Source organism: Oncorhynchus kisutch, linkage group LG7 (genome assembly GCF_002021735.2).
Source record: "Oncorhynchus kisutch isolate 150728-3 linkage group LG7, Okis_V2, whole genome shotgun sequence".
Lineage (NCBI taxonomy): Eukaryota > Metazoa > Chordata > Actinopteri > Salmoniformes > Salmonidae > Oncorhynchus > Oncorhynchus kisutch.
Genome location: NC_034180.2, coordinates 36,092,396 through 36,214,779, shown reverse-complemented (window position 1 = coordinate 36,214,779; position 122,384 = coordinate 36,092,396). Strand labels below are relative to the sequence as shown.

Here is a 122,384-nt window from a genome sequence, read left to right as displayed (position 1 = left end):
GGATAAATGTTGAGTCGGATTCTGGCTTTTCACAGGGTTTGGGTCAAAGGTCACCAACGTCTGCCAAGGAGACAAGACAAGGTCACCATCACAAAACACTGTCCTCTTCCCTCCTCCACCCATCATATTGATCAGAGCAGACCTTGGCGTACCTCATCTTCTCTTTAATGATATATCTCTGCATTAGAGGGGAGATCCCCATGGGCCTTGTCCGTCCAGGACAAGTTAATGACATTGTTTAGTGATGGACATCTGTTGTGAGAGACGAGCCTGAGGTCAAACACACATCTACCCTGTGGTGTTACCACGCCAAGCCAGAGGGAACGACGTTCCCAGTGGGATCCTCAGGTCGCTGTCCCAGTGTGGCTCCTGTCCACTCCTGCTGTCCAAATTAAGATCCACGGGGACCCGAGCTTCTCCTGTCAGGTCATGTGGTTCACTATGAGTCCGCTTGTGTCCCTGAATGTATCACATGTAACACCCTTGCCTTTATGCACTAATAGGCACACTTGTCTTTTCTTACTAGCACTGAGTTTGTTGATAGCTGCTTTAATAGAGGAAAAGTTGTACTTACTTATACCTGTGATATGTGGTTGTCTCACCTAGCTATCTTAATATGAATGCACTAACTGTCAGTTGCTTTGGATAAGAGCGTCTGCTAAATCACTCAAATGTAAGATCTAAATGTAGTTATGAAGTCTGCATGTTGAACTGATTGTGTGGACTAGCTAATCTCTTCTGCACTGGAGCCAGGACCAGTCTAACACAAACCCTACTCAGGCTCATCATGCTATTCAAAGAGGACCACCCTCCAATCTGTTACTTCTGGAGAAATGCATCCCCACTACTAAGAACAAAAGCCTTACGGACCCATACAATTCCAATAAGGGCCTTTACTCCTCCTCTTCCTTCATAAGGAATGTAAATGTAGAATTTTTCCTCAGCAGGGGTATTGTTGGCGTAACAATGCTTAACACTAACAATAGCCTCATGGGGATAGCTCCCCAAGTCAATTCCAGCTTCACTCCAAGTGTCTCCCATTGTCCCGTATGGTCAGAGTAGCATATGTGTGTGAAGAGGAGGAAGACATGGGGAGGGGGTGCTGAACGGGGTGGGGGAGGAAACTCACCTTTGGAGAGAAGTCAAGCAGTGCACATTTAACACCCACACTCAATCACCCATAAAGAGATGGAGGGCACAGTGGCAGAGACATCAGAATGCACTGCTGGAATTCAGTGTCCCTCCGTTCTGTACCCTCCCATTCCCCATGACCCATTTGACACCCTGACCCCTGACCTTCTCCTCCCACCCCAATAGATACCATCAAACACAGATTGAAAGGTACCCTTTCACCAACTACATAGAGAAAACCCGATAAAAAAATGAGTATTGCTCCCAAGGGAGGTATTGCACCATTTTCTGCCACACCCTTTAAGTAGGGTGTGATCTTGATCAGTATGAGAAAGGAAAAGGGGGATACCTGGTCAGTTGTACAACTGAATGCCTTCAACTGAAATGTGTCTTCTGCATTTAACCCTCTGAATCAGAGAGGTGCGGAGGGCTGCCTTAAATCGGCATCCACGTCTTATGGTGCAACAATTTCTAGCGCGGTATAATAATGGTATGAATACTGAATATAAAAATCTTGAAGATTTGATAGGAATCATATATTTGGATAGAGAAAAAAATGTAAAACGTATTTATCTTTCTATCCAAACTGAAAACTACTGCCTGATTCTTCTGTTGTGTTAATAGAACACTAGGTTGATCATTCATAGAGTACTGCACAAGAACACAAACATCAGTTTACATTTCCACCAGAAGAAAATAAGAGCTGAATATAGTGGTCATTCCAAAGTGTCTATAAAACATATTTTTTACAAAGTTAGAAAGGCACCTTTGGAAAATGTTGCACATTAGAGAGATTGAAGTCTCAGTCAGTCAGAAGTCATTGTTTGCAGCTTACACCATGTTATAGACAATTATCGTAACACAAATAACAGAAAAGGTTCATGTAAAGGTAGAGAGATGTCTTCAACTTGATGTCTGCATTGGCTGAGTTTGACTGCCATCTGGTGTTGATTATTGGTTAACACAATTTTTTTTAATCGCTTTGGTACTCACTAGTCAGCACAACACTCAAAATACAACATCTAAAAGGCTGTTTTTCAAAAATTAAAGCACATTTTCCATTGACTAAGTAGAACACACTAAGTCACACAGTAACTTTTCACCAAACCGAATCAGTTTATCATCTAGATATACCTTTCGTATAAAGCCTTTCACAATGCAATGCTCACAGTACTTTTCATATGAGTCTCTTCTCATTTGTTTAAAAACATTTGACCATCACTTAATCCAACTGCGCTTAATCACTTAACCGTTTGGTTAACCTATAGATTTTAACTGGTTTATCTACTAAATCAAATCAAATATTATTTGTCACATACACATGGTTAGAAGATGTTAATGCGAGTGTAGCGAAATTCTTGTGCTTCTAGTTCCGACAGTGCAGGAATATCTAACAAGTAAATTAACAAATTCACAACAACTGCCTTATACACACAAATGTAAAGGGATGAATAAGAATATGTACATATAAATACAGTTGAAGTCAGAAGTTTACATACACATCAGCCAAATAGATTCAAACTCAGTTTTTCACAATTCCTGACATTTAATCCTAGTAAAAATTTCCTGTCTTAGGTCAGTTAGGATCACCACTTTATTTTATGAATGTGAAATGTCAGAATAATAGTAGAGAGAATTATTTCTTTCAGCTTTTATTTCTTTCAATCATATTCCCAGTCGGTCAGAAGTTTACATGCACTCAATTAGTATTTGGTAGCATTGCTTTGAAATTGTTTAACTTGGGTCAAATGTTTCAGGTAGCCTTCCACAAGCTTCCCACAATAAGTTGAGTGAATTTTGGCCCATTCCTCCTGACAGAGCTGGTGTAACTGAGTCAGGTTTGTAGGCCTCCTTGTTCGCAAACACTTTCAGTTCTGCCCACACATTTTCTATAGGATTGAGGTCAGGGCTTTGTGATGGCCACTCCAATACCTTGACTTTGTTGTCCTTATGCCATTTTGCCACAACTTTGGAAGTATGCTTGGGGTCATTGTCCATTTGGAAGACCCATTTGCAACCAAGCTTTAACTTCCTGACTGATGTCTTGAGATGTTACTTCAATATATCCACATAATTTTCCGCCTCATGATTCCATCTATTTTGTGAAGTGCACCAGTCCCTTCTGCAGCAAAGCAACCCCACAACATGATGTTACTTCATTGTTGGGATGGTGTTCTTCGGCTTGCAAGCCTCCCGCTTTTTCCTCCAACCATAATGATGGTCATTAGGGCCAAACAGTTCTATTTTTGTTTCATCAGACCAGAGGATATTTCTCCAAAAAGTATAATCTTTGTCCCCATGTGCAGTTGCAAACTGTAGGCTGGCTTTTTTTAAACTTTTGTACCTGTTTCCTCCAGCATCTTCACAAGGTCCTTTGCTGTTGTTCTGGGATGATTTGCACTTTTTGCACCAAAGTACGTTCATCTCTAAGAGACAGCACGCATCACCTTCCTGAGCAGAATGACTCTGCGAGGTCCCATGGTGTTTATACTTGCGTACTATTGTTTGTACAGATGAACGTGGTACCTTCAGGCATTTGGAAATTGCTCCCAAGGATGAACCAGACTTGTGAAGGTCTAAAAATAAATTCTGAGGTCTTTGCTGATTTCTTTAGATTTTCCCATGATGTTAAGCAAAGAGGCATGGAGTTTGAAGGTAGGCCTTGAAATACATCCACATGTACACCTCCAATTGACTCAAATTATGTCAGTTAGCCTATCAGAAGCTTCTAAAGGCATGACATAATTTTCTGGAATTTTCCAAACAGTTTAAAAGGCACAGTCAGCTTAGTGTATGTAAACTTCTGACCCACTGGAATTGTGATACAGTGAATTATAAGTGAAATAATCTTGTCTGTAAACAATTGTTGGAAAAATGACTTGTGTCATGCACAAAGTAGATGTCCTAACCGACTTGCCAAACTATAGTTTGATAACAAGAAATTTGTGGAGTGGTTGAAAAACAAGTTTTAATGACTCCAACCTAAGTATGTAAACTTCCGACTTCAACTGTATATGGATGAGCGATGGCCGTGCGGCATAGGCGACATGCAGTAGATTGTATAGAATACAGTTTAAACATATGAGATGAGTAATGTAGGATATGTAGACATTATTAAAGTGGCGTTATTTAAAGTGATTGGTGATATTAAATCAATTTATTACATTAATTAAAGTGGCAAGAGATTTGAGTGTGTATGTTGGCAGCAGCCACTCTATGTTAGTGATGGCTGTTTAACAGTCTGATGGCCTTGAGATGGAAGCTGGTTTTCAGTCTCTCGGTCCCAGCTTTGATGCACCTGTACTGACCTCGCCTTCTGGATGATAGCAGGGTTAACAGGCAGTGGCTCGGGTGGTGGTTGTCCTTGATCTTTTTGGCCTTCCTGTGACATCAGGTGCTGTTGGTGTCCTGGAGGGCAGGTAGTTTGCCCCCTATATATGGATTCTGAGAACTACAGAAATAAAATGTGTGTTTGTAAAGTAAATATCAAAATTACATGTATGATACATGATAGCCATACATAATGACAACCGGTTATTGCTAATAGATTTCAACAGGATAGGCAGCAAGGGAAAGGAAGAAATCAAAGAGCTCGTGGACAAGGGGCCCGTCCGATAGGTGGGCATGGGCCCCATCAAACAGGTCAAAGAGGTGGACATGGGCCCTGTCAAAGACATCAGAGAGAGGGAGGCAGACAGCAGGGAATTGTTGTGTATAATGAAGTCCAGGCCATTGTCGTTGGCCATGTGGTAAACAGAGGTCTTACCATGGCAGAGGCTGCCAGATTAGTTCACCCCAATCTGAAACGATCAACTGTCAATTCGATCACGAGAACATTTAGCCAAGAAAACCAGTCAGTGCATATCCTGCAGACTATGCTTTACCATTACATTTACAGTAAATTACATATTGTAATACCTGTAAATTCACAAAACATGTTACAGTATTCTTACAGTATGATCTATTGACAGTATACTCTGTTCTACCCTCAGAATTGACAGAAGACTCCAAGGTGGTTGCCGTGCTGGTGTGCTGACCGACCAGCAGGAGTGGGCAGTGGTGGTGAGGGACAGGAATGACATACAGCTGTCCGAAATAAAGCAGGCCATTGAGGAGAACGATTACACCTTTGCTAATCCATCAGCCTAACATCAGCCTAACAACAATTAACTGCCTTTTGAAGAGGCACCAGGTATATATGAAACACATTTACCTGGTGCCTTTTGAGAGAAACAACGACTGGGTGAAACAACTGCGGGCCGAGTATGTTCAGGTACAGCACTATATACCGTATTACTGTTACTATTTGATGCACATGCTACTTCACAATATCATATTGGAACTATACTGTAAAAATAACTAACCAAAATATATTTTTTAGAGGGTGATGGTTCTTGATGCTGCTGTGAACCATCACAAGTATATCTTTGTTGAAAACGCGGGCTTCAACCTGGCCAATACTCGATGCCGTGGGAGGAACCTCATCGGCCAAGCGACAATCGTCCAAGTTCCTGGACAACGTGGGGAAACATATCCATGTGTGCAGCGATCTCTGAAAAAGGTGTTGTAGGACATAGGCCATTACTTGGATCCTACAACGGTGCACACCTCATTGTGTTTCTCAATGAAATTTTGCAGGCCTGTCAAGGTGAAGGGGTCACCTATGTGATTGTGTGGGCAATGTCAGGTTCCACCATTCAGAGGTGGTTCAGGCATGGTTTCGGGCCCATCCCCAATTCGTGACCCTATACTCTTCTTTCCTCAACCCTAGTGAGTAATTTTTTTTCATCCCCATGAGTGTGCCACCCTCCTCCTAGCCATGGATTTGTAGTTTTTATTGAACCTTTATTTTACTAGACAAGTAAGAACAAATTGTTATTTACAATGACTGCCTACCCTGGACAAACCCGGACGACGCTGGGCCAATTGTGCGCTGCCCTATGGGACTCCCAATCATGGCCAGACATGATACAGCCTGGATTCGAACCAGGGACTGTAGTGACGCCTCTTGCATTGAGATGCAGTGTCTTGAACTGCTGCGTCACTCAGGATGAGGCATGCGACAACATCATTGCAGACCAATGTAAAACTTTGATTCACCACGCCAAAAGGTTTTTCCTGTTGTGCATATTAACAATGGGGACATTCACTGTGATGTGGGAAAGAATTTATGTACAAATGCTCAAGACAGGCTTTAATGCGTGCTGAATCTTATGTTTTATTTTTCATTCATTTAATTTGTTTCATATAATATTTTACATTTGATTACAGACCGTACACCTATGTTGCAATTATATCTGAAAAATATTTTTTGCATGAATGATTGTAGAGGATGTCTTCATTGATCACACCTTTGATTATACATTAGATAGATATTATGGAAATTATAGATTTTCTGTCCATTTTGTTGGGTAGTGTAAGTGTATTGCCTAATGTGTAAACTGTAATCTACTGTTATTTACAGTACTGTAGCATATACAGTAACTTTCAGCACTTCTAAGGGCGATTTGAAACACATATCTCGCATTGTTTGCAATTGGATTAACTGGTAGTTAAAACGACTAAATTGAAAAGATATTATGTTGTGTTTGTGATTAAACCAATGTTCTCATTACATTTCACAATAAACATATGTTGAATCAATGGTTATGTGGTGAGAGATTTTTACAATCCAAATGAATGCACAATGACAGGTTTTGAATGAAAAACTGGCTGCGTGTGACAAGTTTGAGTTTTGTACGAAGAGTTGTGAAAATGTACCACATACTTGTGAAAATAGTCCAAAAACGATTTTAAAAATATGAATGTAGGAAGAGAAAATGACATGCATGGCATTTCATTCCCATTGCGTAGACAAGTACACCTATTAAGATGAATGAGATGTTTTCCCCAATATTTTCTGAGGCATATTGGATTGTGTAAAGTAAAACTGCAATCACTGTAAAACTGCCCACTCTCTCAGCCAGAATGTATTTTAGAAATGCCATCAATGTCCAACAGACATTAAGATATTTTCTTCACTGAGACTGGGTGTTCTTAACAGTTATTCTCAGGGTTGATTTCTGTCTGACACACTAAAACACACACATGGAGGCACACATGCAAGCTCACGCACAAACACACACACACACACAGACTGCATTAAAGTCTGTTGTGTGATAACAGACCCTCTATAACCAAATTTCAGTCCCACTGTCCACTCCCCCCCCATCCATGTGTGGTTACCTCCGATGCTTCTCTCTCTCCCTTCTGTCCTCTAGATCAGCTGATGTCTGAAATAGAAGTGTTGCGTCGGTGGTGTGACGGGAGACGGGGCCGGACCTCAAGCCACATTAACAGCATGCCTCCCATCTCCATACGGAAAGACTTATCACGTGGCACATAGATCATACAGTATGCCTATCACTCACTCACATAGTTTCCATACAGCTTGAGTTTCCTAATAAAACATGATCACAGGAGGAGGAAGTAGCATATGTGCATGTGTATAGTTGACATTGTTGCTCGGAAGTCATAGGCTTTGTGTTGACAAGCACCTTACAGACTAGGCCAATGTGCAACTAGGCCAATGTAAAAACTATAATCCGTTTTGAATAGGAGTCTGAGTCTGAGCCAGTCCAAGAAATGAAAACAAGGAGCCTTCTGCAAATAATGTTACCACAAAAACCACAGGAGCTATAGGAACATAAGATGTTCCCTTACAAGGAACCATCCTTTTCATGAAATCATGATGCACTGGACCGTATGAGGCTTTTCAACCTCCATGGTTACACTGGGGGTTATACCATTATATAAATATTACGGTAACATGAGTCCCGGTTTTGCGGCGTAGGGTTCTTAGGGAAAGAGGGTGTATGATTTCAGGTCCCCACACCCACCATGTGCTCCTCAGTCTCCTTGCAGAGAAGGGTTGAACAGGACGGGCACTAAATGTCAGATTCAGGAATAGAACGCAAACAGATCTACTGACCAGATCCCCTCACTGAGGTCATCTATCTAGATTGTGTGTTTGGTATTGACCAATGAGGACTGCACTACTTATTACACCTTTGAGGATCCATTTTCTGTGTCACAGGCAATGGCCAACGGACCAATAACAATAGTGACACTCAACTTGATAAGCAGTGACCACATGTGCTGTTCTTCTTGACCTCATATAATGGTGTTTAGGATTGATTTCAGTGTAAATTCACTATGTACCAGGCCTACTTTTATCACAGGTGTGAACAGCTATTCTCTAGATCCTTCATCAGTGGGTCCTGGGAACACTAAAGTGGAACTAGCTGAATGGTGCTGCCAGTCACTCAGTTCTATTTACAGACACAGTCATGTGGGACAATGGTATTACATCTTTCTGCTGACACATTGACTACTGTGGAGACTTGTAATATATGTAAGATATACTAACACGGAAGAGGAACATGTATTGGTGTGAAATCCTCTCAGCGTGTCAGTATGTATCAACATAGGCTATAAAACTCAATCCATTAGCCAAGCTCAAACCCTTACTCAGCCTGTGTGTAGAGAGGCTTTAGCCTAACAGTGATTTTTGACCAGAACTCGTGCCTCCGCTTGACAATGCTTTGCTCCAAAAGATTGTCTGTTTCGTGGTCATCGGCGTAGGCGTGAACCTATTCAAGTAAGTGACATACATTTTGAAAATGTCAAAAATTATTATGACTTTCAACCTGTGGCTCTCACTCCCCTTCTGGCCAAATACATGGAAAGGGTTGTCAGTAAGCACCTTACCTTGTCCAGTTGATCTGCTATGGACCCGTTACAGTTAGCCTATTAGGCACAGAAGGGGACTGAGGATGTTACCCTGACCAGGGGCGCCCCAGGGGTGTGTCCTTTCACCGTTGTTGTTCTCTATCGACACTAATCAGATGATGATCCAAGGAAACAATGTGAGCCTTTTCAAGTGCGGATGACATGGCTCTGGTGGAACTCTTTCTTAAAGAAGCAACGTCAGATGGGGACAGCTATATTAAACAGGCCAACAACCTTCAAGCATGGTGCTGATCAAATGCCTTCCACATCAATGTGGAAAAGACAAAGGAGCTGATTACCAATGGCAACAACTTGCCAATGTCCCAACCACTCTCTCTGAACGACCAACCAGTGGAGGTGGTTGAGTGTTTCAAATACCTGCAAATTGATGACAAGCTGAGTTTTACAGAGAATGTTGAACGTATTTTCAAAAAAGCAAGCCAGCCTGTTTTTAAATCAGGAAAATGAAGATTACAATTTCTCAATAAAAAGGGGTGAAGGGGATCTGTTTCTAATTTGTCTTTGCTTCTGAGTTGCTTTCTCAAATGAACATGACCTTTTTGTCCAGTTGTGAGCTCTCCAATCTGTTTTATTTGATTGTCACTGTCTCATTATAATCAGGCATGTGAACCTATTTTTCAGTTTATCATAATGGCATGCATCACCAATGCAGTCATAGGCCTACAGTATGGCATTACTGGCCTTATGGGCATGTGCAATGCGCCCTTGTCACACATTGTTCTCATATTGTTGAGCCAGCTATATGTTCTCAATTTAAAAGGATACCAGTAGATAATGTATATGAAGCTAACCATAAGCCTGATTTTCTACATGACCTTTTCTGACAATTGTTTAGTATCCAAAACTTGTATTCATGAAAATAAGGAGCTGACAATTTGTATGGTAATTGAAATGTCAACAAGTTCAATAGTGGGCATAAACACAACATGAAACAATTTCTAAGATTTTACTGAGTTACAGTTCATACAAGGAAATCAGTCAATTTAAATAAATTAGGTCCTATCCTATGGATTTCACATGACTGGGAATACAGATATGCGTCTATTGGTCACAGATATAGTATCTTTTAAAAAAAGTAGGGGCGTGGATCAGAAAACCAGTCAGTATCTGGTGTGACCACCATTTTCCTCATGCAGCGCGACACATCTTGTTCGCATAGAGTTGATAAGGCTATTGATTGTGACCTGTGGAATGTTGTCCCACTCCGCTTCAATGGCTGTGCAAAGTTGATTGATATTGGCAGGAACATGGTGTCAAACATGTCAATCCACAGCATCCCAAACATGCTCAATGGATAACATGTCTGGTGAGTATGCAGCCCATGGAAGATTTGGGCATTTTCAGCTTTCAGGAATAGTGTCCAGATTAATGGTCGACCGATTATGATTTTTCAACCGATACCGATTATTGGAGGACCAAAAAAGCCGATACCGATTATTTTAACTTAATATAAGACATCAATAAAATCAATTTAGCCTCAAGTAAATAATGAAACATGTTCAATTTGGTTTAAATAATGCAAAAACGAAGTGTTGGAGAAGAAAGTAAAAGTGCAATATGTGCTATGTAAGAAAGCTAACGTTTCAGTTCCTTGCTCAGAACATGAGAACATATGAAAGCTGGTGGTTCCTTTTAACATGAGTCTTCAATATTCCCAGGTAAGAAGTTTTAGGTTGTAGTTATTATAGGAACTATAGGACTATTTCCCTCTATACCATTTGTATTTCATTAACCTTTGACTATTGGATGTTCTTATAGGCACTTTAGTATTGCCAGTGTAACAGTACAGCTTCCGTCCCTCTCCTCACTCCTCCCTGGGCTCGAACCAGCAATACAACGACAACAGCCACCATCGAAGCAGCGTTACCCATGCAGAGCAAGGGGATCAACTACTAGAAGGCTCAGAGCGAGTGACGTTTGAAATGCTATTAGCGCACGCTAACTAGCTAGCCATTTCACTTCGGTTACACCAGCCTCATCTCGGGAGTTGATGGAATTGAAGTCATAAATAGCACAATGCTTGACGCACAACAAAAGCTGCTGGCAAAACGCACGAAAGTGCTGTTTGAATGAATGTTTACGCGCCTGCTCAGTCAGATACTTGTATGCTTGTATGCGCAGTCAGATTATATGCAACGCAGGACACGCTAGATAATAACTAGTAATATCAACCATGTGTAGTTAACTAGTGATTATGATTGATTGTCTTTTATAAAGGTAAGTTTAATGCTAGCTAGGAACTTACCTTGGTTTACTGCATTCGCATAACAGGCAGTCTCCTTGTGGAGTGCAACGAGAGAGAGGCAGGTCGTTATTGCGTTGGACTAGTTAACTGTAAGGTTGCAAGATTGGATCCCCCGAGCTGACAAGGTAAAAATCTGTCGTTCTGCCCACCATTCCTAGGCCATCATTGAAAATAAGAACGTGTTCTTAACTGACTTGCCTAGTTAAAAGGTATAAAAAATATATTTTTTTAAAATAAATGTTTCTATATCGGCGCCCAAAAACACCGATTTCCGATTGTTATGAAAACTTCAAATCGGCCCTAATTAATCGGCCATTCCGATTAATCGGTCGACCTCCAGTACAGATCCTTGCATTATCATGAGGTGATGGTAGCAGATGAATGGCACGACAATGGGCCTCAGGATCTCATCACAGGAATTGTGTCCTTAATTTATGCCTGCCCATACCATAATCCCACGGGACACTGTTCACAACGTTGACGTCAGCAAACCACTGATTTTAGTAGACGCTCTTATCCAGCACGACTTACAGTAGTGAGTGCATACATTTTCATACTTTTTTGTAACTTATCCCACATGGGAATCAAACCCACAACCCTGGAGTTGCAAGCAACTGAGATACAGTGTCTGCCATCTGCCCCATACAGATGAAACCGGGATTTATCCGTGAAGAGCACAATTCTCCAGCGTGCCAGTGGCCATCGAAGGTGAGCATTTGTCCACTGAAGTCGGTTACGATGCCAAACTGCAGTCAGGTCAAGGCCCTGTTGAGGATGATGAGCACGGAGATGAACTTCCCTAAGACGGGTTCGGACAGTTTGTGCAGAAATTATTTGGTCTTGCTAACCCACAGCTTCATCAGCTGTCAGGATGGCTGATCTCAGACTATCCCACAGGTGAAGAAGCCAGATGTGGAGGTCATGGGCTGGCGTGGTTACACGTGGTCTGTGGTTGTGAGGCCGGTTGGACCTACTGCCAAATTCTCTAAAATGACGTTGGAGGCGTCCTATGGTAGAGAAATAAACAGTAAATTATCTGGCAACAACTCTGGTGGACATTCCTGCAGTCAGCATCCCAATTGTATGCTCCCTCAAAACTTGAGACATCTGCGGCATTGTGTTGTGTGATAAAACTGCACATTTTTAGAGTAGCCTTGTATTGTCCCCAGCACAAGGTGTATTTGTGTAATGATCATGCTGTTTAATCATATTCTTGATATGACACACCTGTCAGATGGATTATAATGGCAAAGGAGAAATGCTCACTAAAATGGATGTACATTGTGTGTGTATGGAACATTTCAGGGATCTTTTATTTCATGAATCACGGGACCAACACTTTACCTGTTTCGTTTATATTTGTCTTCAGTATGGATATAATTCAAGGGTTTCTCTTTATTTTTACTATTTTCTACATTGTAGAATAATTCTACATTGTAGAATAATAGTGAAGACATCAAAACTATGAAATAACAGATATGGAATCATGTAGTAACCAAAAAAAGTGTTAAACAAATATGTTTTATATTTGAGATTCTTCAAAAGCCACCTTTTGCCTTGATGACAGCTTTGCACACTCCTGGCATTTGTTGATGTCTACACTATTATTCTTCAATGTAGAAAATAGTAAAAAAAAAAAAAAAAATTGAATGAGTAGATGTTCTAGAACTTTTGACCGGTAGTGTACATGTAGGCCTATGTATTTTACAGGACGTGAGCTATAATCAATGTAATGACAGGTATAATGAAAGAGCCATGAGCTATAATATATGACAATCATAATGGATAATATAGCAGCACACTACATGGGAATTTCATCCTTAGGTGTTTCATTTACAATGTTATGTGTGTTACTGGTGAATTCTATCCTTTGGTGTTCAAATTTCACAATTTAATTTAGTGTACACATTCACAAATGGTGGCTTTGATAATAGTTTTGAAGTTTAGGTTGATTGAGGTTCATAGCTAGCTAGCAGCACAAGAAAACATTGGGAAATATCTCTTCACCCACCATCTCTGCAATTTTTCTCCATGCCATTGACCTTCTGATTTTGTCCCTGTATTCTAGCAAAGAAACATAAAATAGAATTGGAAAACGACAGTGATTGGTTTTGCGACATGTTTTTTGGTTTTGCTTGCCTGGAACAAATTACAGGCAGAACTATTATCCCTTTCATACAGACCAAAAACACTAATTTATATGAATGCTGTAGGTACTGAAATGGTTTGCTCAGTTGGGAATTATTATCCAACTAGTCATTGCCAACTGTGTAGAGTTTTGAGTGTGACAGTGTGAGCTTAGAGCATTATAGACACAGTACCTTCTAATAGCTCTTGTGTAGTTTGTTACATGTGCTTGTTCATGGGAGTCTCAGCTTTTCATAGATAACTACAAATACTATTAAAAGCTCTAACCATTCAGACTCTACAGGCGTTTTTGTAAAAAGATCCAGCTTAGGACCACGTCGGGATTCGCCCTTGTCTCACAAACACCTCTGGCTCAGCCCCCATTATTCACACAGACTACTGGATGGTATCTACAGATGCAGAGTACATAGATAAATCAAATGTTGCAACCCAGAAATAGCTCAAAATGGGTTAGAAGTCCCAAATGTGCCAGTGTTACCGGTGACCCTCCCTGAGTTAATAACTCTTCAATGTAAGGGACCTGTGGGGTTCTAGTTCTGACCAACATTTTCATTTATAAATCAATCTGTAGATACCATAGATCAAAATGGCCTCAGATCCTCAAAAAGTTCTACAGCTGCATCATCAAGAGAACTGGTTGCATCACCGCCTGGTATGGCAACTACTCGGCCTCCGACCGCAAGGCACTACAGAGGGTAGTGTGTATGTCCCAGTACTTCACTGGGGCCAAGCCTCCTGCCATCCAGGACCTCTATACCAGGCGGTGTCAGAGGAAGGCCCAAAAAATTGCCAAAGACTCCAGCCACCCTAGTCATAGACTGTTCTCTCTGCTAACACACGACAAGTGGTACCGGAGCACCAAGTCTAGGTAAAAAAAAAAGGCTTCTTAACAGCTTCTACCCCCAAGTAGATGATGATCATGGGCAGCACTCACCTCAATTTAGCTAACATTTCCACAGCCTCATTGTAGCCTAACCAATATCCAAATGAAGGTTCAGTGAAAAGAAAAATCTGACATTGATTGATTTATCAAAAGTCTACATGTGGGTAGGCTTTTACTTCAAACGTATTAGGCTATAACGATTGGATGACTTAGGGGGTTTCTGTAAACAACAATTTCATTATTTAACTAGGCAAGTCAGTTAAGAACCAATTCTAACGTACAATGACAGCCTACCGAATTGTGTACCGCCCTATGGGATTCCCAATCACAGCTAGATGTAATGAGGCCTGGATTCGAACCAGATATCGCAGTAACTGCAATTACACTGACATGCACCATCTTAGACCACTGCGGCACACATTAGTCTACTTTATTACAATGATTTCATCAAAGGAGTGATATTTATTCCTACAGTAATTCTTTATGGATCCATCCAGTTGTGCTTAAGAAAACACTGCATGTGGTGAGCTATGCGAAGAGATGGGTGAAGTGACATGCCTCCAAAGTTTAGAACTGCCAGGAGAACAGTAGTAACAGGTGCTGCCGAGCAATCATCAAGCGCTTATGAGCGTAGTGATTGCCAATGCCGCCTCAGCATTACAGCTACATTTCATATTTGGCAGAACTTTACCGCAATCATGACTAGGTCGGTTGGCGGAAATAAAAGTAGATGCTTTGTCGCTGGCAATACCTTTCATAGCTAAAGAAAAGTCAGCAAAAAGTTGGCGGGATGCCAAAGTATTGAAAAGTATTGGGTTAGAAGGTGTAGCCTACTAAAGACCTAGTCATGATTTCTGCATTTTCGCAGGCCCTGTAACCAAAATCTAGGTATTGGGTCTGTGTGAATAGCTTTTTTTGCAGGTAAATTCATTAACACTTCCATTGTTTAACACCTCCCTAATTTGAACTGCAAACAGCCCCCATGTTTTAACAACATCTCCCCTATAGAATCCGCAGTGGTGTCATAATACCCATACAACATTGCAGTCAAACAGGGAAACGGTTCCAACCGTTTTTCCAACATTAATTTTTCCCATAGAGGATTTTAGGAACACTTCAAATAAGGGCTGTGGGTCGTGCAGGCTTGTGAAGTTTGACAACCATGTAAATCTCTCTTGGACAACGTGACTTTTATCAATATATTCGGCTCTATTTACTCTCAGATTTGAAAATGCTAATTAGCATCAAAGTAGACATGATGCACAACTGCAAATGTCCGCAAGCTCAATTTAAAACTTGCACAAGACAGTTTACAGAATTGTCCATTTAAAGAAATTTAGCAGATTAATTTATTACTACATTTAGGTAACATTAGATAGTTAATCCAGAGATTTTTACCTTTGCCTTGATTCCGCAGTCTCGTCCAGAGCATCATGGCATTTGTTATTTATGAATGCCACATTAGCAGCTAATTAGCATTTCATTTTTGCGGGTAAAACAGGCAAATATATTAATAAAAGTCAGCTTGTCCTAGAATGATTTACAGGGTTATCAAATAGTCACACCAGGGTAATCCTACACAAAACACAGCCTTTATTTTAAGTGTTCCTAAAATACCCTACGCTATAGAGGAAAGTAAATAGTGGAAAATTAGTGGAACAATTTCCCTGTTTGACCGCTAGGTTTTATTTAAAAGGTAGCCTATACCTGCAAATAAGTGGTCAATTAAGTCTATTTGAAAGGGGGGTCAGCTAAATATTTCCTTACATTTTTTTTTACAGGTAACATATCACATCTTCTGTTTTGAATGGGGTATGTTTCATGAAGATTATCAAGCAAACATCTACTCCTCGTCTGATTGGTTATAGTCAGCAGTGGCCGCATTACATTTTCATAAAATTGGCAAGAGCTGAACTTTTAGAACCCGCTCTGCTAGCAGCGGTCTTGTCGCCCATGTTCCCAAAATCCTCCGCACATTTCAGGCGTGCAATCATTGAAAATGAATGTATCCAGCGTCAAGCCAAGGACACCAGCGTACCAAATTGAGTGTGGAACTCAGAGCTCAAACGGCTACTTAAGGTACTCGCGCGGTTTCAAGATTCAGTGAGGAGAATAGAAACATCAAAGGCTTTTAACATTTTATCGATTTAAAACGATATGGCAAAAGGAGAAGGCGCGGAGCAATATGCCGCGGCAAGTCTATTACCAACAAAACCAATAAGTCAAGATGGAATCAAAATTGCCAAGGTAAGTACGATAATTGTAGGACTATTCATTTGTGGCATAATACATTATCTTCATTTAGACTATAGATATCAGCAGATTATTATTTGACGAGCAATCTATTAATTTGCATCACATGGAGGGATATGGGTAGTCTATTGTAGCCGTAGGCATTATTATAATGGAGTTTTCAACGCACACAAATTCACTAAAATATTTTAACAATGAAACAGTATACAATTGAGGCGGGTTTGATATAGTTAAACTATTAACAGCGAAACTAACGGTTTTCCCAATCGGACAGTTTTCCTAATTGGCAGAAAGGCATGCGATGCCATTATAGGCTATTGAAATGACTTATTTTTCAATCCCGTTTCAAGCCCCAAATAGCCTTCATGGGATTGACATTAACAATGAGTGGCTTATAATGGTCTAACTGTGGCTAAACCATATATTACATGATTGGACATCATCACACCAAATATTCTCTAGCTTCATCGATGGGGCTTGATTTTCACCACGCTAGACCATCTGTCTTGGTGCAGCTGTTCAGAGGAAAAAAACTTTACCGGTTTTAAAGGGACATGCCTTCATTTAACCCGTATTTTAGCTATGAATGGGATTTTGTCTGAAGAATAATGTTTCCAATGTCGGCTGATGTAGATAAGCTGTTATATCCCTCCATGTGGCTCAGTTGGTAGAGCATAGCGCTTGCAACGCCAGGGTTGTGGATTCGATTCCCACGGAGACCTGTACGACAATGTAAGCACTCACTACTGTAAGTCTCTATGGGTAAAGCGTCTGCTAAATGACCTAAAAGAATAAACAGATGCATATAATAAGTCTGTTTTACTGATGTTCACTGACATGACGTCAGTACTGGATGTCTCTATGGGGCTCACCGATGTGACAAAATGTCTGGAATTCTTTTACCAGGTGTATTCCCAGTGTGTAGTGTTTCGTTTTGGCCATAGTGCAGGACTTGCTTCTTCAGGTTTAACCTTCTGGTCAGTCGGGTCTTCACCCTTCATTCTGCATGTCAGGGAGGTGTCATGTGTGTCACCTCAAAACCATTTTAGAATTGTCACTGTAATATGGGATTTTCCATACAATTTGTCCTACACATGATATCTTTAGGCCACATTCCTGAAGGCAATATGGGACATAATTCCTGTTCTATGGGGGTATATTTCACCAGGGAAATTACCATGAAGAGGTCAGAGGAGCATGTAAAACCAGGTGTCTGCTCTCAATACTGACAGAACACAGGTGTCAGACTGGCTAGATGCTCATTACAATGATTGGCTGTTGGACTGGGTGTATTTACTCATTGACCAGCAGGATGTGTTTGTGATGGGAAGGATGGGGGTGTGTGCACTCCTGACTGTCTGCTGACTGTTGGTGGCCTCCGCTCAGGCCACTGAAGGAATCTCAGAATGCCTGATCATCCCATAGCCAGAGCCAATCGCTGCCTCCGGCACCAGGCAGAGTTGTACAGTGACTGAACTACAGTGACCTCCCAGTCTCACACCACTTTCTAAACTCGTAGTGGCCCAGACTGCATAGTCAGAGGGATTTAGTACTAATCTGACATTCAATGGTGGGGTGAGGAGCGTTGGCCAATCTTGGGCTTACAATGAGACATGTTGTTTTACTAGCCGCTGTTGGGCCAGAAGTCTCTGAAATAAACCGGACACTCAAAGGGTCAAGTGGGTGAGTTTGGCCAGATGTGTATTTACCTCGACTGAGCAATCAAGACCCAGTTCAATGATCAAATCCACTTCCTGTACAGTTAGATCCTGCACAGAGAAATTCTACATGATCAAAGAAGTGATGCTCAAATACCCAAGTGATGCCTCCAACATTTTGTCAGTTTTTAATACAAAGGCAGAGTTGGATATAGACCTACAAAGATCCTGTATCACAACAGCTAAACTGTGCATCTTTAGCAACCCCTAAAAATCCAATGCTTTCACAATATTCTGATTTTCTTTTTAAGTCTGTGTTTAGTCTGTGTACTATTGTCATGCTATGTGCTGCTTCTCTCCCCATTTTCCAGCGGAGGGACAACACTGGCCGTCTGTCAATGTGCAGTAAGTTGTGCTATGCCATCGGAGGGGCTCCCTACCAGATAACAGGCAGTGCGCTGGGATTCTTTCTCCAGATCTACCTGCTGGATGTGGCCCAGGTGAGTGAGATAGGATTCAAACAGAACCAATGACATCACGAAGTCACCATCAGACCAACTCCTTGAAATTTGCAGTTGTCTAAACATGCTCAAAACATATTTTGTTTTACCCTTTAGTGTGTGTACTTTACTGTATTTATACTTGAAAAGCTTCTCAAGATGACTTTAAGGGCAAGGCCAAAGATCTGGTATCATTTTAACAGACTTTGGCATGACTCATCTAGTGAAGCAAATTCATTCTGACTCACACTGCTTTGCTTTGTCACTCAATTAGCAAGTGATAGACTGTACGCTGTGCTCACTGTAGTGCTCTCACTGAATACAACTCTTTCAACCAGTGAGCTAATGAGCTCATTGGAATGGACTTAAACACCACATTGTTCAGATGGTAATGTTGCCAATGTGGCCTGGCCATGTATCATTTCTTAACATGACCTTGGCAACTTTTCAAATATTGTCTTAGTCATCTTGTTGCTAAGATGCAATCCAACTGAGTTATGCCTCTGTTATATTTCTGTTTCAATAGCCACTCTTTGTTCTGTGAGGAGAGGTGATGGCTGATGTCTGTGATTTGTAGTGGTCCCCCCCCCCCCCCCCCCCACACACACACACACACCTTATTTGTCTCCCTTTATCTTTGTCTCTCCATAGCTGGACCCATTACATGCCTCTATCATCTTGTTTGTGGGCCGGGCCTGGGATGCAGTGACGGACCCAACGGTGGGCTTCCTGGTTAGTCGGAGCAGATGGACCAGGTGTGGCCGGATGATGCCCTGGTAGGTGCCTCTGCCTCGGTCACCCAGCAAACATATTACAGTAGACAGGAATGAAAGAGGAGAGGAAATTAGAACATTTTTATGCAAAACCTCTCGTCACGACTAGAGGGAAAACAGTAGTTGTAATCGTGACAACGACGCTGAGATGGAACAGTTTGAATAGAGAGATCAGGCTGTCACTGAATCGCAGTGATATGCCTAATTTGCTCTCTATTTTACATCAGTCACTACCAACTCTATTACTCTATCTTTATCTGCTGTTGGCCATTGTCTGTCTTAGGTTGTTGTAGCTTTTACCTTCTCATCTGGGTGCAAACCAGGACAGACTGGAACAAGGCTGTCTTATTTAGCTCCAGAGGACCTCATTTAGTTCTGGAATGCCCAGGTGCTTTTTGCTTTGTTGTTCTGTGCTGGCACTGGATGTTTCCACCAAAGGCTCTGAGTACTTTGAAGCCTGTGCCCATAGAAATAGATTTCAAATTCTTTGCTTGTGCCCCAGATGCCTTAAGTGAGACTAAGCCTAGTGGTGGGTGACATACAGTACCAGTCAAAAGTTTGGACACACCTACTCATTCAAGGGTTTTTCTTTATTTTTACTATTTTCTACATTGTAGAATAATAGTGAAGACATCAAAATTATGAAATAACACATATGGAATCATGTAGTAACCAAAAAGGTGTTCAACAAATCAAGATATATTTGATCTTTTAGATTCTTCAACGGTCTTGAAGGAGTTCCCACAGATGCTGAGCACTTGTTGGCTGCTTTTCTTTCACTCTGCGGTCCAACTCATCCCAAACCATCTCAATTGGGTTGAGGTTGGGTGATTGTGGAGGCCAGGTCATCTAATGCATTACTCTCCTTCTTGGTCAAATAGCCCTTACACAGGCTGGAGGTGTGTTGGGTCATTGTCCTTTTGTAAAACAAATTATAGTCCCACTAAGCTCAAACCAGATGGGATAGCGTATCACTACAGAATGTTGTGGTAGCCATGCTGGTTAAGTGTGCCTTGAATTCTAAATATATCACAGACAGTGTCACCAGCAAAGCACCATCACACCTCCTCCTCCATGCTTCACGGTGGGAACCACACATGCAGAGATCATCCATTCACCTACTCTGCTTCTCACAAAGACACGGCGGTTAGAACCAAAAATCTCAAATTTGGACTCAACAGACCAAGGGACAGATTTCCACCAGTCTAATGTCCATTGCTCGTGTTTCTTGGCCCAAGCAAGTCTCTTCTTATTATTGGTGTCCTTTAGTAGTGGTTTCTTTGCAGAAATTTGACCATGAAGGCCTGATTCACGCAGTCTCCTCTGAACAGTTGATTTTGAGATGTGTCCGTTACTTGAACTCTGAAGCATTTATTTGGGCTGCAATGTCTGAGGCTGGTAAATCTAATGAACTTATTGTCTGCAGCAGAGGTCATTCTGGGTCTTCCTTTCCTGTGGCGGTCCTCATGAGAGCCAGTTTTGTCATAGCACTTGATGGTTTTAGCAATTGCACTTGAAGAAACTTTCAAAGTTCTTGAAATATTCCACATTGACTGACCTTCATCTCTTAATGGACTGTCATTTCTCTTTGCTTATTTGAGCTGTTCTTGCCATAATATGGACTTGGTCTTTTACCAAATAGGGCTATCTTCTGTATACCCCCCTACCTTTTCACAACACAACTGATTGGCTCAAACGCATTTAGATGGAAAGCAATTCCACAAATTAACTTTTAAGAAGGCACACCTGTTAATTTCACATACTCTGATACAAGGAGATATTGACTTGGGTTTCTGTACAGCACTTTGAGATATCAGCTGATGTACGAAGTGCTATATAAATACATTTGATTTGAATTTGATTGACCTTTTGTGGTTGCAATTCATATTTGGCATAATACTGTGACTTGCTAGGAATGGCATCGATAAAGGAGGTTTATTCATAGTGGTAACAACTGGATTTACTTGATATCTTAAGACCCTGGGCATGTGACATACAATAGTCTGCCTGGTGTGCCTGAGCTGCAAGTGTAGAGGGAGAAAACCGACATCACCCTCTCTGATTGGTCCAGCCCTCAACACACCACTAGATTTAGGCCAATGGTTGTGTGTGTGTGTGTGTGTGAGAGTGAGAGAGAGTGAGAGAGATGGCAGTTGGGGAGTGGGCTGGCTGATTCAGAGAGAGGTTACCGCAGGTCAAGTAGAGGGGAGATTATTGGCTGAATGTCAATGATGTCATTGTTAGGTTTCTGGTCTGTATAAACCACTACAAATCCCCCAGCAAATTCTTATCAGAGCCTGAACACAGACAAGGAGATGCATCACTTAACTAAACCTTGACTAAAGCTATTTCCCTTTCTGAATGCCTCTGCCTTTTTAATTAGCGCTATTAGTGGAATATGTTTTTCCCAGAATTGTATTACAGAGCCATAAACAGCCTGTGGAATTCTAGACCTCTCTAGAATGTGAATATTGTTGTCATACACAGTGAAAATAGACAGCCTTCCTTTTACTTCCATGTAGCCGCCTGCCAGACAGATGGATAGCTGAGTAATTGATTTATCAGATTGGATGTCACAAAAATAACATACAATTGTTGTAATAGAGAACACAGTTCTCTTAATGGACTCTGATAAGTACTTTAATAGTCTCTCTCCCTGAAGTATTAGGAGCTTGATAAGTCAATGTTGACCTAACTTGAAGAAGAACAGTAATGTTTCTCATAGACAGGTGGTGATCAAGTCTGTTTGCAGAATAAAACCTTGAGCCTTTTCCTCTTGTCCTGCCTACGTAGTTGTGTAGCTAGGGCGTCACCTCAAGGTCATTGGTGTGGGGCTGCCGTCGTGCTCTTGCTGTGAGCTTTGTGTATTCAACCATAGTGACAGTGTACAAAACACAGACAATCTAGGAGAGATCTGACCTCTATTTCCAGTCAGATCAGTCTATTGACTCTTATTAACCCCATTCAGTCAGCCCATGTACGCTAAGGAAGCAGACAGAGGGTGCTTATATGGTGCTTCCCCAGTTCAGTGGATGTTGGCTACAGAGGATTGCCACTCCCATTGACTGGCCATGCGTGAGTGGGGTCGACATGTGTCTTGTAACATAAACAAACACGCATTCAGTTCAATGAGATGATAGTCCCCCTGGGGACTGTAGGCTCAAACACAGAGGACTGATGGAAAGAAACATGACCTATTACAAAGATATTGTTGTACAGTATTAATGTTGTTGTAGTAATTAATACACTTGGCAGATGTAATGTTACAGTGACTGCTGTTCTCAACTGTGTATTTTGCTGAGACCAGTGCGGGGCTAAGACAAACACCCACTGCCCTGCTGGCATAGAACTGTCTTAGTCAGTAGATACTTGTCTCCAAAATACCATTCCAGCAATGCCCCCAAAGTCTATTTTTTGAGCTGACTTGTCTTCTGGAAACCCAGTAGTGGATCCATAGTTCTCTATGGTTGTTCTGCTACTCTAGCTGGAATGGATTGGTGTGCTTTTCAGGTGTATTGTGTGATTGTGGCTGTAGAGTGGGGTGAGGCTGGGTCAGTATGGTGCCACCATAAGTACAGCCCACCACAGTCTCCCAGGTGGCACAGTGAACAGAGAAACTCCCCTCTGAGCCCATTCTCAACACACAGCCCCAAACAACAGATAATTAAGGGATTATTCACAAATACCTGCTTTCAATGCAAAGAGAAAGAAAGAAAGAAAGAAAGAAAGAGTGTGGATGTAAGAAAATGAGAAAGAGAGGGGGTTCACGTTAGTTACTTTACAGAGTTTAAAAATCTCAACCCTGTGCAGATGTAAGTTAGTGGCCCAAACTCTGCTACCACTACTGCCATCACTACCAAGTGTCACACAGGTGTCACTAATTTATGTCATCTGGCAGGGACTCATGGAAATCATAATTGTGATAAGAAATATTAACTTCTTCAATACTGTAGTAAATTGTGTTTGTATAATATTTCACTATAATTTTCCGGTAACAGAGATTAAATAGACCTACTCAAACACCCACACATTTTAAATGCTCATCCATCATTACATTGTATTCATACTCTCCTGTTTTTCCCTCAGGATCCTCATCTCCACTCCGTTTGCAGTGCTCACCTACTTCCTGATCTGGTATGTCCCTCCGGTGGAGCAGGGGAAGGTCCTGTGGTACCTGGTCTTCTACTGCCTCTTCCAGTCTCTGCAGACGGTCAGTCTCGCCTCTACACAGTCTCTTGTTTTATTGATGAGAAGGGGCACATGTTACAATACATTGTTACTCAATCCCTATTGATTTTTACTGTAATGTGGTTTCATGGTTATTGTGCCAGCCAGCAATGCTGATGTGTTTTTTCTGTGTGCAGTGCTTCCATGTGCCGTACTCAGCGCTCACCATGTTCATCAGCATGGACCAGAAAGAGAGGGACTCTGCCACTGCCTACCGTATGTCAACCTGGACATCTTTATGGTTATGTAGCATCTCATGTAATTGTAATGTAAGGTCTTCATTCTGCTCTTTCTCACTCTCCCCATCCCACTCTCTTGTTCAGGTATGACAGTGGAGGTGCTGGGAACAGTGGTTGGCACAGCAATCCAGGGGCAGATTGTGGGCGGGGCGATCGCCCCCTGTCTCCCAGGTGACCTGGATGTCCTTGACAACGGTAACTCCACACTGCTGGGGTCAGACTTCAACATCACCCACATCTCCCTAGATGAAACGGTGAGTGGGGGACCCTAGAGATGTCATGTTGTATAACATGGCATAACACTGTTATAGTAACGTTAGAAGTGGAATGTGCCCCTACCCCTGCTCCTCCTGTCCCCCTAACAGAAACAAGCCTACCTCATCGCCTCAGCAGTCATCTGTACCATGTACGTTCTCTGTGCTGCCGTCCTGTTCCTGGGAGTCAGAGAGCAGGAAGGTGGGAATTGATTGATTTATTTTATTTTAAATGTTTGTCTCTTATCAGAATATCTTTACAATGACGTACTTCAAACATAGTTTTCTCATATTTAGAGTAGGAAAGATTTCTGTTTGTTACTCACAAGCAAACTTTTCCACTTTCTCTCAACCCGCAAATGTTCCAAGAATTATTTTGTAAGTAACTAGGAGAGTGCCATATTTTGGCAGTCTGTAAATGCCATGGATGAGGGATAAGAAATAATATCAGATAAGTCTTCTTCAGCTGATGTTTGGCACAGTGCACCTAATCAGATTTAATCGCCAGTTTTGTTTTGGTCCTAGAGTGTGGGCGTCTGAAGACAGAACCCATGTCGTTCTTTGAGGGCATGAGGATGGTGATGGGATATGGGCCGTATGTCAAACTGGTCATGGGATTCCTCTTCACCTCGCTGGCTTTCATGGTGAGTCCCACTCAGAAATGGGCTACAGTTAAGCACACACATAAACAACCAAACAAACAATTCTTTATGACTAGCTATAGGGTGTGTAACCTTGGTGTTTCGTTTTCTTTATGTATATTAGACCTACTTCCTGTTCATTCAGTTTGAGGTTTATTCTATTGCTCTCTTCCTGGCAGCTCCTGGAGGGGAACTTTGCCCTGTTCATCACCTACACCCTGGGCTTTAGAAATGACTTCCAGAACATTCTGCTGGTCATTATGGTGAGTGTAGTCTATTATTCTCTGAGAATGTTTTGTTTTTTCTTCACGCAAGGAGACGTGTTGCCATGGGGATGAGAGGGCACATTTTTGGGGTTAGAGGTGTTGTTGTTGTGGCCCCTGGGAACCTGTCCCCCTCTCACATACTCCATCGGTGAGAGAAAGGAGCACAGAGGGGTCTTTGTTGCCCAGGCGATCTGTCAGCACCACCATGGGAACCCTCGCTTTTCTATTCTGCACCGTCGCCTCTATCTGCCTGAGTAGGATCTAGAGCTGCCCTGCCCTGGCTTGGCTACTGGAGCAGGAGATGTCACCAGATCTGTTTGTGTTTTAGCCAAATCCTCAAAGGTCCTTAGATGCTGCTGGTTTTGGTCAGCACTGATGAATTGTTTGATATTTCCCATAGTGCTAGTTGCTCAGCCACTCGCTAATCCTTGTGTGATCATTTGACACACCGGTTGACCACACCTCTATAAGAGTTCAGGGGTCATGTACCCCCAGCAGGGTTAAATAAAGGGCCCTTTCACATTGTCCTTCTCCCATGGCTTTTAGCCCATCGGTCAGTCTGACCTATTCTGTTCCCACATTGCGCAGAGAATTATTTCTATTCATTTTTATGGAAATTGTTTAAAAGTTAAATATCTTAATGCTCTTCTTTGGTGTTTTATTTCTAGCTCTCTGGGACTTTGTCCATTCCATTCTGGCAGTGGTTCCTGATCCGATTCGGGAAGAAGACTGCCGTCTACATTGGCATCACGGTGAGTAGTGTGTGTTGGTGTGGAGTTTCATGCTGTGTTATGGAACTCTCTCTCATGCCTCATTTCATGTCTATCCTATGCGTCTCTCTCTGCAGTGGGCAGTGCCCTTCATGATCCTGATCGTCTGCATAGAAAGCAGTCTCATTGTGGCCTATGTGGTCTCTGTGGCTGCAGGAGTCAGTGTGGCTGCAGCTTTCCTCCTACCTTGGTAAACAGACTACTGAATGTACCTCAGCACACCCACCTATAGATTATCTCCAGTGTCTCTTTACTTTTATCCAGTCTGTGGTGCGGCTTGCCTTTTGGTATCCATTCACATATTTCCTTGTTTCTCAGGTCAATGCTTCCAGATGTGGTGGATGATTTCAAAGTGAAGAATCCAGACTCTAGTGGCCACGAGGCCATTTTCTACTCCTTCTATGTCTTCTTCACCAAGTTTGCCTCAGGAATATCCCTCGGCATCTCTACTCTCAGTCTAGAGTGAGTTTGTTTTTCTCTCTTGCAGGTATTGTACATGATAAACTGACGTTGTAGAAACTTAGCATGTTGACAATTTAATGAGCTTAGTTTGAAATCAAACTGTATTTTGCATTTCCTAAAAGTTTGAAACACACTACATCACAGAAAGTATGTGGACAACTTCTCCTCGAACATCTCATTCCAAAATTATGGGCATTTAAAGAAAAAAAATCTTACATATATACACAGTTGAAGTCGGACGTTTACATACATCTTAGCCAAATTCATTTAAACTCTGTTTTTCACAATTCCTGAAGTTTAATCCTAGTACAAATTCCCTGTCTTAGGTCAATTAGGATTACCACTTTATTTTAAGAATGTGAAATGTCAGAATAATAGTAGAGTGATTTATTTCAGCTTTTATTTCTTTCATCACATTCCCAATGTGTCAGAGGTTGACATACTAATTGAGTGTATTTGGTAGCATTTTCTTTAAATTGTTTAACTTGTGTCAAACATTTTAAGTAGCCTTCCACAAGCTTCCAACAATAAGTTGGGTGAATGTTGGCCCATTCCTCCTGACAGCTGGTGTAACTGAGACAGGTTTGTAGGCCTCCTTGCTCGCACACACTTTCAGTTGTGCCCACATTTTCTACAGGATTGAGTTCAGGGCTTTGTGATGGCCACTTCAATACCTTGACTTTGTTGTCCTTGAGCCATTTTGCCACAACTTTGGAAGTATGCTTGGGGTCATTGTCCATTTGGAAGACCCATTTACGACTCAGCTTCAACTTCCTAACTGATGTCTTAAAATGTTGCTTCAATATATCCACCCCTTTTTTCTCCAAACATAGCAATGGTCATTATGTCCAAACAGTTCTATTTTTGTTTCACATGGGGATCTTGGTCCCCATGTGCAGTTGCAAACTGTAGTCTGGCTTTTTTATGGCGGTTTTGGAGCAGTGGCTTCTTCCTTGCTGAGCGGCCTTTCATGTTATGTCGATATAGGACTCATTTTACTGTGGATATAGATACATTTGTACCTGTTTCCTCCAGCATCTTCACAAGGTCCTTTGCTGTTGTTCTGGGATTGATTTGCACTTTTCGCACCAAAGTATGTTCATCTCTAGGAGACAGAACGCATCTCCTTCCTGAGCGGTATGACGCTGCGTAGTCCCATGGTGTTTATTCTTGCATACTATTGTTTGTAAGATGAACGTGGTACCTTCAGGCATTTGGAAATTGCTACCAAGGATGAAACAGCCTTTTTTCTGAGGTCTTGGATGACTTCTATTGATTTTCCCATGATGTTAACCAAAGAGGCACTGAGTTTGAAGGTAGGCCTTGAAATGCATCCACAGGAACATCTCCAATTGACTCAAATGATGCCAATTAGCCTATCAGAAGCTTCTAAAGCCATGACATCATTTTCTGGAATTTTCCAAGCTGTTTAAAGGCACAGTCAACTTAGTTTATGTAAACTTCTGACCCACTGGATTTGTGATACAGTGAATTATAAGTGAAATAATCTGGTTGTAAACAATTGTTGGAAAAATGACTTGTGTCATGCACAAAGTAGATGTTCTAACTGACTTGCCAAAACTATAGTTTGTTAACAAGAAATTTGTGGAGTGGTTGAAAAATGAGTTTTAATGACTGCAACCTAAGTGTATGTAAACTTCCGCTTTCAACTGTATCTTTCAACTATGCAGTGATGTTTAACATACAATTTGAATCTATCTAATCAAATAGAATCCACAGATTGCGAGTTGAAGATAAATACTTTTACTAAGAGTATTAGAATATTAATAATTGACTGACCTTTAGTCTCTCCAGATCTCCTAACAGTACTATTTCTAGGGTCAATTTTAGATCACTGTTATGCATTTTCAACCATTCCTGAACCTGAGACCAGAAACAAGCTACCTGAGTGCAATACCAAAATATATGGTCTATTGAATCTGTATCCTCACAACAAAATCTGCTGAGTTTCGATGATTTCATGCCCCAAATACTCAACATGTCGGTGAAGAGAATTCTATATAATAATTTTAGCTGAAAAGGTATTTTCCTATTTATGCTATTTTTATTCCTCTGCAAGTTTTGATCCGTTACATTGGGCAGACAGACCTGTCCCCTACCTCCTCCCGCTGCCACCTGCCTACTTCATTTTTGGGGTAATGCTGTAATCAATTGGTTGTACTCTTGGATTGAGCAGACCTTCCCATACAATTCTGATAACTCCATGAAATGCGTAACTCTACCATTACAATTTACAATTTAATTTAAGAACAAAATACCCTTTTCAAAAATCTTTCCCATAAATACAGCTATTTTATCAACCAGCACATTTTGAGTTCAGCCATAATATTTCAGCCATAATATTTGTTCTATCTTTTCAGGGGGATGAAATTGAAATTGTAGCCAGCTCTGCAATGTTTCTTTGGGGTGGCAGGGTAGCCTAGTGGTTAGAGTTTTGAACTAATAACCGGAAGGTTGCAAGTTCAAACCCCCGAGCTGACAAGGTAGAAATCTGTTGTTCTGCCCCTGAACAGGCAGTTAACCCACTGTTCCTACGCTGTCATTGAAAATAAGAATTTGTTCTTAACTGACTTGCCTAGTTAAATAAAGGTAAAATTGTTTGAAAAATAGAGACTCTTTGAAAAAGTATAATTTTCAATTAATCAAAAATGAGACATGGCAATCTGCACAAAGGCAAAAAGGCCATTTTTAAGCAATGGATGAGCTTTTCTTAGTAGTCTACTTGAGAACCATTTAGGGTTCAAGTAACTTTTGAATAAGTTAAACTTTTAGAGCAGTTTAGTGCTTTTATATTTAATCATCTCAATCCACCCAATTCATTATAAAGATAGGCACACTTTATTTTGTCTGGTTTAGCGTCCCAGATAAAGCAAAACATTTCTTGCTCATATAATTTGAAAAACGAATCATCAGGAGTAGGCAGCGCCATAAGTGAGAACTTAGTCATATCTCAGGAGTTAATCAGGGCAATTTTTCCATAAATAGACCGGTATTTACTTCCCTATGGTTGCAGGATCTTGTCTATTTTGACAAGTTTTCTATTGAAATTCCTTGTGGAGAGCATATATCTTTGTGATATGAATACCAAGTATGTCTACTTCACCGTCAGTTCATTTTATAGGTAAACTGCAGGGTAATAAAACGTAGTACTTTTTAAAAGATCCAATATGTAATATTGTACACTTATCATAATTAGGTTTTCGTCCAGAAAAGTTATCTAGGTCTCCAATGAGACATTACAGGGATCTAGCTTGCAGACTTAATATACATTTTTTGTCATCGGCATACATGGACACCTTTGTTTTTAAGCCTTGGATTTCTAATCCTCTAATGTTGTTATTGGATCTGATTTTAATAGCTAGCATTTCAATGGCCATTACGAATAGATCTGGTGACAGCGGACACCCTTGTTTAACTCCTCTTGACAATTCAAAACTCTCTGAGAAGTAGCCGTTATTTACTATTTTACACCTGGGGTTGCTATACATTACGTTTACCCATTTTATAAGAGATTCACCAAAATTGAAAATACCAGGCCTGGCTTCTTAGATGTTTCATGATGTTCTATTATTGTCCTGTCAGGATAAATAATACCTGGTAAAACCCTTTTAATTCTGAGTGCTATTCATTTCGCTAGTATTTTTGCATCACAACGTTGAAGTGTAAGAGCCCTCCAGTTTATTTTACACGGAATCTTCATATTTGCCATCTGGGTCTTGTTTTAATAATAGAGAAATCAGACCTACCGGACAGACTACCATTTCTATAGGAGTAGTTAAAACAATCTAACAATGGCGCTTTTAGTATATCAAATAATACTTGATTTTCCTCTACCGGTATGCCATCAAGCCCTGGGTTTTTTGTCCAGACTGAACGGATTTAATAGCCTCAAATTCTGCCTCGATAATTTGACCTTCACACTGATCTTTCTGTACATTTGTTAATTTTCCATGTTTTGTTTTATTTGGAAAGAATTCCTTACCATAATCTTCATTCAGTGGGAGAGGATCAGACGGAAAAGAGAACATCTGCCTAAAATAATTAGCTTCCTCTTTTAAAATATAATTCAGAGAATCAGTAACGAGTTTCTGCAAATAATTTCTGTTAGCGTTCGTGTTGATGAATTTTGTGCATTTTTCTCCATATTCCATCCAGTTTGCTTTATTTTTGTAATAGATTGCATTAGATTGGTCTTGAATAAGTTCCTCAAGTTCTTTCTGTTTTTCCTCTAACTTATTTTATCTCTGTAGTATCATTTTATTGCTCTCTACCTGTACTAGCTCTACCTCTCTACCTCTACCTTTAACATCATTGAAAAACACCTCCCAGCATTTCCATAGCAATTGACATTTCACACGACCATGAGCGAGACCTTGCATTACTACAGAGACGGCTTCACTACAGTACAAATGTATTCCGTACAATATGTTATTATTACCCAATGTCCCTGTTCTGCTATCTTCCCCTTGCTTGTATGTGTGTATATATATATATATCCCTCTCCATTGTCGAGAACTGTTGTATAATTTTATATATATATATATATAAAATTATACAACAGTTCTCGACAATGGAGAGGGAGAGTAGAGAGCGGGATCAAGTGTGTAAGTGAACATGTAATTGAGTATGTGTGTGCTCATATCCACTTCATAGTGTTTTTTATATTTTTTTACAGTTCCCATACTTTCTTTTTTTCGTAACCTGAAATCCCTGTAGAATTTAGTACAGCCATGGTGTTATGGAGCTGTCTCGGAATAGCTGTCCATCTATAAAGAGTTTGTCCACAATGAGAAAGGCACGTGTACCCCTCTCCTTCTGTTGCCTCTGTACAGGATACAGTGTCTTGCGACGTTTGTTTATCTCCCGGGGAAATTGGTCATTGAGACGGAATTTGGTCCCTTTGAGCTCCCTTCCCCTGCTTTTGATCAGTTCCTTTTGTTGGTAGTGTTCAAATTGTGCGATGATCGGTCGGGGACCCTTGGTCTTGTCGCTCCAAGTCTGTTTACACAGTGGAAAGCCACCTTGTTTAGTCTCTAGAGGAAGTTTCAAGGCGGATTGCATGAATTCTCTTATCAAGCCCTCTGGATTATTGGATACGTCCTCAGGAATCCCAGAAAATAATAGATTTTCACGCATGCTACGACTTTGTCTAGTGTTGCATGGATTCCAGCCAGAGCACTAGCCTCTACTTCAACGGTAAGTAAATTCTCTGTGTTTGGTTCGAGTCCTTTTGTGAGGTAGTCGGCTCTTTCCATGATGGTGTATGTTGTTCCTCCATAGCGTAAAGCTGTTGGTACTTCTTGATTTCCTTCAGGATCTCCTTAGTATCCAGGTTGGCTCTTTACTGCAACCAGTTGTTTAAAATGTTTTTTAACAATGCGTCTTTCACACGACGACAACAGGTGTCTGTAGTACAGCCATCTAGCACTGTTGTTTGGTTAGCGGTGTTTCCTAGCTGTTAAAAGCTAAACATGTTTGGTATTCTTAATTAATTAATAGCGGTTTTGTTTTAATAAAAAATAACAAACTGGGTGTTTTTCAGCATATGGTGTTCAGCTGCCCCTCTCTCTAGTATGAAGTTGGTCCCCCTTTGCTGCCATAACAGTCTCCACTCTTCTGGGAAGGCTTTCCACTAGATGTTTTTGCTGAGGGGACTTGCTGCCGTTCAGCCACAAGAGCATTAGTGAGGTGATGTTGGGTGATTAGGCCTTGCTTGCAGTCGGCTTTATAATTAATCTCAAAAGTATTTGATGGGTCAGGGCTCTGTGCAGGCAAGTCAAGTTCATCCACACCGATCTTGACAAACCATTTCTGTATGGACCTCGCTTTGCACATGGGGGCATTGTCATGCTGAAACATGAAAGAGCCTTCCCCAAACTGTTGCCACAAAGTTGGAAGCACAGAATTGTCTAGAATGTCATTGTATGCGGTAGCGTTAAGATTTCCCTTCACTGGAACTAAGGGGCCTAGCCCCGAACCAGCCCCAGACCATTATTCCTCCTCCACCAAACTTTACAGTTAGCACAGCATTCGGGCAGGTAGCGTTCTCCTGGCATCTGCCAAACCCAGATTCGGCTGCGGACTGCCAGATGGTGAACATGGCACCAACGGATTGGTCTGCTGTGCTTCTAGCTCTTAGGAAACGTTGCAGTATTTTGTTTTTTTCTGTGTTATTTCTTATATTATTAGCCCAGGAAATGTTTTTTGTTATTACAGCCGGGAAGAACTTTTGGATATCAGAGCGGCAGTAACTCACCAGCATTACAACCAGGAATAGAACTTTTCCAAAATCGGATCCTTTTCAGAAATCGGTTCCAAAACACCGTTGACGCGAAAAAGGTACTCGGAGTGGACTTATCGTACGACTCAGGAGGCACGCATACCACCCACCGCTTCAGAGTATATTACTCGCTAATGTTCAGTCTCTGGATAATAAAGCTAATGAGCTCAGGGCAAGGATTTTCTTCAAAGAGACATCAGGGATGTAACATACTCTGTTATACGGAAACATGGCACTCTCGGGATATACTGTCTGAGTCCGGTCAGCCAGCTGGGTTCTCAGTTCATCATGCAGACAAGAATAAATATCTCTCCGGGAAGAATTAGGGCAGGGGTGTATGTTTCATGATTAACTACTCACGGTGTAATTGTAACAACATACAGGAACTCAAGTCCATTTGTTCACCCGACGTAGAACACCTCGCAATCAAATGCCGACCGTATTATCTCCCAAGAGAATTATCTTTGGTTATAGTCACAGCCGTGTATATTCCCCCTCAAGCCAATACCACAACGGCCCTCAAAGAACTTCACTGGACTTTAGGCAAACTGGAAAATGCAAATCCTGAGGCCGCATTTATTGTACCTGGGGATTTTAACAAAGCAAATTTGAGAAAAACATTACTGAAGTTCTATCAACACATTGACTGTAGTACTCGTGCTGCTAAAACACTTGACCACTGCTACTCCAACTTCTGGGATGCCTACAAGGCCCTCCCCTGCACTCCCTTCGGGAAATCTGATCACAACCTCATTTGCACCTCCTGTGCTAAGGACTATTCAATGCTGGTCGGACCAATCGGAATCCACGCTTCAAGATTGTTTTGATCACGTGGACTGGGATATGTTCTGGGTAGCCTTCGAGCTCAACAGAGGAATACACTGATACGGTGACTGAGTTTATCAGGAAGTGTATAGGAGATGTTGTATCCACTGTGACTATTAAAACCTACCCTAACCAGAAACTGTGTATAGATGGCAGCATTTGCGCAAAACTGAAAGCGGCAAGGTGACTGGGAATATGGCTGAATACAAACAGTGTAGTTATTCCTCTGTTAGGCAATCAAACAGGCAAAAGGTCAGTATAGAGACGACATTGAGACGCAATTCAACGGCTCAGACACGAGACGTATATGGCAGGGTCTGCAGACGATCACGGACCACAAAGGGAAAACCAGCCACGTCGCTGACACTGACGTGCTTCCGAACAAGCTAAACACCTTCACCCGCTTTGAGGATAACACCGTGCCACTGACATGGCCCGCCACCAAGGACTGTGGGCTCTCCTTCGCCGTTGCCGGCGTGAATAAGACGTTTAAGCATGTTAACCTCGCAAGGCTGCTGGCCCAAAGGGTGGTGCAGTCTGCCCAACGCAGCACCCGATGTCACAAAGGCCAAAAATTATAATCAAGGACAACAACCACCTGAGCCACTGCCTGTTCACCCTGCAGAAGGCGAGGTCAGTACAGGTGCATCAAAGCTGAGACAGAGAGACTAGAAAAACAGCTTCTATCTCAAGCCATCAGATTGTTAAATCGCCATCACTAGCCCCACATAGACTGCTGCCCCATATACATAGACTTGAAATCACTGGCCACTTTAATAATGTTTACATATTTTGCATTACTCATCTCATATGTATATACTGTATTCTATTCTACTGTATCTTCGTCTATGCCGCTCTGACATTGCTCGTCCAAACATTTATGTATTCTTAATTCCATTCCTTTACTTTAGATTGTGTGTATTGTTAGGTATTACTGCACTGTTGGAGCTACACCCGCAATAACATCTGCTAAACATGTGTATGTGACATAACATTTGATTTGATTGATTTGAAGCTTGATTCATCACTCCAGAGAACCCGTTTCCACTGCTCAAGAGTAATGGCGGTGAGCTTTACACCACTCCAGACAATGCTTGACATTGTGTAAAGTGATCTTAGGCTTGTGTGCGGCTGTTCGGCCATGGAAACCCATTCATGAAGCTCCCGACGAACAGTTCTTGTGCTGACGTTGCTTCCAGAGGCTGTTTGGAACTCTGTAGTGAGTGTTGCAACTGAGGACAGACGATTTGTACGCCTACCACTTCGCACCAGAGCCGTTGTTGATCCTAGATGTTTCCACTTCACAATAACAGCACTTACAGTTGGTAAGGTCTAGCAGGGCAGAAATTTTACGAACTGACTTGTTGGAAAGGTGGCGTGACCTTGCCATGTTGAAAGTCACTGAGCTCTTCAGTAGGGCAATTCTACTGCCAATGTTTGTCTATAGAGATTGTATGGCTGTGTCCTCGATTTTACACACCAGTCAGCGACGGGTGTAACTGAAATAGCCGAATCCAATAATTTGAAGGGGTGTACACATACTTTTGTGTGTATTTTTTATGAAAGGGCCTATGATAACTGCGTTTTTAAAGATTACCTAGCTTAATTTTCTCAATTCACCGGCACAGTCCTGTGGTGAACAATAACACAATCCACATTCATAATCAAACCAAACTGCACCTTTTTTTAATGTTATTTTTATTTTCTTCTCTCCCTGGAAATGTTTTTGCAGCTTTGCCGGCTATGTGACCAGAGGCTGCTCGCAACCCGACGCAGTGAATTTAACGCTGAAGGTGCTGGTCTCTCCTGCTCCTGTTGTTCTGATATTCCTGGGGCTGTTTATATTCAAGACCTACCCCATCGACGAGGAGAGGAGGCAAGGCAACCGGAAACTACTGCAGGAGATGCGGTGAGTTAGACCAAACACGCACACACGATTAGGGCTGATTGAGGCTATCTAAGCCAGACACTCATTGTAATAGAACAGGGTTCATGCAGGACCCAAGCTATTTCCTCCTAAATTAAGTAACCGAGTGTACTGGGGAGTTAAGTGATCCAGTGACCAATCTCTTCACAGGGGGACACTAAACTTAGTTCCGTTCTGGCATCTTTCTCTATACTTCAGCTAAATGCAAAGGACACACTTTAATCCTTAGCCACTCTGTGATGAATAAGGACCCTCTAGAACAAGCTAAGTCCTTTGTTTCTAACGCTTGGCTGTGTTCCCATTCTGAAACAGGGAGAGCGATCAGGATTCCGAGACAGAGTCCACAGAGCTTGGGAGCGCTGTATAGGAGCCCCGGGAGAGAACGGCAACCAAACCAAAAGGCCACCGCTGTCCCGCGTGTTTACATTGGCAGGCTGGAGTGATGAGGCCACTGGGGAGCCTGGACAGAGTTTGTGAGTTTTGGGTTAAGCTGGACTAACGGAGGAGAAACCACAGACCACACTACTGCTACATGAACACAATGGCCCTCGTCTCCACAGGATTCCACAGGTTACAGAGACCCCTAGTGGACATTGAGTCATCGCTCTCTGTAGAGTACCTACTGTACTGTACTATGTATGTGATTCGTGGTACTGGTTTATCGGTTTTGTTTATTTACATGACAAACATTAGTTTGGGATTGTTAATCATGCATTTACCCATCAAATTCAAGATTTTTTTAATGAGATGTTTGTCTACCTGAACCAAGAATATTAGGTCAAAGGGTGGGAAAGCTTTCTCTGCACTAAAACAATACTTTCCAATCAGAAGGATGGTCCTCATAGAGGGAGGATTCCAGCATTCATTTTTTTGGGGCATATCAGTAACTGCACTGGATTTATATGGTTATTTACAACAACAAAAAATAAATAAACTAATTTCAAGAGGATAGTACTCCTCTTTAGGGATGTGGAGAGCACATAACTGTTACAATCTTATCCACTGGAATTATTTGTGTCTCATGGGGAAAAGAAACAAGGAACCTTGTAAAAGAAACTCTAACCTTAATGAACTCATTAACATTGCCAATAATGTGTCTAGATTTCAGACTTACTATAGCTAGGCTAGCTGATTTCCACCTTTAATTACTGGCTTAACAGCACGGCTTGTAGAGTTGTACTTTGTAAACCTTGTTGTCGCAATAACATTTTCTGTACAAGTTTGAACAATTCTATTTGGTCAAAGTTGTTTCTCCCATGATACTAAGACTTTCCTTAAAAAGCCGTCTTTCTTGGTGAGTCCAAAGGCTAGTGGGGAGACTAACAACTTATCTCACGCCTAACTCAATGTTTGATGCCTTCAACTGTATGTACATCTTAGAGGCCATCTTGGCCCAAAGAATCTTCACTAACTATTTTAAACTAGTTATGTTTCGATGAAAGCACACAGTACTAATTTGGTAATAATCATTGCAGATAATCAAATTCTATATACACTTGTCTGAATATGGATGTGTACATTTTGTGTGTGTGCACACCGTATATGACTAAACACCCACACACATGTTGTATGATCATCAGAATGATTAGTTGACTGTCAACACATGATAGGCTTAATTTGTTTCTCATATTATTTAAAGTATTTTCTAAAGATAATGTGTCAGTTGAGGCTGTGTCCTGATCTTATGCTGTGTGCAATGTGACCAACAATCCGTTTTTTAATATCTGTACTCTTGTTATGAATCTTTTTGATCAGACCAAAGCCAAGTTTTCTATTTATCAGACAAATCAAAATTCAGAACTCAAATGTTTTTTTTTACTCTTGAATGTCTCAAGTACTGTAATATTGAACAACCTTGACAAATCCTAAGCCGTATCTAGATGTCTAAAAACAGAGTATTTTCTTTGGGTAGTAGCCTACAATGGGTACATAACCTCTTAGATGTAAAATCCCCTATTTAGGTGACCTGCGTGGTTCTGGGGACATTTATGCTTGTAAATTGATCTGTGAACACCGTAGATCGACTTGCATTGAGCGATGGCCCTTGTTCCCAGGGACACAGTGGCCTGTGCGACATAGGATGTGAAATCTGAAACCACTAGAAGCTGGGATGTCCCTCCTACCATTTCATTCACTCTTCTGAGTGTCCAACTCCTGCCTGAACCCTACATCACAGCCACTGACAAAGCACATACCTGCCATCCTTACATCGTAGTGCAGCAGGAGACAGTGGTTTCATCATTATTGCACATTCAGAAATCGATTTATAGCCATTCATCTAAAATAATTCATAGATTTTAAACCAGTACACTGTCATAGATGTGAGATGAAAGGCGCTTTCCTAATGAGTTCAGGAAGCCAAGCTAGAGCTCTGTGTGATCACAGCTGTGGGGCAGAGAGACCTTTAGAAAATATGCACAGTTTCTCACACTAAACATACAAATATGTATTTTACAGTTAAAAGGAAGGTGAAATCTTAGTCCTTGGTTTTATAATTTGATTATACTGTATAAAGCATATGTCATTACAAGCTTTATTCATACGGTTTTGTTGAATAGTAAATGTCAGAAAATTACATATTTTAAGCAAAAATGTACTTGAGCTTGTGTGGGCGGCAGTGTAGCCTAGTGGTTAGAGCATTGGACTAGTAACCGAAAGGTTGCAAGTTCAAATCCCCGAGCTGACAAGGTACAAAATCTGTCGTTCTGCCCTTGAACAGACAGTTAACCCACTGTTCCTAGGCCGTCATTGAAAATAAGAATTTGTTCTTAACTGACTTGCCTAGTAAAAAAAAGGTGTCCTCAAAAGGGACCTCAGCATTTAATTTTTTTGAAAATTAATTTCCAGAAAGTTGAGATTTTAACATTTTCTTGGAGTATGCAGCATTATTAGTTATCGTTTATGGTCCTTGCATGATGAATAATTACTTTTGGTGATTATGCAGATTACATTTTAAGAGGTTTTTAAGAGCTTTCTCCAATGTGCTCCTCACTCCAGTATGGTGCTGTTTTGGTGTACATGTTTTGTGTATATATTGTTTGTAAATTGTAAATATGTTTGAAACTGGATAAAGTTTACAGCACTGACAGCTGCTAAAAAATATGTACATTAATAAAATGACATTGGTGTAACTCAGGAATCATTTCTGACAGAGTTTGAAATGTAAAGACTCAGTAATATTTTCAGACATACTGTCACTTGTCCTGACAGAACAATGTTTTTCTTTCTGCAAAAGTTGAAAAGACATGCCAATATTTCAGACATTCCTTTCTTCTCAGCTAATTGCACTCAATTAACTCTAAAAGGGCTGACCCCACATCCAATACCTAAAAGATGCATCCTTCCTTCCATCATTCGTTCCAATAATCACTGACCTCACATGACTCGATTGGTTTAATGGAACTCATACTTTCAGGTACAATCATGTTAGATCAGTGATTGGGCATTTATCAAGGAAGGAAGGAAGGACTCAAGCAAGGGTGTATTTCTTACATATTGGAACATCGTCCCAGTTCAGCCTACCTAATGACAAATCACCTCAAGCTGTGTTTGGTATAGAGGACATCCGTGTCTACAGAAAGGTGGAAAACGAAACATCACATTTCTTGCGATGAAAATAAAGTGGTGGCTCTGTATTTTATGGAGAGTATTTTCACTTACTATTGCAATATCTACATCGGGTATTTATGGGTCTCCATCTGTTTCACGTCCAGTTGGCAGGAGAAAAATCCTCAAACTGGGCACATCACAAGGCGTTGGTGACTTATTCACAGCAAACAGAAAATCAAGCCCGAGGATACTCTCTCACAGTATCTCATTCAGAACACCCCAACTCACACCAGCGCCTGTAAGGATATATTCCTCTCCACCACCACAGATCCAGCGCCCTACGTTTCTCGATAGGCCTGTACCAAAGTCTCAACGTGATTTTGCTACGCTCCCGGACGTTTCGGTTACGTGTTCCAGTGGTGACTTCGTGGTCCGGGTCAAACGGGATTTTTATGGTTTTGAGGCCGAAACAGAGGAGTTGACGCTGGGAAGCACCTGCAAGAGTAACGGTGTTCTCATGCCTTATGGTGACTTGCTCTTCTCTTATCCATTGATGGAGTGTGATGGCAAACGGCAGGTAAGATTGAAGGTGATTAAACTGATAGTTTTGTTGGAGTTAACGTTCTTGTTCGTATGAAATTATAACATTTGAATCCAATCACTGACAGATGCCACCGGGTTATCTCATCTATACATTTGTGCTCCATTACACGCCTCTGACCTGGTTCCCACGCAGAGCGCATCGCTTTAACGTGCAGGTCGAGTGTCGGTTTCAAAGGTTAGTCGCCTCATAATTTAATGATGCGGCTATATCCACAATATCACTATAAACCGATAACCCGATAAACCATATCCTTCTGCACAGGTATCATCATGTTTATCAGCTGGTGGTGCGCCCTACGTGGGAAACACACACCGTGCTTAAAAAGCTAAAGGGGCGCGTTAACTTCCGAATCCAGCTGATGGATGGTGAGGATAATGTTGTGGTTGGTTATGAGTGGTTGAAGATTGAATTGATTTTTATAATCACTTTTAATGCAAACCAGTTGTGACATGTTTTTACATATTCCGCAATATGTCTTTTGTTTCATGTCTTTTAGATGCATGGGCCATGCCAGCCAAGTCCCAGGTGTACATGCTGGGACAGACCATTAATTTCCAGGTTTCTGCACTTAATCTAGCCCATGGAGGAAAGCTTTTCATCAACCACTGTTATGCCACAACATCTAAAGACTCCAAGACATCCCTCAAGTTCACTGTCATTGACAACTTTGGGTATGTACGCATGGAGAACAGAGATTCCTTTGGGTTGCACCTGATAAGGACTTGGTTAGGAGGAATATAAACCTACACATTACGCTGACCTGAGTGTAAACTCATTGTTCTCTGATCCACAGCTGCATGCTGGAGAGCCAGAAGAACCCTGGTGGCTCTCAGTTTGTCTCCCCCAGGACTGATGACACCCTCCGGTTCTTCCTCAGTGCCTTCCAGTTCACCTCTGACCCAGACACACCGGTGAGTATGGGAGACTTGTACCCTATCACTGAATCTCAATCACTCTGGACTTTTCTGTTGCATGTATGCATATTAACAGGGCTGTTTATTGTAAATAAGCAAACTAATTGAGGCCTTTGAGCAATAAAATAATTGACATTCATTTTTCAATTTCCTTTATCAGAGTTCATCTTTTCATCTCCTCTAGGTCTTCCTTCACTGTAAACTGCATGTGACATCAGAGGAAACTGGCCCCATACACAAGTCTTGCACCTACCAAGAGAACAGGTATGCTGGTAGGAGTAAGATGTTGCACTGTGGGAAATGTAGTCTGCTCTTGAACTTACTTCCTCCTTGCACTCAAGACCTTTACACCCCTAACACTTGCCTTTTTGTACTGACTTTGCTGATGGCTGCTTTGAGAAGTTTTACTTACTATGTCTAAGATGTGGTTATCGTTGTACTAAGCAATCTTAAGTTGAATACCATAACTGCAAATCACTCTGGATCAGAGCGTTTGCTAAATTACAAATATAAGTAGTCTCTTTGATTCCCCTTCTGTAGGTGGAAAGCTGTCATGGGAGAGGATTCCATCTGTGACTGCTGTGACTCCAAATGTGTGACACCGAAACCCAGAAGATCCATGGTGAAGGGTAAGTGACTCAACCTAACCCATAATCACTGGTTTGGGTATACAGCACTGACATCTCCCTTGTGCTCAAATAGGCCATGGTGATGAGGCCTCCAGTAGTGATGACACTTCTAACCTGTTGATTTCCATATCCTGTAGGGTTTGCCAGCAGCGGGCCTCTACTGCTCTTAGATCAGCCATCACCAAAGGGTGGTTTCCCACCAGTCAGTCCATCACTAGTTGAAGACACAGTCTGGTTTGAGACCAAAATGGATGAGTTTGACAACCCAGATCGACTGGAAACCATTGATGTGGAGAAGTATTGTGATAAGGAAGAGGGTTATACTCGTTCCAAGGAGGATGAATCCGTGCCGTTGGAGGGTGAGGAGTCAGTGCCGTTGGAGGGTGAGGAGTCAGTGGCTCAGACTGTGTTTAGAAAGGGGGAGATATTTGAGGGCACACAGGGGTCAGGTGTGAGGGATTCAGAGTTGATAAGGGGAGAGGGGTCAGGGTTTAGAGCTGAGGGGACAGGGTTGCGACTAGAGTTTCCATGGGAGAGGGCAGAGTTGAGAGAGAGGAATCCATGGGAAAGTAAGGGATCAGTGTTGCCCGAGGAGGGCTCCATTGTAAGGCAATGGATGCATCCACAGGAGGAGTCCTCCCTGGGATCAGAGATGGGGGGAATGTCTGTATCACAGGAAGAGGTGGTTTCACAGTCCATGAAGGAATGGGGATTTGGGGTGGGTGAGGCGCAACCACTTGTGATTCCTGAGGATGAGGGGAGGGAAGGAAGAGTGGAGTCTGGGGAAACCGATGAGGATGACAAAACGTTTCCACTAATCTCTGAGACTGGTGAGGAGATCATTGGTGATTTTGACGGGCTGGTAGAGTCTGGGATTGACGGTGGGAAAGACTTGCCCAGGGTTTGGCTTTTCAAGTGGTGATGGGGTCAGTGACTGAGACCATACAGTGGTTCATTCTAATCTTAACCATAGACTTCTACTACGGTACACCACTGACACAGTTGAAATAAATAGTCAATGCAACTCTTAATTTCTTAATCACCAGATGGAATGGGAGTCTTTCTACAAGATTTGTTTGACTTAAACATTTGAGGAAGTAAACTTTTCAGCCAAAATTACAAGTCCTTTCCTTGTCTTTATCTCAAAGCAGGAAATGCACATAACGGTAGGTGAAGAATACTGATAAGGTAATGACATCAATAGGCCCACTGTTTTCCCAGTCAGACATTACATTAATAAATTTGCCCCACAATGTTTGTACATACTACATGATTTTTCTGAGCATGCTAACTAGGGTCATTGTAAAATGTGAACATGGGATAACAAACCCACTGCTATTCAAGCAGTATCCACAATATCTCTGCTAAGTGTGTCATAAGTGCTATAGAGGAAGTTAATGTTTGTTTCCCTGTCACACTGACTGAGAAGCTTTTGTTGAAAATTTTCCTGATCACACCCACTGAATTGCCTCACTTTGATTGAGCTAATAAACTGACTGGTACAGAAAGCTATGAGTGATTATTTTTTTTTTTTTACATTCCATTAACATGACATGGAGACTGTATTACTCACTTTCAGACTATTGCTGTATTCTCAGTATATCATGACCTATCTAGTGTAAATCTCTTCATCCACTAAGGCAGATAATTTGAGTTTAACATGATTTTGATACTTTATATTTGTGATAACTTTTTTGTGACTTAGCATGATCTCAATGTCACTGTTACTGCTCGACCAGCAGTTCCAGTACAACCACCATTACAATCCTCATTATAGTCAGTGAAACTTGGCATTTTTCCTTGTTTCAACAGCATCCATTGCATCATTGTCTCAAATAAACAAAACAACAAATATTGGCACATGTCGGTATCTCTGAACTTAAGTACCACCCAAATGTACATGGTAAACTATAAAGTAATATGGCAGTAACTTCTTGGGGAAAGTACTCTGGGCAGCATTGCCGACAGTCTCAAAAATCAGACTCCATCTATATATATTCTTACATTTATATTTTCCACTGGCCCACATGTTTTTCTCAGTGCTGATATTAATAGTACAAACAGCAGTACAAATGTGACAATAGGAACAAGAATTGTCCATCTTTTTCTGTGGTCTTCAGAAATTCAGCTTTTTTCCACTGACCTCTCGTTTCCTGGGAAGAAAATGTTTGAACATTGCGATTTATACTCTGTCTAAACAACTGAACTCTATATTTCTCTCTGTCTCTCAACATTTGTGCAGTAGAGGCAATGTCAAGGGTTTTTCAAATCCAGGATATTGTCTATTTACCTCTGACGTGTGATCGCTCTTCTGATCTGTCTCAGGTCCTTGTTCTTCAGGATGAAAATGACGGTCTTGTTGACAGGTCCCTGTAGGGTCAGTGTACTGAAGACAGAGTATAGTCCATGTGTGTCCTCTAAAAGATGTATGACTGTTTTATCAGTGACATCACCCCTGTCATCCAGCCACTGCACCAACGGTCGGGGGTACCCTCCCTGTGAGGTCAAGACTAGCTCCACATTGCTTGGAGATGCTGTGAAGTCCAGGTGTGGCTCTGGGTAGTATGCTGAAATAGGTCATGGACACACTTTATACTCTTTCATGCAATTAAACTATCTCAGTAAGCATTTTACATCACAAGAAACACAAATTGGTGTGATAAGGAACAGTGCTTTTCTAGGACATCAGTCATTTTCAGTCCACAAAGTGGAAAATGTTTAATACGCTATCACACCTTCTAATATCAGGGGAAAGGTCTTCTTCTGACTGCCCGGCACTGTGCTCACAGAGCAGGTAAAGTCCCCTTTGTTCCCCAGGTTGGTATGGTCCAGCATGAGAGAGGCATTACCCCTCTTCATCTGAGTGGTACAGGCTTGTTCTGTTGGCATAATGTCTGCTCTGTCTGTCCAGTTGGTCCTGACCGTAGTAGAAGCTGTGGATCACCTCCAGCCCTCTCTGCCACGTGATCACACTGCTGGCCAGGTCCCAGACCTTTCCCACAGGAAAACTGCAGTTTAGTACCGCATGCTGCCCCACGATGGAAAGCTGGAGTTCACTGGGAACCTTGATCTCAAATTCAACTATAGACAGACAGGTACACAGACAGTCTCACTACCCCATCTAAGATATCATGATTACAGTGACACTTTTGATCAGATACACATTACTCCTTACATTTAAGTAGTTACCATTGACAGTAAAAGAAGAGTACCATAGAAATGTGTATACCAGAATAAGATCCCTTGAAGAACAGGATTGAAACAAAACATAATTGAGTGACCCAGGATTTCCAACTCATGACAGAGTTTACTGTATTCAATCAGTATTTGTCAAATTCAAGTAAGTCCTTCAATGAATTAGCTGCAGTCCAGGCACTGGTGTCATGCAATGTATTTTGAAAATGAAAGAACCACTCATCTTTCATTCTGACACTGGCTCCATGACACTCAGGTACATAGCAGGCAGTAGTTTATTGTATGACTTGTCTATTAAGTTATCATTGTAAATCCAGATCCAGACCGATTCTGATTTGATCGTATAAAGGAATTTAGTTTTTAGCCCCCAACAGAGATCCACATGAATCCATTCCAATCCCTTATTTCTCAAGGAAGACCTTCTGCAGATGCTCATGTCTGAGCATGTTTCATGCGTTTTTACAATGTCATTATATAGTATTATTAATTGTTTTGTCTCTAGAACCCATACTCAAATCTACATTCAGTAATGTTTTGAGGGTTTTATTAATACCTTTTCTATACTTCTTCTATGGTCTGGGTATGTTTTTTCACCACTCAACCATTTATGCTGGGTTACGACTCAACAGACACTTAAATTGGTGGGTCACGAAGCAAAACATTTGTGAACCACTGTCTTAAATAACTGGAGAGAAACAAAAAATCCTTTGAGTGATTCATGATGTCCAGGTCATGACAGAGTTGACTTTATTCAACCAGCAATGCTACACAATAAAATAAGTCCTTCAGTGAATCAGAAGCAGTCCAGGCACTGGTATTTTACAGTTTATGCTGAGGAATGAATGACCTACTGATACTCCATGCACTTACTGTAACTCTTTGTCACTGACTCAGCCTAGCCCGGGCTTCCCTCTCGATAAGATGAAAGCCTGTGACAGGAGCTAGAGTCCGCCAAATGACACACAACGTCAGTGACATAAGGGCGTTGCCAAATAAACGTTGAAGTTATTCTAGTATCTTCTATGACCTGCTTATTCATTTGTCATTGTAAATCAAGATCCACCCCAATTCATATCAAGGCATTTAGTTTTAAGCCCCAACAGAGATCCATCCACTCACATAAATTCAATCCCTTATTCCCCATGGATTCTCTAAGACGTGCCCTCTAATAAGAGTTTATATAGCAGCTCAGCAACAATAATACAATAAACATCTGGTTTAAAAATAAACCTCGACAAAGGTAACTGATTATTTTGTTACCCCTGTCAAGGTTTGACACATTACCCAGGAGACAGACAAAACAAACATTCAAACATAAACAATATATTATGTCAAATCTAAATAATAACAATATTAAAATATGCATTACATATACAGTCAATCTATTCAATAATTAGTCTAAATTATGACTGTCAACAGACTGTCAAAAGATGCGTCTAAGATGGACACTGGAAAACCAGACGTGTGTGAATGTGAAGTTTCAACATCCTGATAAGACGGAAAAGGTACAAACCTGGGGGAAACCCGAGAGCAGGAAGTGTGTGTGTGTGTCTCACATAAATGGATCTAACTGACTGATAAAATATTGACAGAACTTTTCTCAAAATGTTTCAGAAACAGGGTAGAAATAATGATATGGCTGAATTCATTCATTGTGAATAAATCAATTTATTCGGTTATATTGAAATAAGTGAAACTATACTTAATAATTGTTCATAATCTTTTATCATTGAAATCACTTTGAATAATATTTAGTACTTCCAAAGCAGATTTCATTCAGTTGAGGAATATCCCAATTTCTGGACAATTTAGCAACATAAATGCAATGTATAATATAGCTCCTATCTGGTTGAAAGGAAGTGTATCTAAATCTGAGGGACAAGTAATTAAAAACAAGACAAATACCTATTTGTCCAAATACTCCTAGTGAAAGACTGAGATTTGATTTACACAAAGGGTGAGCTTCCAGTACAAATCTATGAACATTCATATCAACAACAGAGAAACAAAACATGAACATGTAAATTGGGATTCTCAGCATGAATATGATTCTCATCCTCATAACAAATGACATCATCCAGTTCTGATGACATCATTTTAGTTGCTAGGGAGATAAGAAAATATGATGACATCAGATGACTTCATAAAATATTGACATATATTGAAACGTAGAACAAAAGAAAAAAACATTACTTTTTTTTCTCCCAAAATGCAATGGAAGATGTTTACAGGAAAAAGGTATTAGGTAACTTAACAGGTAACTTAACACAATTTAATAGTGCATGATCTTATAATGATATGAATATATAAAAATACAACATTCTGGTATATAATCCAGACAAGTGGATTATAAAATTTCTCATTGTTTTGTGTACCAAACGGCAGTAGCTGTAACATTCCATAGTTGACACTAGAGGGCAACCTAGACTTGTACCTAGACCAGAATGCTGTCCATGGCTGTCTATTGTTAATCAGACCAGTAAGAAGTCATTCTGGCAAAGAAAAATACTCTAAAATAGGAAAAATAGTATTAGAGAAATTAAAGACCAACACCATTTTCATATAAACTCAAAGGATTGTTTTTGTTGTTGTTGACAGGGCAACATTTAGCTATGTCCTGTTGCCTTGCCTTCAGAAGGCTCTGTAGTTCTCATCCACTCACCCCTTGATCCATCTCTCTCCCTCTTGCATATTGTAATGTGTTTGACACATTGGGTCTTCTCAATTTGCAGGTAAAAGTCAGTCTGTCTTTGTGAATGATTAGTCCTTGCCAAGTGGCAGTGTTGCTCATGTGGATGATGATGATGGTGACACTTCAACACTAACTGCTGTCCCGTTTGGAGCCTCTGGAGCACCTTTGACAGGAGAGAAAGATACGTCAGATCAGATCAACATGAATGGATAATAGCTGTAACAAAGGAGGCAAGTATGGTGGTGTCAGAATCACAGATCCCTTACCCTCAGTGTTGTCTGCTGGCTGTGCTTCATGTCCCGCAGTTTGCACATGCTCAGTCTCCACACTGGGCTCTGCATCTGTGACCTTAAGCCTCGGTTTCCTTGCCACAGGTGGCGGAACCTTGACTGCCACCTCCTTCTGTGTTTCTATGGACTTGGATGGATTGGACATAGATGAAAGCTCTGCCACCAGCTTCTTTGTGAGATTGGCCTGGGCCTCAGGGGTTGAGAGGGTTTCTATGACAACCTTCTTTGTGCTCTTGGCGAAGATGAAACTGGCGGTAGATGAGGGGAACTTGAGACCTGTTGGGGAAGTTGGAGAGTGCAGGCTGAGATGAGAGGGAGGCCCCTCTTTACTTCTGGCCTCTGTCCTCAAGCGAATGGCCTCCTGCATTCTCATGGTGGCTGAGGCAGAAGGAGACTTACTTGTAGGAGAGGTGACAGTAGAGGACTTTGATGGTAAATTAACTATGCTGGGCTGGAACTTGGCTGTGGTTGTGGTTGGGGCTGAGTTTAGGGCTGCCTCTGGGACAGTGGCTGAGGTTAGGGCTGCCTCTGGGACAGTGGCTGAGGTTAGGGCTGCCTCTGGGATAGTGGCTGAGGTTAGGGCTGCCTCTGGGACAGTGGCTGAGGTTAGGGCTGCCTCCGGGACAGTGGCTGAGGTTAGGGCTGCCTCTGGGACAGTGGCTGAGGTTAGGGCTGCCTCTGGGACAGTGGCTGAGGTTAGGGCTGCCTCTGGGACAGTGGCTGAGGTTAGGGCTGCCTCCGGGACAGTGGCTGAGGTTAGGGCTGCCTCTGGGACAGTGGCTGTGGGAAGTTGTGAGACAACAGTAGTAGGTGGGGATGTGACAGTGGGAGGGGGAGCTGTCATGATCAGAGACCTTCGAATAGGCTTCTGTGGAGCCTCCCCATTACTGGGTTGTTTGGCCCTCAAAGTGACCTCTGTATGGTTCTGTCCCTGACTCTGGTCCTTTTTCAGACCCTGGTCACCATTATTGACAGACCTCAGCTTGACCATCTGCAGAAGGGAGGGGGTGACCACAGGAGTGGGGGCCTCCTCTGGGGGAGTGGGAGAGCTCTTGCTGAGGGACATCTTCTCTTGGTTCTGGCACTCTGTGATCCCTCGACTGGGCTGCGGTATTCCCTGGGGTACAGATGAAACTTCCTGAGGTGCAGGTCGGGCAGGGTTTGGAGCACCCACTGTCCCCTCTGAAACAGGGGGCACAGGTTCTGTCATAATAACCCCCTCCTCACAACCACTGGGTGGTGGGGGAAAGGGGAGGTCAAGCTCATCGCCAAGGGTGGCCAAGTCCATGGGAGGTGGGGGAGGAGGCCAGAAGGATTCCCCAGTGGGGTAGACTAGTGGGAGCTCTGGAGCGGGTGAAGAATCTGAGGGGTCCCCAAGTATGGTCACTGGCGGGGTCTGTTTGGAAGGGGGAAGGGGAGGATAGTGTGCTGGGGGAGGAGAAGGAGATGGCGAGACGCGTGCTAGAGCAGGGCTAAGCATAGACAACGTGTCCATTTTAAGTTGAGATTCAGTCCTTTTCTCTGTAGCAGGAGTCTGTATTTCTGTATTTACTTTTCCTAGGCCCCTTCCTGGAGCTACTGAGGCGTTCACTGACTTTTCATTTACCAACCGACTTGCCTGGACCTTCTCTAGTTTACCTATCATCTGACTTACCTTGACCTTCTCTGGTTCAACCACCAACTGACTTCTTTGTACCCTCTGTTGTTCAACTTTCCGTGCCACTTCACTATTCCTTTTCATACCTTCAGAAGGCTCTATTTGAGTCGGTCCTTTATCTCCCACTTCTATAACCACTGGACTCAACCCATCTTTTTCCTGGAACTTTGGACTCTCCTGACCGTTTCCTGAAACAGATGTTAGTGCTGCTGGATTACTGGTCTGCTCTTTAGACAGAGGCTCAGTGACCCTCTCTAGCACACCTCCTGCCTCCTGCTCTGGTGCAGACTCAGAAGCCTCTCTTGATGTGGAAGAAGACTGCCTCTGCTGTCGTCGATCCTTTGGGTTCTTTCGCACCACCGTATCCGTGTTGTTGGGGGCCGGGGGACCTAGCAGCAGTTCAAAAGTGCGCTTGTTGTGTGCCCATACCTCCGGGGGAGGAGGAGAGGGGGCACACACTTTGGGTGGGGGAGGGATGTTGAACAGCTCTCTGAGTGCCATGACTGAAGGTGAGGAAGTTACAGTGTCGACTGGAGGGGATGGATGAGGCGTCTTGCTGCTGTCAGAGGCCTGTGGCTGAATAACAGGTGACGGGGATGGTGCCTTGGGGAAAATGCTTGCTAGTTTAGCCAGGATGCCCCTCTTGTTTCCTGGGGATGAGTTATGGGTCTGTTTGGAGGGGAGGATGGGCATGCCACCCGGGCTGGGATAGCAGCTGGAGGGGGAAACAGTCTTCTTCAGGATGTTTTCCTGTGGGGTCTGTTTCTGGGGAGAGAAGCCTGTGGAGCCTGGCTGCTCATTCCTCTCCTCTTCCCTGGCTGCTTGCTGTTGGGTGTTAAAGGAGTTGGTGGTCACAGAGCCCGAGGACTCATCCAGAGAGCTGGTGTCTGCTGTGTATCCAGGGCTACTTTTGTTGCTGGAGGGCATGGCAGAAGAGCCGGTCTCCCCAGCACTGACAGCCTTAGCCTCCCCACCACGGACTGGGCTGCTTTGGGCAGGGGCAGCCACCCTGATGTCAGTCAGGTCTCGTGAGCGCCGCTTCATCTTGTCCTTGTGTAAGGAGTAGGAGCGGCTGGGTGGGGCCGGTGCCCTCTTGGACTTCATCACAGATAGGCTTCGGATGAAGGGCCCCTCCTGTTTGCCATCATCCCCTCTGGCTTTCCCCTTGCCTTTGATGGTTGAGGTCCTGGAGGCCTTACTGACAGAGGAGTTGATACTCTCTCTGTCCAGGGCCATCTCCCTGGATGAGCCCTCCCCATCCCCCCCCTGTCTGGTGGTGCTGTTGGAGGAGACAGTGGAGGAGTCAGACACCAGGGTCTCAGAGGACTCAGAGTGGCTCCATCCAGAGCTGTCAGAGAAGTGTGGTGGGTTGTATCGGGAGGCAGAGGACATGGCGGAGGCGCGGGAGGAGGCTCTGGAGGAGGCAGGGCTGGCCAGCAGCAGTCTGCTCTTACTGACGGTACGGACACTGCTCCGGCTGCGGTTATGGCTAATCTCCACCACGTCGATGGAGGGTGGCAGCACGGCATTGGGGATGATCTTAGACATGTAGGTGGCCTGGGGGGACATGGACATGACGGGGCTGGGGGGATGGTGCGGCAGGCCGGACACCGTGGTCATCCAGGGGACGGCCAGGGAATTGGGCCTCTTCAGGCCGCACAGCTGGGGGCCCATGCGCTGGAGGAGAGCCAGGTCATCTGTGTGACCGGCCCGGGAGGGGAACTTCTGAACCTGGTCCTCACTAACGGGCTGCAGGCCTTCTACAGACTGGAGATATATCCTCACACCCTCCTGGGAATCAGCTAGGTGAGGCCCATCAATGGTGTGGATGTCCAGGCTCTCACCGTTATGGAGCCCGTCCTCGTCTATAACCCGACGAGCTGCCCATGATGCTCTATCCAGCCCTTTAGTGAGGAACAACAGGACAAATCAGAATAAACAGCTACACAAGCAAATACAAGCACAGAAGCTTTTATTGAAGGTGAAATTATCCACAGGTATCTTCACAATGGTCTATATTGACATTTCAATGAATTTAGAGCATAAATAATGAGTAGCGTACCCAGTTCCCTCTGGATGTGTTGTGGTATCCCCATAACTGTGGTTCTCCTGTGTCTCCTCCTGGCCTTGGTCTTCTCTGGCTTCTTCTCTGACTTCAGGGGCCTGAAGGTTGATGCTGGTGGAACGAGACAAAAAGCAGGAGAAATATTAGGTCAAAATCAACAAAAACCAACAGCCGCTTTCCCTCCTGTGTTTACTCTGAAACACATTGAAGACAAAGAAAATCAAACTGGTTGAAAAAGGTTTTATAGTGGTTCCAGTATGAATTTTTTTCTGGTTATGGTCATGTCATGTTACCTTGGCGGGTCAGCCCTGACCGTGAGGACCGTGTGGAGACAGCGGAGCGCGTTGAGACCTGGGACATGGTGTCTAGTATAGTGCTGTCTGACAAAGAGCCTCTCCTCTCTCTGTAACTGTCACTCTCAGTCTCGTCAGGCTGCCGGGTCACTGTTGACTGTAGAAATCACAGAAAATTCCAAAGTAAATTATTAGTATACACTTAATTAGAGCAGCTGTGAATGGTGTGAATTTGTGATGGGACAATGTTTAGTGATTTGATGTAGAACCGTGGATGAGATGTAGAATGGGAAACTTACAGTGATGCTTTGGTCATCCTGGTAATCCACCCCATTATTTGTTTCTGAAATAAAGGTCAAAATATTTCAAATACAGTACCACACAGTACTTCACTTAAAGCATTAATCTTATCAGGGGTAGGTGTTGGATTAAGTGTGAGTATTTGGAGGGATTTGGAGGGGTCTTTAGTACCTTCTTGCTGCTGAAGTTTGAGTCCCTCCTGGGCCTCAGTGTGCAGGTCCTCCAGGTACTTGGGCCGGCTGCCCTCGATGAACACATTCTCCTGGACGTGTGAAGGGACGTGAGTCCCCTCATCCTCCTGCTTTGGGACTGCTGGGAGGAGAAAGAGATAGAATGTGAGTGGATATATAATACAAAATAAAGAAATGTGTAAACAAATGAAAAATACATTTGACAAAACTACATTGCATCAAGATAAATGAACCACAAATCCCAGCAGGCTTCATTGACATAACCAGACATTATATTCCCCAAACAGTCCTCCTCTCATATAATCCAGAGTAGCAGTGTCATAGGGTTATCATGAGGACAGTAGCAGGATAGTGTCCCTTGAGGACAGCAGTCCTGAACAGATCTAGGATCAGTGAGGTGATAACCAGTTAAGTAATGCTGAGAGTGAGGGGCAGCCGTGGCCATGTGGTAAGCCTGCAATCTTTAGTTAATCAAAGCTGCTTTATATTTAGCCATGTTCTGTACATGTTCTGTGGGGCTAGGAAGACCATGCTGGAATTAGTCCTGTGGACCATGTGCTCTGAGCGATCCCTGCTATAAAGCACCATCTCTGGCTGTTCACCCTGGAAATACACCCTCTTTGACCACTTTAATTTTATCCTCCTAACAATAGCAAGTTCACACAAACTGTAAATTCAGTAAGAATGATTGATGAATGACATGTTTTTCAGACAGTTACAGTATCCCAGTTAAGTAAATACAACCTCTCAGTGACAGAGTCACCAAAATACATTTAGACAACATTTTAACATCATAAGGGGAGATAGTTTAGAATGGCTCTTCAGGGCTTACCAAGCCTCTGTATCACACCAATAGCAAACAGTTTGATATACATTTTATGACAACAGGTATTCACTAATGAATTCACTCTAACTCACATCAATTGAACCAGTTAACCCTGCCCGTATCTCCTAGAGAAGGAACATTCGCTTGACCATAAAACTTCAACTTCAATAATTCAAGGTATGTATAATCAATGAAAACCCTGTCTGAGAATGTCCAGGACTCAACCCATGTACTTAGCCTATATACTGTAACTCACCTTTCCTCTTGAAAAGCAAAGGCACTGGCAGACAAACATTCTGAGTCAAAAGCACCACCATGGCTACTGAGACACCATGGTAATATAATCCCCCTTAAATTTAGAAAAACAGATCTTATCCTTAGAAAAATGACAGGAATTCAAAACTATCCCAGTGAGTAGAACTAAAAATGCAGGGTAGATCAACATCCAATACAGACAAAATAATTCAGTGAACCGGGTAGAAAAGATCTTGCTTGATGTTGTTGTTATTATTCCCCAATTCTAGTGGTTACACTTCCATCACTAGACAATGAGAGCTCAGACACTAATCCCAGCAGCCTAATTCTGCCCATCCCTCACGCAAACACCCCCCTCCTCATACCCCAGGCAACTGATCCCATTGCTCCTTGTTTGTGGACATGCTGACCCTGGATTGGTCAGAACGTGATTATGACACCGACCATGCTGGGATCAGACACACACAAAGGGAAAGAGGAAAAGTGGTTAGACAGTTGAAGCTCTTATCTGCTTGAAGCAGCCACTTATCATATTGACTAGCTACTGTGCCATTTCTGAAAACTACTCTGGTCTAACTGACAGAGGAGATGAGGAGATCTAGTAATCCTTGGAGAACGAGTTCCTTTTGAAGTCTGAACCACAAGGTGGAGTAAAGGAGCTAGAAACTATGAAGGTTTTAGTTATCAAACAAGATCAATCCTGTTGGGAGAGAATACACAATAGAATAAATGTTACACAATGAAATCATGTACCTAACTACTTCTATCTATCAACACGGTCAATGGGATCTAACTGGACTGAAGTAATAAACTGAATACATCATTCCCTGCGATTTACTGCTGGCAAGAATTATGTGGAGAGGCTAATATCTCTTACTACTTTACATCCCTTTAGCAAATCTGCAACTGACGCTCCTTACTTCCCATGGGGCATGTCTGAAGATGTGTACTACTGTAATGTACAAACTTCATCTCAACCTGGGAAAATTGTCTATTTACCTCCTTGTGCAGTGAGCAAACATGACAAGGAATGTATAACATCTGAGCAAACAGAAAACATTTCCATGTTATCATCATGCTGTATGACTCAGACCTTCACACAGTGCTCTAGGTATTTCACCAGGATGAATGGAACTTAGGCAACATGAATCATGTGGACCATCAGTGGCTCTGTCTGTGCTCTACCAGCATATTTTGCATAGATTGGTTGTTTGATTATGATTATGATTATAGCAACATGACATTGTCATTCATGGATAAGAGAGAAATGAGCCCTTTGTAGACTGGGACAAAACAGGAACAGGAGGATGAAATGGAAAAATGTAAGTACAGCCACAATCACTAATAGATTTACAATATAAATACACCAGTGAAACACAGATAGGAAATAGTAATACCATAAACACGCAGACAGACACAGCATTTGGAGAGGGTCTGATGATGTCCCACAGCCTTTTGTTCGTTCCTATTGTAATTCAGTTCATATTAAATCACAGTAGTAACCCATCTGTCACTGGAGTCTAATAGAACACCAGTAGGATTTAAGAGGGAGGCTGATCCTGTGAGCCCCCAAACTGATGTTTACTCCAGGGATTTCAGTGCCAATACCCAATCTAATATGTATGATACCCAACAGCTTAATGCTCTGACATCAAAGATCAGCTTACAGACTCAATGAAATCCAAATAACATGTGAGATTGTGTGATATTATGAATGTACACTACATTTGACACATAATTGAATGTAGAGAACAATGCTGAGCATTTAACTATGTCCCTTTGCATTACAGTTACAGCTCTAGTCGATAATGCAAACTAATGGTAAAGTGCCTTCAAAAATTATTCACACCCCTTGATTTTTTCCACATTTTGTTGTGTTACAGCCTGAATTTAAAATGGATTAAATGTAGATTTTGTGTCACTGGCCTACACATAATCGCCCATAATGTAAAAGTGAAATTATGTTTTTAGAAAGATTTTGAAATGAATTACAAATTGAAAGCTGAAATGTCTTGAGTCAATAAGTATTCAACCCCTTTGTTATGCCAAGCCTAAATAAGTTCAGGAGTAAAAATGAGCTGAAGTCACATAATAAGTTGCATGGACTCACTCTCTGTGCAATAAGTGTTGCACGTGATTTGTGAATGACTACCTCATCTCTGTACCCCACACATACAAATAAATATCTGTAAGGTCCCTCAGTGGAGCAGTGAATTTCAAAGACAAATTCAACCAAAGACCAGCTAGGTATTCCAATGCCTCGCAAAGAAGGGCCACTATTGGTAAATGGTTCTACAAAGTATTGACTCAGTGGTGTGTATATTTATATAAATTAGATATTTCTGTATTTCATTATCAATACATTTGCTAACATTTCTAAAAACACGTTTTCACTCAGTATGGGGTATGGTAAGTAGGTGGGTAAGAAAAAACTCAATATTTAATCCATTTTGAATTCAGGCAGTAACACAACAAAATGTGGAATAAGTCAACTGGTATGAATACTTTCTGAAGGGTAGGTATTAGTCTTTCAGGAATTAAGTCAATGACATGATTATTCAACCAGTAACAGAGTCTATTTAATGAGTCAGATTAGGCGAGAGGGAAATCATCAGAATGAGTTCTCGCCTGTTACCCAGGATCTAGCAGTCATCAGGTTGGCGCTGATACATTCTGACACAGGTAGACTTCATATGGTGCACACAAACACAGCTGACTCTGTCCTAACATGCCTCTCTGTGTTTTGAGAAAGCAATGGACAGACAGACAGACATTCTTTGCTGCTTTGAATGTTCGATCTGCTGCTGTCTGCCAGATCCTACAGACTTTTAACCTCCTAAATGTAATGTCCCCATATTTGGGGACCTTAATAGATTGTTTTTTTCAATTCAGTCTGCTATGAGAACGGTAGCCCCTATCCGCAAAGGCAGGGTGTCTGCGGAAAGCTGAGTATCTTGGCTATTGATGTATGCCTTAAGACCTTTGGTGTGACTTACTACCATATTTGGCCATACGAATATATAAGAGCAGGCCGAGCCGAGGACCTCATTTCAAGATGGCTACAACCTAAATTCCGTTTAGAGTTCTGGAGAGTAAACTAAATAAAGACGGAACCCGTCGATTCACACCGAAAGCCAGGGCTCCACAGATCATGATGAGGCCTTATTTGTCTGCCTGTGACCTACTGTTATTGATCACCAGCCACAAGAGTCAAAATGTTTATTTTACATGTTTTCACCAAACAGCAAAAAAAATATTCCACCTTTATTTAAACCAGGTAGGCCAGTTGAGAACAAGTTCTCATTCACAACTGCGACCTGGCCAAGAAAAAGCAAAGCAGTGCGACACAGACAACAACACAGAGTTACACATGGAGTAAACAAACGTACAGTCAATAACACAATAGAAAAAGTATATATACAGTGTGTGCAAATGGCATGAGGTGGTAAGGCAATAAATAGGCCATAGTGGCGAAGTAATTACAATTTAGCAAATTAACACTGGAGTGATAGATGTGCAGGTGATGATGTGGAAGAGGAAATGCTAGTGGCAAAAGAGCAAAAAAGTAAATAAAAACAATATGAGGATGAGGTAAGTCGATAGGATGAGCTGTGCACAGCTGCAGCGATCGGTAAGCTGCTCAGATAGCTGATGTTTAAAGTTAGTGAGAAAGATATAAGTCTCCAACTTCAGCGATTTTTGAAATTCATTCCAGTCATTGGCAGCAGAGAACTGGAAGGAAAGGTGGCCAAAGGAGGTGTTGGCTTTGGGGATGACCAGTGACCAATACCTGCTGGAGCGTGTGCTACAGGTGGGTGTTGTTATGGTGACCAGTGAGCTGAGATAAGGCGGAGCTTTACCTAGCAAAGACTTATAGATGACCTGGAGCCAGTGGGTCTGGCGACGAATATGTAGCGAGGACCAGCCGATGAGAGCATACAGGTCGCAGTGGTGGGTGGTATATGGGGCTTTGGTGACAATGCGGATGGCACTGTAATAGACTGCATCCAGTTTTCCGAGTAGAGTGTTGGAGGCTATTTTGTAAATGACATCGCCAAAGTCAAGGATCGGTAGGATAGTCAGTTTTACGAGGGTATGTTTGGCAGCGTGAGTGAAGGAGGCTTTGTTGCGAAATAGGAAGCCGACTCTAGATTTAATTTTGGATTGGAGATGTTTAATATGAGTCTGGAAGGAGAGTTCACAGTCTAGCCAGACACCTAGGTATTTGAACCGTCCAGAGTAGTGGTGCTAGGCAGGCGGGCGGGTGCGGGCAGCGATCGGTTGAAAAGCATGCATTTAGTTTTTCTAGCGTTTAAGAGCAGTTTGAGATCTTACAAGGTAAGCTTCAATTTGGTCTGTGTTTGAGCTATAGCTACATCGAGATTATAAAATTAATCCTTAGGTTGGTATGAACAAATCTAGCCTATTACCAATGTTATCTGATGATGTATGACTTAATGGCAACATCGAACGTCCCCCAAGTGACTATATCTTTGCGCATCAAAAATGGCTACTATGGCACATTGACAGTGTTGTAGCCAATGAGATACGCTTTCCAGAGATATGCAGTTGACTTGGGTGGGACAAAGCAAGGCCTAGAACCTTTAATGCGAACTATTGCTACCTGACTCGCTACATCGTACGCTACATTGTAAACATATTTCATTGCTTTAGCATAAAAGATTGCTTCTCAAGGGGGGAAAATAATCTTAAAACTAAGAATATTGAACAGAAAGCTAAAAAAAAGGCAGCTATGATTAAGTATACTGACATAGAAGCTTTAAATACAATACTGGTTCGGAACAGGGGAGCGATTTGGGAGAACTAGTATTTTTACACGGCCGATGAGGATTGCTTTCTAGAAGGTTTGGATCCACTTTTAGATCTGTAAGTAAATTATTTTCATGACTTTATATTAGCTAATTTACGATATTAAGTTGTCTGCTTTTTGGGCTTTGGATTTTGTTTACATAGAATTTACTTGTTACGTTGGCCTACGTTATATAATTCCAAAGTAGTTTTTAATTTTTAAATGTTTTTTTATTTCACCTTTATTTAACCAGGTAAGCTAGTTGAGAACAAGTTCTCATTTACAACTGCGACCTGGCCAGTTATTGTCAATGTTTCATATTAGTTCATTGTTTGCTGTTCTAAGTTTCACCCTTGTAACTTTGGAGAGGCCACTAAACTCTCATAGCCATTGTTTATTTGTGGTTCTCACCTCTGCCTTTGTCTCCAAGGTGTTACTGTTTGCATTGTGTGTGTGTGCTTCACACCTATGTGAGTCACTGTACAGATAACGTTTAGGCTTGGTGTTTTTACATTACAGTAATGTTGTTTTGTAAATTTAGTCAACTGTAATTCTGTGTGTCTTACAACAATATGTCCCTTTATTTTATTCACCACAGAGCGGAGGATGTAGAGGATTTGGATGATGACATTTGGGAGCCACCCCTCTCCAGTAAGCGCCCCCGCCGATCAAGGTCTTCACCCCCCCCGCTGCTATGTCAATCACCCCGTCTGATGATTCTACATCCACTTTCATAGACCTCTTGAAAAAGACAATAGGGTCTGTGGCACCATTCGTCCTAACAGAATCAGCTTTTTGTGAAATGGAAGGACACTAGGGAAGTAACCATGCTCACCACACAGCATAAGGCATTCAATAACAACAATGTCTGTCAAGGACAGTAAAAAAGGAAGAATGTCCCCATTCCTGTTTCTGTGAAGGCCTACAATGCCAGCATGGGGGGTGTCAACCTATATGATAGGCTACTACCAGCTCCCCTCCATTTTACTGCTCCCCTCCTTTCTGGACAGTAAAATGCAGTAAAATGCTTTCTTTCTCCACAGCACACATGCCAAAAGACAAAGGGAAGCAGTGCAAGCATTGCACTGGGGGTGGTGAAATTAAACGGTGAAAGTTAAATCCAACCTTCTACACCTGGGATGTAAAACTAACACCATTTGTAAATAGTTTTGGTTATTTCTATTTTTGTTACCATTTATAGTGAATGATACGACACGTGTGTCACCAAGTTTGTGTACAAGACATTTGATTTTTTATGTACAGCACCAGTCACAAGTTTGGACACACCTACTCATTCAAGGGTTTTTCTTTATTTTCTACATTGTAGAATAATAGTGAAGACATCAAAACTATAAAATAACATGTAGTAACCAAAAAAGTGTTAAATCCAAATATATTGTATATTTGAAAATCTTCAAAGTAGCCACCCTTTGCCTTGATGATAGCTTTGCACACTCTTAGCATTCTCCCAACCAGCTTCACCTTGAATGTTTTTCCAACAGTCTTGAAGGAGTTCCCACATACAGTGGGGCAAAAAAGTATTTAGTCAGCCACCAATTGTGCAAGTTCTCCCCCAAAAAATCCAGAAAATCACATTGTAGGATTTTTAATGAATGAATTTGCAAATTATGGTGGCCGAAACAGAAACCTAACATAGAAACACAAAACATAGACTGCCCACCCCAACTCACGCCCTGACCATACTAAATAAAGACAAAACAAAGGAAATAAAGGTCAGAACGTGTCACATTCAGTATTGTTGCAATTGTCATTATTACAAATATATATATAAAAATGGGCCGATTAATCGGTATCGGCTTTTTTTTGGGGTCCTCCAATAATCGGCATCGGCGTTGGAAAAATCATAATCGGTCGACCTCTAGAGAATTTATGAGGCCAGGTCTAAGCTTGTGGCCCACTGAGTTTTACACAACACTTGGCCTCTGGTGAAACTAGGAACAAACATTCAACAGTGCCCTCTTACGATGAAGAAGACTTCTCTTACGAGGTAGGCAGGCAGATATGAGCCTGTGTAATAGATATACCTGCAGATGTCTGGTCTGCCTCATTCCAGTCCATTTCATCTTCAGACACTACAGGCCATGACAATCCCTCAGGTTTTAACATGTCAGCACACATGCATGCCGCGAATAAACACATTCAACTACACACACACCCCTAATGACTTGAGCTCACACAAATTTCAGAATTAGTAGCCAGACACAGTAAATGTGATAATCACAGTAATTACATCAATTAAAGCCAGAGATCCTGTGTAACAGACCAGAGTACTTACCTGTCGTTCTCTAATTAAAAACACTTAAAGGTCAGGAGTGTTCCCCACATCCCTGCCAGGCAGCACCACAGCAAAGGGCTTAGCTAGTGATAAGCACCAGATAAAAGCCCATTAAAAAGAATGCAGGAGAACGAAGGAGAATGTGAAAAATTCAGTCAGACTTGCTAGGGCACGCACATTTCAGCAAGGCACAGCTATACAGGTCACACAATCACTCAGGAGCTCAACATTTACATTACTAGACCAGCAGGGAGAACTTTCCAGACTGTCAGGAGACACTATGCCCTCAAGGACAAGTGTTAAGCTTCCATGCTTTACAGATGTCCTATGGCAAGCTGTTTTAGAAAAACATTCAGGAAAATAAATACTTCATTATTAGTAATACTAAAACAAACACTGCTTGATCATAATTGATCTGTGGTAGATACCCTAGGCCTCCGTTTAAGTGTATCTAAGACAAGCAGAATAAACTGATCTGGGACCATTACTCCTCCATGCACAATGCCTGCAGAAGTCAGTATTCTCAGTAACCTGCAACGGGTGTAGAAGCAGCAGCACAGTGGGAATGCTGGGTGGCGAGGTTCCACTGGGCAGGTCTCTCTCTGTGTGCACATGTACATGCTGCTTATCCCTACCTCATGCCTTGAGGACATGAAAAAAACTGTGCGTTCTGGGAAGGAAAAACAATTACCCCAGTAACCACCTCGACTTTAAGTGACCATTTTGTCAGAGTGGAATTGACATAAACTAAAGCTGCATTGCTCTATTTCTCTAGCATGCCATTCATGAAGTCGTGCATAAAAATATGTATATCTTTTTAGATTAAAGTACCACAATGTCCACTGAAGACTCAAAACTTCCTATAATGCAATCATCATGAAACTAGTTTGTGGACTGGAGTTTTAAATAAATTTCATGCCGTGACAGTAGTGTGTGAGAAGAAAGTGTAACGTATCTGTGTAACATTACAATAAATGCTGTATGATTTCATAAATAATAACGGTTGTTGAACGCCACGAGGCTTGGCCAGGTAATGATTAAACTAAGCATTAGACTCAATGATTGATGAAATCCAACCCCAACACATCATACAGATAGGACTAGAGGGCATGCATGCTGGCACTGTATAGACACAATCTGATCTCCTCAAAATCAGGGTGTGCTGACTAATATTCCCAAATATTCAAATGTAAATGTTATTACATGCTTCGCCATACTATATTATTAGGATTTTTATTAGCTACTGCTAACGCAGAAACTATTCTTCTTGGGGTCCACAGTCCATACAAAACATAAAACACAACACAATACAGAACATTAAAAGACAAGAACAGCTCAAGGACAGAACTACATACATTTAAAATAAGAATAAAAGCTTTCATACACTTATGCCTTAACATTCCGTGCATCATGTATTCAATCATCATCAACATTAACGGCTACACTGCAGCAATTCTTTTTTCCCCCACACATTTTTCCTGTACATTCTCTACTGATACAATTGCTTTCTCTAAACCGGCCTGGAAATGATTATATCACAATTCCAGTGTTCAGTAAGTCACACGGTACAATAACAGCAACAATCCTGGTTCTTGGTCCTTGTACCTTCAACAGTCTGAAACCAATTCTATCAACAGACATGAACGTTGAGTCTAATACCGAGTTCAAAACAACTGGGAAGTTGGAAATCTCCTGCTTCGGGCTTCAGTGCTTTCAAGAAAACTGGGAACCTTGAAAAAAATTAAATAAAAAAGAGCTCCGACAGGGGAAATTAATTTTGAATATTCATCCAACTCGGAATTTTAGATTGAGAACTCAAGCCTCTTTCTAGAGCTCCGACTTTCCGACCTGAAGATCACCGACTGTCACGGCCATTGTTGAAGGAAGTGGACCAAAGCGCAGCGTGGTGAGTGTACATTACTTTTTATTTTGTAAATGTCGTCAACAAAAACAATAAACAATACAAAACAACCGCGAAGCTTAAGGGCTATGTGCTGCAACCAACGTTAACTACCCACCAAGACAGGTGGGAAAAGGGCTGCCTAAGTATGGTTCCCAATCAGAGACAACGATAGACAGCTGTCCCTGATTGAGAACCATACCCGGCCAAAACAAAGAAATACAAAACATAGAAAAATGAACATAGAATGCCCACCCAAATCACACCCTGACCAAACCAAAATAGAGATATAAAAAGCTGTCTACGGTCAGGGCGTGACACCGACGTCATGATTCAATCTCATTTTTTCCCTGAGTAACCAGTTGTCTTGCCAGCACCATAACATACAAGTCTAAGATCCTCAACTTCGCACAAACAGACACTGCCAGAATCATTTATTTACCATCCGTGTCCTTGGTCCTTCCATCTGATGTCAATACTATGCATAATCATGTGATGCATAGATGCTATTGAATGTAAACAAAACAATATGTTCTGAATTTTGCAAAACAAATGTGTTGCAAATTTCAATATGTTGTGGCTAATGTTAGCTAAGTGGCTAATACTAACATTAGCTTGAGGTTAGGGGTTTAATTTAGGGTTAAGGAATAAGGGTTAAGGTTAGAAGGTTATAGTTAGCTAATGTGCTAAGCAGTTGCAAAGTAGCTAAAAAGTAGTAAGTAGTTGCAAAGTTGCTAACTAGATAAAATGCTAAAGTTGTCCGTGTTGAGATTCAAACACGCACCCTTTGGGATACGCCCGACCAACCACCTTACTTAGTTTTTTTTGGCTAAGTAACCTTCTATCTTATGCAACCATACCAAACATAACATCATACAAATTTGAGTGTCCCGGATTTAAATGTACTAGTCTATGAGACCAGGCTGTACAAGCGACAGACTGTGCTTGACCTGTTGCAGAGAACATAATGGATACCTCCAGCTCAATGTCCAAAGGATTTTTTTAATCTAACCTTTATTTGCCCAAGAAAGTGAGGCAACCTGCCTAATTGACTACCGCCATGTAGTACTCACGTCGGTCAGCATGAAGTGCTTTGAAAGGCTGGTCATGGCTCACAACACCATCATCCCGGAATCCCTAGACCCACTCCAATTCGCATATCACCCCAACAGATCCACAAATGACGCAATCACACTCCAGACTGCCTTTTCCCACCTGGATAAAAGCAACACCTATGTGACAAAGTGCAAATTTATTCCGCTATCAACCTCAGTAATTTACCATCCCGGTTGTCAGTACCAGGTAGCTTTTCCCCTCTTCTACACCCACTTTGTGTAACTCAAAACTACAATGCTTGTCTTTCATTATTTGGTCCATTATGCATGAATATGAAGGCTCAGCATTTGTTGTTTGCATGTCATACCTAAGTCTGCTAATCTAGTCAACAAAAAAGTTATTAAAGACGTTGGCAATATCAAAAGGTTATGTTATGAACAATCCATCTGCCTCGAAGGATGGAGCCAAGTTTTCATTTTTGCCTAGAATTTTATTTATAGTACTTCAAAGCTTTTTTACTATCAATCTTTATATAATGTATCTTTGTTCCATAGTAGAATATAGTTTCTTCTTCTTGTTTAGTTACGTGATTTCTCAATTTACTGTATGTTTCCCAGTCCGCAGTGTTGTCAGACTTATTTTCTATTCCCTTTGCCTCATCCCTCTCAGCCATAGTTTTTCAGTTAATAATTTATCCATTGGGATTTGGCAGTTCTAACAGTCAGTTTCTTGATGGGCGCATGCCTATCAGTAACCGGAAGAAGCAACGTCAGACCAACAAATATTTTTCACATCTTCGACATAGGAATCATTGCAAAACCTCTTGTATTATTATTTATACATCATTTTAGGGGCAGTCTTTGGAACTTTGTTCTTTCTGGATATGGCTATTATATTATGATCACTACATCCGATGGGTTTGAATAGTGTTTTAGAGCTGATTTTGGCAACATTAGTAAAGATGTGATCAATAAACATGGATGATTTAGTTCCTGTTCTGTTTTTAAATACCCTGGTAAGTTGACTGATGATTTGAACCAGATTGTATGAATTGGTTACAGCTTGAAGCATATTTTTTTAGTGGGCAGCTTGATGACAACCAGTTAATTTTACAGTAGGTCACCCAGAAAATATACCTCTCTGTTGAGATCACATACATTATCCAACTTTTCACACATTGTCCAAATATGGACTTTTAGCACTTGGTATATAGCAATTTCCTACGACAATAGGCTTTAGGTGAGGCAGAAGAACCTGTAGCCATATTACCTCCACATTATCTGACATGAGATCCTCTTTCAGGCTAAAAGGAATACGACTCTGGACATACATGGCAACACCTCCTCCATTTGCATTTCTATCTGTCTGATATATTCTCGAATCATGTATAGCTACTATTGCATCAAAGGAATTATCTAAGTGTGTTTCAGAGATGGCTAGAACATAAATATTTTTTTATGTTAATAAGTTGTCAATTTCATTAATCTTATTTCTCAGGCTACATTTGGGCTTTTTTTAAGTGTTGGTTTCTCCTACAGCAAGTCAAAATTGTCAAAAGGAGACATTCCTGTCTTTACCGTTTCTCTTCGGGAACTAATTTAGGGCAGCGAGGCGGCTGTAACGTTATGAACCCCTTCTATAGTACAGCAGGGGGCCAAAGATGACAGTTCTCTTCCTTGTGCAAACAAGGGTGTTCAAGAGAATGTTTTAGTCCTTCAGTTCCTCAGATTTTCGAAAGCGAATGTCGTTAAATCCAACATGAGTGACAATAGTGCCAATATTAGAGTAGTTGGCTAGAACTGTGGGCAGGAGAGAGTTGATGTCTTGGACACGGGTGCCTGGGTGACAGTGGACCTTGGTCGGACCACAGACCGCAGCCAGGCCAAAGTCTCTCACTATCGAGCTGTCCACGACGGTGGTTATGATGGAATCCAATGGGGAAGAAAGAGGGGGAACAAAACGGTTTGCCTTGGGCAGGAGGAGTTGTGCTTTGATTCATGCCAGCCTGACTCACCGCACATGTACCAGTAGAAGCAGATGGCGTCGGAAACTTCGGGGAGATGGAGGAGGGCCCAAGACCTTGATTCCTTTGGTTAGCAACCGGCTGAGCTGTGGATCGTGCCACTGGACGGCTGTTGGTGTACTCCCAGGATCAGAGCTGACTCCCGGGGCCAGTACGTCCGCTTCCAGTGGGGCAAAGCTGTTTAATAGCTGGATCTGATCTTCTAGGATATATGGAGGCCGACCAGACTACCTCCCACCCGACTTCCTTTGCCTTGCCAGTGTCCAGTCTCCCTCTGGCCACGGAGTTGAGCTTACCATCTGTCCAGTGGATTGGAACAGGTCAGTACCGCCTGACTCATTGACCACTTGGCTGAAGGAGGCATTCAAAACTGACAGTCTGTGTGCCTGGGCTGCATCAAAGTACTTAGAAAGCACGTCTTGTTTTTCCCGCAGCTGAGCTAGCAGCCAGAGAATCTCCTCCCTAAGCTGCTTGATGATGATACATTTGGAACAGACAAAGAATTTAAGTTAATTTATCAGTTTTACCTTATTTTCCTCCTCTTGCGCAGATATCATCTCGCACCTAGCCTATTTGAGCCCAGACGTAGACACATAACACTGGTGTTTTGACTCTAGCACTGCTAGCGTTATCTTGCTCTGGTAGCATGATGGTTAACTGCTAGCTATTGTGTTTTTTTTTGCATGAATCCGGGATACGAACAAGCTAACTGCATTGCGGAATCCTTAGCTATCAGAACTTCTAATGGTTAACCTCTCTAGGGTATGTGGGATGCTAGCGTCCCACCTGGCCAACATCCGGTAAAATTGCAGAGCGCCAAATAAAAAAAACAGGAATACACATAATAAGCATTCATAAAATATACAAGTGCTATACATCGGCTTAAAAATGTACTTCTTGTTAATCCAGCCGCTGTGTCAGATTTCAAAAAGGCTTTACGGTGAAAGCATACCATGCGATTATCTGAGGACAGCGCTCCATGTAAAAAAGCATACAAACATTTACCAGCCAAGTAGAGGAGTCACTAAAGTCAGAAATAGCGATAAAATTAATCACTTACCTTTGATGATCTTCATATGGTTGCACTCACAAGACTCCCAGTTACACAGTAAATGTTCGTTTTGTTTGATAAAGTCCCTCTTTATGTCTGTATCTCTGTATTGTTGGCACTTTTTGTTCAGTAATCCAATGGCTCCAATGCGGTCACAGCAGGCAGACGAATACATACTAAAAGTACCAGTAAAGTTCATAAAAACATGTCAAACGATACTTATAATTAACCCTCAGGTTGTTTATTGTCTTTATAATCAATGATATTTCAACCGCACAATACCATTTTCAATAGAATGGAAATATAACAATCAGGTCTGCAAAGTTCCTCTGTCTTCTGACCAAAATGGCTGTTTACTCATCATTTTTCAAAATAAAAGCCTGAAACCATGTCTAAAGTCTGTTGACATCTAGTGGAAGCCATAGGAACTGCAATCTGATTCCTAACCCATTGGATTTTCTATAGGCATTGAGTTGAAAAACAGCCACATGAAAACAATTCCACTTCCTGGATGGATTTTTCTCAGGTTCTGCCTGCCATATCAGTTCTGTTATACTCACAGACAATATTTTAACAGTTTGGAAACAGTTTAGAGTGTTTTCTATCCAAAATTATAAGCATATCCTAGCTTCTGGGTCCGAGTAACAGGCAGTTTACTTTGGGCACGCTTTTCATCCGGAGGTGAAAATACTGCCCCCTACCCAAGAGAGGTTAAAGATGTTGTTGGTGTTGTTATGATTAAAAACTATTTAATGAAAACTATTTCATAAAAACAACAGACTGAGTGTAGACATTGAAAGTCATAAATGAAATACTGTACAGCATTCCTCTGTAAAATTATAATACTGCAGTGCATGGCCGTGGTGTGGTGAAATCTGTGCAATCTTTAGAAGGACAAATCGCTGAGAACATTTGACCTTCCCTATTTTTCTTAAACAAACACACACACCGCACTCACACACACGTACAAAGGAACACCATTGCCTGGGCTCTAAGGAAAAGTGTGTATAGTGCTGAGGAATGCATGGAATCTCTATAAAGTCTACAGATCAAAAGTCTACAGATCAAGAATCCAGGTGACCTTCTACAGGTGCCAGGTTTACAGCAGCACCATATAACTCTGGCATCTCCTCAGTCTCCTTATGCCCCTCTCACTCAGCTTAGTGTGAGCCTGCGGAAGTCCCACTGTAGAGAACACAGGATATGAGAGACTACAGCAGCATTAGGCTGGCTAACAGCTTGGCTTGACTAGGTTACTTACAGGATCAACTGGGCCAAAAGCACTGCAGGCAAATAACACACTGTAGGAGTGCTGAGACACATGCAGGTGAAGCATACAGGGCACACAGGTAAATCACACAGCCAGCAACCACCCAATGGGTCAGTAGCCTATGTAATTCTGTGTCCTAGGCCCATGTGAGTCATTGTCCTGGTTATCGCAGGACATCACGGGAGGATGTGTCAACACAGTTACGGGTCCAGGAGCATACCGTTATCTCTGCTAGCTACTGTGCACTCAAACATGATGTCTGGGTCAAACTCCATGGTCCATTTTTACCAATACATTCCCACCAAGAGCAAAGGTGGGGTAAACACTCTTCTGAGGGGGTTGCACTGGACGAAGGATTTGTTTAACAAAAGACATCCTCAATTTCTCACCGAAAGTTTTGAACAAGAGGCCATATGCCCGTGCCAACCTAAAAAAACATCTAAACCAACCATCGTAGATCCCCTCTCATTCCCCATCCATTGAGGATATTGTTTCAAGACACACATCAACTATCTGTCAGACTGAGGTTTATTATATTAGCATTGTTTGGATACACCAACACGCACAATCCCCAGCCAGACACTGATCTCTGATAGAAACCTATTTCATCTCATTCATAGTAGGGTGAGGAGGGAGGGATCTATGTGAAGGGAGGTTGGGTCATCAGAAACAGAACCCCTTGTTCCTACTTACTGTAACTGTTCTGGCTGGGGCTTTAATTAACTGGGTGCATACCAACAGCAGCCCTCTGCCCAGGCCAGGCTGAGGTGGGGTGGGTGATGGGCCCCATCCTCTCTGGTATCACTGTGAATCACCATCAGAATGAGCTGGCATTCATTTTAATATGGTTAACCTGCAGGAATTTATTGTGAGCTTTTCCAGGAGCATTTCAGTATCTGATGCCTGGTACTATGCCTCTGGATGTTTTCTCATAGAATCGTCAGTTGCTTTCTTATTTGAGCCAGTCACGCTGTTGGTAAAAGCAAACTGCCTTTTGGAGTGACTTGCCAGCGCAAACACAGAACACACCACGTGTTCATGGCTGAGAGCTCAATGCCTTGGCTTGCAAAATAACATCTGGAATATAATGAATATAGAATAATGAATACTTCCTAGTTTATGATGATATATATAACCTGAAGGGAAGCTTTGTGGCCTCCCTCTCATTACGGCTGCATCAGTGGGTAATCCACTCACACAACAGCAATACCCAACCATACTGAATCAATTAAGTGTTTCAAAAGGTGAGTAAAATGTATCAAATTCACTTCTAATTCTCCTTCACCAGACAGGTAAACATTATATCACATTTCCAGGTGTTACAGTTGTACACCATTGGAGAGCAGTCCATTCAGTTAGTAGCCCCACCTACTGGTAAACCCAAATGGGAACACTACGCGCACTCTGAACTGGATTCAAAGAGATCTGAGGGAAAACTGAGGAAAATCTTCCAGGGGAGGCCTGTGCCCTGCTATGCACAATGTGGGAGGTAGCCCGTGCTGACCTTGGCTGGGGAGAAATACCTTATCTCCCCCGCTCACAGTTTACATTCTCTCACAGAACTCTTAGCAGATATAATGGTAATATTGTCAAAACTCTGCTTTTAACAACCAGCAGAATTGGTTAAAAAAAATAAGGTTATGTATGTCAACATATTAGGCGATAATTAAGAGAAGGCAAAGTGATCATGTCTGGCGAAAATTATATCAAACGTTTTACCATTGCAACATTTGATGTACAGTCACATTCACTGTGGTTGTCTGAACCGTGTTATAGAGTTCACACCTGCCGATGCCTCATTGCGATTGGTTATTCCACATCATTTGCAACGTTAATGAGCATCACCACTATCTTTCCTTTGTAGTACCTCAAACTTTCGTGATTACAAGCTCAGATAAACTTTTATGAGTTGATTTTACTCCTGGCTCAGAGTTTGCCTGGGCAATGTCTTAACATCCTAATATAACCTACTCTGAGCTGGGAGTTTTTTTTGTCTTAAAACAGGTTTTAACAGAATTCCTATGACCTTTTTTGAGATGCTTTATGGATACGGTCTATGGAGCAGTGTTGAGTGATTAACCAAAATGTCGGGGGGGCTTTCGGTTAATTAAACAACTAATTAACTGAAGTCGGGTCAATTACTTGAAGACCATTTAGTTTTTTGTGAGCTTAACACGACGTTTCTCTAGAGAGAAATCAAATGATTCACAATACATTTTTTGTCAAGTACTATGTGGGACGCTGGGCTGATTGGAAGTTGTAGTTGTAGGCCAGGGTGGGTACGCACAGACCATTTGAGTTATTTTCGCCCCTAAAATATATGAGACCTCATGAGAGAGGAAATTTACACAACAACGAGAGGGATAGAGACAGCTCATGAGGTAGCTCTACCCAATTGATAGTTGTGGTAGTTGGCAATAAGCAGTCTTGAAAGTATGCCTCATCTACTTTGAAGAACTAGTAAAATAATTGTCAGCCAGCTAGCTACTAGCTTAGCTATATAGGATGACTTGTTCAATGGGGAGCACAGAAATAACATTACAGCCAGTCTGGCTGGCTGCTACTGCATGAGCAGGAGATGATAACTAAGGAATGGACAAATAATAAAGACATCTAATAAAAACTAAGTAATATACAAAATTGAAATATTTTCTTAAAGTAGACTAAGAAATGTGAATCAATTATGGTTGATATGTGATAAGCACAGTGGTAGAAAAAGTACTCAATTGTCATACTTGAGTTAAAGTAAAGATACCTTAATTGAAAGTTACTCAAGTAAAAGTCACCTAGTAAAATACTACTTGAGTAAAAGTCTAAAAGTATTTGGTTCTAAATATACTTAAGTATCAAAAGTAAATGTAATTGCTAAGATATACTTAAGTATCAAAAGTAAAAGTAGAAGTATAAATCATTTAAAATTCCTTCTATTAAGCAAAGCAGACGGCACCATTTTCTTGTTTTTAAAATGTATGGATGGTCAGGGGCGCACTCCCACACTCAGACATGATTTACAAAAGATGCATTTGTGTTTAGTGAGTCCGCCAGATCAGAGAGAAGGAATGACAATGTGCTGTATTGATAAGTGTGTGAAATGGTAAATTGTCCCGTCCTGCTAAGCATTCAAAATGTAACGAGTACTTTTGGGTGTCAGGTAAAATGTATGGAGTAAAAAGTACATTATTTTCATTAAGAATGTAGTGAAGTAAAAGTTGTCAGATATAAATAGTAGATTATAGATACCCCCAAAAATTACTTTTAGTAAAATGACTTTAATGTACTACTTAAGTACTTTACGCCACTGGATAAGCAGTAATGTATATTCACTACCATCATGGGGCTCTTATTAATTGTTTCATTCTGTGTTACACTATTCAACACACTGTCAGTGTCAGTAAAAAGACTGATGATGGCTGAGGAAAGCTCTAAAATAATTTAAGTCATTTTTTCATAATGGATTTCATAAAATGTTTTTACATTTAAATAAACACGATTATTTTTTTCATGATCTAACCGAAGCGACCTCAAAAAGCACTAATCCCTAGGCACTATTTTGGAGCAATTAGCCAAGACTACACTAGAACCGACAAATAAACAAACATAAAACAGCTCTTACTAAACTGAGCAGTGCTATTGTGCTCTTGCAAGAGCGGAAATAAATGACAATTAACAAATGGGCTCCCAAAGAAAACAAAAGTGTTGGCCTGTGTGTGTTTGTGCTTCTGTGTTGTGCTGCTTGCATCATTTAGATTGTTGGTGTGATTTTCCAAACATTACATTTAGCAGGAATGAAAGTCAAGCTGGTACTTACAGCGACTCTTAATCATTGAAAACATCTTAACCAAAAACGTGTCAATACCACGCGATACAGTACACTGACTAAACAAGGAATTACTGATATTGTTCAACATTCTCTCATATATAGTACATATAGCTATGTAAATTTCAATCTCATCGCGGTGCCTCTGATTGAAGAGCATTCTATGTGAATAAGCTATTAATTTCTCTATGTCTAAATGTGTGAATATTTCTTTGTCTTAACTTGTGTAAGTTTCTTTATGTCTAAACGTACATTTCTGTATGTCTTAACATATGTATATTTCTGTATGACCAAACGTAAGTAAGTGAGCCATATTTCATCCCTTCTATGAGTCTACGTCAATGTTTGACAGTTTGGAATCTGGACCTGTCTGCAACCTGAACACTGCTGGAGATTGGTTGGGTATCACAGAACAGGACTGACAAGAGTTCTTCACGGCAAACAATGTCTGGGGAGGTCAAAGGGTAGCTGGCGAGTCAGAAATTGTCCTCCAGAGAGCAAACATGCTTTGGTGTGCAAGACCAATATATTGAACTGTTTCTGAACACCCAACACCACAATCCAGAGACTAGACTATAGCTACCTAGCCCCACTTGAAATGATATCAATAAACAAACAACCTGGTTCACAAACAGCAAGCTACAGTCTGTGCCATAATCTCTGAGCCACATACAGTCTAGAAAGAGAGATATCAGTAAACATATTTTGATTTCTAAACAATGTTAAAACATAGTCAATCACATAGTGGAGAGTGAGGATCCACATAGGTGGGTTAATGTTTTTCATCATGAATATTGTTCTGGAGGCAGCTCTGCAGTGGTTACTAGCTGGCACAGCCACAACGTCATAAAAGCCATTTTAAACCTAACCCTAACCACATTGCCAACCCTAATGCCTAACCCTAAATTAAGACCAAAAATCTAATTTCTGCTTTCATACATTTTTACAATATAGCCAACTTTGTACTTTGCAGCTGGCCCATCTAGCAGAAATCGCTCAGTTCTTCCTCAAGAACAAGACTCATTCCAATAAACGCCAACCTGCTCCACATAGTGGATAACCTGTTAGGTTGTTCTTACCTTGGCTGTGGCCCTGTGGGGAGATCATGCCAGTCTTTGGACCAACTGAATGAAAGTCCTGGATCTGTCCATTAGCATTGACCTCCTTCTTCTTCTTTCCCTTGAACCAGCTGAAGGCCCGACCCAGGGAGCCCCCACGCTTCTTCCTACGGCCCCCTTTGGTTTGCCTCTCATGGGCAAACACCTCCGCAACGTCCTGGGGGATCAGGTCTCCCACAGACTCACGGCCAGACATCCCACCTCACACTGGACCTACTCCCTAAGAGAGAGAGAAGGAGAAAAGAGAGGGAGTCAATTATAGAAACATATTTATGTAACCAAATCCTAGCTATTCCACTAATTTAAGGAAAACATTTGCATCAATAGTACACAAGCATTGCACCATTGGGTTAAATCGACTTCAACTCTTTTGATCATGCCCCTCTCTGTGTTAGGGTGTGGGGGAGCAGAGCCCAGACCACACAACCAGCCTACTCAGACCCATCTTGCCTGCTTCTCAACCAAACTTCACTGCCTCTGCAAAGAATTGGCACTGCTCCCTTCATTCCTGAACATGTAGTCATAATGCACAGTGCCCCACCCGAAGCCACACACACACAGACACACACACATATCCAGAAACACACACACACATTACCAGAGAACTAACCGCATCGATCTCCAACACAAGCTCACTTTCTTTCCCGCTGTCTCTTATTGTCTTTATTTGGCTCCATCTCAACACCCTGACACAATGAGCTCATCACCCTCCCTCTCTTCCATCCCTCTTCCGCCCTGCCAAACTTATTTCCTCTAAGGCAGGTATCTCAATAGAGCAAGATATGACTCCATCTAAGTTACAGTACATGCATATCAGCCAAGTGTCAGTTCTTCAGGGATAATCTGGGTGTTTGAGGCATGCAACCAACACATAAAAATCCCCAAATCACTGAGTCTTGGCAAGATGCCCCTCTACTGCCATCCATCCCTAATGCCAAAATGTCCAGGAGGAGCCTTTGGCCTCTGCAATCCCTCTCTAAGATGGGTCTCAAAATTATCATAAATGGGCTCTTCTCTAACAGAGCTCCATTATCAAAATATCCTTTTAAAGTATTGAAAGATTTAGGATGAGATGTAGTGTACTGTAACTAAGGCCCTGGTTTGGCTCTAAAACACTAGCTAAATGATTGCAGCAGATGCAGGCTGCCAGACACCCCTCACACTGGTCATAAATTAACCGTTAATCACTCCAATCTCCTAGAGGAATGTCAGCACTCAACCACTGGAATCTCCGAATGCTCTTAAATGGAGGAATATGGGGAACATCATCCCCACCCACCCAGACAGACAGTGACCATCACTGAACTAACACCACAGTACTGCTTGGCTCTGCTATCCCAAGCAGAGCATTTCACAAGGAATGTTAAGAGAGACAAGCTCATATCACATGAATGTCTTAATAGGAAATTGTGTACTTTCCCATGGATGTTCAGTGAAATAATCAAACGGGTGGCTGGAGAAGAGCTCAGGAGTGTACATTTGTCTAATTTGATTGATCCATGTTTGGTTCAGTCTGGTCGCAAGGAACTGACTCACATCACACCATGGTTACCTGAAAACAAACCAATGACTTCCTGCTTCTAAAAATGAAGTACACACATTTTCACTGGGGTTGGGGCTAGAGGTCGACCGATTATGATTTTTCGACGCCGATACCGATACCGATTATTGGAGGACCAAAAAAGCCGGTACCGGTTATAAGCCCGATTTTTAAAAAATGTATTTGTAATAATGACAATTACAACAATACTGAATGAACACTTATTTTTATTTAATATAATACATAATCAAAATCTATTTAGCCTCAAATAAATAATGAAACGTTCAATTTGGTTTAAATAATGCAAAAACAAAGTGTTGGAGAAGAAAGTAAAAGTGCAATATGTGCCATGTAAGAAAGCTAACGTTTAAGTTCCTTGCTCAAAACATGAGAACATATGAAAGCTGGTGTTTCCTTTTAACATGAGTCATCAATATTCCCAGGTAAGAAGTTTTAGGTTGTAGTTATTATATGAATTATAGGACTATTTCTCTATATACCATTTGTATTTCATTAACCTTTGACTATTGGATGTTCTTATAGGCACTTTAGTATTGCCAGTGTACAGAACAGCTTCCGTCCCTCTCCTCACTCCTACCTGGGCTCGAACCAGGAAAACAACGACAACAGCCACCCTCGAAGCAGCGTTACCCATGCAGAGCAAGGGGAACAATGTTTGAAACGCTATTAGCGCGCACCCCGCTAACTGGCTAGCCATTTCACATCGGTTACACCAGCCTAATCTCGGGAGTTGATAGGCTTGAAGTCATAAACAGCTGCTGGCAAACTGCTGGCACGAAAGTGCTGTTTGAATGAATGCTTACGAGCCTGCTGGTGCCTACCATCGCTCAGTCAGACTGCTCTATCAAATCATAGACTTAGTTATAACATGATAACACACAGAAATACGAGCCTTAGGTCATTAATATGGCCAAATTCGGAAACTTTCATCTCGAAAACAAGACGTTTATTCTTTCAGTGAAATACGGAACCGTTCTGTATTTTATCTAACGGGTGGCATCCATAAGTCTAAATATTCCTGTTACATTGCACAACCTTCAATGTTATGTCATAATTACGTAAAACTCTGGCAAATTAGGCGGCCCAAACTGTTGCATACACTGGGGCAAAAAAGTATTTAGTCAGCCACCAATTGTGCAAGTTTTCCCACTTAAAAAGATGAGAGGCCTGTAATTTTTATCATAGGTACACTTCAACTATGACAGACAAAATGAGGAGAAAAAAATCCAGAAAATGACATTGTAGGATTTTTTATGAATTTATTTGCAAATTACATTTTAAATATACTGAACAAAAATATAAACGCAACATGTAGAGTGTTCAGCTCATGTTTCATGAGCTGAAATAAAACAGACATTTCCCATATGCACAAAAAGCTTATTTCTCTCAAGTTTCGGACACAAATTTGTTTACATCCCTGTTAGTGAGCATTTCTCCTTTGCCAAGGTAATCTATCCACCTGATTGGTGTGGCATATCAAGAAGTTGTTTTAACAGCATGATCTTTACACAGGTGCACCTTCCACAGGTGCTTGGGACAATAAATGGCCACTCTAAAATGTGCAGTTTAGTCACACAACGCAATGCCACAGATGTCTCAAGTTGAGGGAGCGTGCATTTGGCATGCTAACTGCAGGAATGTCCACCTGAGCAGTTGCCAGAGAACTGAATGTGCATTTCTCTACAATGAGCTGCCTCCAATGCAATTTTAGAGAACTTGGCAGTAAATCCAACTGCCCTCGCAACTGCAAACCACGTGTATGGCGTCGTGTGGGCGAGCGATTTGCTGATGTCAACATTGTGAACATTGCCCCATGGTGGCGGTATGGGCAGGCATAAGCTACGGGCAACGAACACAATTGCATTTTATCGATGGCAATTTGATTGCACAGAGATAGCGTGACACGATCCTGAGGCCTATTGTCGTGCCATTCATCCGCCACGATCACCTCATCTTTCAGCATGATAATGTACAGCCAGATGTCGCAAGGATCTGTGCCAGTTTCCGCCAATATCCATCAACTTCACACAGCCATTAAAGATCAGTGGGACAACAGTCCACAGGCCACAATCAACAGCCTAATAAACTCTATGCAAAAGAGATGTGTCGCACTGCATGAGGCAAATGGTGGTCACACCAGATACCGACTGGTTTTCTGATCCACGCCCCTGCTTAAAAATGTAAAATAAACAGTATCTGTGACAAACAGCAGCATATCTGTATTCCCAGTCATGTGAAATCCATAGATTAGGGCCTAATGAATCAATTTAAATTGACTGATTTCTTTATTCGCTGTAACTCAGTAAAGTACGTGAAATTGTTGCATGTTGCGTTTATTGTTGCATGTTGCGTCTACTGGCACAAACAGCCAGTCACATGTGTTTGTTTACAAAGAAGCACAATGAGCAAAACGGAAGCTTCGTGAGGTGAGTCACTCCTGCAGTGCAACTTAAATGAGGTGATCAAGTTACACTTGTTGTGCAAACTACTGTTTGCCAGCTATATCTCTTATAACTATTAAATTCACCAGGATTGGGTTTTGCTAACTTGTTAGCGTTGGTAAGAGCAGCAGAGATAATCCCCTCCTGGATTAAGATCCCTGCTTTGCTGTCTATAGTAAACAAAATTATAAAACGCAACATGCAACGATTTCAAAGATTTTACTGAGTTACAGTTCATATATGGAAATCAGTCAATTTAAATAAATTCATTAGGCGGTAATCTATGGATTTCACATGACTGGGCAGGGGTGCAGCCATGGGTGCACCCACTGGGGAGCCAGGCCCAGCCAATCAGAATGATTTTTTCCCCACAGAAGAGATTTTTTACAGACAGAAATACTCCGCCGCAAAAAATACTGCCCCTTTTGTACACTGTTGGTAATACCTTATATTACGGGACGGCACAGGCATGGTATGAATACATGGAAATCTGGATACCACCTAACCCTAATTTGCACACATTACACAAGATTATGTTAGGTCCAACAAAGGATCATGCATTTCAAAATGAGAAGGTGCTACAAATCAGAGCAACAATCACAACATTCATGACAACATTGTATATAATTCCAGTGCATCTAGCACAATGCTGTAGCTGTGATTGATTTGCTCGTATTTGATGCATGGCCTTCCATAGATAAATAAATATTTTCCTAAGCATACAACAGAGCACTTTGGTAACTTCCCAACTAAATTGTTCAGAATATGCCTAAGAGACCCTCTTTCTCACACACACACAAATTAAGGATCAGGAAAAAAAAATTCTCACAAAGTTTCCCCTACCAAAATTACACAGTTGCTTCATTGGCACGAAAATTGTAGGACTCCTAACCACACATCTCAATGGTGGCTGGGTGTTGAAACAGAAACAATACACACATAATAATACCAACAAAAAGAGGTTTAAGGACAAAAGTTCCTTGAGAATTCCTTGAAGGTATAAACATTGGGACTATTTATTTAACTGCAGCCACATACACCATTGGCCTCCGCTGTGGTTTTCCAGCCCAATGCTACTGAGGCAGGCCTGTGCTCTGACATGCCGTTTACATTTCCCTCACAATAGATGTGGTGCTTTTACGTCAACCAAGAGAATCATCTCCTGAACAGTACTAAACAGCAGCAAAATAACTAAATGTACATACATACATACAGTGCCCTGCAAAAGTATTCACCCCCCTTGGCGTTTTTCCTATTTTGTTGCATTACAACCTGTAATTTAAATAGATTTTTATTTGGATTTCATGTAATGGACATACACAAAAATAGTCCATATTAGTGAAGTGAAGAAAAAAAAACTTGTTTTAAAAAATTCTAAAAAATAAAAAACAGAAAAGTGGTGCATGCATATGTATTCACCCCCTTTGCTATGAAGCCCCTAAATACGATCTGGTGCAACCAATTACCTTCAGACGTCACATAATTAGTTAAATAAAGTCCACCTGTGTGCAATCTAAGAGTCACATGATCTCCGTATATATACCTGTTCTGAAAGGCCCCAGAGTCTGCAACATCACCAAGTAAGGGGCACCACCAAGCAAGCGGCACTATGAAGACCAAGGAGCTCTCCAAACAGGTCAGGGACAAAGTTGTGGAGAAGTACAGATCAGGGTTGGGTTAAAAACATATATCAGAAACTTTGAACATCCCACGGAGCACCATTAAATCCATTATTAAAAAATGGAAAGAATATTTCACCACAACAAACCTGCCAAGAAAGGGCCGTCCACCAAAACTCACAGACCAGGGAAGGAGGGCATTAATCAGAGAGGCAACAAAGAGACCCAAGATAACCCTGAAGAGGCTGCAAAGCTCCCGAGACCGGAGATTGGAGTATCTTGTCCATAGGACCACTTTAAGACGTGCACTCCACAGAGCTGGGCTTTACGGAAGAGTGTCCAGAAAAAAATAATCAAACATGATTGGCATTCGCCAAAAGGCAAGTAGGAGACTCCCCAAACATATGGAAGAAGGTACTCTGGTAAGATGAGACTAAAATGTAGCTTTTTGGCCATCAAGGAAAATTCTATGTCTGGTGCAAACCCAACACCTCGCGTCACCCCGAGAACACCATCCCCAAAGTGATGCATGATGGTGGCAGCATCATGCTGTGGGGGTGTTTTTCCATAGGCAGGGACTGGGAAACTGGTCAGAATTGAGAGAATGATGGATGGCGCTAAATACAGGGAAATTCTTGAGGGAAACCTGTTTCAGTCTTCCAGAGATTTGAGACTGGGACGTAGGTTCACCTTCCAGCAGGACAATGGCCCTAAGCATACTGCTAAAGCAACACTCGAGTGGTTTAAGGGGAAACATTTAAATGTCTTGGAACGGCCTAGTCAAAGCCCAGACCTCAATCCAATTGAGTATATGTGGTATGACTTAAAGATTGCTGTACAGAAGCAGAACCCATCCAACTTGAAGGAGCTGGAGCAGTTTTGCCTTGAAGAATGGGATAAAACCCCAGTGGCTAGATGTGCCAAGCTTATAGAGACATACCCCAAGAGACTTGCAGCTGTAATTGCTGCAAAAGGTGGCTCTACAAAGTATTGACCTTGGGGGGGTGAATAGTTATATACGCTCAAGTTTTCAGTTTGTCTTATTTCTTGTTTGTTTAACAACACCAAAATATTTTGCATCTTCAAAGTGGTAGGCATGTTGTGTAAATCAAATGATACAACCCCCCCCAAAAAAATATTTTAATTCCAGGTTGTAAGGTAACAAAATAGGAAAAATGCCAAGGGGGTGAATACTTTCACAAGCCACTATACATACACTACCATTCAAAAGTTTGGGGTCACTTAGAAATGTCCTTATTTTTTAAAGAAAAGCATATTCTGTCCATTAAAATAACATCATATTGATCAGAAATACAGTGTAGATATTGTTAATGTTGTAAATGACTATTGTAGCTGGAAACAGCTGATTCTTTAGACTAGTTGAGTATCTGGAGCATCAGCATTTGTGCGTTCGATTACAGGCTCAAAATGGCCAGAAACAAAGAACTTTCTTCTGAAAGTCGTCAGTCTATTCTTGTTCTGAGAAAGGACGGCTATTCCATGCAAGAAATTGCTAAGAAACTGAAGATCTCAACGCTGTATACTACTCCCGTCACAGAACAGAGCAAACTGGCCCTAACCAGAATAGAAGGAGGAGTGGGAAGCCCCAGTGCACAACTGAACAAGAGGACAAGTACATTAGAGTGTCTAGTTTGAGAAACAGACGCTTCACAAGTCTTCATTAAATAGTACCCGCAAAACACCAGTCTCAACGTCAACAGTGAAAAGGTGACTCCGGGATGCTGGCCTTCTAGGAAGAGTTGCAAATAAAAAGCCATATCTCAGAATGGCCAATAAAAATAAAAGATTAAAAATAAAAGATTAATATGACACTGGACAGAGGAACTCCGCCTAGAAGGCCAGCATCCCGGAGTCGCCTCTTCACTGTTGACATTAAGACGGGTGTTTTGCGGGTATTATTTAATGAAGCTGCCAGAGCATAAATTCCATGGGATATGTAGGTCTCCAGTTTTATATGAGTAAGCCTGGGGAGTTAAGGCACTGGCACCTGCTTTGCCTGAAGAAAACATCAGACCCACACAGTACTTTGTACACTCCCCTATGTATTTATTATGACAGTGACGCTAAAACTTTGAATTTGGTTCTATACTCCAGCATTGGATTTAAGATCAAATGCTTTATGAGGCGGCAGTACAGTGCCTCCTTTTGTATAAGGGTTTTTCATGTCTCTTTTACCGTTTAGAAATTCATGCACTTGATCTAGTCCCTTGTTGTGCCCAATATAAATGAATGGTAAATAATGTACTGTGTCATTTTAGAGTTCATTTTATTTTAAATAAGAATAGAATATGTTTCTGAAAACTTCATTAATGTGGATGCTACCATGATTAAATATTTATTATGATTTAAATTGTGAATATTGAGTGAGAATGATAGAGGCATAAATATCATACACCCTCCCTGCTGTGGCAGACACATCCAGACCATTGTAATGCAACAGCACAATCTGTATATTAATGTCATAGTATTGTGCAAGTGAAGATTGGAATAAGTTTACACTACAGGAGTTGTTGCAATAGTGACTCAGGGTGAGGAAGCAAACCTGGCTGGTACATGCGCCCGTGGGGACAAGTCAAAGACAGGAGGGTGTGGCAGTGAAACAGACACCTTTGTTTAAAGAGAGTGAGTATAGCTTAGTTTAAACAAGAGCACATTCACATTTACCTCCAAGTCTGGACACTGGGATTTAAAGTGGCAGAGCAGTGTTCAATGTTCTAGTCAACATTTAGTCCACCTTCAGAGATCAGTGTGGGACATAGATCCCCCCCCTCAAACCCAATGTCTTCTTAGGGTAGTAAAATGTGGGCAATTCCATGATAAGGGAATTACACTTTTACTCAGATTTTTTCACTTGAAAATGTATGCCAAACTAAAACCATTGATTTCAAAGTTTAACAAACCAAACTCTATGCACAAGGACTACTTTTAATAATTGTTTTACATTTTTTATTTTTTAACTAATTTAGTGGAAGAACTGTGCAGATGCAAACTTTGGTGACAGAATTACGGTAAAATCTCCCTCAGTGTTTTATCCGACCACATTCTCCAAAAATTCTTAAAATATCTGCTCAGAATTCAAATAAAAAAGATGGGTTTTCAGCTATGACATGGCATCTTGAGTTTAAAAATATATATATTTTGGTTATGAGAAGGCACCTACCTTAAGTTTAGTGGATTTACACACGGTAACGGAATTACTGTAATGGAATGACATCATGGGTCCCTGATCTCTACGACACATAAATGGATAATTATTCTCCTCATGTTTCACAACTTTGGACATCACAGCACAGCACAGCTCAGTAGTTCAGTACAGTAGATATACTGTACTAGTGTATTGGACTACTGTGCTCAACTCACTGTACAGTACTGTATTCTACTCAATGTACTGTACTTGTGCTATGCAAACTTGTGAAACATGTCTATGATAGGTCCAGTCCGGTCTGTCTGTGGACATTAACATCAAGGCCAGGGTGAACTGACCAAAGTTTTACACATTTTCAACATCAATGGAGGTCTGGTGTTAGTTGGTGCTCAGTGGGTGAGGATGTTGATTATAGTAAATGGAAAGAGGGGGCTAATGGGTAGGTGTCAGTAAGAGCTGGGAGAGGTGATATTAACTGGAGAGAGAGAGGGAGGAGTTGTCAAGACTTAGGCTGTTTTAACACTCTTGGTTTGACCACCAGACAACAGAAAGACAAAGAAAATAGTTGTGAGCTGAACATAACAGTATGCCATGGAAGGGAGGACAGAAGCAAGTGACCCAACTGTGTTTGTGACCATTGTAGCTAACTCAGTTGCAGTAATTCCGTTACACTTTTGGGGTAATTCTGTTACCAATTTGGTAACGGATTCACACGTTTTTTTACTTCTGTGAACTTGTCAAAGCATTAAGTTATGCCCATAGTCCTTAGATGGAAATGTTTGAAAAATGTATCTATGCCTTTATTTCCTAAAAATATAGACTCAGCTTTAATTTGACACCCAATATGATATGCTGCTATGAGCTTCACATGTTGGTGCTCATGGGCCGCTTTTGATGGAACTGCCCATGTACAGTTTTGAATAGAGTGAACATTATGTGAAATAATGGCGCGTGCTGCTGTAATAACTGATTAAGTGTCAACATTTTACTCATGTGAAAGGTGGCTTTACGGTACTGATTGATCAGAGGTCAACCGATTAATCGGAATAGCCGATTAATTAGGGTCGATTTCAAGTTTTCATAACAATCGGAAATCGGTATTTTTGGGCACTGATTTTGCCGATAAAAAAAACAACAACTTTATTTAACTAGGCAAGTCAGTTAAGAACACATTCTTATTTTCAATGACGGCCTAGGAATGGTGGGTTAACTGCCTCGTTCAGGGGCAGAACGACAGATTTTCACCTTGTCTGCTCGGGGGATGCAATCTTGCAACCTTACAGTTAACTAGTCCAACGCTCTAACCACCTGAATACATTGCACTCCACAAGGAGACTGCCTGTTACGCGAATGCGAAGCCAAGGTAAGTTGCTAGCTAGCATTAAACTTATCTTATAAAAAACGAATCAATCAATCAATCACTAGTTAACTACACATGGTTGATGATATTACTAGTTTATCTAGTGTGTCCCGCATTGCATATAATCGATGCAACGCTGGGGGATGATTTAACAAAAGCGTATTTGCGAAAAAAGCACAATCGTTGGCTGACTGTACCTAACCATAAACACCAATGCCTTTCTTAAAATCAATACACAGAAGTATATATTTTTAAACCTGCTTATTTAGCTAAATGAAATCCAGGTGAGCAGGCAATATTAACCAGGTGAAATTGTGTATTTTCTTGCGTTCATTGCACGCAGAGTCAGGGTATATGCAACAGTTTGGGCAGCCTGGCTCATTGCGAACTAATTTGCCAGAATTTTACATAATTATGACATAACATTGAAGGTTGTGCAATGTAACAAGAATATTTAGACTTAGGGATGCCACCCGTTAGATAAAATACCGAACGTTTCCGTATTTCACTAAAATAATAAACGTTATGTTTTCGAAATGACAGTTTCCGGATTCGACCATATTAATGACCAAAGGCTCGTATTTCTGTGTGTTATGTTATAATTAAGTCTATGATTTGATAGAGCAGTCTGCCTGAGCGATGGTAGGCAGCAGCAGGCTCGTAAGCATTCATTCAAACAGCACTTTCGTGCGTTTTGCCAGCAGCTCTTCACAAGCACAGCGCTGTTTATGACTTCAAGCCTATCAGCCTAATGGCTGGTGTAACCGATGTGAAATGGCTAGCTAGTTAGCGCGCTAATAGCATTTCAAACGTCACTCGCTCTGAGACTTGGAGTAGTTATTCCCCTTGCTCTGCACGGGCCACAGCTTTTGTGGAGCGATGGGTAACGCTGCTTTGAGTGTGGCTGTTGTCGATGTGTTCCTGATTCGAGCCCAGGTAGGGGCGAGGAGAGGGACGGAAGCTATACTGTTACACTGGCAATACTATAGTGCCTATAAGAACATCCAATAGTCAAAGGTATATGAAATACAAATGGTATATAGAGAGAAATAGTCCTATAAATACTATATTAACTACAACCTAAAACCTCTTACCTTGGAATATTGAAGTCTCATGTTAAAAGGAACCACCAACTTTCATATGTTCTCATATGTTCTCATGTTCTGAGCAAGGAACTTAATCGTTTGCTTTTTTACATATTGCACTTTTACTTCTCCAACACTTTGTTTTTGCATTATTTAAACCAAATTGAACGTTTCATTATTTATTTGAGGCTAAATTGATTTTAATTTATGTATTATATTAAGTTAAAATAAGTGTTCATTCAGTATTGTTGTAATTGTCTTTATTATAAATAAATACTTTTTTTTTTTTATCGTCCGATTAACCGGTATCGGCTTTTTTTTTGTCCTCCAATAATCGGTATCGGTGTTGAAAAAAATCATAATCGGTCGACCTCTAGTACTGATATTTCATAAATCAGGGTATGCCTCTATTCTGTGGGCATTATCAAATAAAGAAGAGCAGAACCACTCAAGTGAAGGGCATTCTACAGTGAGGCAGGTGATTAGAACACATGCACGTTCTGAACCAGAGGCGCGGTGTACAGTTGAAGTCGGAAGTTTACATACACCTTAGCCAAATACATTTAAACTCACAATTCCTGACATTTAAAAATTACCTGTCTTAGGTCAGCTAGGATCACCACTTTATTTTAAGAATGTGAAATGTCCGAATAATAGTTGAGAGAATGATTTATTTCAGCTTTAATCTCTTTCATCACATTCCCAATGGGTCAGAAGTTGACATACACTCAATTAGTATTTGGTAGCATTGCCGTTAAATTGTTTAACTTGGGTTAAACGTTTCAGTTAGCCTTCCACAAGATTCCCACAATAAGTTGGGCCCATTCCTCCTGACAGAGCTGGTGTAACGGAGTCAGGTTTGTAGGCCTCCTTGCTTGCACACGCTTTTTCAGTTCTGCCCACAAATTTTCTATAGGATTGAGGTCAGGGCTTTGTGATGGCCACTCTAATACCTTGACTTTGTTGTCCTTAAGCCATTTTGCCACAACTTTGGAAGTATGCTTGGGGTCATTGTCCATTTGGAAGACCCATTTGCGACTAAGCTTTAACTTCCTGACTGATGTCTTGAGATGTTGCTTCAATATATTCACATCATTTTCCATCCTCATGAAGCCATCTATTTTGTGAAGTGCACCAGTCCCTCCTGCAGCAAAGCACCCCCACAACATGATGCTGCCACCCCATTGCTCCATGGTTTCATCTGACCAAAGGACATTTCTCCAAAAAATACCATGTTTGTCCCCATGTGCAGTTGGAAACCGCTTTTTTTAATGGCGGTTTTGGAGCAGTGGATTCCTCCTTACTGAGCGGCCTTTCAGGTTATGTCGATATAGAACTCGTTTTACTGTGGATATAGATACTTTTGTACCGGTTTCCTCCAGCATCTTCACAAGGTCCTTTGCTGTTGTTCTGGGATTGATTTGCACTTTTCGCACCAAAGTATGTTCATCTCTAGAAGACAGAATGCGTCTCCTTACTGAGCGTTATGATGGCTGCGTGGTCCCATGGTGTTTATTCTTGCGTTCTATGATGTCAAGCAAAGAGGCACTGAGTTTGAAGGTAGGCCTTGAAATACATCCACAGGTACACCTCCAATTGACTCAAATTATGTTAATTAGCCTATCAGAAGCTTCTAAAGCCATGACATCATTTTCTGGAATTTTCCAAGCAGGTTAAAAGGCACGGTCAGCTTTGTGTATGTAAACTCCTGACCCACTGGAATTGTAATACAGTGAATAAGTGAAATAATCTGTCTGTAAACAATTGTTGGAAAAATTACTTATGTCATGCACAAAATAGATGTCCTAACCGACTTGCCAAAACTATTGTTCTGTTAACAAGAAATTTGTGGAGTGTTTGGAAAAACGAGTTTTAATGACTCCAGCCTAAGTGTATGTAAACTTCCGACTTCAACTGTATGTACATGATGTATGTGAGTCACCACTAGGGGAAAACTGGAACAACCCAATGAAATCCATCTCCTAAAAAGGATTGTCACATTAATAAGCAATGACAGCGGGTAAGACCAAAGGAATGTGCCTATTTTCAATGTGATGATTTCACTCAAAGTTACTCAAAACACAGAGGTACGTTGTACAAGGCAAATGTCAGAACATTGCGTTAACAAATCATATTTTTTTCCCAATGCATTTTTTCAAAAGCATTTTATGCACATGGCTCTGGACAATTCCTGGTCTTCCCATGGACTTTTGTAAAATTAGTGGAAAAGAGGAAACATTAAAAAACATCCGACAAGACACAAATGGCCTTCTAAAGAGACAGTGAGTTTGAACGCTAGTATTTCAAGAATATATAGATATGCATTTTTCTTGAGGCAAAACCTTACCTAAGTTTCTGTTTGCTATAATAAAGGATATGTGGATCAGTATATCGATAGAAATAAATTCAACACAACAATACATGCCAATACTAAACATACATAAAGAGTTGGATAAGACCCAACTGAAATGAGGTCAGTCGACAGTGAATCAGGGTCATTGTTGCTGTAAGGGTGAATATGTGGAGCCGTGGACAGATCTGTTCAAGTCTGAGTGCTGTTGGGCCACTGTAGCCATGCAGCAGCTTGTCTAAGAGTAGAGCCTGCATTCCTGAGAGATTGATAATTACTGAGGAACTCCTCTTTCCAAATATCCTTCACCCCCTCTCTCCCTCTTGTTCTCCCCCCCCCCACCCCCCACCCACCTACCTCCCTCTTTCTGCCTGACAAAAAACTTATACAGTAGCCTAGGAACCAGAGTCATAAAAACATAATGGCAAGGGTCATAAGAGAATACCATTGTAAGATAAAGTTTTAAAACGAATTATGCACAGGCTAAAGTTACCGGTACCCCTCATTACTTTCTCATATTGTTCACATGTTTCAATAGTGAGAGACTCTTGAGTTTCTCAGACTGGGCTGTTGAATCTGCCCGATTCTAAACCTCATATAAGTGTTGCCGTGGGCCTAAGCCTGGACCTCTGTATCTATGGGGATGAAGACCCTGGTCTGAGGGAACAAAACCAGGGGAGGTGAAGTCTTTTGACAGTAGTGACTTAGTGACTGCTGGGATAAACACAGCTGTGGCTTAAAAAACATCCTCTCCTGCCACTGGCATCTCTGAAGTCTCTGTTCTCTCCAGTCAAAACAAGCCCTCTGTGCCCCAACCACAATAACACACACTCACTCACTCAGTCACAGACTGCCATACACTAAGCACTATGTAGGGTGAGAGGACTGGGAAATCTTATAGTAAGGAGAGCAGAGCAGACTAATCCAGCAGTGAACAAATGCAAATGTTCTCTATGTAAACTGTTTTGGCATTTTAGAGTGCCTAAATAGGCTACTAAAAGAAGGCCTGTCCCGTTTGGCTACTACTACTGAAACACAGTCCGCCGACCTAGGAATGTTGGCCTGAGAACATGAGACACATGCTCACACACACATTAGCGTGGCTAACGTTTTGACTGATTGGATTTCCCATTAGTGCTGATCAATGGTTCAATGATTACAGATGAGTAAGTAAACCAATCCCACTGATTAAACATAGTGTCTACCACTCTGTCTACACAAAGGAGGCTTCTCACTACACTACAGACCTGAGTCACTGCTGATTTCACCACACTCACAGGACTGTCGCCCATTCCAGACTGTGGCTAGAATGTCTTCAGCCCATCATAATACTGAGACGTTATCTGTCCACACTGCTGTGAACTAAGTTCTACTGACTAACCCTCCTCCCCACTGGTCACTGTGGTCATTTTCCCCTGAGATCTCCCAAACACTAACCACTATCTAGACTGAGCTATCCTTCCTCTCTTAAGATCCTCTTGATCTGTCATGCCCTCATCCCTCTATTCCTAGGGCCCTGAGTTTTTCTAGGTCAAGTCCCATGCTGGAAGAAAGGTCAGGGCCCTAGTTGTGCAGAGGAATCTCCCCCTGGATCTGTGGTTACATAAGGCACCTGTTATCTCCATGGGTACAAGCCCTGGCTTGGCAGGCAGCCGAGTGAGAAGGAAGAAACACCAGTGCAGGACACACCCTTCCTAAACAAAAGTATATTGTCTCCACTCCAGTTCAGAAGTCATGGTGAAGTCATCAGGGGCAGAGGTTAGAGAGGGGTGTTCTGAAATGATCAGGACAATTTGGTCAAAATAAACTATAGGCCAATGTTTATTAGCAGACTGCACTGGTAATTAGTGGTAATTATCAGGTTTTAGTTGTCCACAATCAAATTAATGAGACAAAACAAGCAACTGACATATCATGTGACAACGTCTAAAACGACTGAAATCTGGCCAATTTGTCTCCAAAAGGACTTTATCCATAGAAAGATGTGAATAAATTGGAGTCCTGTTTCATTTCACAATTGATCTGCAGTCAAAACAACTTTGTTTGCAGCTTTCAGTTCTAAGTCCATGGCCAGGCAATGTACAGTATGTCTACAAACAGAAGAAGTCCCCTCTCGAGAACTGAGACTGTCAGGTTATCTCCAGTCAGGTTAATAAATAATCTTCACTCAAGATAAAGGAAATAGGAAATACATGTATCAGACTGCCATGAGGCAATTGACTGGGAGAGATAGTGTTATGGTAAGGTAGGTTGGCGCTATGTCAGTGTCCATGAGTCCTGCTCAGATAATTAATAGAAATCTAAATGTCTTTCATTGTAAATATCTCTTTCGTAAAACATGTTTAAGATTATATGTATTTTTACCTGTCTGTTTGACAGTTCCAATGCAATTCAACATTGGGTCTCCAGGCTATCCACCACCCTGACCCTGCATGCCAAGTTGGCTGTACCTGTACTGTCCCACCGATTGCCAATCATGTAGCCTATGTCAAATTAGGCCTACCTCACATAGTTCTAAAAGCATGATCTTGATTTGCCTGGAAACCCTATGTTGAATTGCATTGCATTCTAAAAAGGGGAGAAATGAGCATTTGAATCAGGAACGTTTCCTCTCACGACCTCTACAAGCCAGAAAGTGTAATAAAATGATATTTTAATGTACTTTACCGTTTGGTCCTTTTGGTGGTAGGAATGTGAGACAATATATCCACAGGAAAGTATAATTACATCAACTTTTCGAAGTCCGATTTCTATCAACTGAAGCATGCCCACAACATAAAAATACATGCAGGATTTGCTGAGCTCGTGCACGTGTTTCCATGGTTCAGCACATGCTTCAGGTGATAGAAATATGACTGCACTACCAGCCCTTTGAAAAGTTTATGTAATTATACTTCCCTGTTGATATAGCCGATTGTGCGACATTCCTACCATCAAAAGGACTAACCACAAGGCCAAACTGTAAAGTATGTTAAAATAGAATTGTATTCAACATTCTGGCTTGTAGAGGTCGTGAGAGGAAACTTTCCTGATTCAAACGATCATTTCTGCCCGATGTAGAATTCAATGCAATTCAACGTTGGTTGTCCAGGCAAGATATTGATACGTCATTGAGATCTTATTTTCCTCATTGTTTAGTAGGAAAGTTCAACTTTAGGATGAAAGTTATGAAATATATGACACTTATCATTATTGCCACGTTCATATGCTGGTCGGAACTAAGAAATGTCCGACTTGCTGATTCGTTGAACGCGGCACGCGTATAACTAGGCTACAACCATTAGAACATTTCAGAGTTTCCTAGTTCCAACAAGTATTTGACCGCGGCATATGTCAGAGCTCATAAAAAAGTTATGACATTATGATGACACGTGAGTTCACGTTCCCCTCATCACACAACTGCCAAATTCAGCATGCTACACTACACATAACACACTGACTATAAAGTATTAGAAACTTGCCATACAGAAATGGCCTGCAGACGACGGCAAAAAATCATTCATTCGGAATATGTTTACCTTTGGATTAAATACTTTTAAATCCCGATTTGATAGGTCAAATTCTGCCTCATCTGCTTTACATTTGAAGCGCTTCCACTGCGTTCCTCTCCAAAGTGGTTCACAGTCCGAACTGAAACACCAGGTAAAGCATTTCCGCTAAATGTGCCACAGGAGGAGACTACAGTGGTATTTTCTGCTGACCGAAACACTCCATGAATTGTTTTCCACAAACTGGCTCAATCGGTTTTTCGCACGAAGGCTCCAATGGTTTCCCCCAAATTACACAATACGTGCGTCTTGTGCTGTCCTATCTGTGGCTGCAGTGCGCGCACAGGTGAAAAAATGATAGGGATGATCTATGATGTTGATGTCCGCGCGCTGTGACGGCCACCTGGTGGCGGGCAAAATATCCTTCGTAGCTGAACTTTACAAATGATTAATGTGCACTTCTTCTTCCTTGATATCATGGCGGTCCGCAAACAAACGTTAAGGTGCATGCCGCCACCTACTGTGCTGGAGTGTGCGAGAAATCATGGTCTGTCTAATTATGTCCTACTAAAAATATATATATATATATATATATATATATAATAAATTCAACCTGCCATTTCTGCTTTCCACAATACAAGTCGTGTAGATAACCTTACTAATGAAAGCTATGAAGTTAACTTTATTCACAGTCAAAGTATCCTTTGACATAGCACATTCATGAGGTCAAGATTTCTGAACAGGTCTCAAAACCATACCAGGGCTAGCAGCAATACCAGTCCTGACATTAGGTCCACTTAGTACAGGAGCAGCCATGGAAGCTCCATCATTATGTAAAGTCCATGGAGAATAAGAGCACCTCCTCCCAGCTGCCCACTGCACTGAGGCTAGGAAACACTGTCACCACCAATAAATCAATTTTTCCATTTGCTTTCCATGCTTTCCATCTGGCTACCCCTACCCCAGTCAACAGCCCTGCACCCCCCACAGCAACATGCCCTAGACAATCTGGACCCTCTCTTTCTAAAATTATCTGCCGAAATTGTTGCAACCCCTAGTACTAGCCTGTTCAACCTCTCTTTCGTATCGTCTGAGATCCCCAGAGATTGGAAAGCTGCCACGGTCATCCCCCTCTTCAAAGGGAGAGACACTCTAGACCCAAACTGCTACAGACCTGTATCTATCCTACCCTGCCTGTCTTTGAAAGCCAAGGTAACAAACAGATCACTGACCATCGCCTGGTTCACCAACTACTTCTCAGACAGAGTTCAGTGTGTCAAATCAGAGGGCCTGTTGTCTGGACCTCTGGCAGTCTCTACGGGGGTGCCACAGGGTTCAATTCTCAGGCTGACTCTCTTCTCTGTATACATCAATGATGTCGCTCATGCTGCTGGTGATTCTCTGATCCACCTCTACGCAGACGACACCATTTTGTATACTTCTGGCCCTACTTTGGACACGGTGTTAACAAACCTCCAGAAGAGCTTCAATGCCATACAACTCTCCTTCCGTCAACCAATCGCTGCCCACACCTGCCCGCCTGTCCAGCATCACTACTCTGGACAGTTCTGACTTAGAATATGTGGACAACTACAAATACCTAGGTGTCTGGATAGACTGTAACTCTCCTTCCAGACTCACATTAAGCATCTCCAATCCAAAATCAAATCTAGAATCGGCTTCCTGCGTTTTGTTGTCAACCTTACTTTGCTACCTGACAACTTTACAGTTTTTACTTTTTAATTACCGTTTATATTTTTAGTTTTTCCCTCACTCAATTTTTTTTTCATTCACCTTTTTCACTCCGGATGCTTTATCTGGACATGGTTCGTCAGGGCCTCCAACAGTCGAAGCTAAGTAATAACATTAACATGATGCCTTCTAATTGCAGTCGCTGTACTCATAATATACAGGAGAACGATCGCCTTACGGCGAGGATAGCTGTGCTGCAAGCGCAGCTTCAGACGCAAGCGTAAGGCAAGGGTAATTTCAGTGTAGGAAAGGATGAAACAGCGTCTGTGCCGCCAGTAAGTACAGATAGTAACGTAAATCCCCTCGCACGGTCCCCGCAGCCAGACAACTTTCTCATGACTTCTGGGGGGAAATGCTGTAGAAATGCTCAACCGGTGTCGTTCATTCAGCCGACAGAAACTTTCAACCGGTTTTCCCCATTAAGCAGCGAGTCGGAGTCTGAGGCCGAGCCTTCTCTGGTCTCTACTCCTCCCGTTACGGAGTCTGAGACGCCGAAGCTTCCCACCATTATCTCTAACAAATTGAAAACCCTAGTCATTGGCGACTCCATTATTCGCAGTATTAGACTTAAAACGAATCATCCAGCGATCATACACTGTTTACCAGTGGCAGGGCTACCAACGTTAAGGCTAATCTGAAGATGGTGCTGGCTAAAGCTAAAACTGGCGAGTGTAGAGATATTGTTATCCACGTCGGCACCAACGATGTTAGGATGAAATAGTCAGAGGTCACCAAGCGCAACATAGCATGTAAATCAGCAGCTAGAAAAATGTGTCGGCATCGAGTAATTGTCTCTGGCCCCCTCCCAGTTAGGGGGAATGATGAGCTCTACAGCAGAGTCTCACAACTCAATCGCTGGTTGAAAACTGTTTTCTGCCCCTCCCAAAATATAGAATTTGTAGATAATTGGCCCTCTTTCTGGGACTCAGCCACAAACAGGACCAAGCCTGGCCTGCTGAGGAGTGATGGACTCCATCCTAGCTGGAGGGGTGCTCTCATCTTATCTACCAACATAGACAGGGCTCTAACTCCTCTAGCTCCACAATGAAATAGCATGCAGGCCAGGCAGCAGGCTGTTAGCCAGCCTGCCAGCTTCGTGGAGTCTGCCCCTAGCACAGTCAGTATAGTCAGCTTAGCTATCCCCATTGAGACCCTGTCTGTGCCTCGACCTAGGTTGGGCAAAACTAAACATGGCAGTGTTCGCCTTAGCAATATCACTAGGATAAAGACCTCCATTCCTGCCATTATTGAAAGAGATTGTGATACCTCACATCTCAAAATAGGGCTACTTAATGTTAGATCCCTCACTTTGAAGGCAGTTATAGTCAATGAACTAATCACTGATCATAATCTTGATGTGATTGACCTGACTGAAACATGGCTTAAACCAGATGAATTTACTGTGTTAAATGAGGCCTCACCTCCTGGTTACACTAGTGACCATATCCCCCGTCCATCCCGCAAAGGCGGAGGTGTTGCTAACATTTACAATAGCAAATTTCAATTTACAAAAAAAACATTTGCATTTTCGTCTTTTGAGCTTCTAGTCATGAAATCTATGCAGCCTACTCAATCACTTTTTATAGCTACTGTTTACAGGCTTCATGGGCCATATACAGTGCTCCTCACTGAGTTCCCTGAATTCCTATCGGACCTTGTAGTCATAGCAGATAATATTCAAATTTTTGGTGATTTTAATATTCACATGGAAAAGTCCACAGACCCACTCCAAAAGGCAACATGTTTTGTACAACATGTCTCTGGACCTACTCACTAACACAATCATACTCTAGACCTAGTTTTGTCCCATGGAATAAATGTTGTGGATCTTAATGTTTTTCCTCATAATCCTGGACTATCGGACCACCATTTTATTACATTTGTAATCGCAACAAATAATCTGCTCAGACCCCAACCAAGGAGCATCAAAAGTCGTGCTATAAATTCTCAAACAACCCAAAGATTCCTTGATGCCCTCCAGACTCCCTCTGCCTACCCAAGAACGTCAGAGGACAAAAATCAGTTAACCACCTAACGGAGGAACTCAATTTAACCTTGCACAATACCCTAGATGCAGTTGCATCCCTAAAAACTAAACATATTTGTCATAAGAAACTAGCTCCCTGGTATACAGAAAATACCCTAGCTCTGAAGCAAGCTTCCAGAACATTGGAACGGAAATGGCGCCACACCAAACTGGAAGTCTTCCAACTTCCGACAGTACCGTGCAGTATCGAAGAGCCCTCACTGCTGCTCGATCATCCTATTTTTCCAACTTAATTGAGGATAATAAGAACAATCCGAAATGTCGTTTTGATACTGTCGCAAAGCTAACTAAAAAGCAGCATTCCCCAAGATGATTACTTCAGCAGTAATAAATTCATGAACTTCTTTGAGGAAAAGATCATGATCATTAGAAAGCAAATTACGGACTCCTCTTTAAATCTGCATATTCCTCCAAAGCTCAGTTGTCCTGAGTCTGCACAACTCTGCCAGGACCTAGGATCAAGAGAGACACTCAGTGTTTTAAGAGAGAGACTCAGACACACAGTGTTTTAGGACTATATCTCTGATGATGAAAATAATCATGGCCTCTAAACCTTCAAGCTGCATACTGGACCCTATTCCAACTAAACTACTGAAAGAGCTGCTTCCTGTGCTTGGCCCTCCTATGTTGAACATAATAAACAGCTTTCTATCCACCGGATGTGTACCAAACTCACTAAAAGTGGCAGTAATAAAGCCTCTCTTGAAAAAGCCAAACCTTGACCCAGAAAATATAAAAACTATCGGGCTATTTCGAATCTTTCATTCCTCTAAAAACAAATTGAAAAAGCTGTTGCACGGCAACTCACTGCCTTCCTGAAGACAAACAATGTACAGTGGGGCAAAAAAGTATTTAGTCAGCCACCAATTGTGCAAGTTCTCCCACTTAAAAAGATGAGAGAGGCCTGTAATTTTCATCATAGGTACACTTCAACTATTACCATCAAAATGAGAAAAATACATTGTAGGATTTTTTATGAATTTATTTGCAAATTATGGTGTAAAATAAGTATTTGGTCAATAACAAAAGTTTATCTCAATACTTTGTTATATACCCTTTGTTGGCAATGACAGGTCTGCGTTGCACCAAACGGCAGGCGTCACACACCGGGAATCTTCAACTTTAATTGCTCCACCTCCACACTTAACACTGTCCCAGAAATCACTCCTTTCACTTTCACCATTTTCCTAAGAGTAAAGCAAGAAACAGATCTTGACCAAAGGGATGTCCCATTTAAAATGGTTAAGGTTAGGGTTAGCTAAGGGTAGGGTGATAATGCAAAGATTACATTATCACTTGTTGGGTGTAGATAAGACTTTTAGACTGGCACGATATACTTCTGACAAAAAATGAATAAAGTGTAACTTCTTTTTTGACAGCTATCAGAATGATTACAATTACATTTCTCAGAATATTGCATTATTTATCCTGGATGACATATTAAAAAATTCATTAGAGACAATTACGTTATCTCATATCATTAACATCACATTAGTATATACGTACAATGACCAGATAATTCAGAACCAATACTCTTCATCTAATGTGTGGGAATGATCAAACAGCAGAACATCCTTTTATCCCATTGGTGCCTGATTCTTTAAGACTGCTCTGCATGGAGTCCACCATGAGATCAAGACTCTATCTTAGTTGTTTATAAATGACAGGCCATAAAAAACCTAAATATAATCTAGCTCTGCACAGGCTGGCCCAGATATGTGTCAGCAATGGCATCAATAACGTCTTAGCCCCTCTCACTGACACAGTGAGTGACCTCAGTTTACCATGTGGGAGATGAGAAAGTCTACCTCGGGGGAAGGATAGTGTTTCTCCGCTCCCTCGTATCTTATTTATGAACACAAACAGAATATATGTTTATGTTTAGACAAGCAGCTCCACAGAAAAGGTGGTCTAAAGAGGAAACTGTTTGTCTGTGTTGCTATCTACACTTCTCTGCATCGTTGTCTAGAAAGTGAGTTGAAATGCTAATCGTTTCAGACGGGTGATTTTGCAACACTGTAATTCTAAAAACGGAACATTTTATTATTATATCCTTAGTCTGAGTTTGGTGGTCTGTGTCTTGACTGGGCAATGTTTGAATGACTTTTACATTTTTTTTATTTTCTTTTTACGTTGGAAGTTTAAGGTGAGTGACACTTTTACAACCCTTGTTCAGAATATTTTTTTTATCTCAAATGTACTTCTAACCTCTCATTGGGGACCCCCAGACGTTTCACCATTTTGTTGTAGCCCTGAACTAGTTCACTTGATTCACATATTGAAGGGCTTGATGATTAGTTGAGAAGTTGGATCAGGTGTGCTGTGGAACAGTTCAAATACATGGAATGGCTGTGGGTCCATGAAAAGAGGTTTGAAAACACTTGTACTAAACGGATTAAACGTGATTGTAGGGGATTATGTTTTCTTTGAAAATGCATATGGGTAAAATTGTGACATGCCTGTACAATTCATGAATATAACAATGTCTGAGAATGTCACTGTCATTCAATCAAGAACAGATAGTGGTAAGAATAGACAGATGGCACAATCAGGAATATACAGTGATAAGGGATGATTAGATATATCTAGATAGAGGCTCCGAATGAAAACACAAACAAAGAAAATCTCTAACATTGACTGGGTCATCTTACTCTTCAGTCTATTTTTGTGCAATCTTATAAATGAAGGTCAGCCTTGATAGTGTTCCTATTCCCATTAATATGTCCTGCGATTTCACTGGGCTGTGCGGATCACTAAATTATCTGGCTTATCCATAGACTGTATCCATTGACTGTAAAAAGAATGGACAAAGCCATTGATGATGTCAGCCCAATGTTTCCTATGACTCATTTGAAGATCATGAAGTGTTGTTTTAGCGTGTTGCCATCTTGTTTCATGGGCAATTTGATTACTTGCTATTCAGAATCATTGGGATGTCCCTACCCCATTGAAGTTGACATTTAAAATGATTACAGTAAGGGTTAAGGTTAGGTAAGGGTTAAGGTGAGGGTAGAGTTTAGGGTAGGGCCACCCAAGGATCCCGGATAGCATAATATGTTTGAGCTACTCTAGGAAGTGACATTGCAGGTTAGCTTAGTGCTGCCCCATCTCATTGAATATCTCAACTTGAAGACCGACTGGGGTACTAGTCAATGAGTATGGCCATCTTCATGGTCAATATTTATGGGTATACAAATAGATTTTCGTTTTCATTGTTAACAAAACGTTCTTAAAAAATACCCACATAAAGGTCATCATCAAACCTGAAATAGTTATATGTCAAATCATATTCAGCCAGCTCTAGAATAAAGTTTGTTGGTAGGTATTCGTTAGTATCTCTGTCTCTCAAATAGCGAGCTAGGGCTGCCAACCCCCGTATGGGGAATGCTAGTATATAGACTCTCGACATCTAATGTGACCAAATTGCAGTATTCTGTTAATCCTGTTATAGGTGAGATCTTGTTTATGAAGTTTATAGAATCTTTCACATTTGATGGTAATTCTTGCCCATGAGATTTAATAAAGGAGTCTACGAAGGAAAGACAATGGCTATAGTACTGAGCCTATTCCTGCAACCACTGGTCTGTCTGGATAATTGCCTTGTTGTGTTTTAGGTTTGTGTAATTTTGGCAAAATGTACAGGCATGGATTTATGGGACATTTGCAGCAAAGGTATTCATATTCAGGTTTTGAGATAGGGTTATTTAATAGGGTTTGCTCCAGATTAGAGCATATATCCCTTTGGAACACCTGTGTGGGATCAACAATCAACAATCAAGATGTATGTCCTTGAACTGATTATATTAAAATTGCACACAGAAGTTAAAGGGTAATTTTCTGCCTGCAGTGTAATGGAGGATCCTGCTTTTTGAAAACATTACTTCCAGTACCCCAGTCGGCCTTGAACTTTACATCCCCAATCAAATCAAACTTTATTGATGACCTACACAGATTTGCAGAAGTTATCGCAGATGCAGTGAAATGCTTGTGTTTCTAGCTATAACAGTATACCTACCAATAACATTTTAAAAATACACACATAATTCAGAAAAATAGAAAATAAGAAATATCAGAATGAGCAATCTCAGAGACCGGAATATAAATATATATATACATATAAATATACAGTGCCTTCAGAAAGTACTCATACCCCTTGACCCCTCCACATTTTGTTGTGTTACAGCCTGAATTCAAAATGGATTAGATACATTTTATTTTCTCACACATCTACACACAATAACCCCTAATGACAAATTGAAAACATGTTTAGATAAATGTTTGCTAATTTTTTGAAAATGAAATACAGAAATATCTAATTTACATAACTATTCACGCCCCTGAGTCAATACATGCTAGAATCACCTTTGGCATTGATTACAGCTGTGAGTGTTTCTGGGTAAGTCTCTAAGAGCTTTGCACATTCCATTTTTTTTCATTCTTCAAGCCCTGTCAAGTTGGTTGTTCATCATTGCTAGACAGACATTATCAAGTCGACTTAAGTCAACACTGTAACTAGGCCACTCAGGAACATTAAATGTAATCTTGGCAAGGTGAACTTGTCTCCCAGTGTCTGTTGGAAAGCAGACTGAACCAAGCTTTAATGTTTTTTATCTGAAAAAACTCCCTAGTTCTTGCTGATGACAAGCATGACAAGCATATTTGTTTACCCATCTACCAATAGGTGCCCTTATTTATGAGACACCGGAAAACATCCCTGGTCTTTGTGGTTGGATCTGTGTTTGAAATTCAAGCCTCGACTGAGGGACCTTACAGATAATTGTATGTGTGAGGTAGTCATAAAAGCAATATTGAACACTATTATTGCCCACAGAGTGAGTCCATGCAACGGATTATGTGATGTGACTTCTTAAGCAAATGTTTACTCCTGACCTTATTTAGGCTTGCCACAACAAAGGGGTGAATGCTTATTGACTCAAAACATTTCAGATTTTCATTTTTAATTAATTTGTAAAAATATCTAAAAACATAATTCTACTTTGGCATTATGGAGTATTGTGTGTAGGCCAGTGACAAAAACATCTCAAATGTGGAAAAAATCTAGGGGTGTGAATACATTCTGAAGGCACTGTACATTCAGAAAGTATTCAGACCCCTTTACTTTTTCCACATTTTGTTACGTTGCGCCCATATTCTAAAATGGAGTAAATTAATAATTTTCCATCAATCTTTTTTATTTAAATTTTATTATAACTAGGTAGGCCAGTTGAGAACAAGTTCTCATTTACAACTGCAACATGGCCAAGATAAAGCAAAGCCGTGCGACACAAACAACAACACAGAATTACACATGGAATAAACAACCGTACAGTCAATAATACAATAGAAAAGTCTATCTACAGTACAGTGTGTGCAAATGAAGTAAGATTAGGGAGGTAAGGCAATAAATAGGCCATAGTGGCAAAATAATTAGAATGTAACAATTAAACACTGGAGTGATAGATGTGCAGAATATGAATGTGTAAGTAGAGATACTGGGGTTCCAAAATAGCAAAAATAAATAAATAACAATATGGGGATGAGGTAGTTGGGTGGGCTATTTACAGATGCTATGGACAGGTGCAATGATCTGTAAGCTGCTCTGACAGCTGATGCTTAAAATTAGTGAGGGAGATATGAGTCTCCAGCTTCAGTGATTTTTGCAGATTGTTCCAGTCATTGGCAGCAGAGAAGTGGAAGGAAAGGTGGCCAAAGCAGGAACTGGCTTTGGGGGTGACCAGTGAAATATACCTGCTGGAGCACGTGCTACAGGTGTTGGTACACTATTGGTGACCAGTGAGCTGAGAAAAGGCGGAGCTTTACCTAGCAAAGACTTATAGATGACCTGGAGCCAACCATCGTCTGGCTTTTTTATGGCGGTTTTGGAGCGGTGGCTTCTTCCTTGCTGAGCGGCCTTTCAATTTATGTCGATATAGGACTCGTTTTACTGTGGATCTAGATACTTTTGTACCTGTTTCCTCCAGCATCTTCACAAGGTCCTTTGCTGTTGTTCTGGGATTGATTTGCACTTTTCGCACCAAATTACGTTAATCTCTAGGAGACAGAACGCGTCTCCTTCCTGAGCGCAATGACGGCTGCATGGTCCCATGGTGTTTATACTTGCATACTATTGTTTGTACAGATGAATGTGGTACCTTCAGGTGTTTGGAAATTGCTCCCAAGGATGAACCAGACTTGTGAAGGTCTACAATGTTTTTTCTGAGTTCTTGGCTGATTTCTTTTGATTTTTCCATGACGTCAAGCAAAGAGGCACTGAGTTTGAAGGTAGGCCTTGAAATACATCCACAGGTAGACCTCCAGTTGACTCAAATGATGTCAATTAGTTTATCAGAAGCTTCTAAAGCCATTACATAATTTTCTGGAATTTTCCAAGCTGTTTAAAGGCAGTCAACTTAGTTTATGTAAACTTCTGACCCACTGGATTTGTGATACAGTGAATTATAAGTGAAATAATCTGTTTGTAAACAATTGTTGGAAAAATGTCTTGTGTCATGCGCAAAGTAGATGTCCTAAACGACTTGCCAAAACTATAGTTTGTTAACAAAAAATGTGTGGAGTGGTTGAAAAATTAGTTTTAATGACTCCAACCTAAGTGTATGTAAACTTCCAACTTCAACTGTATATAGGATGAGCCATGACTAGAATACAGTATAGACATATAAAGTGGGTGAAACAGTATGTAAACATTATTAATGTGACGAGTGTTCAATGACTCAATACAGTGCGTTCGGAATGTATTCAGACCCCTTGAATTTTTGACATTGTGTTATGTTACAGCCTTAATCTAAAATAGATTTATTTTTATTTTTATCCTCATCCTGAATACTTTCCGAATGCACTGTAGGTCAGCAGTCTCTAAGGTGCAGGGTAGACTACTGGGTGGTAGCCGGCTAGAACAATGACTAAGGTTCAGGGCCGGGTACTGGTCCGAGGCCGGCGAGTGGTGATTGTCCAATGGCCTGGAGATAGAAGCTGTTTCTCAGTTTCTCGGTCACAGCTTTGTTGCAACAGATGAACAGGCCGTGGTTGAGGTCCTTGAGAGGGGGAAATCATTGGGAGCAGTCGTTCCCCCCTGAACTTATCAAACTTTCCCATCCTTTCTTCTCCTACTTCAACTTTTCAGACAGGTGATGGAGACACCAATGGCTGTTGAGGATCTACAGAGAAGGAGGGAAGTTGAGTCTAGAGAGAACTTGCACTCTGGAGAGGACTCCATGGAGGAGGCACATTCTGTGGAGAGCAGCCTAATGGCAGCACTAACCCACCATGAGAGAAGCATGTACGGTGCCGGATTTGCGGCTCAAGCACACATCACTGAGGTAGTAAGCCCCATGGAGAGGTGTGTGGAATATACCTTTGTCCAGGTGCAGGGGAACATGGACAGTGTGGGGCTGCTCTTTGAGGAGTGCATCAAGAAGGTGGGCCATCTAGAAAGTCAAAGGGATGAATTGATACTGGAGCTGTTGCAGCTAGAGCAGCCCATGCTGCAAGCTACTGTGGCCTTGAGGGGACAGTTGTTAGAGGCACGTAGAGTTCTCACCAGTGTCCAGTTGGAGTTTATTCATCTGCAAATAGAGGTGGGACAAGTAAAGAGTAAGCTGTTTGTCACAGCCAGGGACTGTATCCAGAGCCAGCTAGCGCTGGCTGCACGGCAGTATGAGGTGGCCCAGGCTGCAATCACGCAGGTAAGGTAGAGTGGAAACCCCACAGCATTGCATATAAGCTTTTGTGAGAATGCAGTTAATGTACCATTAACATACTGAGGGGTAACAGTATGAGGGGTGTTGACATTTTCCTGTGATTTGTGCAATTTTTTTGTGTGTTCTTTGTCATCCCTTTGTTGTAATGTTTCAGTGTTGACATGTTATATTGTTGATGGGTGCTACCACATAATTGTTATTGCTGTATTCATGGCTGTCTGTCATCCAGAGTTAATCACACATTATTGTGTTCGTATGAGGGCCAACTATGCTGGCATTGCTTTTTCTGCCCCTAGGAGGAGCTCCGGGCCCACGTCCAGAATCTTACAGAGGAGGTAGCCCAGCTTCAGGAAGCCCAGCACAACCAGCTGAACACCCTAAAGGACCGGGCCAGACAACCATCCCGTCCCCGGTCTATGAGCGATGTCACTCACTGCCGACGAGCATCCCTGGACCTGCAGAAGCGCCTCAGTGGCAGCATGAGGAATCTAGAAGGCTGGTATGAGCCACGCCTGCTAGCCCTCCTCCGGAGGAGGCAGGCTGGGAAAGAGACCCTGAGAAGGAGCAGGGATGTGGGCCGAGACCTTAAGGCCAGACTGGGGCCCCTGAAGGAGCAGACCCAGAGGCTGGAGCTGCAGAGAGCTTGTCTAGAGGAGAGGATTGCTCTGATGGAGAGGGAGAGGGTGGAGAGAGTGGCACAGTATAAGGTACAGGGGGATTAGGAACATGTGCTGTTTTGTAGCCCGTAAAGGTGTGGTGTAATTGTTCTAATTTCTTCTCATCAGGAGACTGTGGACTCGCTTGAGGAGACCATGAGGAAGCTGAAGTTGGAGCTTTGCATTCAGAAAAAGGCAAACAGACAATTGGAAGAATTGAAGAAGGGACTTTTGAGTGAGCTGAACTATGACAGGTAGGGTGTTGTATGCTACTTACAGTGCATTCGGAAAGTATTCAGACCCCATCCCTTTTTCCACATTTTGTTACATTACAGCCTTATTCTAAAATTGATACGGTCCCACAGTTGACAGTGCATATCAGAGCAAAAACAAAGCCATGAGGTCGAAGGAGTTATTCGTAGAGCTCCAAGACAGGATTGTGTCAAGGCACAGATCTGGGGAAGGGTACCAAAACATTTCTGCTGCATTGTAGGTCCCCAAGAACACAGTGGCCTCCATCATTCTTAGATCGGAAGAAGTTTGGAACCACCAAGACTCTTCCTAGAGCTGGCCGCCAGGCCAACCTGAGCAATCGGTGGAGAAGGGCCTTGGTCAGGGCGGTGACCAAGAACCCGATGGTCACTCTGAGAGTTCCTCTGTGAAGATGGGAGAACCTTCCAGAAGAACAACCATCACTGCAGCACTCCACCAATCAGGCCTTTATGGTAGTGTGGCCAGATAGAAGCACTCCTCAGTAAAAGGTACATGACAGCCCGCTTGGAGTTTGCCAAAAGGCACCGAAAGGACTCTCAGACCTTGAGAAACAAGATTCTCTGGTCTGATGAAACCAAGATTTATCCCTTTGGCCTGAATGCAAAGCATCACGTCTAGAGGAAGCCTGGCACCATCCCTACGGTGAAGCAAGGTGGTGGCAGCATCATGCTGTGGTGATGTTTTTCACCCGCAGGATCAAGGGAAAGATGAACGGAGCAAAGTACAGAGAGATCCTTGATAAAAAAACTGCTCCAGAGTGCTAGGGACCTCAGACTGGGATGAAGGTTCACCTTCCAACACAACAAATCGTCTAAGCTCACAGCCAAGACAACGCAGGAGTGGCTTTGGGACAAGTCTCTGAATGTCCTTGAGTGGCTCAACCGAAGCCTGGACTTCAACCCGATCGAACATCTCTGGAGAGACCGTGAAAATAGCTGTGCAGCGACGCTCCCCATCCAACCTGACAGAGCTTGAGGGGATCTGCAGAGAAGAATGGGAAAAACTCCCCAAATACAGGTGTGCCAAGCATGTAGCGTCATACCCAATAAAACTCAAGGCTGTAATCGCTGCCAAAGGTGCTTCATCAAATGTACAGAGTAAAGGGTCTGAATACTTAGATAAATTGTGGTCTTTCACCTTTTTTTCATACATTTCTAAAAACCTGTTTTTGCTTTGTCATAATGGGGTATTGTGTGTAGATTGGTGAGTGGGCAATTCAATACATTTTAGATTAAGGCTGTAAAGTAACAAAATGTGGGAAAAAATCAAGGGGCCTGAATACTTTCCGAATGCACTGTATCTGGCCATGAGAAGTAGAGATCATCCATTTTGACCCTAAGGAATCTGACAGTTTTCATTGAATACATTAAATTAATATTTGATGTCTGGACTACTTACAATTGCCATTAAACACTGAACAAAAATATATACGCAACATGTAGTGTTGATCCCATGTTTCATAAACTGAAATAAAAAATCCCAGAAATGTTCCATATGCACAAAAAGTATATTTCTCTAAAATGTTGTGCCCAAATTTGTTTACATCCGTTAGTGAGCCTTTCTCTTCGCCAAGACATTCCAACCACCTGACAGGTGTGACATATCAAGAACCTGATTAAACAGCATGATCATTACACAGGTGCCCCTTGTGCTGGGACAATAAAAGGTCACTTTAATATTTGCAGTTTTGTCACACAACACAATGCCACAGAAGTTGAGGGAGCGTGCAATTGGTATGCTGACCTCAGGAATGCCCACCAGAGCTGTTGCCAGAGATATGTTAATTTCTCTACCACAAGCTGCCTCCAATGTCATTTTAGAGAATTTGGCAGTACATCCAACTGACCTCACAACTGCAGACCACGTGTAACCACGCCAGCCCAAGACCTCCACATCCAGCTTCTCCACCTGTAGAATTGTCTGAAGGGAGGGCACATCCATGGCTGCACGCCTGCCTAGTCATGTGAAATCCATAGATTAAGGCTGAATTGGTTTAAATTGACTAATTTCCTAATATTAACTAACGCAGTAAAATCTGAAATGGTTGCATATTGCATTTATATTTTTGTTCAGTATATATAGACAAACATGTAGAATAAATATTCGAGGGAGTTTCAACATGCTGGTTTTTTTTTTTTTTACAGGGGCTGTATTGAAGTGAGCGAAACAACTGCTGAAAGGGAGTCCTAACTTTTCCATACTTATCAATGGAAGTAGAACAATTGACAAAATATCCAGGACCCCTCAGACCAAACATGTTTTACTGTGTTTGCGAGTATCCTTGATGGTGCATTTAGCCAATGTCACCTATTGGTATACTTAATCTGCTCTTAGTGCATCAACAATGGTGTTATGACAGTTGACCTCAACTATGAGAGCAGCCTGTCTTAACTGTACATTTAAGGTCTACCGTAAATACATTTTTATTATGAATACACTTAAAAAACATGGGAATCCGATGCAGCATACAAAGAAAACAGACACATAGGGATGATATACATACAGCTTGAAAGCTGATTGTGGAAATCTACAATTCAGATATCATGGGAATAAAATCTATGTACAATTTCTTATAAAATGAAACTGGAAATTAGTTTAAATGACTCATGTTTCTAAGAATATGAGCATAATTTAACATGAAAAACAATAATTGGGTGCCTACTCAACTGTGGTGCTTGTCCCCCTGGTAAAAATTTGACCAAAGAATGGCATAGCTACCATTATCACCATATCAAACAGTAGGATCCTTTCTTATATAAATATATGCAAAACCTTGATGCCATGATAGTGAAACAAGCACTTAATGTTTCCCTCTACAAAAGAACAACTGACTCTTATGCATAAAAAAAAGACATTTGAATGTTGTTTTGAGGATGTGATCAAGGGAGGGGTGTTGTGTGATTGACAGATGTCACTCATGCCTGGACCTCAGTGTCTGCTGCTCCCTCTGGGTCCTCGTCATTGTAGATGTTCTCAGCCTTAAAAAATGGAAAGACATTCTTAGTACTCCTCCTTAGAAATAATTGTGATTCTACATATTACAGTAGAACACTTCTGCCAAGCTTTCAAAACTTATTTATGCCTCATGAAATGAATAAATATGAACAGAATACATTTAACTATTCTCTATAGCCTCCCACTGTATGACAGAGCCCAGTCTGTCCTGGGGTCTCACCATCTGCCAAACTTGCATGATGTTGTCCTCGGACACAGAGCAGATGACCCAGGGTTCGTTGGGGTTCCATGAGAAGTCAGAGATCTTAGCCGTGTGACCGCCATGAATGAACAGCAGTTCAGGTGGACCATCCTCAGCATCCTCTGGCGACTGCTCCTCTCCGATTTTACTGAGGTCCCACACGTTGAGTCGCCTGTCTGTGCCACTGGAGGCCAGGATGGTTTCATTATGAGGAGACCACTGGACCTAAAGGGAGGAAAGGAGGTTAGGTGGGTTTGACGAGGCCTAGTAATAGATACAAAATCTGGTTCAAAACATATAGCTTTTGCAAAACAAACTTCATAGGGAATAATTGACAGCTTATTGACTTAACATACCTGGAAGATCTCATCTTTGTGAGACTCAAACGAATGCAGCTTCAGTTTCAGGTTCCTCAGGTCCCAAAGGGCTACAGTCTGAATTGGGAGAACCAATCAATTACAACCACCACCACAACCAGTTAGATCAACACTACATTATGAAAGATATCTTGGAAAAATTAAGAGCAGTAAGAGATCCAGACTACCTTGTCTGCTGAGCCCGAGGCCAGGATGAACTCGCTGTAGGGGTTGAAGGACAGACAGTTGACCTCGGCAGTGTGGGCGTCCACAGCATGGCTAGGTTTGGACGTGTTGTTGGATCGCGTGTCCCAACTGCACAGTAAACAATGTTATTGTTCATTAAGCAACACCAAACAATGCGGATGGTGCAACTAATTTTAGTCACACGAGCTTAGTAAATTGTTTTTCTACTCAAATCCATTATCCACTGCGGGAGTTGCTCATCTCAGGGAGCCTTACATCATGAGTTTCTGGTCATCAGCTACAGATCCAAAGAGTGACTCATGCAGTAGATGCCAGGAGACGTCCTCCACTACAGCTGTGTGTCCAGTAAAGATAGTCTTTGCATCTACAACCTTTCCCTCCTTAGGAACAGCACTGATGTCCCACATACAGATAGTCTGCAGACAGATGGGAAACAAGGGAAGGTGAGAGGAAAGACATGGAGGGAAGAAGACTATTCAAGCACATGCTTTGGGTCAAGTGACAAGTCACTGACATGGTCATCAGAAGCACTGAGGAGGCAGCCACTCAGGTTGGGGTTCCAGGAGAGACCGTAGCCCTCTTTCTGGTGTCCCCTCAAACGCAGATCTGGGGTACACTCTCCAGATGGATCTGTAATACAGAGGTAATAGCATGTTATTTCAAAAGAAATGAGAAAGGAAGACTGGAACTTCCTGACCAACCTCTAAATACCCACCTGGTTTGGAGGGATGTTTGGTGTAGTCAAAGACGAGCACGTCGCTGGTTGGGGTTTTGGTGGCAATGATGCAGGGGTTCTGGGGCATGTGGCGGGCTCTGTTCACCTCTCCCTCATGGTTGATCTTGATTTCAATCTCTATCTTACCACTGACTGAGCCAAAGCCTCCAAACTCTGAAGGGAGAGAGGCAGAGAAATTAGCTACAGGGATAAGGACCAACATATATCACCAGTTAAAATATTTTGAATGATCCAAAGACTGAAAACATGCAGAAAGGTTGTAATTGATGCAAAAACATTGTCCCTCACCACCTTTCTCACTGTCGTAGTGAGAGGCATCAAACTGGGCATCGTCATTAGGCAGTTGCACGCTGGCGATGACCAGGTGATTCTGTTCATCTGAGGTGTGTGTGCCAAGAACCAACCTGTGTACGCTGAAATCCTTCCCTTCAGGTCTAAAAGGATAGAAAGAAATATGTTACAAGACAAATAGGTCCATTTAAATAAACACTTCTGTCATATGTAGGGGGCATTAGCTAGAAACTCAATGTGGTACATACAAGGATTATTCTTTGCAACAACACATATGGAGACTGAAAACAATCTTCCTGAAGAAACCTTCCCACTCCCAGTAATGTTGCAAAGGCAGGCTAATCTTTGATCGGCACAAGTATCTGGTATTCTTGGGAATTATAGCTAGATATGCTGGGATACCATAAAAAAAAATTGGACATGGGGTGTAAAAAATAAAATGCATATAATAGTGTAATGACAAAAAATATATATGTGTAATGACATTCAGCATTCGTCATTAGGCACACTTGCAGCCTGAATTGATTGATGCATCCACTGATCTGCGAGCGTCAAGGTCCAGTCAACACTGCCATGGCAAAATGTTAGTGCTCAGGTTAGATGAGTATATAAGTAAAACATTTAGTGTTCATGTCGAACCACACCCCATTTTGGAGCATATACCACCCATTTTTAAGTAAATCTGTTAATGTTTTGCATGTGGTTGACAGGCAGTAATGACACATTGTGGTGTAATAGCATAGTTCTTGCCATCTTTGTTTTAATTGTGATAGGCTCATGTTTGACCCCCACCATTTATTTTGCCAGCACTCTGAACCAGCTTACTTTCACCCCTTATTTAGATATTTTTCTGCTTATAATTTCCGACATTTCTTAGACTATTTGTTTGTCAACTTGTTAATAAGTAGATACATTCAGCTTCTCTTCTGTAATTACTTGTTGACCTTGAAGACTAAATAAAGCAGAAAGCCATTAATCGATAGAATGAATGCATCAACAATAATCTAGTAGTTGACATCAGTAAAGTTCTTTCATTTCTGCTCGCAGAGCGAGGATGTGTAGAGACCGGGGAGAAAGTGCAATAGCCTAAAACAGCAGACATATTTCCCTGGCAAAATGTCCAATTAACATCCGTTTCAAAGGTTAAGGAAATAAAAGCTGTGAAAACAATCCAACATGATTTGAGTTTGTCTTGGATACATATTTTTTTGTGGTTAAAACAACCTACTGCGCATTCCATTCTCTCAAGAGTCTGCAATAAATAATTACTCCATTCCTGTTCCCAAGACAGGTAGCCTAGTGGTTAGAGCGTTGGGCCAGTAAACAGCCCCTGAAAAAGGCAGTTAACCCACTGTTCCCTGGTAGGCCGTAATTGTAAATAAGAATTTGTTCTTGACTGACTTGCCTAGTCAAATTTAAAACGTTTAAAATATAATTCCATTGGGTGTATACTTTTACAGCAATAAATAATTCTGCAGGAATTGATATTATATAAGACTACATGTGGGAGTTACAGTCAGTCTCCAGACTTCAGTTACTATTCAATGAAACTAATTTGAACATCAAAAGGTGCGCAAAACAAGGGCTGCAGCCGCACCTGCCCCACGCCTACTTCCACTGCTCCTGTAGCTTTGTATTCCTATAAAGGTGCCCAGACAGTGAACCCCACCTGTTGACATCGGGTAGCCACTGTGCAGTGAGGCTGGGCCACTCCAGGGCGTGGGTCATCACCAGGTCATAGAGGAAGGGTGTGTTCTTCTTCCATATCTTGTACTCCTCATTTATCACCCTCTCCTCCACAGCATCATCAAACGCTGCTATAAAATAGTATGAAAGTCATGTGAGACAGGAGGTTTAAATGTAAAGTATATTAGAAGCAACCCATTGTAAGGAAATATAGGTGTGATTGAGAAGGGGAACCCTATTAACATTGAGCAAGTCTTCGGTAAAGTTAGCTAGGTAGCTACGTTCCGTTAACACTTACAGGGTTTCGCAGTTGTGTTAGCATTGATCAACCGAGCTAGCTAGCTCATTACTCCCGCAAAAAGGGGTTGTGTCTCTGACATAGAACAAAGCTAAAGTTAGTATCTAACTAGCTTACTAGATAACGTTAGTGGGCTACTAGTACTAGCGAGCTCATTTGTATAAAATAATGAATTAAATATCTTCACAATTGATAAGCCGGGAGAACCTGTCCTTCCACCCTGGCCTAGCTTGGTAGCTAGCTAGTTTTCCCAAGTGGTCTGGGCGCTATTCTTGTTGAAGTAAATTGTGACGTAACGTTTCACCGAATTACCTTCTTTATCAGCCATGGCGTTGCTAATATTACGAAAGTATGTTTTCAGGATTAGGGTTCTGTTGAGAGCAAACAAGGCAGCTGGACTACCTTGGCGGGAACTCCGTAGTGATCCAATAGCCAATCAGCGTCAACTAAACCGGAAAACGTCGTATTTGCGTTTTTTTAAGAAAAACTGGAGTCTGAAGCTTTTGTCAAATTGTTTTTTTTTAGATGTTGCATTTTAGCTAACCTTAACCCTAAGCCTTTTCAACACCTTAACATAATTATCCTAACCTGCTACGAAAGGCAAATCCGACGTGAATATGACAAATCTCTTCTAGTCATCCAAAATATTGCAATCTGGGATCCTTTCGACGTCACTAACCTACACTACGTTTTAAAATAATTAAGGTACGGTTTATGGTAAGGTTAGAGGTATGTAGGTCCCAAGGATCCCGGGTTGCGCTGACCACAGCATAAAATCAAAATTGGCTATATCGTATGCCTTTTGGTCTTAATTGAGGGTTAAGGTTAGGAATAAGGTTAGCAGTGTGGTTAATTTCAATTCTATCTTAAACAATGTGAAGAAGGGTTTGTTCTCTGCCCACTTCATTCGATGGATAAAGAATCTTCCACGAAAAATAAACAAATTAACAATAAAAGTTCATTTGGGGTCATTTGGATCAAAAATAAAGTCTCTGGCTCACAACCACAAAATACACATTTGTTATCAATAGCAATTTTGAATATGTGTACAATAAATGACTTTACAGGGTACAGTCTAAGAATGAGTTTGTGTAATACTTCTTTCATCTTATTAGATATACAATATTTGCCAGACAACAAAACTTTCCTCCATTTCACTTGTCCTAGGGCTGCATTCTTGTATATTCTAGCAGAGGGAATAGTAACATATTGACAGAGTTTTCTTATATATATATATATATATATATATTATTACATTAATAGTTTAAAATGTAAATTCCTTCTAGCTAAATTGGGGCTACAAAATCCTCAACAGTTGCACTTGGAATATTGTTATATTCTCCTGAAAGAAGAATAGCGCCTTAAGTGACAGCTCTAACAACTATTTGAAACTCCCCAGGAGTGGATGTAACATTGTGTGTTCTCATGAATTCTTGATAATCATATAGTTGTCCATCATTATTCAGTAATTTTTTTACCCAGATAATGCTGTTGTCAAACCAGATCTAGAAAAATAAAGACTTGTTTTTGTATTTTATGTCTTTATTATTCCAGATTGTATATTTATATATATCCGACGATCGCAAAACAAAATATATATTTGTTACTTCCTGAAATGTTGTTTCAACAGCAAGTACAGTGGTGATTTCAAGACAACTGGAATCTCGGGAAAAACTAGGTCAAATGACGTCGGTGATTTTCAGGTCGGCTCCTCATTGGTTATACCCACGTGGGTGACTAAAAGACAAACGAGATCAGTGGCGGTGATGCACCTAATTTATGAGTTGCCAATCGCTATAAACAGGCATAATACTCATAGAGGGAGTTCATGAAGCAGATTGACCCATAAATGAAACAATGTATTAAATACCATTGCATTCAATACATTCTTATAATTTATCTCTATTTCTTGACCAGGTGATGACATGGAATCTCTTCCACTTCCTTGATGACTGGTTATTCAAATTAAGTGCAGATATATTCTTCATTCCCAAAGTAAGGGCCTTCAACATAATAATGATTAGTCATGTTAGCCAGTGGGACTTCATGGAGCTCGCTCTCTCTCCTACCCCCATCAATAGATTTTTTGCTTTCTTGGTGCCTGTCTGTATAATTGCATTGCAAAAACATTTTTCAGGTTCGAAACATAATTACAACTGGAAGGTAACATGTTATTACATTCACCACAAGTGTGCATTTATCTTGTATCCCTCCTCACAGATAATTTAATTACCAATGAGCCATTGTTTGTTTCAAATATCTCCTGCTTCAAATGTAATACGCTTTAAAAAAGACATCATGGCAACTATCAATTTATTTTAGAAGTTACAATAATAAGGTATTACCTAACATAAATTCTGTCTTCTAGGAAGTAAAAGTTTTGCACATTTTAAAATCCGCTCTATTAGGTAAGTTGATCTAAAGTTACACATGTCAGGATTTAGTTTTCACCATTTTTTCTCACTGGGTGGTACTAATTTACACTTGCTTGTGATTGGTCCTCTTTTGAGCCACTTACATTACTCCTAGGTTAAACTGTGTGAGGGTATATAGTGGGTTGGTTTTAGGTTATTTGACTTTCTTCTACCCCTGAGAAAGACATGGGTTGCATATTATCATTAATCCCTCCCTTAGTTTCTATGCCTGGAGTTCTGTTTCATTTTCAGCTTCCCTCCATGCCTATCATTCAGTTTTCCTCTGCTGTTGTAGGTGGGGAGAAGAGTTCAGCTTGGTCAAGCATCCACAGGTAAGCAAATGGGAGATAATCCTGATATATTTCAACTTCTCTTGCCTGAACTGACCACACAGGTCTGCTGTCTGACTATCCTGAACATAAGACATAATTACTGTTATGCCCTGATGAAAATGTGTATCCAAAACAGTTTGTTTTGAGATTTGTGTTCTATTACTAAAACAAGATACATGATGACTGATTGAGACAAGTCATTTCTGAATACAAATGTTTTTGTATTTTAGTGTTTTTGAAAGTGTCACTTAACCATCTGTTTGTCTCTCCAGGGGACAGAGGTGAAGGCCATCACTTACTCAGCCATGCCGGTCCATGACATCGACAAGCCTGAGATCTTTGCCATCATCGATATCTGAGATTTTTCTACAGAGGAGCTGTCTGACGGGAACAGGACTATCAGAGCATGCCTGTGTGAATGGACATTGGATTAAGGGCAACAGCATGGGTTTTGATAATGACCTTGTGAAGTGTGATGTTTTCCCCGTCAGAAAGCAAACCCGGTCCTAATACATGCTGATTATAGCTGCTCATAGTAATCTAGCTGTCTGACTAGAGTTTACTGAGGAATGCCAATAATTAAGATTTTTATGTATCCCAAATTAATCTCCGAATTTTCAAGACGAGACAGAATCATCACAATAAATCCAGTTTGCCTACTACTATGGAACTTAAACATGAACGTATACCCCTTCTGTTGACTAATACATATTTTTGGTATTATGTACTGTGTTTTTTACAGGTTGATATTTATTTACGCATTTCAATTGCCACCTCTCAGTGGTACAGATACTTAAAGGATTCATGCTGGGCACTACTCATTGTAAATAGTCAAATCACAAGTGATCTTTGGATACTTTAGTTAAATAAGTGTATCTGTTTGCAATTAAGCAATTCGTTTTATAATAAAATTATTTTCCACACTACAAGGTGCATGTTTTCAGTCATTTCAGTCTGCTGGTGCTTGGGATCACCACAGTGTGAGGTAAACGACATCCTAAAATACCCTCGAGAGAGGTTAGGAAAACATGGGTGTTGCCTATTTTGACATTTAACAGGCTTCTTTCTATATGAGTGTGTTATCCAATCAATGGTATTGTGTTGCTAGATATTTAAAGAACTTAACATGTTTATTTATCTGTATCTAAGCATCAGAAATACAGTATATTGTGAATGTTTTCAATGCATGCTTGACTTTTAATGTTAATCATACAGACCATTGGAAGACGAGTACTTTACGGACATGACATGTTCAACCCCATTGGACCATCATTGAATGCTATTTTATGTCACACAGGTTTTCTGAATTTTGTTGAATCTGACACAATGTTTCAATGGGGTTTAACATAAATGAAACACAATGCAATGAATCCAATAGAAATAGAGTCCACACACAGTAAGTGCAATAACAGCTTCCGTATTTGAACCTTTGTCCATTTTTCCGAGTGGATGAACTGTCAAACGCAAATCTAACGACAGAAAAATAAACATTTGATTTGGCTGCTCCATTTCAAAATGGTGAAAAACTTGAAACATCTGATGCCACCTGCTAGACTGAAGTTTCTTTCCCTAAGTTCTCCCCTAGGAGAAGAACAAAGGTAGACACTTCCCCATGCAGCTCCATCCCCAGTGATGAACTCTTATCTATGGAGGGAGTGATATTTACATAGTGTTATGGGAGTGTATCAGAACATTTTAGTGAATCAAACACTGGATTAGAAGACTGTCTTTCTACCTGGGGAAGAATTCTAAGAATATGTACAGGAAATATTACTTTTGGCAAATAAGATCTGAAGTTACTATTCCAAAACCATTGCTATTTATTCTCCTACCAATGTCCTAATTGAGGAGAGAGCTGAATTGAGGTGGAGGAACTGGAATAACTAGTTGATGGAGATGTACTGTGGATTATGTGCAAATCTCACACATAAATTGACAAGTATGAATGTATGTTTTGGTATTAAGTTCTTTATCTTCCTTTTTTTTGCTGTATTAGAGATATTTATTATTCTTTACCTTCACAACCTTAATTTGCGGTATACATTTCTGTCCACTGCAGGGCAGAAGAGTACTATTTCAGAGAGCTTTATGGTAGCACAACACTACTTGGTGATTGATTGGCCCCATCAAAATAAAGGTCATGTATCATTGTGAGGCTTTGCTTAAGAATATTCCACTCTTTCAACTCTTAAACAGAGGAAGAGGTGGTGTACTGTGCTGCCCAATTATTGTCTTGTCTCTCCCAGAGCCCAACAGTCTTTCATTCATTCATATTCTGGGAATTAGCCTCTCTGACCATTAGAGATAAGGATAATCCTGCTAATCAAAGTCCTGCTCTGCTTCACAATAACACATAGACAGTACACTAGGTGCATGGAGAATCAATTAGGCCTGCACATAGGTCTAGCCAGTTACATGTGGAGGAAGTAGATTGAAACGAGCATACCAAAATGGCATTGTCCTTGCACATCACTGTACTGATGATGTGCTGCTATTTGACTGTACCATTTACATATTGTAGGATCCTCTGACATCCTACTCTGTGGAGAGGAATGGATATACAAAAACAAAGATAAACGAGTCCAAGATAAACTGACTGAATTTTTACAGCGCCCATTCGAATGAAACTCAAAATAGCACAAAGAACTTCTCTTCCCTGTAAATATTTTCCATGACATGTTCTGTCTTGATTGCACTGTTATTACTGTAGTCAGGCTGATATCAATGATGAATCAAAGAACAAAATTAGTGTTTGTTCTTCTTCCCCTTTTTTACATAAGTCAGTCTCGGAATGCTCTGTTCTCTGAGATGAACAATATGACTGTTTAGTGAGCATCGAGACATTTAGACATAGAGCTGGTGCGCTGTGATATTGATTGAGCTTCTATTCCCCATTTCAATGTGAATGCTCCCTCCCCCTGAGATTCAAGATCTTCCCATAATCTGGAAGATGTAGATGCATTTCCCAGTGTGTGTCTCTGTGTGCATGTGCATGTGAAAGAGAGAGAAACGTAGATACTTTGCTGAATCAAGGGTGCAGTCTCTTTACCGTCAAAGAAAAAATAGTTACCTTATACATTGCTGCATTATACAGTAATGCGAAACATTGATTATAGCATTGATTATACCAACTATTCCATTAGCCTCTTGTGCCATTAATTATGTATAGCTCAATTATTTATATGCCAATGATATCCCAAGCATTGATGTCAATTCCTCAACAGATAATGCACTGCAATCAATATTTACATTGCATTACCTCAAAACGTAACTTATGTGTGCATCTTTTTTTCCAGGGGCCTCATATTTAAACCCTTTAAAATTCCCTAACATAGGCATGCACTCTAAAAGGGCATTAGTCAAATCAATATGGAGACCAGAGGAGCTTGTTCCTGCCTGTAGTAGTGGAAGAGGGAGCAGAGCACAGTGTGACAGGAAGCTTTTAATCGCCCTCTCGGTCCCGTGTGGGCCGGTGGGTTTTTGTTCATTCAAATCAAGTGACAAGATCTTTTAATAATAATGGATTTTTTTTCTTTTTTTTCACCCAGCTTTTAACCAAAATCTAATGACATGGTTAACATTTCTTGATTTCATGTTGAATTCATGTTAGTTGACAACTCAATCAAATCTAAATCAAAATCGTTGCACTGACGTCTGCGCCCTGTGAGGTGTGTAATACAATACTGCAAATTTCCTTAATATTTATAAACATTAATGTGTCACGTCTACTCCCGCTCCCCCACTCCGGCGCTCAACGTTGCCAGTCTACTAACTACCTATCCTGGCAACCCATCATTATGCACACCTGGCAACCATCATTATGTACACCTGCACCCCATTATTAGACACACCTGGACTTCATCACTACCCTGATTACTCCCCCTTTATTTAGCCTTCCGTTGTGATCAGTTCTTGGGTGTTATTGGTTTTCTTGCACGTTCAGTACGCGGTCCATGTTTGTGTATCTATTCCATATTAAACACACCTTCTGCACCTGCTTTCTGACTCCCTGCGTATACATTACATGTTGGATACTGGTTCTCTGTATCTTTTAGTGTCGTCTCAATACACTCCACCTTTGTGCTTCCAGCTCCCACACAGCCTATTTAATTAAGTGTATTTAGGCATTTGTCTTGTCTGCTGTTCACTTTAGATGAACATGCCAGAGCCTGGGAATAAAGTTATAATCTCAAACTGGTATCAGACTCTATGAATAGTTCATTCAATATCTACTGTAACAACTGGCAGAGATCATTGCTGTATATAATACTGAAACAGTGGAAACATTCTAGAGTACATTTTCTCACCATTAGGCTTCTCCTTTCAGATCAACAGCACAAATCCCTCTGATCCTCTAGTGCCCAAATCTGTTTGCGTGCCATCAATAGTGTCATTTGTTGGTTCTCTGTGACACGAATCAATCAGTCTGTCCTCAGGGCTGATCTTAAGGGCTAAAACTGTAACCCTAATGGGAAGGTACATCCATCCATAGACACCATTATGTCTCACAGGGCTGAGCTGTGGTGAAATATCACTGTTTAACCAACCTTAGGGAGACCAGGCATTGTTTGGTGAGAGCCACAAAAGCTCACCACCACTGGCACAGTCTGTCCAGAGCACAACAATTTGAGGTCAAGTTACGGCCTCTTTGTTGATACTCCGAGCAGGCATCCATCAATGTGCCATTTTCGAGAACGAAAATTATGCTGTTCGGTGTAAAAGATGTGTAAAGTAAAGGAGATTATATTTCTCCACATCTAGTCTAAAGACTGCTTACTCGTCTGTTTCCATCTCTATTTTACTCTGACCATTGTTGGCCTTTATGTGCTGTTTTGGTTGAGTTTGGCTTTTGAGAAATCCATCCAGCTAGAGGCATGCCAGGTTATTACCAGAGCTGCTGTTGAGAACACTGCTATTTTCCCATTCACTTAGCAAAGTCAGAAACAAATCATTTGTTTCAGGTTCCTTTGTAAGAATTGATTAGTCATCTCCAACATGATCCATCGTGTGTAATTCTTCCAGGGACAGACTATATTAGTACTGCCGGGAGGATAATGTGAGAATGCATCCTAATAACTTTATTTAACTAGGCAAGTCAGTTAAGAACAAATTCTTATTTACAATGATGGCCTACCAAAGGGCCTCCTGCGGGGACGGGGCCTGGGATTAAAACATAAATAAGAAGAAATACAATATAAATAGAGGACAAAACACACATCACAACAAGAGAGACACAACACTACATAAAGAGAGATCTAAGACAACATAACAAGGCAGCAAAACATGACAACGCAGCATGGTAGCAACACAACATGACAACAACATGGTAGCAGCACAAAAACATGGTACAAACGTTATTGGACAAAGGTCAAGAAGGTAGAGACAACAATACATCATACAAAGCAGCCACAACTGTAAGTAAGAGTGTCCATGATTGAGTCTGAATGAAAAGATTGAGATAAAACTGTCCAGTTTGAGAGTTTTTTGCAGCACGTTCCAGTCGCTAGCTGCAGCGAACTGAAAAGAGGAGCGACCCAGGGGTGTGTGTGCTTTGGGGACCTTTAACAGAATGTGACTGGCAGAACGGATGTTGTATGCAGTAGATATCTCAGATAGCGGGAGTGATGCCTAAGAGGGTTTTATAAATAAGCATCAACCAGTGGGTCTTGCGATGGGAATACAGAGATGACCAGTTTACAGATGAGTATAGAGTGCAGTGATATGTCCTATAAGGAGCATTGGTGGCAAATCTGATGGCCGTATGGTAAAGCACATTTAGCCTCTCGGGAGCACCCTTACCTGCCGATCTATAAATTATGTCTCCGTAATCTAGCATGGGTAGGATGGTCATCTTAATCAGGGTTAGTTTGGCAGCTGGGGTGAAAGAGGAGCGATTACCATAGAGGAAACTAAATCTAGATTTAACTTTAGCTTGCAGCTTTGATATGTGCTGAGAGCAGTGTTGCCAACTAATTTTCAAGGGAAGTTGCTAGAGACAGGTCGATTTGTTGCTAAAAAGTAGCTAAATTACATTGTAATGTATTGCGTTATGACGTCATTACGTAAAACTGTGTCATTACGTAGAATACACAATAACGTTACTCAAATTGACTGGCCATCTCGGCGAAAATGATGATTTGACATTTGTTCGTTTAGATTTGTTTGTTTATTATCACATTTGTATTTGTAAAAGTAATATAAACACAACACGTTTTATATGATCATATATTTTAATTTTTAAACACAACACATTGAATTATTGAACATTTACACATTACACATTATTGAACAATTCCATTTTATTTATTTGCTTTTTAACTAATAAACCTACACATTCTGAACAATTATAGTTTGAAGCAGTGTATTGGTAGTTAGTTAACATGCTACCTAACTGATCAACAATTATAGGTACAAGCTAATAACAACATATGCTATCTTATTGAACAAGCAACTTAACTCAAAAAATGAGGCATCTCTCCAGCTTTCTCAAGGTTGTTGTGCTGCTTTCCTGGCTAGCTGCTCGATGGTATCCTCCAGATATTGCCACTGTTCTCACTGACACTGCAGTGCACACTGCCACCATCAGCTGTGTGTCTCCGCAAGTTCCAGAAAGTCCCCTCCTTGCATACGTACTGTAAATATGATGAATCATAGATTGGCAAGGAAATCCTCTTCATCTTCACTGTCCAACTGAATTGTCACAGAGCTGGAACCAGCAGAAGAGGATGGAGTGGCTTTAAAGCTGCTGTGGTGCCAAACTGCTGCAGAACCTCATTTGGCAGATTATGCTGGTGACAGGCATCATCGGCGAGCTTCAGTCCATACCGCACCAGGAGTATGGAGTTGAGAATGTGCAGTGACATTCTATTTCTTAACTTGACCACACTCATTTGGCTGAACAGCCGTTCAACCTCCGCATTTGAGTGTGGCAAGGAGAGGGCAGTGAGTGCAGCTTTGCACAGTTCTTCAAATGGATTTGACCCGGAAGAGTCCATGTAGTCATTCACTTCACTCCAAAACTCAACTGTATTTTCAGTTTAGTCCCACCTAAACAGATGGATGTTTCTCCATTGGCAAACAATTTTATCAATTGTTTGGGTCTGGTATCTCAGTAGCTCAGCTACTTTAAACATTTTAGTGGTGCCTTTATTGTGCTTTAGCGTTTCCTTAACACCTGAACAAGGCCATGTTTCAAAAGGCTTCTAGGTTGTCTGGTAGCCTTGCTTGCAGCTCCTTGCTTAAAGCAACAATGTAGTTGATACACTGTCTATAAATGACCTTTTAGTCCTCTGGCGCAAGACTGAGTTGGTACACCGTGCTCTCTAAAAGATACCCAAGGTATGGTGATGGACTGAGATGTCCATCAATGGTATCCTTCAGGACATACATTTTTGCCATAGGGTTGACTACTCTGCTGCAAATCGATGTTAAGAGGTGTACCAGATTGTCCAAAAGCTTGACACGATCTGTTTGCTCTCCCTCAAATGACTTCACTGCAACTTGTACGTCGGACAGGGTTGATTTCAAGAATGTCAGGTAGACATAGTTGGTCTTATCCATGTACATGGCGTGGAGCACATCCGCCATGTATCAATGCTCACTGTCTTTTGTCAACTCAAAGTGGAGCTTCAGTTCTTCCCACTGGCTCAATATATGAGTTACCAGAGGCTCAATCGATAGCCAATGTATGGCACACACTTTGGTGATCTGCAGGAGTTTCGGCCACAATTAATGGTGGAATACACTGCTTTGTACGCCTCGTGCCATTATGGGGAAAATGAAAACCAGTTGTAGGTTTCCCTGATTAAGTACTCAACACTCATAGGGATGGTTTCTTTGGATGCTGCACTGTCAGCCAATTGTAAAGAATGGCACACACAGCGAATGAGTACCAAATTGGGCAATGCACATTCTTGCTTTAAAATTTTGTGCACCCATTGTGCACCCCATGCATTATCAGTGCCAATACCCTGAAGATTCTCTTTTTAAGGTTACACTTCTCAAGACACTCAACTACCGCCTTTGATATTGATCTGACATTGCCCCCCTCCAATTCAACCAGCCAGAGAAATGTGGACACAACGGTAATTGTTTTAGCACTGAAATACAGAATCAACACACCCAGGTATTTCGAGACACTGACATCAATGGACTCATCCAAAAGGAGACTGAACTTCTCATCCCCCACATCTGATGTTACCCTTTTGAGAAAAAAAGGAGCCAGTATTCCCCTAATAATTTCTGTGCACTTTGTGTGGTGCATTTGGAAGTTTGTTGCCACAGAATCTGAAAAGGCAGCTTTGCAAGCCATACTTTAAATGGTTGCATGCTAGCAGCGTACAATGGTCCACAATGGCCGTTGCCATAGTAGCTTCTGCGCTTTTGCAGTTATCCACTTTCTTAACCAACTGTGGTAATGTAGACTGTGTTGCAGGGTTGTACGGTTTTGATTTATTTATTTTCTTTGCTGTAGCACGTTTTTTGATGTCATACAATTTTGCAAGCATATAGGATTTGCAGTACACACAGTATTTTCGACAATCATCTCCAATTGCTGGCTTCAGCCACAATTTAAATTCAAGTACAGACTCCCACTGTTTTCTGTACTTCGGACTGTACAATTTTGATTGAGACATGTTAATTGATGTTGTAAGTTCTGTTCAAGATCAAACATTCGGGACCAACTATATTCATTGGGTTTGTCACGTAAAACGCATACTACTGCTGCTACAGTCAGCCAACAATGATTTGCAATTTGCTGAAATTGCTGCTGGCCTGCTGATGCCAGCAGGTATTTTAGGCCATACTCCTCCTTCAGCACTTTATGGACCCCATTGTTAATCCCCGTCATAACAGAGGCATTGTCAATCCCTATCCCCAGGAGATTCTCTTTTTTAAGACAACACTTCTCGAGGAAAGCCACAACAGCACGGGCTATAGATTTGGCATCTCCTCCCTCCAACTCTACAAGCCCCAGAAATGCTGATACAATTGTCTGCTTGATGTCACCAAAGTACCATATCACAACCCCCAGGTACTTAGAAACACTTACATCCGTGTGGACTCATCGAGGAGGAGGCTGAAACGCTGGTCAACCACATCCGTGGACTCATCGAGGAGGAGGCTGAAACGCTGGTCACCCACATCTGTGGACTCATCGGGGAGGAGGCTGAAATGCTGGTCACCCACATCTGTGGACTCATCGAGGAGGAGGCTGAAACGCTGGTCACCCACATCCGTGAACTCATCGGGGAGGCTGAAACACTGGTCACACACATCCGTGGACTCATCGGGGAGGAGGCTGAAACGCTGGTCACCCACATCCGTGGACTCATCGGGGAGGAGGCTGAAACGCTGGTCACCCACATCCGTAGACTCATCGGGGAGGCTGAAACACTGGTCACCCACATCCGTGGACTCATCGGGGAGGAGGCTGAAACTCTGGTCACCCACATCCGTGGACTCATCGGGGAGGAGGCTGAAACGCTGGTCACCCACATCTGCAACCAACTTTTTCAGAAAGTATGGTGCTAGAACAGCATTAATCATTTCTGTGCACTCTGTTCTGTGCATTTTGAAGTGGGTAGCAGCAGTGGAGTCTGAGAAAGCAGCTCTGCATGCTTCTCCAATGTGATCACATGGCAGCATAGAACAGTGTTCAGCGATAGCTAATGCCATGGTGGCCTCAGCCTTTTTTGCAGAGTCATTTTTTTTAACCATAAATGGCGTGGAACTGTTATAAGGCCTCTTGCCTTTTGAATATGTTTTTGAGTTCTCGTGTGTTTTTTTACATCACTAAGTTTGGCGTAGAAATCAGCCTTACAATACAGGCAGTATGCCCGTGTATCATCTGTGATAAACGGCTTCAACCAGCCTTTGAATTCAGGGTTCGATTCCCACTCCTTTCTGTATTTTTAAGTGTACAGTTTAGACTGAGACATGATGAGCTAGCCAGCTAGATGTCAGCTTATGTCACAGAGAGGCACACACACAGTGGACAAGGTGTCTGAGGCAATTTTTTTTTTTTTTTCAATTTAAAGTTTTATTAAGTTTTCTTGTTTTTCAATCAACCAACAAAACACATTCCACATTCACAGATGTAACAGGCTTTAAAAACACATTCCACATTCACAGATGTGACAGGCTTTAAAAACACATTCCACATTCACAGATGTAACAGGCTTTAAAAACACATTCCACATTCACAGATGTGACAGGCTTAAAAAAAAAAAGAAAAAAAAAAGAGGTTAAAATATATAATAATAATGAATAAAAAATAAAAAAATACAATTAAAATAAAAGATTAAGAAAAATAATAAAAGTTTTTTTTTTTGTTGGTGTATATATATATACATATGTACACATACACACACACATATATATACATACACACACACACACATATATATATATATACATACATACATACACATACTGTACATAAATACATTCACACCCATACACAACCACATATCCTACATACCTACACGTACTCACAAAAATATTTTTTTAAACATGCAAAAAACATATATAAAACTTGCAGCAGCACTATCAAGGTTCTTATCAGCTATTTCCAGCCTTCGCTGAGACGACAAGCCAATAATTCGTTTTTAGATTTTACAGCACCTTACACAACATGTATCTGCACATTTCCCTAGTCACCCCGTTCACTCTGTCCAGTTTGAAATATAGTTGAATAGTGGAGACCAGAGTCTATCAAACTTGGGCTGTCTCTTGTGGAGGTCATAAGTGAGCTTTTCAAGAGGGAGAAAGTCAACAATCTGGTCAATCCACATTTTAAATGCAGGAGGGGTATTAGAGGCCCACAATAGAAGAATACATTTCTTAGCAAAGTATGTAATAGTCATAAGCAAATGTTCTCTGTCAGGATCAAGAACAAAGTCCTGCTGGGCATTAAGAAGATAGATACATGGGGTCATATCAAACTGTACATCTAGTATTTTCTGTGCAGCAGTATGTATAGATTGCCAGAATCTGGCAATCTCTCTACAGCTCCAAAATACATGCATATAGGTTCCACTTTCAGAGGGACATCTTTTATGGAGTCTCAAAGGAGTGTAATAAAATTTGTACAAAAATGTGTAATTAGATTCTTTCATTTTTACATTAGTAGAGGTGCAGTAAACACTGTTGCAAACCTCCGCCCATAACTCATCACTGATAGTCAGACCAAGGTCCTTTTCCAAGATTATTTTCAGAGGAGTAAAGGAGGAGCCTCCTTTCTCAGAAAGGAGTC

General features: G+C 41.4%; 5 protein-coding genes and 2 pseudogenes across 9 annotated transcripts; 4 read left to right on the top strand and 3 right to left on the bottom strand.

Annotated features, from left to right (window-relative positions):
• Nucleotides 1-16,003: 16,003 nt before the first annotated feature.
• On the top strand, nt 16,004-36,520 carry LOC109894565 (sodium-dependent lysophosphatidylcholine symporter 1-B-like). Its single transcript, XM_020488147.2, has 14 exons — nt 16,004-16,445; nt 18,481-18,609; nt 19,261-19,385; nt 23,469-23,592; nt 23,747-23,825; nt 23,933-24,102; nt 24,214-24,304; nt 24,628-24,746; nt 24,923-25,006; nt 25,678-25,761; nt 25,857-25,969; nt 26,098-26,241; nt 35,100-35,276; nt 35,607-36,520. The coding sequence occupies exons 1-14, from the start codon at nt 16,356-16,358 to the stop codon at nt 35,659-35,661; spliced, it is 1,584 nt and encodes a 527-aa protein (XP_020343736.1). The 5' UTR covers nt 16,004-16,355; the 3' UTR covers nt 35,662-36,520.
• A 2,256-nt stretch (nt 36,521-38,776) lies between these two features.
• On the top strand, nt 38,777-42,498 carry LOC109893956 (uncharacterized). Its single transcript, XM_020487165.2, has 8 exons — nt 38,777-39,420; nt 39,512-39,621; nt 39,709-39,812; nt 39,944-40,118; nt 40,241-40,358; nt 40,546-40,625; nt 40,902-40,990; nt 41,128-42,498. Exons 1-8 carry the CDS (start codon nt 38,905-38,907, stop codon nt 41,910-41,912), a joined length of 1,977 nt encoding a protein of 658 aa, XP_020342754.1. The 5' UTR covers nt 38,777-38,904; the 3' UTR covers nt 41,913-42,498.
• Nucleotides 42,499-42,967: 469 nt separating this feature from the next.
• Nucleotides 42,968-44,289, bottom strand: LOC109893766 (CD276 antigen-like; annotated as a pseudogene).
• Nucleotides 44,290-44,888: 599 nt separating this feature from the next.
• LOC109893765 (uncharacterized protein KIAA1522 homolog) lies at nt 44,889-89,491 on the bottom strand. Of its 3 annotated transcripts, none has more exons than XM_031829029.1 (9): nt 89,196-89,491; nt 72,057-72,315; nt 51,654-51,794; nt 51,482-51,525; nt 51,183-51,339; nt 50,887-51,000; nt 47,934-50,728; nt 47,144-47,813; nt 44,889-47,040 (listed from the first exon to the last, which is right to left on the bottom strand). In XM_031829029.1, the coding sequence occupies exons 2-9, from the start codon at nt 72,289-72,291 to the stop codon at nt 46,973-46,975; spliced, it is 4,224 nt and encodes a 1,407-aa protein (XP_031684889.1). In that variant the 5' UTR covers nt 72,292-72,315; nt 89,196-89,491; the 3' UTR covers nt 44,889-46,972. The 3 variants fall into 3 exon arrangements, with proteins under 3 accessions (XP_031684889.1, XP_031684888.1, XP_020342567.2); XM_031829028.1 differs by adding an exon at nt 87,290-87,451 and having other exon boundaries at nt 47,144-50,728; nt 89,196-89,490; XM_020486978.2 differs by having other exon boundaries at nt 47,144-50,728; nt 89,196-89,490.
• Nucleotides 89,492-94,519: 5,028 nt separating this feature from the next.
• LOC109894562 (syncoilin) lies at nt 94,520-107,373 on the top strand. 2 transcript variants are annotated; one of them, XM_020488144.2, is made up of 5 exons: nt 94,520-94,936; nt 100,106-100,667; nt 100,979-101,389; nt 101,468-101,592; nt 103,756-107,373. In XM_020488144.2, exons 1-5 carry the CDS (start codon nt 94,836-94,838, stop codon nt 103,799-103,801), a joined length of 1,245 nt encoding a protein of 414 aa, XP_020343733.1. In that variant the 5' UTR covers nt 94,520-94,835; the 3' UTR covers nt 103,802-107,373. The 2 variants fall into 2 exon arrangements, with proteins under 2 accessions (XP_020343733.1, XP_020343734.1); XM_020488145.2 differs by lacking the exon at nt 94,520-94,936 and adding an exon at nt 94,946-95,110 and having other exon boundaries at nt 103,756-104,730.
• Nucleotides 103,738-108,832, bottom strand: LOC109894561 (histone-binding protein RBBP4-like). Of its 2 annotated transcripts, none has more exons than XM_020488142.2 (10): nt 108,694-108,832; nt 108,067-108,214; nt 106,395-106,540; nt 106,086-106,259; nt 105,885-106,000; nt 105,626-105,786; nt 105,352-105,478; nt 105,164-105,241; nt 104,787-105,032; nt 103,738-104,589 (listed from the first exon to the last, which is right to left on the bottom strand). In XM_020488142.2, the coding sequence occupies exons 1-10, from the start codon at nt 108,707-108,709 to the stop codon at nt 104,527-104,529; spliced, it is 1,275 nt and encodes a 424-aa protein (XP_020343731.1). In that variant the 5' UTR covers nt 108,710-108,832; the 3' UTR covers nt 103,738-104,526. The 2 variants fall into 2 exon arrangements, with proteins under 2 accessions (XP_020343731.1, XP_020343732.1); XM_020488143.2 differs by lacking the exon at nt 108,694-108,832 and adding an exon at nt 108,382-108,584 and having other exon boundaries at nt 104,010-104,589.
• Nucleotides 108,833-110,301: 1,469 nt separating this feature from the next.
• On the top strand, nt 110,302-111,981 carry LOC109893764 (protein archease-like; annotated as a pseudogene).
• The last annotated feature ends 10,403 nt before the right edge of the window (nt 111,982-122,384 follow it).

Coding starts and splice junctions, on each gene's coding strand:
- LOC109894565 (XM_020488147.2), top strand. CDS start 16,356: ATGGCAAAAGGAGAAGGCGCGGAGCAATATGCCGCGGCAAGTCTATTA. Junction 19,386..23,468: donor TGTGGCCGGATGATGCCCTG/GTAGGTGCCTCT, acceptor TTTTTCCCTCAG/GATCCTCATCTCCACTCCGT. Junction 24,103..24,213: donor ACATCTCCCTAGATGAAACG/GTGAGTGGGGGA, acceptor TCCCCCTAACAG/AAACAAGCCTACCTCATCGC.
- LOC109893956 (XM_020487165.2), top strand. CDS start 38,905: ATGAAAATAAAGTGGTGGCTCTGTATTTTATGGAGAGTATTTTCACTT. Junction 39,421..39,511: donor AGTGTGATGGCAAACGGCAG/GTAAGATTGAAG, acceptor AATCACTGACAG/ATGCCACCGGGTTATCTCAT. Junction 40,626..40,901: donor TGCACCTACCAAGAGAACAG/GTATGCTGGTAG, acceptor CCCCTTCTGTAG/GTGGAAAGCTGTCATGGGAG.
- LOC109893765 (XM_031829028.1), bottom strand. CDS start 72,291: ATGTCTGGCCGTGAGTCTGTGGGAGACCTGATCCCCCAGGACGTTGCG. Junction 51,526..51,653: donor CAAACTTCAGCAGCAAGAAG/GTACTAAAGACC, acceptor CCTTTATTTCAG/AAACAAATAATGGGGTGGAT. Junction 50,729..50,886: donor ACACATCCAGAGGGAACTGG/GTACGCTACTCA, acceptor TCCTCACTAAAG/GGCTGGATAGAGCATCATGG.
- LOC109894562 (XM_020488144.2), top strand. CDS start 94,836: ATGTTTATGTTTAGACAAGCAGCTCCACAGAAAAGGTGGTCTAAAGAG. Junction 100,668..100,978: donor CCCAGGCTGCAATCACGCAG/GTAAGGTAGAGT, acceptor TTCTGCCCCTAG/GAGGAGCTCCGGGCCCACGT. Junction 101,390..101,467: donor AGAGAGTGGCACAGTATAAG/GTACAGGGGGAT, acceptor TCTTCTCATCAG/GAGACTGTGGACTCGCTTGA.
- LOC109894561 (XM_020488142.2), bottom strand. Junction 106,260..106,394: donor CTACGACAGTGAGAAAGGTG/GTGAGGGACAAT, acceptor CTCTCCCTTCAG/AGTTTGGAGGCTTTGGCTCA. Junction 105,479..105,625: donor GATGACCAGAAACTCATGAT/GTAAGGCTCCCT, acceptor TTTACTGTGCAG/TTGGGACACGCGATCCAACA.